General features: G+C 49.2%; 1 protein-coding gene across 1 annotated transcript; it reads left to right on the top strand.

The window, feature by feature from the left end:
- Window positions 1-56,027: 56,027 nt before the first annotated feature.
- On the top strand, window positions 56,028-115,724 carry MDGA1 (MAM domain containing glycosylphosphatidylinositol anchor 1). The gene is made up of 17 exons (XM_077161669.1): window positions 56,028-56,325; window positions 87,424-87,563; window positions 92,221-92,395; window positions 94,076-94,272; window positions 95,120-95,252; window positions 95,519-95,788; window positions 97,573-97,902; window positions 100,852-101,148; window positions 101,848-102,132; window positions 103,737-103,888; window positions 104,661-104,838; window positions 105,088-105,111; window positions 106,342-106,494; window positions 106,980-107,114; window positions 109,934-110,064; window positions 110,285-110,393; window positions 111,101-115,724. Exons 1-17 carry the CDS (start codon window positions 56,259-56,261, stop codon window positions 111,190-111,192), a joined length of 2,868 nt encoding a protein of 955 aa, XP_077017784.1. The 5' UTR covers window positions 56,028-56,258; the 3' UTR covers window positions 111,193-115,724.
- Window positions 115,725-142,924: the final 27,200 nt, after the last annotated feature.

The raw sequence follows: 142,924 nt of genomic DNA, 5'->3' as shown, positions 1-142,924 counted from the left end.
TGTCTTGATTTGGGCTCAACCAGAAGCAGACCAGACCTGAAGACAAGGATCTGGGTGGAAGAAGATAGTTTGGGTAGGGGAGCGGGGAAGAGAGACAAGAAAGGGAAGGGGTCAGTAGAGGGTACATCAATGAGCAGGTCACCATGTGGGCAACTGGGGCTCCATTCCTCTGGGGACCTCTGGGAGATTGTGTGGGGCATGCCTCAGAGTCTACCCAACAGAGGGGGAGGAGCCAGGGTGCTTCTGCCTCAACTCCCATCAATCATTAGTGAGGGCTCCCCCAGGGAGGCATCGGTCCCACAGCACCTTGGGTCTGCTGCACCACGACAAAGTGGGTGCCGGTGGCCAGGGAAAGTCCTCAAGTGAAGAAATGCGGGTTCTGACAGTTGGGGGTCCAGCTGGTGTGCATTGAAGTGGTAAGGATGAAGGGGTGCAAGTGCAGCCCCAACATTATCTTCTTCAATAGGTGTTGGCGGAGAAGGGCCAGACAGGTAGAAAAGGGTGAGCAAGCGCAAAGGGTATGGTGATTTCAGACCACAGGACCTTGATCCCAAAATCCAATATCCAGGACATCTGGCCTTGTATCATCTGGGCCTCAGCTTCTGCATTTATAAAACAGTGATAAGAACACCTTTCTCCCCATCTGGGGTGGGCAGCACAGACCCCTCACCCCCCAACACGGGCTGGCAGGACAGAACCCAGTTCAGCCCTGTCCTCTCCGCCATGCCTCCCCGGCCCTGGATGTGTGAAGCTATTGATGATGCCCTGTCGATATCCGTCTTGGTGGAGGAACACGGGGGTGGTGCTGGTGGAATGGATAGAGCCTGGGGTCCCATCCATCAGTCACTTGGCTGCAATCTCTAAAGAGATTTTAATTGAGAGCTCAGATTTACTCCAGCCATCAGCAGCGCTCGCCTGCTTCTTTACCGGCAGAGAGCAGGGCCTGCGGGTCCGCTGTGGTTTGCCAAATGGGCATCTTGTAGCAAAGCTGAGGAAATATTTGCTGCAGTGAGACAATGTGTCCCGGGGAAAGCAATTGCCCTAAATCGCCTCCTGACAGTCCACCAGAGTGCTACCAGGCTCCTCCCACAATACTTGCAGCTTTCTTTCTAGAGTTGTACCCCTACTATCTGCCCAGGGCACAAGGAAGACTGCCTCAAAGCTCAACTGGAAGGAAACTGAGGCAGGGAGCACCACTCCCCTTCTTCTGGGCCATGTAGCAGAGGGGACAGTAGAAGAGCAAGGTAAAGGGATGCGGGAGAGGGAGCCCTGGATTAAGAAGACCCAGGCCCACCATGGACAAAAGGTAAGATGGACTTTATCCCCATCTACAGCTAAGGACATAGAAGCTAAGGGAAGAGGACAGACCAGCCTGAGTTTGAATGGCAAGTTATGGTGGAGGCAGGGCTAGAAACCTTGGGCTTGCTTTTTTGCATAAGGTTTTGTTTTAATCCTTCAGCATCCTTTTTGAACCCTGTCATGGTCAGGTTCATGTGTCAACTTGGCCAAGTTGTAGTACCTGTTTGTCTGGTTGGGCAAGTGCTGGCCGGTCTGTTACAATGAGGACATTTCATAGAATTAGATCATGATCCCATCAGCTGCCTCCACAGCTGATTCCATTTGTAATCAGCCAAGGGGAGTGTCTTCTGCAATGAGTAATGCTTAATCTAATCATGGGAAGCCTTTTAAGGAAGATTCAGAAGAGACAGGCTCTATTCCTGCTTCGACTGGTGAGCCTCTCCTATGGAGTTTGTCCAGACCCTCCATCGGAGTCGTTGGCTTTACAACCTGCCCTGCAGATTTTGGACTCTGCATTCGCGCAGTCACGTGAGACATTTTCATAAATTTTTTATTTGCGAGTGTTCCCTGTTGATTCTGTTTCTCTAGAGAACCCTAACTAATACAAATTCCTTTACCCATCTACTTCCAAGAGCTGATGCCTCTGAGTGAGTTTAAGTGGCACCCTCTCCAGAGGTGCAAACTTGCTTGTATCCTGATAAACAGAAGAACCAGAACCAGAGAGAAAGGGGAAGGGGGGGGGGGGGGAAGAGAGAGAGAGTGAAAGAGAGAGAGAGAGAAAAAGAAAAAGAAATCACTCAAATAAATAAGGAGCCTCCTACTCCATCTTCCTCACCCAGGACACAGGGGCAGATCTAGGCTAAGTGCATGCTCCCTTTGACCCAGCAGATTCACCTCAGGGAAATTTAGCCAACATTAAAAAAAGCACTAACTCACAAGAATCTGTGTACTTGATGTCAGTTGAAACTTTGCTGGCAGTAGAAAACAAAACCAAACCAAGCCTGGAAAACTGAATGTCTATTTATAGGGAAACGGTTGAATAAATTATGATCCAATTTTGGATTATTATGAGGCCATTAAAAAGGAGGTAGAGCTAATTGTTGACTCAGAAAATTGTACATGAGAAAATCAAGTGGCAGAGTATTATGTGTATTTGGATCCCATTTTAAAAATTGTATATGTTTATATTTCTGGAGTAGGCAAGGAAAAGCATAAGATGGGTCATATTGGGATTAGGCACAGAGCAAAAAAACAGCAAAAAAAAAAAAAAAAGACCACAAAACAGTGGTGTCTACAACAAGATAAAGCTTACTTCTCTCACTTAAAGGGCTGGAGCTAAAAGGCTCAGGGCTTGCATGGCAGCTCTACTTCATGATGCTCTCCAGGTTTCTTCTGTCTGCCCTGAGTGGCCTCCATTCCCAAGGCCACCTCATGACCCAGGATGGCTGCTTCAGCTTCAGCCTTCACTTCCACATTCCAATAACAGCCAGAAAGAAGATACCAAGAGTGGCATGCCTCCTCTCTTTAAGGTCACTTCCTCAAAATGTTCAATATTATTTTTGGCTACATTCCATTTTATTCCAGGTGGCCACATGGCCAGCTAAAAGGCTTTTACTTAAGAAAATGAGGAGAATGGATATTGGAGATCATGCCTAGAGGAAGGAAGCAAACTTAATATTATCGCTTTTAAAGGATGGGTTTAGGAAAGATCATAGGGAGTAACTGAGGGTTTGTTATTGTTGTTTTTACATCTAGCACCTCTGTATTACTTTCATCTGTTTGAGTATTTATTACTTTTATTATTTTTGTACTGAAACCGATTTCTTAGAAACCTCTCTGATGCCCTTGTTATTGTAGCATATATCCTAAATCTCTTAGTCTCTTAGCATGGCCAATTCAAGGCCTTTTGCATCAGCCTGGGCCACACTCTGCAGCTTCCTCCTCCTCTTCCTCCCTGCATCCTAGCTGTGGCCAGTGTGAACCCCTGCCTCAGTGGCTGTGTATATCTGGGTTCCTCTTCCCCAAATGCCCTTCCCACTCTTCATTTCTCTTTACAAATGCCACTGTTAAGAGTCTCTTCCTAAGAGAAATCTTCTCTCCTTGCCCTGCATTGTCACCACTTTCCCTGTGCCTTGGATGTCGTCAGTCCTCTATAAGAGCATGCACTGTGCTCTCTGGTGGTTTATTTCTTCTGTGTCCACTTTTCTGTTAGACCTGGAGTCCTTCAAGGGTAGGAACTGGCATTCATTTTTTCATAACTTCTGACACTCATGGTAACACCTGTTACATTATAGGGGTTCACTAACCCCTATATGCCAGGTGGTCCCTGCAAGCATGATCTCATTTAATCTTCACACACACACACACACACACACACACACACACACACACACACACAGTGAAATCAGCACCATCTTATCCCATTTGGGAAAAGTGGGAGGCAATATTGTTTAGTGCTTATGAATAAGGAGCCAGGCAGATCTGCATACAGTAGGCACTCAACAGATCTGCATACAGTAGGCACTCAAAAAATGGAAGTTGTGATGGTTTGAAGCTGTTATGTATCCCAGAAAAGATCATATTCTTTTCACCTATTCCTGTGGATGAAGGCCTAGTGTGGGTGGGACCCTTTGGTGAGGTTATTTCAATTGAGATGCAACCCACCTCATTCAAAGTGGGTCTTAATTCTCTTACTGGAGTCCTTTATAAGAGGATAAAACACACAGAGAAGTGAAGAGGAACTCAAAGAAAAAAGCCCAGGGAAACAGAGAGGAAGCCACTGAAGCCAGAAGTTGGAAGCAACAAAACCGGAAAGGAAGAACCAGCAGCCGTCACCATGTGCTTTCCCATATGACAGAGGAGCCCAAGCTTGCTGACAGCCTATCTTCAGAGTCCAGGTCTCACCCTGTTGATGCCTTAATTTGGGCATTTTTCATGGCCTCGGAACTGTAAACTTGTAAGCTAATAAATTCCTATTTTAAAAGCCAACCCATTTCTGGTATATTGCATTCAGGCAGCTTTACCAAATCAAAACAGTAGTGATTCTTGATTATCAGGTAGCTGGGGCTGGAATCTTGCTCTCTTCCCTCCCTTCTTTAGCGCTTGTCCCGTCTGGCAGAGTCACGCTGCCCACATCCTCGGCCCAGCCCTGTGGTCCCGCCAGGTCCATCCAACGTGGGAGCTGGAGGCACAGGGCAGGAAGGGGAAGACTGCAGTGTGATGTCCTTAAGCAATCACTCCTGCAGCAGAGGTCACGGACAGTGTGGCTTCCGGCTCCAGTTCCTTCCCATCGATCCAAAGGGAGATTCTACCCACAGGACCTTTAGTCGCCCTTCTGGGTATGGGGTGTGGCACTGGGCAGCGGTAGCTCTCCAGGACCCTGCCGAGGACAGGTGCTTGAGGTGGGGAGAACCCCTTATCTTAGACCCCAGTGCCAGCCACTGCCCACTCTGGCAGCCCCAGCCCCACAGCCTCTGGCTGGGCAGCTACCCCTATCCTCAGGGCCTGCCACACCAGGAAGAGAGAAATCATCCTCAACTCCGGGGAGGGGGACGCACTCAGGCTTCCTGTGCAGAGGCGCTTCGGGGGAGGAGGGGGATTCTGGTCTGCGTGTGGGAACTCTATAAACCTGGCCTGTCGATAACCTTAACTGAAGTCCATGCACGTATACACAAGCCAGCTGGCCTCCCCGGACCCTCAGCTCCTCTTGAGAGTTCTGTGTGGTCAGAGGACCCCACCCCATCATTATAGACCACAGGATAAAAAAGGGCTGCCCCTCCTTGTCTTCTGGCTTCTGCTATATCCAGGATTAGCCCCTCATTCAGTGACACCTCCGGTACTGGGTCAGAAAACTGTACAACAGGCTCTAAATTTGGTTACACACGCACACACACACACACGTACCAACCAATCAACCAAACAAACATGAGTATTTGGAAGACAGGAGGGGTCAGGGGCTGAGCATAAAGGATTCTGGAAGGATCTCTCATGCCTCTCTCAGCTGCATGGCGGCTGGGTGGGCAGTTCCTGTCTTCATGGGGGCAGACCAGGCAACTTCTGCGTACTGTGTCCTGAGGCCCCAGCAGCCACACCTCACCCTCTTTTGGCAGTTGTTTCCCTGCTTCTAAGACTGTCCTAATGCTGAGCATAATGCTGAGTCTCCTGCCTCAGTGGTGTGCATGGAAATCTCAACCTCCTCTAGAATCTGTGTCCTCCAGTAGGTGGGGAACTAGGCAAAGACAGGGAGAGGACAACTCCCCATCACACAGGGCATCAGTTCCCAGGGGACAGGGTCCGCCTCCGGGTCAGACTGGACACTGGTTCTGTCCACAAGGGGCTGCTCACCCCAGGGGGACACACGGTGGGGAAGAGGAAGCAGACCAAGGCCAGCTGCCTGTGTCCTCCTCCCAGCCTCAAATTGCCTCCTTCACCTTCCCCAGGTTGTGTTTACCTTGGCCTCCTCCCCCTGCCCTGTTCTCCCAGCCGTTCTGATTGCTGTAATTAGTTAATCAGTAACTGGCATAATTTCCCCCTGATTAATGCAGGAATAATCACCCGCCAGGGCTGCCAGCGATTTGCTTATCAGAGTCACTTTGAAACAGCTTTGAAAATGAACGATTGGCACCTTCCCTGGGGTTAAAATTAGAGCCGGAGGAGGCCACCCTCCACTGTGGGCATCTGCGAGTTTGGGGAGGAGCCGGCAGGGGTGCCCCCACCCCACCCCCTATGCCCGAGCGTCTGCGCAAGTGGGGAGCCGTGGGGCACACCCTCAGGACTCGCAGGTCCTCGGAGCGGCTTCCCCTGGTCTCACGTTGGGATCTGGCCCGACTGCGCCCCGGGGAGCCGGCGGCCTCCCCTGCTGCACAGTTCCCACGGCTGCTGGCTCGGCAGAAGTTTGCTGAACCGCGGAGGCTCGCGGCTGTGCTCCGGCCCGTGTCGCGCGGGCAGCACCGGCTCCCGGGCCCATGGGGGAGAGGGGGCGCCCGTCCGCCCGCGCACTTTACAGCCGCCGCGGGGGTCGGGGGCGCTGCGGCCGGCCGCTGGAGCTGGTGGGTAGAGATCCCACCCGAGATCCATGGGTGAAACAGGGTGGCTTCCTGAGGGAGGAAGGACTGATAGAAAGCGAAGGGACGGGTGATAGGGCAGAGAGGAGGGGCCTGCTCTAAGTAATAATAATAATAATGGAAGCAAAGTAACAACCATACCTATCTTTTATGGAATAGGGGAACAGTGTTAAGTTCTTTACACACATTATCCTATTTAATAAGGATGAGACAATAGTAAACACTTGATGGGTGCTTATTTCGTGCCAGTACTGATTGTTTTTGTTTTTTTAGTTTTTGTGATGGACATTTTCAAAAAGACACACAGGGGAGTGATAATGAACTCCCTTGTACTCGTCACCCGGTTTCTACAAGCGATCAATATTTTTCTTATTTTGTTTCATCTATTTCACCCTCCCTTCTGGTTGTCTTTCCAATATTTTAAAAATCAGTCTCAGACGTTGTGTCGTGTCACCAGTACAACGAAACACAGGCAGTAAGAGTCTCTTCCTGGTAGTATTGTTGCGAGGATTTATTGCAATCATGCATGCAAAGCTTTTAGGGCACATAATCACTCCAGAAATGTTGGTTATTATTACCACTCAAGGGGAATAGAGTTTGTTTACATCTGTAGGGTCCAGAGGAGAAGCAAAAGAGAGAGGCGGGTGCCTGAGAGTTTCCTGGAGCGGCTCCGGCTCCGGCAGGGCTTGAGGGAGGGGCAGGTGAGGCGGGTGAAACTGCTGCTAACATTTCCTGTGCACGGGCATTACCTATGGAGCTGCGATTGGGGACCAAGAGGATGGTCACAGAGGATGCCGCCACCTCACGGCTGAATTATGCCCCCCCCCCCCCGAGAGTTCTATTTGGTTTATTTTAGCATTCCCCTTACTCTCCTGCTCTCCTCCACTGACTTAAACTGCTGAGGGAGCAGAGGCAGGCGGGTCATCAGAGGCCCTGGAGGACCAGTGCTAATTCTCTCAGGAAGGGACATCGCAGCATTAAGTCAGGGGAAATCTGGGCTGGGGTGCTGGGGGATGCCGTGTTGTTGGGTTGGCTCCCAGGTACACCACTGGGTGATGAGGGAGGTGGGAAAGAAGCCATGGGAACTGCTGCCCTGGACCCCAGGGGGCCCAGAACTGGGTCGGAACTTGGTGAAGTAAGCAATGATCCATGGTAAGAGGAGCACAAGCTCGCTGAGGTGATGTGTGATGCCCAGATCACTTCCCAGTCTTGGCTTGCTGGGTCCCTGACCCTGAGCATGCATACCTGGGTGTGCTTGTGCACACACGTGGGTTCACACTCCTGATTTGCAAATGAGCTGTCCTGTGCACATATTGTCAAGGAGCACCTGTCACACAGACACTTTTGTCAAGGTGAGAATTAATAAGTTAATTTAGAAACACTTGTCTGTCAAATAGGTGAGACTATATGACTAATTGCATTTTAAAAATAATTTAAACTCCACAAAAGAATTTTAAAATGCTGTTTTCCATGCTCGCACAGATCATCCAGTTTGCAGAGGGTGCAGGCAAATGGGCTTGGTGGAGCAGGTGTGGGGTGGGGTGAGGGTCCTTATTTCTGAAGGTGAGGCTGCTGATTCTTGTGGGTAGGTCCCACTTTCTGGGCGGATGGGTGAGCAGGGAGCTGGGCTTTTTCACTCCCTCTACACAGCGTTGATACTTTTAATCCATTTCCTTCTTTTTGAAACTCCCCCACTCCCTCTACTTTGCTGCACTTGTCATTCCTCCTAGGTCACTCCACTGGCCCCTCTCTCTGCCCTCCCCTTAAATGCAGGCAGCACTTGAGACTCCATCCCCAGCAGAGTTCACTTCTGGCACCACCCCCGCCCCCACCCTGCCAGGTGTGGTTTTTTGGATCCTCTTGTCTTCAATTCCACCAAACAGACAATTCCTAAATAAACCCCTAGCTCTTGTCCTGTGCTTTTCCCAAGGATGCCAAGGATGCCAGCCAGCAGTTCCCCTTGTGAACTGGACACTTCCACTAGACTCTCCTGTTGGAGAGTCAAATTCAGTTTGTCTTTATCAATTCGTCAGAATCTCCCTCTGCAAATTAGATTGTCCTCCTGCGATCCCTAAACTCTCAACCACACCACCACCCTTTCAGTGCCTCAATCCAGAGACATGGGAGTCACACCCTGCCCCCCCCGCCAGAACCAAGGGCTTCCGCTCTTGAATGTCTCTTCCTTCCACGCCCTCCTCACCATCTCCACTGACCACCCTCCCAGGTGGAGTCTCTCTCCAGCACGCAGGGACTCTTTGCCTTCGTTTTGTCCTCCTCCCGTACCCCCTCCAATCCCGACTGTGGCCTGAAGTCCAGACTACTCAGGAGGACACTGTTGAGTCCTCCGTGATTAGTTCTGACCAAATTCTTCCACCTCATCTCTTGGTATCACCTCCCTCTCCCTGACCCCTTTGCTCAACCATCACCCTGGGTGTGGCGTCTTTCACAGAATGCACCAGGCTTTCGCATTCATTTGTCCCTCAGCCTGAAGGGTTCTCCCTGTGCCATCCTTCATTTCTACCTATTCTGTTCCTATATACCATGTTACTTAGCATCAGGCTTAACTGCAAATAGCAGAGACTCCAAGTAACAGTGACTTACAAACATAGTTGATGTCCTCATTCATGTGAGTCACGATGGTGCTCCACTCCATAGAGTCCTCAGGGACTCAGGCTCATTACAGCTCACTGAGTTGTCGTGTGGATGGTGTTGTTTCAAACCTCTTAGCCCAAGACTCTGGCTAGAGCACGTGACATCACCTCTGTGTTCTAGGCAGCAAAGAGGGCAAAGGGCAAGTGTGGCTGCTTTTAGGGAAATCTCCCAGAATCAACGTGCTGCATTTCCACCTCCATCTCCTTGGCCATCTGCAAGGGAGCATGTAAAATTTAGTCTTTATTTTGAACCATGTATTTGGCGAAAAATTTGATTGGGGTTCTTACTACTAGGGAAGGAGGGAGAGGCTATTGTGGAATGACTAGAAATCTCTGACATCCTCCGACTGAGAACTCTTCAAGCGCCTCCCGCTTCAAGAACCTGCTTTCTCAGATTACCAGATGGAATGAACGACTTCCTCCTGGGCCCTTCCCCGCAGAACTTTACCAGATCTTCTCTCCGCTGTTGCAGTTGGTTCTGGAGTTGGTCTCCCCTCTTAGACCATGAGTTCCTGAGGGGCAGGGGCAGGTCGTTCTACAGCCTCGAGCTTTTGCACAGCCAGTTGCAGGTTGGGCAGAGACTGTGCTCAGTAAATGCATCTTGACCAGATTTAACTGATCCTTAAGCATCTCAGGCCCTTCATCCCTCAGGACCAGCAGCGTGACTTTGCTGTCACGATAGCAGCCTGGAGTTCATGCACATATGGATTTACCCTGTCGCTCTGGTTCGTTTGCTTTTATTTAAAAGCACTTTATGGAAGTATAACATATATGCCTTCAAGTCCCCTAATCTTAAATGTATGCTCAATGACTTTTTACAAATGTACACACCTGCAGAATCACCACTCAGTTCAAGAGAGAGAGAACATTTACAGCACTTCAGAAGGCATACTTGGGCTCCTTTGAGTAATAGCCTGTTTTATTTTCCTAAATCGCTCAAGCAAATGCCATGAAATGGGTCAGGTTAAACAATGGGAATTTTTTAGTTTACCGTTTTGAGGCTAAAAGAAGGTCCAAATCAAATCGTCATCAAGGTGATGCTTTCTTCCCTAAGACCAGTGTTCTGGGGCTGGCTGCCCACACTCCTTGACTCCTGTGTCCCATGGCAAGGCACATGGCAGCGTCTCCTGGCCTCTCCCTTCTCTTCTGGGTTCCATTGATGTTCAGCCTCTTTCTTCTTGTGGCTCGCTTTCTCTGCCTGAATTTCATTCCACTTCTAAAGGACTTCATAATAGGTTTAAGACCCATCCTGACTGGACTGAGCCACTCCTTAACTGAAGTAACCTCATCAGAAGGTCCTACTTACAATGGGTTCACACCAATAGGATTGGATTAAATTTGAGAATGCTTTTCTTGGGTGCATGACCCCGCAGAAATAACCACTCTTCACATTTTATTGTGTGTGGCTGTGGTTTTATTGTTGCTTCAGTTAACTTCAGCAATAACTGAAGCTTAGTGACTGTAAAGAAAGCAGGAGCTCAGGTTGAAAGTCATCTATTTCTCCAGCTTCAAGTCTTCTCCCACCTTCCTATGTGCCAGTCATACTGCTCTTTAAATTCCTTTAACTCAATCAGCTTTCTGTGGCCCCAGGGCCTTGGCACATGCCATTTATCTTCCTAGAGCACTCTTCTCCACACTTGGCCTATCTAATTCCTGTTTGGACTTCCCATCTCAGCTTAAACGTTACTGCCTCACAAGTCTACTCAGACCGATGTCTGCACTCCCACAGCATCTTGTGCATTTCCTTTCGTAACTCTAAGGTGACTCTCCAATGATTCATGCCATTGTATAATCTGCTCCCCTCGAGTGAGAGAGAGACCTGTCGGCCTGCTTCTGGTCAATAGACAATGTCAAAAGTGAAGATATTTTGATATAGCTTTCACAATGTGACTGTGTGATTGTGAAAACCTTGTGTTTGATGCTCCTTTTATCTACCTTGTCAAAAACAAGTAGAACATATGGAATAAAAATAAATAATAGGGGGAACAAATGTTAAAATAAATTTAGTTTGAAATGCTAGTGATCAATGAAAGGGAGGGGTAAGGGGTATGGTATGTACAATCTTTTTTTTTTCTGTTTTAGTTTTATTTCTTTTTCTGTCGTCTTTATATTTCTTTTTCTGAATTGATACAAATGTCCTAAGAAATGATCATGATGATGAATATGCAACTATGTGATGATATTGTGAATTGCTGATTATATATGTAGAACAGAATGATCATATGTTAGGAATGTTTTAGTTCGTTTGTTGTTAAACTTTTTTTAATAAATAAATAAATACAATTTTAAAAAGTGAAGGCATTTTATAATTCCAAATTCGTTGATTTTGAGTTAATCTAAAGGAAGGCTATTCTGGGTGGGCCAGACTAAATCAGGCAAAAACCCTTAAAAGAAGGACTGAGGCTGTCCAAGGTCAAAGAAGCAAGCCGTCATGAGCTCTACAGTGACAAGGAAATGAATTCTGCCAGCCACCTGAGGAGCCTGGAAGTGACTCTTTCTCCAGTCAAGCCTGGAATGAGAATCCAGCCCAGCTGAAACACCTTGACAGCAACCTTGTGAGAACCTGATCAGAGGACCTAGCTAGGCCACGCCTGCCCTCCTGACCCACAGAAGCTGTGATATAATAAATGGGTGTTGTTAAGTTGCTAAATTTGGGGTAATTGACATAACTGCCTTTCGCTCTGGACTGTGAGCAACTTGAGGGCAGGGACTGTGCCTTATTCTGTACTGGGATATCCCTAGTCCCTAACACAGAGATGCCCAAACTTTGTCAGTTCACAAAGTCCTTAGCGTCCCCTGTGTTTTTTCCACCATGCTCCTAGATCAAAAGAAATAACTAACCCTGCCATTTATTGTGTAGTTGTATCCAAACAATGTGATAAGTATTTATGACCTAACACTTTAGCAGCCATTTGAAAAAATACTATAGATAAATTTAAAGAAAAGTATTTTTATTTCATTCTTAACACAATTTCACTCTTAACCCCCAATTATTTACTTGTAGGATGTGTACTGCACAACTTCTCAAACCTTGGGATTGGATTGCACACAACCATTCTTATTTCTTGTTCCATATTGATTTTCATATGGACAAACCCCCCCTTCATAAAGATATAATGTCATAAAAAGAAATGTAGTGCAATCTAACGTTGAAACTGTGAACTACTTCAAGCTATTTGGTTGTGAGTACAAAAGATGTTGCTAAGGCTTCTTTGAAAATCTAAAATATCCCACAGTGCCCTTATAAATTCACTGCAGTGCCACAGGGCACCTTAGCATATAGTTGGGGAGCATGAACATGGTACATGGAAGGGGCTCAAGGAATAGCCATCGAGTGAGTGCCTGGCTGAATGAACGAGCTGTGGTGGGAAGGGGACCCCAGAGGGGAAAGGCCCCTTTCTTCTCCCCCAGCACCTGGTTGTAGAGGTCTGTCAATCAGAGTCTAAACAGAAAAGCAGAAACCACTCCAGGTGTTTCAAATAGGAGGAATTTAATACAGGGAATTGGTGGTGGGAGAGCAGAGAAGCCCAACAAGTAGTGATAAGGTCATTCAAGGATTAGTGAGAGCGGGAAAGTGCTATGACTCTTTACCTGAACAGGCAAAAGGAGGAAGGTATTACCAAGCCCCAGAAAAACCACAGTGATTCTAGAAGCTGGAGCCGTGGAAACTCAGCAGCTGCTAAAGATGCTAACCAAGGCAGAGGGCGGAGGGGGGAAATATCCTGGCTTTTCTCTTCTTGTTTCTTTCAGCCTCTCACCAGTGCCTCTACTAGTCAAACCCAGCAGGAAGCCAGCTGACATGCATCTGATACATGTGGCTTGCAGGGGTCACCTCTATTGTAGAACAGAGCAGGAGAAGAGAAAGGGATGGAACTGGAAACAAACAAACAAACAAACAAAACAGGCCAGGACTGTTCAAAGAGGCTGAATGATTTGCTTGTGGGTCAGAGATTGGGCTGGGAGGATGGTCATCTCACCCAGGTCCTTAGCCTGACTTGGGGCCAAGCAGTCATCATTCTAAGAAGGGCCAGCAGGTCAGAATTGGGTTAAAGAGGACATTTTATGTTCTCCCAGACACCAGGGAGACCCCCTCCTCCCAACCCAGGTCCTCAAGACCAAGTCCAGATTATAGAACTTTGGAGATAGACCTGCTGCCAACTAGCGGTATGATTTCCATTATGTCCCTCAAGCACTTTGAGTTCTGTTCTCCTCACTATAAAGGGGTTGGATAAGACGACCTCTTGGATTCCATCTATCTTCAGCTACCTTTGATGTATGAGTAAGCCAGACTTTGAAGGTGGGTGTAGTACCCAACGGGCAGTTTGCAGATAGGGGAATGGGCGGGTAAGAGGGTGGGGTCGGATTCCTCCTATTTATCTAGTAAAGCAGGGTCTGAAGTCACCAGCAGATTGTATGTATCTGCTCCTCTGGTTTTTATTGGCAGATTCTGAAGGAGTTGTCTGCTTCCCAGAGATACTGCCCAGGGTCAAGAGTTTTCTCTGGAGTGGGGACTTACAGAATCAACTATCCCATAGCTTTGCCTCTTGAAGGGATTGAAAGAGGTTGTCATATGGAAGGAAGGGACAGTCTATCTTTGCAATGACCCCAGGGAGGGGAATTGAGATTGGGAGATAGATTCAAGGGGCCCAAAAATGTTGGAGCAGGAATGGAGAGTAGTGAGCTAGACTAGAAGTTGTTGAATGACTCACAGACCTGGAGAATTTCAAAACTGGAAATCACTTAGTATGTTACCTAGTCAAGTCCTGTTGTTTTACTGATGAGGAAACTGAGACCAGAGGGAAAGTGCCTTGCCCAAGGTCACTTCATCTATTACCAGCAGGTATCCTGACTCCAAGTTTACTTCTTTTAAACTTAACTATCTCCTCCATCAAACCCAGAAGAAAACAGACCTACTTGTGTGTCCCAGTCTTCAAGGTCTGTGCTCTGAATTACCTAGGAAGTGATCTGAAAAGTGAATTTTCCCTGAAACATGAATTTAATGTGCAGTCCTAGTAGAATGTCAGCTCCACAAAGGCAGAGATTTTGTCTGCTTTGTCCCCCACTGTGTCCCCAGCATCTAGAACAGTGCCTGGCATGCTATGAGCTCTATAAATCATCCCACTTGGAAATCAGAAATCTGTTGAAAATGACGGGTTAGACACAGAGTGCATCAGCTGGTAGGCATTTCAGGGTTTGGTTAGGGTGCTTCTCTGAAGTTCTCCGCCAAATCAGGAGGGGAATCCACTCCCCCCGTTCACCCTGAGCACCTACTCTGTTGACCCCTGGGGAAATGGTTCTATTCTTTCTCAGTTGTGGTTTGCTAGGGTTGACAAAATGCAATATTCCAGAAATGGGTTGGTTTTTTACAATGGGATTTATTAACTTACAAGTGTACAACCAAGGTCATGAAGGTGTCCAAATCAAGGAAGGCATCATCAGGATGATACCTTTTTCCTAAAGAAAGGCTGCTGGTGAACTGGGACTTCTCTGTCATGTGGCAAGGTGGCGTCTGATGGTCCTTCTCTCTTGAGTTTCGTTGCTTTCAGCTTCTGGCTGCTCTCTCAGCTTCTCTGCTGTTTTTTTTTTTTTTTTTTTTCCCTGTAAGCTTTTCTGTCTTTTATCCTCTTATAAAGGACTCCAGTAAGAGGATTAAGACCCTCTCTGAATGAGGTGGGTCACATATCAACTTAAGTTTAGATCCTACTCACCAAAAGATCTTACTTACAATGGGTCAACACCCACAGGAATAGATTAGTTTTAAGAACATGATCTTTTCTGGGGCACATGCAGCTTCACAGCCCCCCTCCCTCAATATTTCTCCAGCTGAATCTGCTACGTCACAAAGAGTCTCTCCCTCTCTTTCACTCTCCCTCATCAAGTATTGTGGAATGCCATGCAGAAGATTAGAACAGTACATAAAACCTTTCTCCCCTCTTGGCCTTAGCCTGACACCTCCTTCCCTGTTAATTTTCTGAAGGAGTTATTTTCTAGCTTCCAGCCCACATTCTCAAATGCCAAATATGTTTCTCCTTCTGGATAGTCTACTGGTACCCCAAAGCCAAAATACCCTAAGCAGAGGTAATCACCTACTTTCCCAAACCCATGCCTCTTGCACGTACCCTAATTTTGTTTGTGGCATCCCCTCCTGGACTTCATCCAGAGTTGAAAAATCTCAACTGCATCCTCATTTATTCCTTGACAAATTATGGCCAGGTCTTATTCTTTTGTCCAACCGTCTCTGTCTTCTCCCTCTCCCCTGCCATTTTCTTAGTTTAGACCCTCACCCTGGACTGTTACAATCACTTCTTTAAGCCATTTCACATAGGATTGAATAATTAATTTTCCATAATATCGTGTGCTGGTTTGAAGCTGTCATGTACCCAAAAAAGCCATGTTCTTTAATCCTCATTCAGTATTGCTCAGTGAGATCTTTTTTTTAAAATTTCCGTGGAGATATGACCCATCCAATTATAGGTAGTAACTTTTGATTGGATGGTTTCCATGGAGATGTGTCTCTACCAGTTCAAGGTGGAGTCACTTACTGGAGCACTTTAAGAGGGAACCATTTTGAAAAAGCTCAGGATCGACAGAGCCTACACAACAAGCGACCTTTGGAGATGCAGAAGGAGATTGTCCTTGGGGAAGCCTTATGAGATAAAAAGAGAAAGCTAGCATATGTCACCATGTGCCCTTCCAGCTGATCCATCAGCCTTTCTTGAATCAAGGTATCTTTCCCTGGATACTTTAATTTGGACATTTTTGTGGCCTTAGAACTATAGCCTTGCAACTTAATAAATTCCACCCCCCTTTTTTGGGGAGGGAATGCAACAATGTTATTGAAAGAAAAGTGCAATGAAATTTCTTGAAAGCTTAAAAGAAGGGGGAACTTATGACACCTCCCCTCAAGCGGAGAGACCAAGTGCAGAGCAGACTCTTTCTGATGTTGTAGTCAGACAGGGTGCATCTGTCTTCCAGCTGCTTGCCAGCAAAGATCAACCTCTGCTGGTCAGGAGGAATGCCTTCCTTGTCTTGGATCTTGGCCTTGACATTCTCAATGGTGTCACTAGGCTCTACCTTGAGGGTGATAGTTTTGCCTGTTAAGGCTTTTACAAAAATATGCATTGTGCAGGAAAAAGGCAACTGAACTCCCAGCCTCAATGGGTCTCCATAAATTCCCCTTTTAAAAAGCCATTCCATTTCTGGTATATTGTATTCTGGCAGCTTTAGCAAACAAAAACAAATTTTGGTACCAGAGAAGTGGGGTGCTTCCATTTGCAAATACCAAACATATTGGAACAGTTTTTTAAATGGATAAGGGGAAGATTCTGGAAGAGTTCTGAAGAGCTTGAAAGAAAAGGCCTAGAATACTTTGGAGAGACTGTTGGTAGAAATGTGGATTCTAAAAGATACTTCTAATAAGGACTTAGACAGAAATGATGCATGTGTTATTGCAAACTGGAAGGAAAGTGATCCTTATTTTTTGAGTGGCACAAAATTTAGCAAAATTGACTAATAGTTGTGGATGGAAAGCAGATTTTAAAAGCCATGAACTTGGGTATTTAGCAGAAGAGATTTCCAAATTAAATGTGTAAAAGTGCAACCCAGTTTCTCCTTGAAGCTTATAGTGAAATGCAACGGGAAAGAGATAAGCTGAGATCTGAACTCTTGGGCACAAAGAAACCAGAAATTGACAGTCTGGAAAATTCTGGGATTCCAGAAAGAGAGATCCCAGAGAATAATACCCCATATGAGGATTTAACAAAACATGGGACTGTCAGCCATTTCAGAAAAATGATTGGAGATGGTATTATCTAGGAAGGATGTATGGAAAGTCCTATTATCTGATGGTTATGATCCCAGCATACTGCATAGAAAACCTACAAGAGTGCTGTGGGATCTATATAAATGGAACCATTATCAGCTGAACTAAAAGGGACAGAAAAGGGACAGATTGAAGGAAAAGTAACTTCAAAGGCAAAACCATGGAGGCTAAGGTCTGAAGCCAAGAAACCTTGGGCCAGGAGAGCAGACCCACCCAAGTACTTGCCTTGAGCCTTCCATCTCGATGTTCTGGAAGAGTTGTGCCCCAGGCCTTGTAGAGGCTGAAGCACATTCCTTGGGGATTGGGGAGAGCCTGACTGCTACCCCATTGTTCTGGATGGGTTGAGTGTGTGCCACAGAGATGGTAGAGAGCTCAGATGCTACCTACTGCTTGGAGAGGGTGGAGCTGAGAAAAAGGTGGTATCCCCAGTGTCCTCCAAGGTTGCAAACTCCATGCCAGCATTTGGAGAGAGCAGAGCCACTGAATAGGGCCTTGGAAAGGTTGGAACTTCTGTTTTCTAAAGCCCCAAGGATAAACGACTCTCAGACTTTGAAATCTAATGGTGTTTGCCCTGTAGGTTTTCAGAACTGTTTGGTTCCAGTGACCACCGTGTTCCTTCTAATTTCTCCCTATGGAAATGGAAATATGTATCCTATGACATTCTCTCCTTTGTATATTGGCAGCAGATAACTTGTTCTGAGATTTACATGTCCAGAGCCAGAGGAGAGTTTTACTTTAGGACAGACCATGCATGTAGCTGACTTTGATGAGATTTTGTACTGTTTCTAACTTTGTTTGCATTTGTGTTGTTATTAATGTGGTGTAAGGCTTTGTGATATTGTGCTGGAATGACTATATTTTGCATTCGGAAAGGACATGTCTTTTGGGGGTCCAAAGGCTGGCAAGTGCTGGTTTGATGCTGTTGTGTACCCCCAGGAAAGCTGTGGTCTTTAATCCTTTCAGTATTGCAGAGTGAGATCTTTTTTATTGCTTCCATGGAGATGTGACCCACCCACTTGTGGGTGGCGACTTTTGATTGGATGGTTTCCATGGAGATGTGTTTCTACTGGTTCAAGGTGGGGTTGCTTACTGGAACCATTTTAGAGGGAACCATTTTGAAAAGCTCAGGTCAACAGAGCCCGCACAACCAGAGACCTTTGGAGATGCAGAAGGAAATACCCCAGGGGAAGCCTTATGAAATGAGAAGTGAAAGCTAGCAGATATCACTACATGCCCTTCCAGCTGACAAAGGTGTTCTGGACCTATTGGCCTTTCTTGCATCAAGGTATCTTTCCCTGAATGCCCTACTTTGGACATTTTTTGTGGCCTTAGAACTGTAAACTTGTAACTTAATAAATTTCGCCTTTTAACAGCCATTCTGTTTCTGGTATATTGCATTCTGGAAACTCTAGCAAACTAAAATATGTAGTTATCATGTGACATCCCACCTCCTTCTTGCTAAAAGCAAAAGCAGACAAAAACGAAACAAACTACCTTTGTAGTGGACCCTGCTGATGCCCTGTCAGATGAACTCATCCTCCTCCTTTGAATGTTGACTAATAATAATTCATAACTGCTCCTTCCTTGGAGAATTGTCCTGGGCCAAGAGGATCCGCCTTGTCCAGGAGGTTATGCTCTCCCCTGGTGCAGACTGCAGCCAACGATTGACTGACTCCAAGATCAAAAGGCCAGGCTCCTTGTCTCAAAGTGGGTGTGCGGGTTTGAAAGGATGCATGTACCCTAGAAAAGCCATGTTTTAATCCTAATCCCATTTTGTAAAGGCAGCAGTTTCTTCTAATCCCTATTCAGTATTGTATGTTTGAGACTATAATCAGATCATCTCCCTGGAGATGTGATTCAATCAAGAGTGGTTGTTAAACTGGATTAGGTGGAATATGTCTCCACCCAATCGGATGGGTCTTGATTAGTTTATGGAAATCCTATAAAAGAGGAAACATTTTGGAGAAAGCTGGAGATTCGGAGAGAGCAGAGAATGCTGCAGCACCATGAAGCAGAGAGTCCACCAACCAGTGACCTTTGGAGATGAAGAAGGAAAACGCCTCCTGGGGAGCTTCATGTAACAGGAAGCCAGGAAAGAAAGCTAGCAGATGACGCTGTGTTCGCCACATGCCTTTCCAGATGAGAGAGAAACCCTGACTGTTTGCCATGTGCCTTCTCACTTGAGAGACCCTGAACTTCATCGGCCTTCTTGAACCAAGAATCTCTCCTTGGATGCCTCAGATTGGACATATCTATAGACTTGCTTTAATTGGGACATCTTCTTGGCCTTAGAACTGTAAACTAGCAATTTATTAAATTCCCCTTTTTAAAATCCATTCTGTTTCTGGTGTATTGCATTCCGGCAGCTAGCAAACTAGAACAGCGGGGCTAACTAGATGGTTCAATTCACACTCCAGAGCTCTCTGTGGAATCCGGCTGAAGCCAAATTCCAGTGGACTCACATCCTTGCTTAGCTCCTTCCCCTTGCCCTGCCCTTCTTCCCTCCCTTTGTTTCTCTTGAGAGTTCATCCTCAATAATCACAGGTAGCCAAATACCTGTCTCAGGCTCTGTTTCTAGGGAGCACACTTAGGACAACATTCAAAGGGGCAATGAAGTCCCTTAATAAGGTCTGGACCCCCTCACTTGGTATTCGAGGCCCACTGTGATCAGACCCAGAGCACCCACTTTTCCAACCTTGTCCTCCAGGCTCTCTTTCCTTTCCTCTATGCGGGAAGTGAGCGTAGTAGCCCACTGAACTGCATACTGAGTTGGGAACATGTTCAGGGGCCAACTAGTCCACATCCACTTACAGAGGAGGTGGTCAAGAGCCAGGGACCTGTTGCCAATGGCTCATTTCCAGACCTTGAGGGAGGCTGGGAGGCTAGAGGGCTGGAGGTTAGGAAAGGACAGAGCTATTGGTGAGTTGAGTCTCATCTCCCCACGTGGGGAGGCTGGGATGTGTTTCTTTCTTCACTTCAAGCTTAGGAAAGGGGCTTCTCCAGCTGACCTAGAGAACTTGATATGTATGAAGGCAGACATGGGCGCCAGGTTTAGGGCTCACGCCTGAGAAACCTAATGGACAAGAAACCTAAAGTGAGCTTTAGTTGCTCACTTGCTTTGTTGACAGATGAGTCAACACATGTAGAGGCAAAGAATGCTGAGGATTTCTCATGGACACCTGAGGCCGGCTGGGATTGGCTATCTTCTGCATTTTTTTTCTTTTTTACTTTTTATTTTGAAATATGTTCAACTTATAGGATAGTTACAAAAATAATGCAAATCCCATATAGAGAACTCCAACATACCTCTATATAACCACCCCCCAGATCCACCAATTTTAACTTTTTGCCTTATTTGTTATATCAATCTGTCTACGTCTTTCTCTCTATCATCTGTCAGTCCATTTTCTGAACACTTTGAATGTAGATTGTGTACATCATTCTCCTCGAACACTTAATACTGCCATGTACATTTCCTAAGAACAAGGATTTTTGCTTATATAACTACCTTAAGTGCAGTTATCAAGTTCAAGCAAATTAATAATTGATATAAACTTGCAGTCTATGCTCCAATTTTTTCCTGAGTCCCAATAATGTCCCTTCAAGCCTTTTCCTCCTCTCTTGCTAGATCCCATCCAGAATCGTGCACTGCATTTAATTGTCCTTGTCTCTTTAGTAGTCTTTTTTTTTAATTGTGGGAACATATATAAAACATAAACTTTTCCATCTCAACCATTCCCAAGCATACCATTCATTGGGGTTTATCACATTCACAATATAGCTGTACCCTCACCACCTTCCATAAAGAAAACTTGCCCTTCTCTCCAAAGAGAAGCCCTATGCCCATCAGCAAAAGCTCCCCTTTCCTCTTGCCCCCACCCCTGGAAACCTACATTTTGACTTCTGTCTCTATGAGCTTGCATATTCTCCAATACTTTCTTCGCAGATACCATGGGGCTTAAATTTAACATCCTAAATCTAAAGCAATCTTGTTTGTGTTGATATAAACTTCAATAGTATACATAAACTATGTTCCTGTACCCCGCCATACCCCCACCTTGTGTAGTTTTTGTCACAAATGACATGTTATGCATTATGAGCCCCAAACCACTGATTTCTCATTACATTTTATGCACTTGCTTTTTAGATCCTGTAGAAAGCAAAATGTGGAGTTACAAACCAGAAATACAGTAGTACTGGCATATATGTACTCATATCATACCCTCACTGGAGATCTTTATCTCTTCCTAGGGCTTCAATCTATTGTCTATTGTCCTTTCCTTTCAATCTAAAGAAATCTCTTTAACATCATCTGTAGGGCAATTTAGTGGTGATGAACTCCCACAGCTTTAGTTTATCTGGGACTGTCTTAAACTCTCCCTCATTTTTTAAATCGCAATTATATTGAAATATATATTCACACAGCATATAGTCATCCAAATTGTAGAATCGGTGGTTCACAGTATCATCAAATAGCTATGCATTTGTTACCACAATAGATTTTTGAACATTTTCATTACTCCAAGAAAATAAAATAAGAATAAAAGTAAAAAGAACACCCCAAATATCCCACACTCCCCCTTCCCCATATTAGTTATTCATTTTTTGTCTTTTTTGTCTTGCTCATCTGTCCATACACTGGATAAACAGAGTGTCAGTCACAAGGTTTTCACTGTCAGTGGTCACACCTTAAAAGCTCTATAGTTATTTAATCATCTTCAAGAATCAAAGCTACTGGATTACAGTTTAACAGTTTCAGGCATTTCCCTTGAGCTACTCCAAATCCCCCAAACTGAAAAGGAATATCTGTATACAGCATAAGAATAACCTCCAGGATGACCTCTCAACTCTATTTGGAATCTCTCAGCCACTGAAACTTTATTTAGTTTCATTTTTCTTCCCCTTTTGGTTAAGAAGTCTTTCTTAATTCCACAGTGCCAGGGCCAGACTCATCCCTGGGTGTCATGTCCAACATTGCCAGGGAGATTTACACCCCTGGGGGTCATTTCCCATATACAGGGAGGGCAGTGAGTTCACTTGTGGAGCTGGCTTAGAGAGAGAGGCCACATCGGAGCAACGAAAGAGGTTCTCTGGTTGTGACTCTTATATCCCTCATTTATTTATTATTATTATTTTTTTACATGGGCAGGCACCAGGAATCGAACCTGGGTCTCCGGCATGGCAGGCAAGAACTCTGCTTTCTGAGCCACCGTGGCCCACCCCCTCATTTATTTTTTAAGTGTTCATAGAATGTTTAATGGGACAACATGACCCCTGAGCATCAATCTTAATCTGCCATAACAGGAGACCGATTTTACAACAGGTCCAATAAACTTCAAACAACCAAACATGAAGGCTTTAGTCTTATTAATCCTTTGGTGAAAAATCTGCACAATCACTGATCAAGTCACTGAAGAATCTTTATTCCTTCTTTTTGTCAGCACCAACATGGGTTCTAAATCCAAATGCAAAGATGACATCTGGTGTAGTCTTGTACATTTGGGCTAGTTTTCCCCAAATTTCTGTCTTAGGTACTGTTGCCTTTCCAGGGTGAAGGACATTGATGACCATTTGTTTCTGCTAAAAAGTCGTCAGTTGGTTATGAATTTCCTGGTCTGGACACTTACCATGCCATTCACGGTGGCGGGTGATGCTGAGGCAGCCAGGGAGGAAAAGAGCTCTCCCTCTTTTTTTTTATTTCTTCGTATGCTATATGGCAGGGGTCACATTTCATTATTTTTCCATGTGAGTCTTCCCTTATTGCAGCACCATTTGCTGAATTTTTGTTTATTTGGTCTTTCATTTGTTTGTTTGCTTGGGAAGTACGTTGGTCAGGAATCAAACCCAGGTCTCCCAATAGCAGGCAAGGATTCTATCACTGAACTACCCTTGCACCCTTTCTCTTCCTCATTTAAAAAAAATTTTTTTTTAGTTGTATAGTATAACATATATACAAACATAGAAAGAAAAAGGCAATAGTTTTCAAAGCACTCTTCCACAAGTAGTTACAGGACAGATCCCAGAGTTTGTCGTGGGTGATCATACCATCATCTCAGATTTTTTCTTCTAGCTGCTCCAGAATATAGGCGGCTAGAAGGCTTAAACTTTTTTGTTATCATCACAATCGACTTTTTTCCTTCCTTTTTTATGAAAAATAACATATATACAAAAAAGCTATAAATTTCAAAGCACAGCACAACATTTAGTTGTAGAACATATTTCAGAGTTTGACACAGGTTACAATTCCACAATTTTAGGTTTTTACTTCTAGCTGCTCTAAAATACTGAAGACTAAAAGAGATATCAATTTAATGATTCAGCATTCATATTCATTTGTTAAATCCTATCTTCACTGTATAACTCCACCATCACCTTTGATCTTTCCATCCCTCTCTTTGGGGGTGTTTGGGCTATGGCCATTCTAAAATTTTGATATTTGGAAGGGTCTGTCACTAATATGGGGTAGGGAGATGGAACTATCTGATGTTCTGGAGAGGCTGAGCCCTCTAGGTTTCAGGACTTACATGAACCAGGGACCCATCTGGAGGTTGTAGGTTTCTGGAAAGTTACTCTAGTGCATGGAGCCCTTGTGGAATCTTATATATTGCTCTAGGTGTTCTTTAGAATTGGCTGGAATGGCCCTGGTTGGGGGTTGGCAGGTTATGATAGGTAGCAAGGTCTAACTGCAGCTTGCATAAGAACAGCCTCCAGCGTAGCCTCTCCACTATTTGAACTCTCTCTGCCACTGATACTTTATTAGTTATACTTCTTTCCCCCCTTTTGGTCAGGATGGAATTGTTGATCCCACAGTGCCAGGGCCGATTCATCCCTGTCTCCCTCATTTTTGAAAGACAGTTTTGCTGAATATAGAATTCTTGGGTGACAATTTTTTTGCTTTCAGCACTTTAAATATGTCATGCCACTACTTTCTTGCCTCTGTGGTTTCCGATGAGAAATTGACACTTAATCTTATGAGGCTCCCTTAAACATGACATATCGTGCTCTTCTCTTGTGGCTTTCAGAATTCTCTCTTAATCTTTGGTATTGGACAGCCTATTGATAATATGCTGCAGTATGGGTTAATTTGGGTTTATCCTGTCTCATTTTCTCTCATTTCTGTTGAGCATCTTGGATGTGTATGTTCATATCTTTTGTTAAATTTGGGAAGTTTTCAGTCATTATGTCTTTGAGTATTCTCTCTGACCCTTCCTCTCTTTCTTTTCCTTCCGGAACTCCTACAAGAAATCTGTTGGTGTGCTTCATGGCGTCCCACGTGTTTCTCAGGCTCTGTTCACTTTTCTTAATTCTTCCTTTTTTCTGCTCCTAAGACCAGCTGACTTCAACTGATTCCTCTGTTAGCTCCAATCTACTTTGAGCCCGTCTAGGGAATTTTTAATTTCTGTCACTGTATCTTTAGCTATGTTTGGTTCCTTTTCATAATGTCCATCTTTATTGCCATTCTCTTTGTGTTCATCTATCATTTCCCTAATTTCCTTTAGTTCCTTGTCCATGTTTTCCTTTAGCTCTTTGAACATATTTAGGACCATTTTTCTTTAAGTCTCTGTCTGGTATGTCCCTGGTCTGGCACCTTTTTGATAGTTTCTAATACTTTAGTCTTCTCCTTTGCATCTCATTTCTTTGTATGTTTTATATTGAAACCTGGGCATTTTGATATTTTAATCTTATTACCCAGAGAGGCCATCACTGGAGTACAGGACAATACTGGGCAAGTAAGATCTTTCCTGCTTGGTGAGGAAGCAGCCTGGTGAGCGGGGAGCTGAGGGGAGCTTTATGGGGGGGTGGGCAGAAAAGAAGCAAGTGAAATATGTCCCTCCCTTTCCCACAGAAGGGGGCTGGCAGTCAGCCACCCACCCTGTCCAGGCTGGGCAGTGAAGGAGAAGCTTTAACTTTTTTTTTGTATGCTGTATGGCAGGGTCACAACTCATTCTTTTTCCATGTGAGTATCCTGTTATTGCAGCACCATTTGCTGAATTTTTGTTTGTTTCTTTGTTTGTTTGCTTTTGGAAGTGCATAGGCTGGGAATCGAACCCGGGTATCCCACGTGGCAGGTGAGAATTCTACCACTGAGCTACCCTTGCGCCGCATCCTTCCCCCCGACTCCCCCACCAGGAGTGGCTTCAACTTTATACAAAGAAGCTGCTCTGGCCAACACATAGATGGGGATTAAAAAAAAACTATATTATGGAAAATTTCAAACCTTTATACAAGTAGAGAGGATGCTTTAATTGACTCCCACGTACCACTGCTGAGCTTCAGTAATTATCAACACATGGCTAGTTTTACTTCATCTGCACCCCTCTTCTCTTCCCGTTCCCTTTGGTGGACTAGACGTTTTAATTACTCACTGAAACTGACATTTCTTTAAAACTCAAGTAAACAGAGGACTTTTTAAATTTAATTTAATTTAATTTAATTTTAAAAATATTTTTATTGACAAATCTTTACACACATACAGTCAATACATGGTATACAATCAATAACTCAATATCATCACATAGTTGTGTATTTATCACCATGATCATTTTCAGAGCATTAGCATCACTCCAGAAAACAAAATAAAAAGAAAAAATAAAAAACTCATACATTCCAAATCACTTACCCCTCCCTCTCACTGACCACTAGTATTTCACCCACCCAATTTATTTTATCCCTTATCCCCCTGTTATTTATTTATTTTTTTCTGGCTATGCAAAAACCCTGGATAAAAGGAGCATCAGGCACAAGGTTTTCACAATCACACAGTTACACTGTAAAAGCTATATCATTATACAATAATCTTCAAGAATCAACTACTGGAACATAGCTGAACAGTTTCAGGTACCTCCCTCCAGCCACTCCAATACACCATAAACTAAAAAGGGGTATCTATATAATGCATAAGAATAACCTCTCAACTCTGATTGAAATCTCTCAGCCACTGAGACTTTATTTTGTCTCATTTCTCTCTTCCCCCTTTTCATCAAGAAGACTTTCTTAATCCCATGATACTGGGCCTTGGCTCATCCTGAGATTTCTGTCCCATGTTGTCAGGGAGATTTACACCCCTGGAAGTCATGTCCCACATAGGAGGGAGGGATGCTGAGTTGGTGTCGAAAGAGAGGCCACACTTGAGCAACAAAAGAGGTTCTCTGGGGGTGATTCAGGCATAATTACAAGTAGGCTTAACCTATCCTTTGCAGGAATAAGTTTCATAGGGGCAAACCCTAAGATCAAGGGCTCAGCTTATTGATTTGGTTGTCCCCACTGCTTGTGAGAATATCAAATATACCAGAACTGGAAAAGCATTCAAAAAGGAGAATTTAATAAGTTACAAGTTTACAGTTCTAAGCAACTGAAAGTATCCCAGTTAAGGCACCAACAAGAGGCTAACTTCACTCAAGAGAGGCCAATGGGTCAGGAACTTCTCTGTCAGCTGCGAAATCACGTGGCTGGCATCTGCTGGTCCCTTGCTCCTGAGTTCCATTGCTTTCAGCCTCTGTTCCTGTGGGGTTCTTCACTTTGCTTCTCCAGGGCTGGCTTCCATCTCTTGGCTTCGCTTGGTTCTCTCCAGATTCTGGCTTGCTTAGTATCTCATGGTGACGTCTGCTGGGCTCCAAGCATCTCTGATCATCCGTGTCTCTGTTCTCCACCTGTCAGCATCTGTGTCAGCTCTGCTGTGAAGTTTCTGTCAGATCTGAGGCTTGTCATTTCTGACTCTCTACAAAATGTTTCCTCTTTTAAAGGATTCCAGTAAACTAATCAAGATACACCTTCAATGGGTGGGGTCACATTTCCATCTAATCAAAGGTCACACCCACAATTGGGCTCATCACATCTTTGTGGAGATGATCTAATCGAAGTTTCCAATCTATAGTGTTGAATCAGGATTAAAAGAAATGGCTCCTCCCACAAGATTGGATCAGGTATAAAAGATGGGTTTTCTGGAGTGCATAATACTTTCAAACTGGCACAGAGACTTCGCAAATACTTCTTTTTTCTCTGCCCAAATTACCTTGGGATATATCGGGGCATCACACTAACCTGGACAAACCAACAAGATCTCACACCCTATTCAAGATTCCACGTACTTATGGTGTTCAATTAAACTGACCATACAAGTTAAATTAAGTAATGCTCTACACAGAATATAAATTTTGCACCAAGTAAACATCTCTTCTTTTGGTTTCATTCAGAAGTTGAAGTTTTAAAATATGGACGATACCATCCTTTACCCTGTATTCTGTTCTACCCCAGTCCTATCCAGATCGGCTTCGTTCATATCTCACAGAGGACTTTTTACTACCTAAGAGCAGCGTTGGCTGTGCGTGGGCTTGGCATCCCCTCTCTGTGCTGTGGTCCCTGCAGGGTGTGACCCCTGTCCTTCTGACCCCAAGACACTTTGGTGATGGTCACTCACTAGGTGGATGGGTGAGGCGGCGTTGACGATGATGATGGTGATGGCTACCAGGTTCAGAGAGTCTGGACGGCGAGTGGGTGCCGCGTGGGTGATGTGCGGCTGACATGTGGGTGGCGTGCGGGTGCTGCAAAGGGGGCCTGGGGGGGGAGGCCAGGGAGGAGGTGCACAGGGCCCAGCCGGCCCACGCTGGGCTCCGTGGGACGTAATGATTTATCTGATTTGCCCTCCCCCGTGCCTCCTCTCTCAGCAGCGGCCAACAGCATCTCATACATACCAAGGTTCTTTTCACATCAAGAATTCATAATCATCCCAAAATATTCAATAGGGATATGAAATATTTACACACGAGGCGCCAGACGATGAAATGAAGCAAGCCTGCCCCCGGACCCTGACAGAATACCTCTTTTGCAGGAACAGGAGCGGGGATGGGAAGGAGCTGGGCATGGCCAGGGCCCCAACTCTCCTCCCGGAGCTCCGGAGCCCCCACCGGGGGTCCTTGTTTGGCGGGGAGAAGCAGATCTCCAGCCTCCTTTCTGTTCCGTGGATGGCTCTCCCCTCTGGAGCCCTCCCCATGACGGTAAGGATGCCTCTACTTGGCGGCACATGGCCAAGGGGAGACACGCCAGGAAAACCAAGGAGAGGGCTTGTCCTGTATCATAGGATCCCGGAATCCTAGAAAGGAAGTACCTCTCCGAATTTATCCATCCCTTCCTCCCACAAAAGCTGCAGGACTCCTCATTTTTTTCCTTGCTTAATTCCAACAACAGGGGGCTCACTACCCCCATTAAAGAGCTGATGATTCATGGTTAGAAATCTCTTTCCTTATTGAATGGCTAAGACCTGCAAACTCTACTCACCAGGCCTCCTCGGCTGACAATCCTTCAGCTCCCTCTGAGGGTCACTTTGTCCATTCCCCTGCCAGTCCGGAGGCCCCCAGCCCTGCTGCCCAACTTGGGATATGTTGAGCACAGAGGGAGCCGCTGAGCAGCCCTAGGGGCTTCTTCTGTTTAATTAGCATGCAATTACCTACTGCATATTTTAACAGCACACCAGAACTGCTCATCAGTCAGCTGGGGACAGACAGACTGCCTGCAGAGTCAGGAGGAAGAAGATCTTCTTAGCGACTTTCCAGGGCCCAGCAACCCCAGAGAGTTACATGTTCAAAGGCCCAAAGGCCTGGCGTGCAGTTCCCCCTCCTCCAGTACAGCCTCATTCCATCCCCACACCCAGTCTCAGGGGCTCAGTTCCTAGACGGTTCCCGGCCACAGAGACGGGCATTGTTTCTACTGCCTGGGCTGCTCAGACACCGGGCTGGGGGCTTCCAGGGAAGCAGAAAAGTGTTGCGTTCTGCCCAGGCTGGGGACAGAACTTGGGGCAGGAGGGCAGGGAGGCATCTGGGATGCTGTCTCCTGTTCAGTCTTCCTGGTGGCTCCCGCTTGTAGGGTAAGAAAATGATGCTCAGGCCTCAGTTTTCCTAAGCGCAGCTCCATCCTACAAGGACCAGCAGAGCTGGCTGTGGTTTCCTGCTAGTAATGTCAACTCCCCAAGGAAACCATCTTCCCCGTCAGACCAGGAACTCCGGGAGGACAAGAACCCTGTTTTCTATCATCTCTCCTTTCTCCCCACCCCACCCAGAACTCCTGGTTGAGAGCTGTGGTCTGAAACAGAAAGAACACATACCTGGAAGTCACTGAACACGAGCGTCACATTGATGAGGCCGTCTTCTGCGGACTGTTTCCACCCCGGTGGAGTGGAGAGACAGAGGCTTGTGACTTAGATCTGTGTCCCCCCGCCGACTCCGCCGCAGGCGAGCTGGGTCATCTCGAGAAAGTGTCTTAACTGCTCTGAGCAAAGGCGTGAGAACAACATCCACCTTATGGGGCTGGAGAATTATGAGTTAACACAGTGCTAGTACTCAGTGGATACTTACAAATCAATGCTTTCCTCCCTCCCTTTCTTTTATTTCTGACTGTCCAGAATTCACAGGCTTCTTTGTGGACTCTAGCCAATTTGCTGGTGAGAAGATGGGACAGAGGATTCCTGGGGGACAAATGGATCCTTACTGTCAGTGCTGGTTGGGACCCTGAATGGGGAGAGCTGGGATTTGAGTGGAGAGGTGCGGGGTAGCTTTGGGCACATGGGGCGCGGCATTCCTGATTGGCACATCTTCCATGGGGATAAACTGGAACGTGACACTGTTTCTGTGAGACCCTGAGTGGCAGAACACAGAGGAGCCTAAATATTTCATGATCAAATTCATCAATAATGGAGACCGAGACTAAATTACATAACTGTCACCTTTCTGTTAAATAATATTTTCTGCAGGGGGCTGGGAGAGGACCATGGCGGACTTTATTGCAAGTCATGAATGATTTAGACCAATGAATAAAAGGGAGCGGGAAGAGAAGGGAAAAGGGATTTTCTAGGATGTCCTAGCCCTTTGGGTAGGGGTGGCTGGTTGCAATCTGAAAGGTATGAGGGTCCTTGAAGGAGAGGGTGCTGGGAGTACCTACAGGGAGGCTTTGGGGGTTGGAGACACGCCTTCCAGAGCAGGGTAGGGCACTCAACAGGCCAACCCGGATCTCACTGTGAATTGTTCATTTTGCTTGAAGATGGACAGAAAGAATTTCAGAGACAACCAGAAATCAGGGGCTATGTTTCCTGTTCAGACAGACAGTGGCACTCTGAGTGTCTCCCTCACCAGACCAGAGACTGCCTGAGGCAGGTGCTGTGTCTCCTCCATCAGATCAGAAGCTCCCCAAGGACAGGAAGTGTGACTCCTCCATCAGAATTGGAGCTTCTACAGGCAAGAGTTGACACCCCCCCCCCCCCTTAAACTGGGAGCTTCCAACGTCAGGAGCTGTGCCTCCTACAGGCTGCCTGAGAGCATGGGCCTAATCTGATGTCCGCCCCATCAGCTCCGGAGTTCCTGGAAGGCACTCTGTCCTCCCAAACAGAGCAGGGGCCTCTCTGGGCAGGAACTGGGTCTCCGCTGTTAGCCTGGGCGCTTCCTGAGGTCTTGGCCTACACCTTCTCCATTGGACCTGGGAGGCTCTGAGCGCAGAGGCTGCGTCTCCCCACTCAGACTGGATGCCCCCTGAGGGAGGCGCCTAAGTCCTTTCCCACCTCCTTCCGTGAGCTCAGCGGAGGGTGGGAGGGATGAGGCGAACGGCCCTGGCGTCTCATGGCCTCAGCAGCAGCCCCCTTTCCCTCCAAGCGTGGAAGTCGCGTGGGCGTGTGTGCAAACTCGCCCTGCACCGCCAGCCCTCCGTGGGAAGGGTGAGGGCTGCGAGAGCGGTGCCCGCTAAGTGTATAATTACACAGTACTTGGGGTAATTTTCCTCTTCCTCAAGAAGCACACGTTGGCCCTGATTTTCCTATCTGCAGATTGTAAGCTCGTAATTAGCAGCAAATTACCCACACAAGTGACAAATTTTTGTGCTTTCAAGTAAACAGACAAAATATCCACAGTTCATAAATTGCCTCTCAGTGCAGCAGGCACCTGGCTCCTGGCGCTGCCCAGCCTGCCCACACGTGGCAGGAGACGGGGGCGGAGAGCCGGTCGGCCGAGGCGGCAGCCTGGGGGACTAGGGGTAGGCCGGCACGCGCTCAGAGGCAATGTTTTCTGCTCAGTGACCACCCCCAGCAGGTCGGAACCCCTGGTCCAGATCTGCTCCGTGGTTCCTGATGCAGACAGCCAACACCAGGCTCATGGATGAGAAGTAAATCCCCACACCCCCACCTGTCACCCAGGAGTCACTGGAACTGGGTCCGTGTCTTCTCTCAGCCAGGAAGGCTTTTCTGGGGGCCACTCACCAGCCAGCAAAGCACTGCCTCTTCCCTTAAACAGAAATTCTTAGCCTTTTTGTTTGTTTGTTTGTGTGCTATATATGGGCTTTTTGGCAGTCTGGTGAAGCCTCTGGACCCCATCTCAGTATAATGCTTCAAATGTATGAAATAAAACCCCCAGATTACAAAGGAGACCCCTTGTATGGAAATGCAGTTAGATCCTCAGACTCAGAGTGGGAACCCTGCCCTGGGACAACTTCTTGCTCTAGTTCTAGAGGAATGCCTGGACCTCAGAATCAGGGGGATTTGAGTTCACATCCTGGCTCTGCTATATTTTGGCTGTGTGACCCTGGGTGAGCCAGGTAACCTCTCTGAGCCTGTTTCCTCATAGGTAAAACAAAGGCAGCAACAGAGCCTCCCACATAGGGTTGCAAGGATTCACTGAGACAATATATGTAGAATTCTTGGCAGAGTGCCCAGTAAATAGTAAACACTCAAATGATGTTAAATGCTGTGATTATTATTGATGGTCCAGGTGAGTCAGTTCTTACTCCCCTTTCCCCTCCTCCTGGTGTTCATCCAGATCAATCACCACACCACGCACCCCACCCAAATTCTCATTTAATAAAAATGGATTTCTAGTACCCACCCCCCGCCATATCCTTAAGTTCTGTCCAATAGTTACAGCCCCTACCCTCCCGGAGAGAAGATATCTCACTGCTAGAGGGAGAGAGGATCTGAGGCTTACACACAGGGCTGCCCTCCCCTAGTCTCAGTGCCTTAATTTTTAAAAAAATATATTTTTATTGACAAATCTTCACACACATACAGTCCAACATGGTGCACAATCGGTAGCTCACAATATCATCACATAGTTGTGTATTCATCACCACGATCATTTTCAGAACATTTGCATCACTTCAGAAAACGAAATAAAAAGAAAAAACTCATACATCCCACACCCCTTACCCCTCCCTCTCATTGACCACTCGCATTTTCATCTATCCAATTTATTTTACCCCTTATCCTCCTTGTTATTTATTTATTATTTATCCATATTTTTTTACTCATCTGTTCATACCCTGGATAAAAGTTTGACAATCACACAGTCACACTATAAAAGCTATATAGTTATGCAGTCATCTTCAAGAATCAAGGCTACTGAAACACAACTCAACAGTTTCAGGTACTTCCCTCCAGCCACTCCAGTATACCACAAACTAAAAAGGGTTATCAATATAATACATAAGAATAACCTCCAGGATAACCTCTTGACTCTGTTTGAAATCTCTCAGCCACTGACACTTCGTCTCGTTTCTCTCTTCCCCCTTTTGGTCAAGAAGGCTTTCTCAATCCCTTGATACCAGTTCCCAGCTCATTCCAGGAGTCCTGTCCCACGTTGCCAGGGAGGTTTACACCCCTGGGAGTCATGTCTCATGTAGAGGGAGGGCAGTGAGTTCACCTGCTGAGTTGGTTTAAAGATCAGTGTCCTCATTTTTGAAATGGGCTAAATAACACTTGCCTCATCAGGTGGATGGTGGTTGGGCTGTAAAGGGGTAATATTTGCAGTGCCTGGCCTGGCACCTGGCGCTCGGTGGGCACAATGTAATACTAATGTGATTGGTGTTCCTGTCCCCAGCAATCTGCTACTTTGGTGGCCCCTAACGAAACTCAGGTCCCAGCATTCATATCCTTGCATAATGCCCTCCCAACCTGACTCTGGGCTGACCCCAATACCTGCCTTGATCCATAGAACATGGCAGAAGTGATGGCTGTTCAATTCCTGGCCTAAGCCTTAAGAAGGCCTGGCAGCAGTGGTGTGCCTGTAATCGTTGTGCAAGAAACTGACTGTGAAATTCTCAGGAATTTTTTGAGCTGGTATATATCAAGTCAGTAGCTTAAAGTTAGGTTTGGTGGAAGTAGTTATACCACGAAATTGACAAACACTACTAATCAAGGACCCTTCCATCCTTTCTTTTTCTTCCCCTGTAGAGCCATTTACTAGCCCATCAGTGCCTGATAGCTCCTATTTTTTAACTCTGTGATCCCTGAGCCACAGCATAGGGAGTTCTGCTACCCTTCAGGAAAGCCTACTGCACGGTAGGGCCACATGGAGAGGGAGAGACCCTGAGACCGCATGGGGGGACCAGGGAACCCAAACCATAGCTGGAACTGAGGCCCCAGACCTGTGACCCCAGTCGAGCCCTGCCATCCAGCCCCCAGCCTGCTAAAGCCCTCCTAGCCGGGGTGGCCAATCTGTGAGTGAAGAAGCTCCAGGAGACATCGCATGGTTCAGAGATGAAATTGTCCCTGCTGTAACCTGTCCAAATTTCTGATCCATAAAATTGAGATGAAACGAAATACTTATTGTTTGAAACAACTGCGTGTTGGAGTACTAGGTTAGGCAGCAATAAGTAACTGAACTGGCATCTCCTTGTGGCAAAGGGCCAGGTGGTCCCCTACCACGTCTCTTCATCATGTGACTTATCCTCTTCCACGTTATCGGGGTCCCAGGCAGCCCAAAGGGGAGATGCCTCGGGTCTCCTCACCCCAACAGGAGCAGCCTCGCTTGCCCCTGCGCCGCCTGATCTTCGAGGGGTCTCAGAGGTGCTCCTCCCCCATCTTCCTCCCCCATCCTCCTCCTCTCCCCAGCTTGGTAGAAGCAGGCAGGGAGATGTGAAGTGAGGGATTCTGCTGGGGAGGCTGGTGTGGAGCCCAGCGAGGAACAGAGCCCCCCTCCCTTCCCTGTTGACATTTGAAAAGGACAAAATTAGGAGGAAGGTAAATGTTACTCTTCTCTTCTCCAGGGGACCAGGGAAGAGGGGAGCAGACGCCCACGGCTGTGATTGTTTCCAGCAGGCGAAGGTGCCGGGGTGCCGGGCGTGAGGTCGTGGTACAAGGAGCTGGTAGCTGCTGGCGGGTTTGGCAGCCTGCAACGAGGTTACGGGGGGGCTGGCGTGGGGGCAAAACTACCCTCTGCCTCCTGTCCCGGCGCCCCTGCAGCTGGCTAAAGCCGCTGGTCCCCACCGAGGGTGATGCTGCTGGTTCACCAAGTGTTGCCAAATTGCTGGCAAATATTAACTTTCAGGATTTGGGTACAAGAAATGAGAATTCCTGAGAATTTTTTGAAATTCCTGAAAAATCATGAAGTATTTTGTATTTTTCATTCTACTTTGGGTCTTAAATAATAGTGAGTGGACAGAAATAAAGTGAGTCATCTTTCTGTGAAAAGGTTATATTAGTAGTGGGGTGGTTTGGAGGCGCATGCACCCCAGAACAACACGGGCTTCAAGTGATTCCATTCCTGGGAGTGTGGACCCACTGTACGTCGGCCCTTTCCAGGCGGCTGCTTCAGTCCGAGTCTGCCCCACCTCACTCGGGATGGGTCTTGATCCTTTTCCTGAAGTTCTTTATAAACAGAAGGGAGAGAGAGAGCGAGAGTGAGAGAGAGAGAAGAGGACGCCACTGAAGAAAGATGCTGAAAGCAACTCAATCTGGAAGAGAAGGGAGAAGCCGGCAGATGCTCCCACGTGCTCTGCCATGTGGCAGAGGAACCGAGGCTCCCTGCAGCAGCCGGTCTTCGGGGAAGAAAGTATCGCCTTGTTGATGGCTTGATTTGGACATTTTCGTGGCCTCAAATCTGTACACTTGCAAGCAAATAAATTCCCACCGTTTAAGCTGAACCATTTCCTAGTCTCTGCTTGAAGCAGCCTAGGAAACTAAACAAGTAGTTTCAGAGGTCTTTGCTTAAAAAAAAAAAAGATACAATATTAAATGCATAGTTTATTACTATTTTGAACCAATATCTTTGACAAGATTATGTATTTCTATGACACATAAAAATGATCTGTATCTGATATAGACATTTGATAATAGAAAACATCAAATAAGAGGACATTAAAACAAAATTAATGCCAAATAAAAGTCATTAAAATTTGAGATAACACAAATACATAATATTTAAACATTTTAATTCTTAAAATGAATTTTTTAAACATACAAAGCGTTACTTGACCTGTTCGACTGTCAGTCTTAATCTCTGGTTTGCAACAAATATTCCAGATATAGAGAAATATCTTTCATGTTGACATTGCTTGAATTAAGTGTGTTTCCAAAACATCTTTAGTTTCTATATTAGGGTACATTTTGCTTTATATAAGCTCTTTCTTCTTTTTTTTTAAGCACTGAAAATATTTTGCCCTGATTTTCTTTTTACCATTGAAATAGATATTGCTTTTGCTCGTTCAGAATTTAAATCAGTTTCTGACTTGGTGTTTGAGAATTCTATAACGTTCCCATTTTCTTTTCTTTGTGTTTCTTCTATAGTGAATATTTAAACACTGGAAAATACCAGTGGCCATGATTGGATAGGATTTGAAGAGTATAACATTTCTATCTCCTAGTAAGGTTAATAGCACTATGCATGCTAAAATAGCCAATTTAAGGACTTATTTTGCTTCCAAAACTTATTTCTTGGAGTATCATTCAGAGGATTTGTATAAAGTATACTATGCATGCAAACCTATTAATATTTATTTTATTTGAAAGACTGACTCACCATTAGCAGCAGACAGAGTCACAAACATACATTTAAATAATGGCAACAACTCCAAGCAAGCCCAGCTAATTAGATCGTGATGTTCTCCCCTCTGAACTCCCTGTCCCCGTTCCCAGAAGTATTGACATGAACCTTCAACTCCACATAGCAGCTTTCTGCTCTTGCTTTCAAGTTGACATCAGTTGGTTCCTTCAATCCAGTAACATCTCTGTGTTGATTATTAAGCCTTCATTCTCGCAGGAGAATTACACTTTTTCCCATTTTTCAGATTTCTTTACTAATTGCAGAATTTTGGAATTGGGAAAAAAAATAATTCTTGAGAAATACTGGGAGACATTCCTTGCATGGTAGCATTAAGTTTGCAAGTTGGCTTAAGGGACATGAGCTCTCTATCCAAGGAGAGTGAGCACTTGACATGCCTGCCACTGGGCAGGATGGGATGCTGTTGTCCAGAGGTTGGAAAGGTTATTGAGGAGAGAGGGGATGGACTCTGATAGAAGGACCATCTGACTTCTTGGGCTCCCCCAAGTCCCTGTCTCCTCTCACGGGCTCTTATAAGGTGGCCTTCTTCAGGACACTATCCTTGGCTATCTCCTTGTCTTTGTCTTCATGCTCTCTGGGGCATCCCATCCAAAATCTTGGTTTTGTACTGATGACATCCAAACTCATATCTCCAGCCCAGATCTCTCCCCCCCCCTCTTTTTGTATGCTGTATGATGGGGTCATATTTCATTTCTTTTCCATGTGAGTACCCTGTTATTGCAGCACCATTTGTTGGTGGGTTGGTTGGTTAGTTGGTTGATTTCTTTGTTTGTTTGTTTGGGAAGTGCATGGGCCAGGAATTGAACCCAGGTCTCTCCCACTTTTATACCTAAAGACCCATCTGCAAGTTCTTTGCTTCCTATGTACATGCTGGTTTAGAAAGTCGAATACCCAAGGTAGCAATGCTTCCATCAGGGGAAAGTAATGGTTCCATTGATTTGGAAAGTGAATTTGTCACCAGGATATTTTGGCTTTCTATGCAAAAATGGGGATTACAATGTCGGCTGGGGTGACTGAACCTTATTATCAGTGAGAAATAGGGTTGCTGCAACACGATGGGAGCTGGGAGGAGTTTGGAGCACCTACTAGTTTTTAACTCAGGTGGTAAAAGTTAATGGAAGCCCACAGCACCCCCAAACAGGCAGCACTATCAAAGGCTCAGATTTTTCCAGAAAGAGGGTAAAAATCACCCCACCAGATAGAGAACTCTGACCAGCTAAGGTACTTGTACAGGGCAAATGGGATATGAGTTGAGAATCAAAAATTGTGATATCTATCTATATTGTAATCCTTGCTTTGCTATGGATATATTCATCTGTTTTTCAAAATTTCTATTTTAATCCCTCCCTCATTCCCTATTTTCATATAGGGATGTTATCTGTGGTTGTTTTTGTGATTCATTGCATAGACTATATAATATCAAGATGATTTCATGATAGAATTAGCGGGAGAATGAGCATCACCGGTTTTCCTAGTGCAAGTATTCATACGAATTTTGGGTCGTCCCTCTTTGAAGAAATAAGTGAGTACGTTTTAATTAGTGTGAGCACTATTTACATTTTGCTAGGTGAAAGCAGGCTTTGGTGGTGGTGGTGGTGAGAGAGTTTAAGAATGGAGCATGAATAAACATTGAGATTGGGAAGTCAAGAAGTGGTCTGTAGTGGACATCTGGCATTCTTCTTGGCTGCCTAGAGTCTCTAAACCCTCTTTCTTTATGTGGGACCTCTACCTCATGTGTCTGTCTTTCCCATAGTAGATGCTAGAAGCTCACTCTCCCAGACGCTCTTGCACCAGGTATGTAATTTAGGTGGCACTGAGGAGACGTACTCAGAAAAGCCTCTGAAGAAGCTGTTTTAGCTTCCAAGGCTGATCAAGCAAATGTCATGCAATGGGCTGACTTAAACGATGGGAATTTATTAGCTCACAGTTTTGCAGATAATAGAAAGTCCAAATTATGGTGTCCTCAAAGCAATGCTTTCTTCCCGAAGGCTGGTATTCTGGGGCTGGCTGATCCTTGGTCCTCAGTTTTTCTGTCACATGGACAGCACACATGGCGGTGTCTCCTGGCCTCTTCCTTCTCTTCCAGCTTCCGTTGATTTCAGCTTCTTGTTGCTCCCTCTGTGGGTTTTTTTCTCTCTGTCTGAATTTTATTCTCTCTATAAAGGATTCCAGTAATGGGATTAAGGCCCTTTCTGATTGAGGCGGGCCGCACTTTAAATGAAGTGACCTCATCAAAGGTCCTACTTACAGTGGGTTCACACTCATAGGAATGGATTAAATTTAAGGACATGTCCTTCAGGGCTACATTCAGTCCCAAACCACCTCAGAAGTCTAACACGGAATACACTCCAATGAGTATAGCAGCAGACACATTTGGCTTCAAGAGAAAGGCAAAGGCTCTAGGCAGTTCCACCCTCACACTGGACTCAAAGAGTCCTTGCTTTAGGCCCTGCATTTTAGAGGGCTGTGCTCTGGTCCTCCTTCACTGCGGTCCCCACCTCAGGGCCAGGAATCTGCAGGACCGAGGGACATGTCTACCCAGCACCCACATTCCCACTTCTATACCATGCTTCCAGAGCCAGGATCTCAAGTTTTCTGTCCAAATGAGCCCAAGCCCAGTCCCAGGACCTGTGCAGTCCTCTTTCCTGGGTCTGTCTGCTCACGGCAGGTCTGCCGTTGTATAGCCTAAAGCCTGAGTGTCTATCAGCGTGAACACTAATGTGAACAGAGCTTGGCCGAGCGGGCTGGGCTGTCTGTACACACGCACGTGAGGCCCCTTGCAGTGCAGGATGGGGCTGGGGGGAGAAAGGGAAGGAGAGTGGGGTGGGGGCAGGGTACAGGGGCCATACTGTGGTCCAATGTTCCAACAGGTTTAATGATTCTAAATCTGAGCCTGACCTTCCAGGTTATTACAAAAAATATATTTGTCGGGATAGGAGAATATACTGAAGATTGTATATTCCAAAAATGCTCATAGCAGTATTTCCTATCCCACATGCTCTTTCAGAACTTTGTGTTTCCCTGTCAAGAGGCAGTTTCTCTCCCCTTCCTTGAACTTGGGCAGAACTCTGTGACTGCTTCGACAAAAAGAAGTGACCCTGTATGACTTCTGAGGCTGTGTCATAACAGGCAATGCAGTCTCCTTCTTAGGACATGTGCTCCTGGAACCCATTCACCACGCTGTAAGGGAGCCCAAAATCGTTCACAAGGAGAGGTCCACGGGGAGAAGAGCTGAGGCCCCCAGCCGCCAGCCAGCATCCACGGACAGATGTGTGACCGAGTGAGCCTACAGAGGTCCATGGCTTCAGCCTGTCTGCTGAAGCTATGGACCTTGGGGGGCAGAGAGAAGCTGCTCAGGATCTGAATTTTTCAAACCACTGAGCATAATAAATGTTTGTTTTATATCATTAAGTTTTGGGCCAATTTGTTATGCAGCCATAGTAACTGCAGCAGATTTGAATGTTTCATTTAATAGATTGTTAGCTTTATAGCTTCGAAGTATTTTGAAATATAGGAGATGGGCCTCCATTTGTAATCTTGTCCTGGGCCCTGCAACTTTTAGGGACTATCCCTAGGGTTGGGTGCCCAGGGTCAGCAGGGCAAGCTGCAGGCTCTGTGTCCAGCGGTGGGGGCAGAAAAGTGTCCACTGCAGCAGGTTGTCATAAGGATACTGTTCCTGGCTGGGTGGGTTCCAGGCCTTTTCCTCTGACCCGCCCAGAGATTCCATATCCCTCCAAGAGATTCTAATATCCTTTGTGAATTCCTTTTCTGCTTATGGCAGCTAAAGCGGTTTCTGTTGCTTGCAAGTAGAAACCCTGCTAGAAACTGAAATTGGCTCTAGGTAAGTTCACTTTGATTCAGTTCAACAGACATTTATTGAGTGTCTGCCACATGGCTGGCCCCATTTTAGGCAATAGTGATACAAAGATAGACAGAGTCTTACTTTTAAATAATAATAGCTACAATCAGTTCTGTCACTACCTACCTGGAGTTAGGTCAGACTTCAGAGGTTGAGAGCAAAGCCCTCTACAAGACTGTCTTCAACTCAGACACCAATTACAAGTTCAGGGGTTGCCAGGGCCGCTCTCACTTCTGACCAGCTGCCTACCAATTCCGGGTTTCCCATTGCTTCCCTAGGTTCGAAAATTTGCTAGAAAGACTGATAGAACTCAGGGACGCACTATTCTTAGGCTGACAGTTTTATTATAGCAGAAAGGACACAAATAAGAACCATCCCAGAGAAGGGACGCATAGGGTGGGGTCTGGGAGGTGTCAGAGGCAAAGCTTCCATTGAGACAACTTAGTCATTGAGACAATATTCAAAGAATATTGCCAACCAGGGAAGTTCAGTCGGACTTTGGTGTCCAGAGATTTTCCTGGGGTTTCGTCAGGTAGGCATGAGATTGACTCACGGGTCACCTGGTTGAATTGAATCTTCCGCTTTTCCTCCCGTCCCTGGAAGCGGGGATGGTAGCGTGTGGCTCAAAGTCCCAAGTCTCTAATCACGTGGCTGGTCTTCCAAGCAAGGCCAACCCCTCCCTAAGAATACTGGACTAGCCAGCCCCCACCTTGAGTCATCTCGTTAGGATAAGCCATCAAGTGTGATTACAGTTTACTCTTCTAGGATCCAGCCAGACCTCACCTTAGGGGAAGCCACTTCTTTACCGCAGGTTAGCTAACACTTATTGAGCGCTTGGATTGTGCCAGACACTGTGCTAAGCTCTTTTCCTGCTGTCTCTCCCAATTCCCACAACTACTTTAGGTGGTAGATGCCATCATTAACCTCATATCGGAGACAAGGAAACTGATGCTCAGAGAGGTTCGGTAACTCATCCAAGGTTGCACAGTTAGTGAGCTGGAATTGGAGTGTGGGGCCATCTGACTCCTGTGTTGGTGCTCTTAAACATCTGCCTTCAGGTGACATCTGGGTTCAGTGGGGGAGACTGCCATACACCCAGATTATACTATAATTTCAGTGTGTTGAAATCAGCACTTAGCACAGCCTGGAGTAGAGTTCCAGAAAGACTTCTGGGAGAGATGTTTCTGGAATTGAGTCACGAGGTTATGTGGGGAACTGGTTAGATGAAGGGGAACAAAGCAGGGCACTCCAGACTTGGGGGAACTACCTGTGCAAAGAGCCAGAGGGATAAAGTAGCATGACTGGAGTGGCCACATGGGGTGGGGCAGTGGGGGGTGGGGGGGGGTGGCACAGAGGAAGGCAGTGACTAGCTCTTGCAGAGTGCTGTGGGCTCAGCCAAAGGGTCTGAACTTGATCCTGGAGCCCGTGGAGAGCTATGGAGGGATTTTCAGTAGATTTGAGGCTGGGAAATTTCCTCTGGCTTTGCAGTGTGTGTGGGCTGGGAGCACGGAGCTGTCGGGAGGTCTTTGCATAATCCAGGTGAGAAATGAGCAAAGGCCGTATTGAAGCAAAGAAGAGGCAACAGATGGAGGGGGTGGATATGAGCGACCCTGCAGAGGGAGCATCTGCAAGATGGGCATGCGGGTTTAAAGGAAGAGCTAAGGGTGAGGTCCCTGTCTGCCTAGGTGACAGGGAATGGCGAGCCATTTACTGAGATAAGAAATGCAGGAAGAAGATGGGGTTGCAAGTTTTAAGCAGAGAGAAAGAGGCAGGCAATCTCACAGACTCAGAGCTTAAGATCCGGCTAATAATGGCTAACAATTACTAAACACACAACATTCTAGACCCTATGCATGGGCCTACCTCATGGGGATGTGGCGAAGGTAAAATCAGTGAAATGTAAAGTCCTTAGAATGGTGCCTAGTACAAAGTAAGCACTCTTGAAAACTTTGAACAAGGAAACTGAGGCACAGAGAGGTGACATAGCTTGCCCAAGGTGGCACAGCCAAGAAGTTGGCAGTCTGACTCCAGGGCAGTGCTCATGACCCCACATCACGCTGTCTGTGGCTCCCAGAGCGTGGAAGTGACCAGAGTTGAGGCATTGATAAGCCCTCAATGGGGGAGTGTGAAAGGCAGAGAAGAACTCAGGTCCAGGGAACACTGTCAGTGCTGCTCTCCAAGACCCTTGGCCTCCTGGCCTCCCCACCCCTCTGGTGCCCAAGCTCTAAAGTGCACACCTCTCTTTAAACAATATATTCTTGCATCCACCCTACCTAGCTTCAGTCGTTCCGGAAGAGTCAAGGTCAAGAGTCAAGGTGGGCCAAACTTGAGAGACACTGGACCTCAAGGAGAACTTCTCCAGCAAATGAGTGATGCTGAGTATCCTCCTCTGAAAAGGAAGGATAAACAGAGTAGCTCCTAAAGGGTTGTGGTGAGGATTAAATGAGGCAATGATGACATGCCTTCCAGAAAGCTTCGCCATTGTTATTACCTGTGTTTCCATCAAAGTTTATGTACCATGTCTGGGACTTAACGACAGCCCATGGAATAAATGTCCTGGGTCTGGCTTTCCCATTCGCTGGCTGGGTGACCTTGGGCAAGTCACTCAGAGCCTCGGTTTCCTCATCGGTACACTGGAGACTCTAGTCACCAGCCCAGGATTAAATGAGAGCCTGTGTGACTGCGTTTGAAGGACCTACAAATGCGACGCATGGTCACTGTTTCCTTGCTTCCCCCTCCCTGGAGCGGCTGGGGATAGACTGGGGAAGAGAGTGGGAGGCTGTTTTGATCTGGTGGGAGGCTCAGTTATTTATCAGACAAGTGGGGCAAGGTGGGTGGGAGGCTGGGAGGATGCAGCCAAGGCATGAGCTGGCACTGGCCCGTAGGTCCAGGAGGGATTGTTGAGGTTAACGGACAGTCACCTCCCCAACATGAGCCTGTCCTAGCTCATGTCTAACAGCTTGGCATCCAGTGGCTTTGCATCCCAGAAGTATACTTGTCTCTACACATGTGTGTGTATATGTATGTGGGCATGCACACTTAAGGGAGGCTCAGCAATCCCCCGGAGTAGGGAGGTGGCAGATACCATGTCTTCTTTGGAAGCCTGCTGCTCAGGTTAATTCCATTCTGACCCCCTTTTGTGTGCAATAGAGATCACTGAAGTACTGGGTGCATTTGGGTGTCTGGGTATGTATCTGGGCAACTGTAAGCCAAACATGTGCACATGTGTCTGCATGGGCTGCCTAACAGAACCAACGAGCCACCCACAGGGTTACCGTGAAGGCTGGTGTGATGTTGGTGGGGACAGTCCTGGAGGTTAGACGAAGGTATACGCTCCTGGTTTCAATGGGGGTGGTGGGTTGAGGGTGCGTTGATAGTGGTTTTTCGGCTGCCCCCTTTCACGCATGGTAGACATTTTTCCTGAACCTCAGGCCTTAACTTGAGAAGGAAAGGTGATGATGAGAGGGTGGGAAGGGAGAAAGTGGACTTGAGTTGCCCTCATCTTTTAGTGCCCAGCTGGTGTGCGACCAGAGACCCCTTCCTGACAACCCAGCTCTCACAATATCAATATTTTCCTCCAGAAAGTAATTCGCTTTTGCAAATTGTGACAGGGGAGGCAGTAGGTGGAAGCACCTTCCTGCTATGGCAGAGTCAACACACGCTGCCTGCCTCTCTCTTTTGACTTTAGTTCAAACAGCCACCATCATCCAGAAACCTTCCCTTCAAGTTCATATCTTAGCTTTCTTTGAAGCCTCAGCTCAAATGCACCTCCTTCATCAAGGCTTCCTAGGTTTCACTGATAGAATTAAATTCTCTGTTTTGGGGCGGGCCATGGTGGCTCAGCAAGCAATCTATATATATATAAATTCTCTGTTCTTGCTGCTCGTAGGTGGCAAAGACAACTGCATGTTATTTCAGAGTGGCTCTGAGGCCACGATTCTGGGAAGGCCAACGTTAGACTTTCAGTTGGGTCCATGTCTTTCCCTGTTTTAAATTGTAAATTCTTGGGGTTCAGCTCTGTGTCGTCTGAGACATCAGGGTCTGGACAGCGTTGTAGTGGTAAATGGTTAACAACTGGTTCTCTGGTTGGGTTGAGGGTGTGTGCAGAGAGCCCTGATTTGTAGCACTTGCCAATTTCCCTGGTATAGATACTTTCACCATGGCTGATTTAAAACCACCGACGCGCATAATCAGCTCTTGAGCTGCTATGAGCTGGTTCCAGCTCACAACTGCTGATTCATGTCCAGGCACCTTTAATGTTGACATCAGTGAGTGCCTGGCACATAGTAGGCTCTCAATACATCTTTGAATGAATGAATGGATATATAAATAAATGAACGGATGAAAAGACAGATGGGTGGGTGGAATTAAATCAAGCAGCTAGAGCAGCGGTGATCCCTGGCTGGCTTGGGGGTGAGGGTGGGGGTGGGGACCGGAGACAGAGGTCTGTGTCTGTGTTGGGCAGGTGCATCAGTGACTGACACCAGGCAGACCAAGGATGTCACTGTCCCCACCCAGTGGGCATTCCTTCCTCCCCCAGTCTCCCCCCAGGGCTGAGGCTGCTTTGCATTCTCTCATAAATAACTTGTAATGCCGCTGAATGTGGTTTTCTTACTGGGGCTTTTGTTTCTTCAATCATGACAAAAGCTACACTAATGAGTTATTGGAAAAACCAAACCCTGCTCAGAGCCAGAGAGGCTGGGGGAGTGCAGAGGGGGGAGGTAACGAGCATGGCTGTGGAGGCAGGGCAGGAGGCTGAAGCATTCCCTGAAGGCAGCTCGTGCAGGAAAGGGAATTCAAAAATCTCTGATGGTGGGCGGGCAACGGTGACACAATGGTAGACTTCTCATCTGCTGAGCTGGAGACCCGGGTTCGATTCCCGGAGCATGCCCATGTCAAAAATAAATAAATAAGGTAAATAAATAAAAAGCTCTAATGGTGCATGTGTGCCCAGGGCTTTAAGTTCGCACCCATGTGCTCAAGGAGTCCTCCTCCATAACCCAGCTGGTTCAGTGTCATTAACATCCCCCCACTCCAAGGGTGCTCCCACCTCAGGGTCTTTGTACTTGCTGTCGTCTCTTCTGGAGTCTTACCCCCAGATATTCACTTGGCTCCCACCCTTACTTCACTCAGGTCCTTGCCTGAACATCACGTCCTTAGACAGACCTTCCCTGACTCCCTTATCTAAAGGAAAACCACTCTTTGCTCTACCACCAATCATCTTAGGTGGGATTTCCCCAAAAGCAGACCACAAGACAAGGACTTTGGTGCAAGCAGTATTTGGTGACTCCAGAAAACACCGATAGGAGAGCAGGGAAGGAATGATACAAGAAAGGGAAGGCAGCCGATAAATAAAGGGTGCATTATTAATCCAGTTACCGACATGGATGACTGAAGGCCCATCCTGCTGGGGACCTCCAGGAGCTGGTAGGGAACACATACTTCAGAGGAACCCTGCTTGAAGGTAGTTTTGCTCCAGTTCCTGGAATCCATTGTTGAGGGCTGATCCCAGGCAGTTGGGGCGCCTGGCCTTCTCACTGCCATGTGGACAGGCAAAGCAGGCTCTGGTGACCAAAGAAGACCTTAGGCACAGGTATGCAGGTGACGTCATTAGAAGGCAGCCCGAGGGCACTGAAGCTAAGATGACAGCTTATGGGCTGAGCATGAACAGCAAATCCTACACCTGATATGACATAATTTCACTGTGTGTCTCACCCACTAAAGTGGAAACTCCACGGGGAAGGGACTTTGTTGTACCTGAAATGGTGCCTGGTGACCACGAAATAGTTGTTGAATGAGTGGATGCCCATTTTACAGATGCAGATGATGAGGCTCAAAGAGGTGGAGGACTGAGCCCTAGTTTAGATTCAATCACACAGAAAGCATTTACTGAGCATCTATTTGAGTCCATTTGTGCTCAGGCAGGAGCAAAACCCAGTCTCTCTGCCTCCGATTCTTGGGCTTCCCACCAGACAGCGTTCTCCCCCAGCCTGGATCCTAGGGAGAGGGAGGTGGGGCTTCTGCGCCTCCATTCCCTGCCCCTGGGGCACATAAGTACTCCTCTGCCCTCTTGGGGTATCTGACCAGGCAGGGAGAGACCTGAGAAGCCTTAAATTGAGTTTCGGGCATGAGATGTGCAGTCATAACCTATATTGAGATTTTATTTTGCTTTCCCATTTCTCTTGGAATAATGACAGACATTTTTCAAACCTCTGTCCAAAAAAAAGGAAACAAGGTCAGTGTTGGGAGTTCAGGCTTTCTTCCCTTGAGGAGATTTGGGTTTTGTTAACAAAACAGTAGGGGCACCCCCAGCCAGCTGGGTTTGAGAGGTGGAGGTCTCTTGAGAGGGAAGGGGAGAGAGAGTGGCCTGAAAAAGGGATGAGGAGAAAGTGAGGGGGAAGGGAGCAGTGGCTTCCTCAGCCTGAGAAGGGACAGAGATTCGGGGGCCTTGTTTGGAGGCTAGGGTCCCTCTGGCCTGCAGCTCCAGACAGGGATGCTTGCAGAAGCTGGTCTCAAAGTACTGGACCTTGAGGGTCTCTGGGCCCACTCGCAAGAGGGCTGCGGTGGAGACCTCTCAGAACCTGCCCCGGGCACAGGGTCTGACTGAGGCCCGGCCCAGGGACCAGGGGCCACGGGTGACAGGAGTCAGTTACCATGGCAACCACAAAGCCTAAGGCCTCTCTTCCTGGGTCTCAGATTCTTCTACGACCCTGAAGAGTCTCCCCAAACATAACTAAGGCTGATTACTCAGCACTCAGGCAAGCGGAGGCTTGGGATCAGAATTTATTTGCCTCGAAAAAATAAAACAGCCTGACATTTATTGCGTGTGGATGTTGTGGAGTAAATTCAAACCCATTCTAGTGCAGAGGGATGTGAGGGCTGTGGATGAAGGGGTGGGGGCTCAGAGCCACAGCTGACTACCCAGAGGGCTGAGGAGGCCACAGGGGGAAACACTGGAGGGATTTTATATTGATTTTCATGTATTTGAAAATAACAATTTATTTCTGATTGTAAAAATAATACATGCTACTTGTAGAAAATTGGAGAGAAATAGAAACATAAAAGGACAGAAATGCAAATCACCCACGATAATCATTAAAATGGTATTATCCGTCCTTCTCATCTTTATTCCATATACAGATTTTTTACATAATTGAGATCATATTAATATTATTTATATAATTGATATTCTATCTATGGAGGACTACAGGTCCCTGAGCTCCCCATGGCAAACAAATGAGGAACCCCCTCCCACGCTCACAATTAATTTGCACAGACAGCGGAGAACAGAACAGGGGAAAGAACATTGCACCATAATGTGTCCCAATCCTGCTACTAAACAGCATCACGATGCTGAATAAGTTACTTCACCCTCTCTGTGCCTCCTTTACTTAATCTGTAAAATGGGGTTGAGGAAACCTCATTTACCTATCTCACAATATTTGGGGGGAGAGCCTTTATCAACTGTTGTGATATCATTAAGCCTTGCAGTGAAGTGAAAAGAAACAGGAGTCCCAGCTTTGACGTTTAATTTGCTGTGTGGCTTTGAGCCAACTCCTTAGTTTCTCTGGTCTTTAATCACCTACTGTGTTAAATGAAGACCTGGACCATGATTTCTAATATTAAAACCAATCATTTTTAGGACCCTTGCTATGTGTCAGGCACTGTGCCAATTGCTTTATATGCATTTTCTCATTTGTTCTCCCTAATAGCCCCATGCATTTGACATTATTCTTATCGCTGTTTAACAGATGAGGAAACTGAGACAGAGAGGTTAAGTAACTTGCCCGTGGTTATTCAGTTCATAAGCAGGAGAGCCACGATTTAAATTAAGGACTCCTGAGCAGAGTCATCCAATGGAACTTCCTGTGATGGTGGAAATGTCTGCACAGTCCAACACACAGGAGCCACTAGCCACGCGTGACTCTTGAGCACCTGAAACAGTGGCTAGTGAGACCAAGGAGCTGAACTTTTTCATTTTATTTTACTTGATTTTAAATTTAAATAGCTACTTGTCACTAGGAGTTTATGTGCTGGACAGCACACTTCAGGGTGTCGGTTTTGGGCTGCTTTTCTATGTGAGAAGCAACATCAAGTAACAAAGAGTCGACTCTTAATAGTCTCTTGAGCCTATTGAGTCTCTTGAGCTCGAGTTTGAATGCTAGCTTTGTCACTTATTAGCTGTGTGACTTTAGGGGAGTGACTGAACCTCTCTGTTCCTCAGTTTCCCCAACTGCAAAACTATCATAACACCATAATGTAGTTGTGAGGACAAATGGCTTTCCTGCTGGGCATTTGAAGGTCAGGCGACTGTAACAGAGGCTTCTTCAGATGAGTCCTGGGTTTGTGAGTGGAAAAGGACGAGACACGGGAGCTGAGTGGACGGGTTTCTTGTGGCCCCCCCTCCACCGCCCAGATGAAGCGTGGGTCCTGAAGCCTCCTTCCCTCCCCTGCACCCCGCTGGTGGGCGTGACGGGTCCCTGAGGAGGGCCAGGAGAGGCAGATAATGAGGCAAGTTAATCAAAAGAGCAGTGAGTCCCCAGGGCTTGAGGCGAGACCCAGACCCAGAAGGGTGAGCAAGCGTGGCGGGAGCGTGGCCCGAGACCCCCTCTGTCCTCGGAGCCCCTCGCCAGAGCAGCCAAGCAGCTGGGCACATCATCCCCGGGCTGGGGTGGCCAGGCCCGGCGGGAGCTGGAGGCCGAGGGCAGCGGAGAGGAACTCGGGGCGGAGGTGGCTGGGAGGAGCAGGGAGAGGAGGAGTTCAGGAAGTGCAGTACTGGGCAGCAGGGCACCAGCTTGCCCTCGGGTCAGGTCAGAAGAGGGAGCCTGGTTGGGGGTGGGAGGTGGGCGCCATTCCAGTCGGATTTTATGGGAATGGCGCCCCCTGGAGTTTATGCCACGCGGCGGCTCCGTGTGTGTGTGTGTGTGTGTGTGTGTGTGTGTGTGTGTGTGTGTGTGTGTGTGTGTGTGTGTGTTCCTGTGCGTTCCTCAATTCTCCAGGATTTGCTTCAAACTCCACCCTGCTCTTCCTGTCCCCCTTCACGTGAATCACAAAGAGGGTGACGGTTAAAGGAAAAATAAATTGCTGGGAAGAATAAATAGAAAGGAATCGAGAACAACCAGAGCCCTGTCTCTGGGCCTCAGCCCTGTTACTCTCTCCTTCCAGGAGCTCAACCCCATGGGACCCTCCTACTCTTTGCTCCCTTTCTCACTACCCCCCAGTCTGTCCTTTGAAGCTTGAAAACATTTTATCCCGTTTCCTTCCCTCGGAGCAGCCTGGGAGAGGGGGAGGGAGACAAGCTCGGTGAAACCCGTTGCCTTCGGCTGGGGCTGCTGGAGCCCTGGGGCAGACGCTGGAGGACAGGGCTGCCCTCAGCTGGGCGGAGCGCCCACACCTTCAGGAAACTCCCTGACCTGTATCTCCCCTCCTGGACACCAGGGCCAGGTAGGAGTCGAGGGAGTCACTTTCCCCTGCCTCTCGTTTGCATTGAGATTTGCCAGAACTTTCTGCTCCTCTCCTGCCTACTTTCCTTCCCCAGGAATTTGCGTCCCCTCAGCCTGTACATAGTTCAAACATTTCTTCTTGTGTATTCGTTATTTCTATTTGTCCCTAATCTACATATTGTCTGGTTATTTTGGGCCTCTGTTCTCCTGAGAATTCAGGCCTTGCCCAAACTCACTTTTTGAATTAGTCAGTGTCCAACTGAATCAATTTAATGAGCATATCTCGAGGGGCTCGGACCTACTGTGTGCTCAGCATTATTCTGTGAGTGATCCAAGTATGTGTGTCCCAAGGATCTCACAGCACACACGTAAAGAGAGCACAAGGTAAGGATGCCCATTCTCAGACGGGGGTGGGGGTGTGAGCTGGAGTGACAGGCGGGGACTTCAGAGAGGAGCTGATCTCCAGGTGCTCTGCAGACCCGGAGAGGTCTGTGGAGTGAGGTGGGGATGGGGGTTTTTTGCTGGGGTGGGGCCTGGCCCCCAGAGAAAAGGGGGGGGAGCCCTGAGGGAGCGGCTGCTATTGGCTATACAACCTTGTCTTCACATAAGCCTGGTGCCGAGGAGCCCAGGGGGGCATTTGCATTAGGAAAAAACTCCCAAATTAAACACCAGGCTTCTTCCTCTGGGCTTGGATGTACCTCTGAAGGCTGCAGGCAACCAGGCTCAAAGGTTAGGAAACAATCTTGCATTAAGAGCCAAGCAGGAGGAGCAACCAGTCAGAAGCATTTTCTGTTCTCCAACCTTAGCCCTTACCCATGTAATGAGCACTTTATTACTGTTGCAGTGTATCTGCTCCTAGATCTGTAGACCAGCTCCGTTTTTTTTAATATCAGGTACTACAGCCCTATATTAGTATCTCCTTGTTTATATCAGGCTGGGGACCTCAGGGTAGGGGCTGGGTCTCTCCCTCAGACTGGGGCTTCTTGATGCCAGAGCTGTGTCTTTACTTGCTGGATGTGTTCTACATTGTGATGTAGTCACAATGCCTGGCTCAATAAATAGTTATTAAATTAATGAATAAATAGGAGAACTTGACCCTTCCAACCCATTTGCCCCCTGTCTAGAGTTATCCAGTGGGAAACCAGAGCTGGGTAAATCAGTGTTTCTTACACCTGTTCACAGGGGTGTTAAGACAATTACTTTTGATCCATCGAACAGCCAGCTAGAAAAAGTTAAACCGAATCTCGCCTGTTCCATCAGTGTGGACAAAAGAGGTTGGGACAACCCAGGTGACCTCCAGTTGGGAAGTGGTGGCATTTTGATGTCAAGTCCCAAACACAGCTTACGAGTCTTTGGAGTCTGGGTGGGAAGCAATTTTAGTTGGTCTAGGCCCATTCCCTCATTGTGGAAACGAGAATCTGGAGCCCAGAGAGGGGAGGAAACTTGCATAAGTTCACACAGTAAGGCAGGACACAACTATGACAGGGTGGCCAGGAAGGGGAGAGGGACTCCTGTGTCTTTCATATCCTCCCACCCCTGCCATCATTCTACAACTAGTATTTTCAGTAACTCACTGTGTGTTCAGGGGCCAGGTGGTGACTGTCTCTTTGCCTCAGTTTCACATCTGTAAAATGAAGGGCTGCATGTCTTACCACAGGACCCATTGGTTAGGAAGTGTGGAATCCTTTGGAAAGTTCAAATGTGAGGGCATCCATGGTGATGGCTATGAAATAATTTGTAAGAGAATCCAAATGAGTCAGACTTTCAAGTGTGGGCATGGTTCCCATTAGTCCCCATCATCTGGCAGTTCATATCACAAGCATTTATTGAGCACCCACTAAGTGCCAGGTGCTGCTACTATTCCTTGCACAGCAGCCTGAGAAAGCCTGTTAAATTTAAGTCAGATCCCACCCCTCCTCTACTCAAAACCTTACTGTGGCTCCCATCTCACTCCCTAGAGTAAAAGCCAATGTCTTGCAATGACCCCAAACCCAAATAATCTGTCCCTTAACCTCTCTGATCCCTACCACTCTCCTCTCACCTACTCAGCAGCAACCCCACTTGCCTCCTCACCACTGCAGGGCCTTTGCACCTGCTGTTCCCCACTCTTTGCAATGCTCTTCCTCCAGATACTGCCATGGTTAAATCCCCACCTCTTTCAGGTCATGATTCAAACATCAACTGGACCTTCTCTGGACACCTTCTCTTTCTTGTCAGCCCCTAGTATTTTCTACTCCTTTTCCAAGCTTTAGTATTCTCCTTAACACTCATTACTATTTGTTTTCCTTATTTTTGTAGTATATTGTCTGTCTCTTTGCTAGAATATAGATGCCACAAGGGCAGGGATTCTTGTCTGTTCTGTTCGCATTGAATCTGTAGTGTCTGGAGCAGTGCCTAGCACACTAAATAGTTTTTGCCTGACCGAATGGTGAGCATACAGACAAGGTGCCTTCTCTCGTGAGGGCTGCATTCCACCAGGAGAAGGTCTGCCTGGGGTATGAGCCAAGGAAGGGGTGGTGTGGCTGCAGATCCTGGGTGACAGAGTCTCTGGGGCCCCTCCTCTCCAAAACTGTCATGGTGGGATTGTATTATCACTAGTCTTGAGCAGCACGATTTATAACAGGAGTTAACTGCTTACTAATTAGCAGCTGGAGCCATTAATTGGCTATTTGCTAGGGCCCGAATTAATAAACTGGTCTTTAGCAGGGTCATAACTCTCCCGGTCCCTCCCGGCCTCCCAGCCCGCCCTCCCCGCCCCACCCCCGCCCCAAACAGAAAGTGTCTTGCCCTGAGATTGAATCAATACCTGCCACTGTATGATTTTCAGAGACAATTTCCCTTGCAAGACGATGACACCATCCCCGCGTAGACTCTCCCTCTCTCTCTCTCTCTTCTTCAAGGCTCCGACGACTCGCGGGAAGCGAGCCAGCAGCAGGAGATGGAGGAGCTTTCTAGCAACAATCTCACAATAAAAGCCCACAGCTATCCTCCTTGGCCAAGGTCTGGGGCTCCTGGTTCCCCAGCCTGTCACACACCCTCGCAGTCAGCAGCTGGTTCCTGAGCCCTTCCTGGAGTCCAAGGGCTGGATTTTCTCTGGAGCAAAAGAACAGGGTTTTTCTTCCATGGGAAGTGACCCTGGACCACCTTGGGTGGACCCAAGACTGGGCACCCTGGTACTGACCATTGAACCTTCAAGTTGCCAGGCCTTGTTCTCATCCTGTGCCCAGTGGCCTGACCCATGGACACCCCAGGTCAGCTTTCATGTCATCCACAGCCCTGATTTGGGGTCCAGAGAATTGCTCTCTGAATGTGAGAAGAATAGGAAACCCTTGTGAAAACATTTACTGGGCACATATGCCCTTTTATCTCTTCAGTACGGAAAAGTGAGAAAGAGCAAGGCTGCCGAGCCACGATACCTGGGTCAGAGCCCAGTTTGGTCACTTAGCAGCTGAGTGAGTCACTAAACATTTCCATGCCATTCTATGAGATGCGTGGTCCTATCTCACATAATTGTTACAAGGGTTAAATAGCACACATGAAAGGCTTAGGACAGTGCCTGGCATGGAGTGTCAACTTTTATTATTATGCCCATCTCTCAACCACTCTGTGAGATAAGGATCTTATTCACTTTACAGCTGGGGAAACTGAGGCCTGGAGAGGTTAAGACTGGAACGCAGGGCCAATAGCTTCAAAGTCCAGTGCTCTTTCCCTTCCGGTGGTCTTCTGCTGTTAGACACTGGGCCAGAGGCAGCAGGTGGAGCACACTTGAGGGAGGAGATGACTGAATTTACAGGCACGCACAAACAGGCTGCCAAGGTATTTACACTGCATACAATTAGCTGCAGAGTATTCTCAAATGGATTAGCTACAGCAAATGTTCAATCCCAGTCCATTCCCCCTTCCTCCCTGTCCCTCCCCCATCATGAGTCTTCTTTCTACTGCAGGCCAGTGTGAGTGTGTGTTCAGAGAGGGTAAACTCAAGAAAATGTCAGCTGGGAATGTCAGTCTGCTCCCTCCCCCCGCCCCAGTAAAGCACCCCGAAGACAAAGAGGAGTGATTAACTGCTGCTTAGGGCTGGACCAGTCAATTAGAACATGGGAAGGTGGTTTTCCATGACACGGATAAGTGCTCACTCTGCTCAGAATGGGCAGCAGGGGAGAGCCAGCATCACTGATCACTCCCTGCGAGCTTTCTGAAGGAGGTGGGGATTTCCAGGAATTTTTGAATAATAGGAGGATGACAATAATTGAACCTACTCATCCTCACACCCTTAATTGGGTGGGAAGAGGCATGGTATCTTTGTGTCTCTTGAGGCAGAAAATGGATTTTTTTTCCTCAAGTTAAAGATTTAGGGTGGAGTAGAATGGATGGCTGCTTTGGTGCTACCTTAGGTCTTTGGTGTCTGGCTTGTGCTGGGCAGCATTCATTCATTCACAGACCTTCAGCCTCAAGCTGCTGGGTGCCCAGCTCTAAGTCGAGTCTCCTACCCGGATTTACCCTTGGATCTACAAGGGAAGGAAAGAGAAAGAAGAGTGGGGAGGGGTGAAAGGGGATACAACGGCAAGGTAGGGTGTGGGCCTGGGAATCAGAATCCTAGGACACTCCTGGGATTCCCAAGATCGACAACCTTTGCTGAGACAGTCCTAGCTGATGACACGACCCCCCCACCCCTCACCCCCAAAAGCTGGCGGGTATTTCCCCGCAGCCCTCACCCCTCTCCCCCCAGGCGGGGACACGTGATCCTGTGGGGTCTGTCTCTGGACGGTTCCGGAAGGAGGGGGCTAGCAGGCAATGGGCCTAGGGAAGGGATGGTTCATTTTTTAAAATTTATGTTTTAATTTAGAAACAATAAAATTAACTCTTTGTTGATATGCACTTCTATGAGTTTTGACAAACGGATATAGTCGTGTAACTACCACACAACCGAGATACAGAACAGTCCCACGGGGAGTTGGGGAGGATTTATAATCTTTCAGCTTGTTAGCTGCTGCGGCCGTCCGCACTCCCACGGGTGGCCCTAATACAATCCCTTCGCCCACGCCGATATAAATAACGGCGACAGGTGGAGCAGGTGAGATTAGCAGGACCGGAAGGGGGGTGGCGATTTGAGGCGCAGGGAAGGCCGGCCCTCTCCTTTCCCAGACTACGCCCCTCCCGGCCGGCCTTTGGGAGGAGCGCGCTCCTCACAGCTACTCCGGGTGTGGGCCCGGCTGAGACCCGGAATGCCAGACAGTGCGGCTCTGGCTTGGCTGCAGGAAGGGCGTGAGCCCTTGCGCTTGGGGGCGTCCGAAATCCAGAGGGGGAGGCAGAATGGGGCTAGGGGCAGAGCTGGGGAGAATGTCGGGTGGCCTGAGGAGCTCCGGCGGAGGGGGACCTGCGGGCAAACCTGTTGGCACCCTGTGGGCCTCATCAAGGGCCGGCGCTTGGAGCGCCCTCTCTCCGCCGCCGGCTCCGCCAGCTGCTCTGGCCGTGGCCCCAGCGCCCGGCGCCGGGAGAGGCCGAAGCGGTCGGAAAAGGGGCGGGTGTTTGGCCAGGGGCGGGGGACTCGGGGCCGGCTTGCAGACCGACCGCAGGCGGCCGGCTCGCGCGCCTGCAGGACCCCAGGAGCTGCAGGCGCCCCGGCCTTTCCCTCGGACCCTCGCTTCGGTTCAGCCTCCCAAAGTGCAAAACATTTACAAAGTGTGCAGTGCCCTAAAGGCCTGGGTTCCTGGCGCGAGTGTGCTGGGATTTGGGAACGAAGCTCCGTCAGCCAGCCTGGGGATGCAAGGGCGAGAGAAGAGCGAGTGTGCGAGCGCGCGGCTGCGGAGCCCGCGCCGAAACCCACGTCCCTCCGCCACCGTCCTCGGGATAGATGGATCCATTTCTGCTTTCTGACATTTTTCTGCCGGGGGGTGGGGGAAATGAGAGGGGGCGGGGAGAGGGGGGAGAGAGAGAGAGGTAGAGAGAAAAAAGAAAGCAGGCAGTCAGCTTCCCCCCTAGCCCTGTTTTGTTTTCTCTAATTGGTCCTGGGGGAGGCGAAGAAATTGGACAGAGGCTGGGCCGGACGAGCTGGGCTGCCTTTAATTGGCTCCTTTTTTTAACTGGAGGGGAATCAAACAGGAGAACGAGCGACAAAGGGTGGGAGAGCGAGAGACCGAACGAGGAGACGCGAGGAGGAGGGAGGAGGAAGGGAGGGAAGGAGGAGGAAGGGAAAGGGGCGGGGGGAGCGAGGAATGAAAATCTCCGAGGGGGAAAAAGCAGCACAGCGAAGCCCAAGTTGCCGAACGAGCGGAGCGCTCCGGTGGCCCGAAGCACAGCAGCCGCGGCAACCCGGAGCCCGGCCGGGCCCCGCCTGCTCGAGGCACCCCCCCCCCCCCAACCGGCGGAGGCCGCTGGGCGGGGGCGGGGACGACCAACTTGGGGCGCGGCGCAGCTCCGCTCTCGGGAGAGCTCGAAGCCCGGCAGCACCACGGCGATCGCCAGACCCCTGGAACTGAGCGCGGCGAGCCGAGGCGGCGAGCTGCGCCCGCGCTGCAGCCCAGGCCTGGGCGAGAGCGCGAATATTTTTCAAACGACTCAAACTTTCCTCCTTTCGTCGTTTTCTGGGGTCTCTCTTGCTCGGAATTGCTCTCCTGTTTCCCGCGGGGCGCCAGGGTGCGATTCCTCCTCAGGGCTCCTCGGCGCCTTGGCTAACTTTGCAGACCCAGAGACCCGAGGTGCTCGCCGCTCCGCCGAAGCCAACCCGCGCTGCTCCGCCGCTCGGGAAGGCCAGGGCCGGGGCTCCTTCAGCCCGACCTCCTTGGGTCGGACCGCTTAGCCATCAGCGCCGGTAGCGGGCTCAGGACCCGAGACAGCGGATTAACCCGAGCGGAGTCGCGGCCTCTCCGCCCCCGCTCTGCGGCGGGGCGTCCCCTGGGCGGGGAAACGACAAGTTTGTCAGCGGTCGGTGGCCTGTTGGATCCAAGCGCCGCCGCCACAGAGGGGTCCCCGGCGCCCAGCCCTCCGTGCGGACAGCCTCGGGGACCTGGGGCTCCCCGGCGGCCAGGTTCCTCGGGTCGGGGCGCTGGCTGCTGCTGGGCCGGGCGCGCCAAGGCACCCGGGCCGGGCCAGCGCCCCCTGCGTCCCCACGCGGGCAGCGGCCCCGCGGGAGGAGAAACCCAGGTCGCCGCTGCCGCCGCCTCCTCAGTCTCCCGGTCGCCGTCGTCGCTGCCGCCTTCTCTGTCGCCGATCGGGGCAAAGGGGGGACGAAGGGGGCGTCGCGGGGTCCCCGGCGGATGCGGCCCCCACCGCCTGTCGGGCTACGCCGCCTCGCGGGGATGAAGCACCGGCCGTGAAGATGGAGGTGACCTGCCTTCTACTTCTGGCGCTGATCCCTTTCCACTGTCGGGGACAAGGAGTCTACGGTAAGAGCCCACGTCCCGCTCCACGCCGACTTGGCCCCGCGCGCGGAAACTTTGCAAACGGCGCAAACTACGCGCTGCCGTGGGTTGGTGGGGACCCCGGATCGGATTCAGGAGTGGAAGCCCACGTCCCCGCCCTATCCTGGGCGCGAGGCGACCGAGCCGGCTGCCTGGGAGTACAGGGAAGGGTCGTAGGGTCTGGAGTGATGTTGGAGATGTCAGGGGGAGGTACCCACTCCAGGGGCGGCTGTGACTCGGAACGCTTGCGAGCGCCCAGTCGGCTCGAGAGACCGCGGCAGAGCCAAAGCCCAGGGCCGGGGCAGTCACTTACACAAAAATCTCGCCGGTCCCCGGGCGTGGAAGCCGGGAGGTGCCCCACCCGGAGTTGCGCGCGGCTTCCGGGCGAGCCGGCTGCCAGCTCCGCGGCTGGGCGGTGGACTCGCCTGCCTTGTCTCCACCTTGTCTCCTTGCTCCACCGCTTTGTCTATTTTACCCGCTTCTTGACAGCCTGAGTGGATGTCGGCATCCCCTGGCTCCAGTGCCTATGACCCTCCGCACCCTTTGTCAGACCTCTCCCGAGTCAGTTCATCCTGTTCCCCGTTTCCAAACTACAACACCCCGGCCCCACCTTCCTTTTCCCTGCACTTGCACACGGATACATTTAGCCACCGTCCCCAGGAAATGTGAACAGGGCATGTACCCCATACAGTCCAAACTCTGTCTCCTTCCATGCAGCTTTGCTCCCTGGCGCAAAAGGGGATTGTGGCTACTCCATCCCTCCTCCCTCCAGTGGGTTTTCCCAGGGAAAGCCCTGGAGAGCAGGTATCCGTTCAGGGTCACCCGGGCACACCCCTTCCTAGGGACCCTCCCTCGGAGTTTTCATGCTATCTGCAGTACCCGGATCGCATAGGACAGAAAGTCAGTCTCTGGGGTGCAGTGGCCATTACTTGGCCTTCTCCTGATGACCAGGTGGCCTTTGTGGGTGACTTTCAGTGATGTGTGGTTATGGTTGGGAGGATTTTCTCTTCTATCCTCTGTCTGGGGCTACGGACCTAATTATCTGCCTTCAGATCAGGGGAGAATTTGATGAGTTCTGTGCAGGGGTGGCAGAGGCATTGTGCCCCAGGCTGAGGGTCTCAGGTGCAAATGCTAAATGCTTCCTTCTGGAGGGCGCCTGGCCTCTCTGCTTGTGCCTGGCAAGAGGAAAGGGTGTCCTGAGGGGTGTCTGGCGGTGACATCCTCCTGGCCCTACACAGCCATCTAGCTTGGGCTTAATTCCCTGGTGAGGCCAACCCAGGCATCTGGCCAAACTCTGCTTCTTAATTAGTTTGTGTCTCTTACTGCTGGCCCCTCACAGAGGCCAGAAAAGAAAGGAAAGAGGAAGAATGCAGCAGGGACTGGGAGAGGCCGGGTTGGGAGGAGGCCACTGAGCTGGTCTCTAGGGCCCGGGCCTCCCAGGGCACAGAGGAAGACACTGAGAATCTGTGGGTCCTCCTGTGTTCCTTTTCCCCCAGGTTTTCCAACAGCTTTATTGCCTCCTTGGAGGCCACCTGAGAGGGAGGCTCCTGAGAGTAAGAGAAAACCCTTCCTGTCTGCTGCTGTCTTCCACCCCACCCCTTGCTCTGGGCAGATCTGGCAAACCCATCTCTTGGCCACTCTTCTTCCATTCCCTCCAGCTCCTCTAACCTTCCCCAGGGCTATAGTGTCCCATCTCGAGAAGCTGCCTCTGGACCTTAGCCTGGAAGCCCTGGAAATGAGGGCAGGGCACCAGAGGACAGGGGCAGTGGTCTTAGAGGACTCTTATTTCAGAGTCCTTTGCACCAAGATTCAGCCAGAAGCTCATCTGCCCCCTTTGCTCTCTGTATTTTCTCCGTCCCTCATGTGCCTGGCCACAACTTCTCTCACTCAGCAAATCAGGGAGGCCTGGATGCACTGGGTGCACTGGGGCCAACCCCTGGCTGCAGGGAAGGCTGGGACATCAGGGGAGCTGCAGGGTGGAAAGACCTTACTGAGATGGATGAAGAAAGAGGAAGATCCAGTATGTATTGGGAAGAGGGCAATTGTCTGTGGAGTTTCTTGTGATTCTAGGTTTGGTTAGCTATAAAAAGGGAGCACTTTTGTAGGACCAGTTTAGGAAGTAATATGGAGAGCTGGAATTAGTTCTGCACCCCAGTTTCTCTCTACCCCCAAAGCAGATGAAGCAGCTTGAGAGAGTAAGGGTGAAGGGTAGGGACTAGAAATGACCATCATGTCCGTCATTGAATCTTAGCACCCAGCGTGGTGCCTGGCACACAGCAAGAGCTTGGCAAATATTTGTTGAAGGAATGAAAGTCCACAGTAGAGGAAGACTGAGGAAATGCTTCTGGAAATTGTTTTCCCCAGGAAGAATGGTTTCTGGCAGTGCAGTGGGGCACTCTTTGTGGGTCTTTGCTTATGGAAAGTTCTGGACTCTTAGACTTGCAGCCTTGGCGGACCTCAGGGAGGAGAAGAAAGAGGAGGAGGCTGGAAGCCCATTGCTACCCTTGCAGTGAGAAGGGAGAGAGGTAGTGGGTTTAGTCAAGGCACAGGAGAAAAATGTGACCCGAAGAGGGAGCCCCAGCCCCTGCCCCTCTGTCCTGAGGCCCGTGTGGCTGAGGGAGAGGTGGATGAACATGGAGCTGGGTTGAGGAGAAGGAAGGAAGAGCCCTCCATGGAGGACAAGCCAATTTAGAGCTGGCTTGCTCTGTGGGTCTCTGCTGAGGCTGGGAGGTGGCAGGTGCCTGGAGGCCTCTGCTTTGCTTCCCTCTGAGGTCTTCCTGCCTTCTCTTAGGTCTTCTGTGCACAGTCGGGCCGGGGAGGCACTCTCAGTCCTGCCAGGTGGCTTCATTCATCTTTGGGGCACAGATGCTACAGCATTCAAGTGGTGGGCCAGATGACCATTTGGAGCCAGCATCCCCCGCCCACCCCCCAGCCTTTCAATCTCCTGGCCCAGTTTGTTGTCCTCAGGGACCGCCCAGGGGGGTGGGCTGGCCCCAGACGCCTGGTTCTGGTGCAAAGGCTGGCCAGGTGATGGAGAAGTCTTCTATATGTGGGTATTGTCCGAGAACTCCCTCTCCTCCGTCCTGGCTTCCTCTTCTCCTCCCACTGCAGCTGGACTTTCAGTTAGAGGCAGGCTGATGGGATTCCTCTCCCTGACAAAGAAAAAAAAAACCCACAACAACCCCTGGATTATTTAATATGCAGGAGTGGGAATTGACATTATCCTTAAGACAGGTTGTTTGCAACTTACTGGTGGAAGTCAAAATATTTCACCAAAGGTGTCATCAGAAACTACTATCCTATGCTAATTTTTGTGGGAACATGAAGACAGATGTTGAATAATTTGACAAGAGCAACATAGCTTACAGAATTATCACCAAGTCAGGTTTTTTCCCCTCCTCTGGGGGGTGTGGAGAAGGAATTTCAGGAAGTGTGTCTCCCAGTGCCACCTTCTCGGTCTCCATCTGAGTGAAAAACTCTTGGGATTTTTCACTCGCGTTTCCACCCCATGCCTTGAAACTGGCTGTCCATCCCTGGCTGTTCTCCTGGAGAAGTCTGGGAGTGTTCGTATCAGAAAACCCCAGTTCCCTAGGGCTAATGGAAAGCACTGGGTTTTCTGAATGTCCTCAAGAAGGTTCATACCTCTGTCTCGTCTTCCTTCTTGGTTATAGAAATTGTATCAGGAAGAGAGAGAGGGCTTTGTATTCTCAAATTTAGGCTGTTTTGTTTGCATTGCTGGCATTGCCTGACCCTCCCTGCCTCCCCCCCCCCAAGTTGATGTCAGCCCCTGAGCCAGCCTGAGGGCTCCCCAGACCTTTGGTGTCAAGCCGGAGGGCCCCCCTCAGATCTAGGATCCTCAGGGAACGCCCTGCAGTGTGGGGAGCTGCCCTTTGTGGATGGGTGGGGGCTTGTGTTGTGGTGGTTGGTTAGAGGGGGTTTTATTACCCTTGAGGGGACAGGCTGGGGACCTGCCAATGGCCCCCGTGTAATTGGCCAGGCCTGGCCGTGAGCTGCCGGGAGTGGGGCGGCAGAGCCTCATTTAGAGCTCGGTATTAGCTCTGCTTTGCTGAAACATGGAGAGTTGGGCGGGGGGGTGCTCCATAGGGAGAATGGAGGGAGCTAATCACAGCCGCCAAGACCCGGCAAATGAATGATGCAGGAAATCAATACCTGGGGGCGGGAGTGGAAATCTGGGCAGTGGTAAGAGCCCCCGCTCCTCTCAGCTGCCCAGGAGGTATGGGCGGGCCTGGGAGAAGAAGCCCTTTCCTTTTCCCTCCACCCACAAGTTCATTCCCTTGTGGCTCAAGGAGGTGAGGCCAGAAGATGCCCCACCAGGCAAAGACGGGGGTAGGAGATGAGACCTTGGGCCTCTCAGCCCTGCCAGCTTCCCACCTGCCTCTTGATCCCAGAGCCAGATGCTGGGGTGTGCATCTGAGTGTGTGCCCCAGAGGCCTGGGGCCCTGCCCTGTGCAGCTGGTGCTGCCGCTCCAGATGTGGCCAGCAGGGGGAGGGCTTGGCCACCGCATTCCTCTTGCCTTTCCTGGCTCCCACGGCCTCACTCCTGGTGGGATGAGAGTTATTCCAATTCTTCAGCCTGAGGCTAACTGGAGCTCCATAGGGCCTTCTGAAGCTCCAGGCCTCCCTCCAGCTCTGATGTACCCATTCCAATGTCCTAGGGCACTCGCCTGTGGTCAGAGCCGTATTTCCAGCCTCCCCCCCTCCCCCGCCCAGCCCCCAGCGAGGCCCAGGTCTCCCCGAGGCCAGAGGAGCACTCTATAGTGGGATTAAGCCGGTGACTCCTCCCAGGTGTGGCTGCATGCTTCTCTCCTTACAGAACTTCCATTATGTAAACGTGGGGCTGGACCCCTCTTCTGTATCTCCTCTCCAGTGTCAGAAGACCCTGCTTCCCTGTGGTATTTAAATGATGATGTGGGAAGCAAGAACAAGGTTTGATGTAAAAGAATGCATGTTCTTAAAAAACAACATCTCCCTCCCCACCCCAAGCCTGTAAGTGACAAGTGCACTCTGCAAAACAATCAACAATACATGCAAGCATAAAGAAAAAAATAAAACTCACTTGACCTGTGCCATACATTTGGTGCTGATGTTCTTTCATTCATCTTTTTGTGCAGAGAAGAATGAGTCCTTTAGATTGGCTATAATAATACTGTAATCCTTTATAGGTGTTTAAGTGTCCTGTGCCGTGGGAAGCATTTTGACGCCCCTACTTCCTTTGATTCCTGTAACACCCTGGGAGGTCAGCACGGCAGGCCCTATTGTCCCTATTTAACAGTTGAGGAAACTGAGTTCTGAGAGTTTCTGTGACCTGCTCTGGATTATGCAGCTGGTAGGAAGTGATTCTAACACTTGATCGCAGTGGATCTTCTGATTTGGGAGTAGGAAAGCAGCCTGGTATCTCTCGAAATCACCATTCATTAGTATAGTATATACTGAACACCTCCCTTGAGCAAGGCCGGTTCTGGGCCTTGACAGGGCTACTGAGGTGAATAAAATGGAAGTTCTGCCTTCTCAGAGAAAGGGAGGGCAGCAATCACACACAAGATGATTGTTCCTGGAAGAGCTTGACAAATGCTCATGTGGCAAGGGCAGATAAAGGGCTGTGGGGATTTGAAGGAGGGAGAAACCACAAGGCCTTAAACTAGCTTTGGCAAATGGAAGTAAAGACTTCAAAGGGCAGCCCGGGTGGACGCCAGGAACCTGGGGGTGTGTGGGAAACCGTGAATCGCTCAGTTGGACTGGCGCAGAGGTTGAAAGGCAATGGGGCAATTAGGGTTGGAACAGTAAAGGATAATTGTAAAAATCGCTGATGTTGGGTGGGCCACGGTAGCTCAGCAGGCATAGGTCTCGCCTGCCATGCCGGAGACCCAGGTTTGATTCCTGGTACCTGCCCATGCAAAAAAAAAAGGAAAAACCGCGTTATTAAAATCGCTAACATTTACTGCCCGGGCTGAGATCACGAGAATGTATTATCTTCTTCAGTCCTCATTACAACCACCTTGAGATAGTCATTCATCAGCCCATTTTACTGATGAATAAACTGAGGGCTCGGAGAGATGAAGCCCTTTGAGGTGCAGAGTCAGACTTGAACCCAGATATCCTGATTGTAAAGCCTGTGCTTGAGGGGAGATGGGCTGGAATCCTGGGTGTGGGAGAAGCTGTTGGGAGGATCTTGAGCAGGGAAATAGGTTGATGTGAGCCTCAGTGCGGGCTGGGTACCCTGGGTATTGGAGGAGGCTGCTCAGGGAGAAAGGTCAGAAGGCCTTGTGGTTTTTCAGGGGAGTTGTAGTGAGACCAGAGCTGGTGGCTGAGGGAATGGACAAGAGGGAGGGGTAGAAGAACTTCAGTCCTTTAACATATTTCTGAGTACAGGCTCTATTTCAGGCACCTGAGAGATGTAGTAAGAAAAACCAGCTCTTGCTTCCCTGGAGTTTACATTCAAACTGGAGGGAATCAGGCAGTATAAAAAGTCAAGGAATGTTTGTAATGTGTCATATGGTCACTAATGCTATGAAGAGAAGGGTAGAGGAGTTAGGGGGACAGGGAGTGGTGGACTGTGGTGTGAGTTCATTTAACAGTTGTCGGGGGGGGGGGCTACCCTGGGGAGTTGCCATCAGAGCAGAGACCTGGAGATGCTGAGTGTGCAAGGCCTGGATATCTGTGGGAAGTGCAAAGGCCCTGGGGCCAGAGCATGCCTGGTATGTTTAAGCAACAGTGAGGAGAAGTTCAGTGTGGCTAGAGCAGATAAGTGAGACAGAAGTTAGTAGGAGGTGAGGTGATAGAGTTAGCAGAGTTAGATTGTTTGGGGCCCTGAAGGCCATGTAAGGACTGTGGGCTTTATTCTGAGTGAGGACTTTATTCTGAGTGAGGCAGGGAGCCATGTGAGGGTTTAAAGCAGAGTAGGGATGTGAATCTTTTAAATGGAATCCCTCTAGTTGACATGTGAGAATAGAACAGAGGTGGGGGTAGGGCGTGGAGGTTGGGGGAGGAATCTAGTTAGAGGTCGTTGCAAAAGGTGAGAACAAGACTGTACATTGTTAGGCTCTAGAAGTACATTGCAAAGAGCTCAGGCAAGGGATAGTTGATGAAAATGGCTGGAGGTTTGGAGGAGGGAATTTGGCACACAGTGGCACAAGGTAGAAGGTAGAACAAAGGCCACCAGGGGAGACAGGTTAAGTAAGGGTAGTGGTGTGAAGTAGTTAAGAGCCTAGAGTTCTGGGTAAGAAACCTGGGTCTGAATCCCAGCTCTGCGCAGCACCAGCTGTGAGAGTCTGAGAAGGCGCCTCTGCGTTCTAAGCCGTGGCTTCTCAGTTTGTGAGATGGAGATGATCGTGCCTGCTGCATGGGTTTGTGATAAGCATGCAATGAGCAGTGCCTGGGAAACACTGTGCCCTGCGATTAGCAAGCCCTCGATAGATACTTTAATTTTAATAGCAGTGTGAGTGTGGCTTTGAACCTCATGGATGCCGGTGCTGTGATGTCTGGGAGAGATGTTGAAGGGGCAGGTGGACAGGAGGGTTGGTGCTCAGGAGAGAGATCAGCCCTAAAGAGGCAGATTTGCAGATCTGGATTTCTGTCCACAGAATGGTGAGCAATGAAACCATGAGGTGGAATAAAATTGTCAAGGAAGAGAAGGAGAGAGAGAGAGAGTGTGTGTAGAGAGGGGAAGGGAGAAGGGACTGGGCTAAAATCCGAGCTCTGGGGTGCAGCATCGTTTAGGGGGTAGGAGGAGAAAGAGGAGACAGAGTAGGTGGCATCAGGGAGGTGGGAGGAGACGCGGAGGGGGCGGGTCCAAAAAGCCAAGGGTGGGTTGCCTGGAGGTAGACGCAGAGCTCGAGTTAGAAACGGCGACGTGGAGACCTGCGGAGGTGGCTGCTGCAACACGGAGTGGGGCTCCTCAGAGTTCGCTGTGTCCAGGAACCCCTGGGGTTCTTGTGAAACTGCAGGTTCTGACTCAGTGGGGCTGGGGGCTGGGGCTGGGCTGAGAGTCTGCATTTCTAGCAAACTCCTAGGTGCTGCCGATTCTGCTCTTCCACGGAGCGCATGTTGAGTAGCAGTGGCATGAAGGAAAAAGGCTCGGACCAAGAAGGACAGACTTGGGGCGAGGGCCAGGTGGGCCGCTTGTTGCCTCTGAAGGACCTTGGCTCTACTGAGCCTCACTTCTCTGAGCCTCAGTTTCCCTATCTGGAAGACTGGTTTATAGACAAGTCCAAGAGTGAGAACACTAAAGGGAGGTATGGGGACTCCATTTCACGAGAGCAGAGGGGGTGGCAGGCAGATGGTAGGGAGCCCCGAGTGTGGGTGTCGTTTGCAAGCAGGAGGTGCAGGCTGCGCTTTTGAGAAATGTGGCAGGGCAGGGAAGGCGGAACGGCAGTTCCCCCAACTCAGGCCTGGCCTCTTCCTGCCTGTGGGCGGCTGGGGTCAGTGGAGTGGATAACCTCGGCTGGGAGATGGTGGCTCAGGCAGGCGTGAGGGCGCTGCTTGGCTGGCTTTGGAGATTCCACCTCAGGCTCTTCTTGGTTCCTTTCCAGTTGCAGAAACTCAGACCTTGATTATCTGGAGGGTTGGAAGGTGCTTAGAGAAGTGGTTCTCAATCCTCGCTGCGCATCAGAACCTGGAGAGCTTTTCTAACAACAGATGCCTGGCTCCGCCCCAGACCCTCCTGAATCAGAAACTCTGCAGGTGGCACCAAGGCAGCTGTGGTTTTAAGAGCTCTCCAGTTGATTCTTAGGCACAGCTGGTGAAGACAGTGTATTCTAATGAGTCAGGCCAAAACAGATGTCTTCTTCCCTTGGGTTTTTCTGGGGGCATCTCTGGGTTTTCCAGGTCATTGCCCAAGCTCATCTGGACCCTGGAGTCTTTAAAAAAATTCCCACTTATTATTTTTTAAAATACGAGTAAGGAAACTTTCATTTTAAAGATGCTAACTGGAACGTCCTTTGCTCTCTCCCCTCTTATAACTAGGGGTTTCCAATCCCCAGCCTAGAGAGACTGAAAGATACTGCCTCAGAAGTGCTTGTCACTGGTTTTCAGTAAATAAAGACAGTTAACTTTTTTTTTTTAATGTGGCCCTTTTGTTTATTCAGTTTCCTGTTTGGTTTAGAATAAAATGGAAGTTTTAGAGCTGGACCACATCATAGCAATTTAGTGTGAATCAAGCACATTAATGAGTGCCTACCAAGCATTAGGAAGGATGGTGGGTGCTGTGGTTGCAGAGGTGAATGTCACCCATCCCCAGAGAGCGCCAGTTAAATGCACAGACTGTCCCAGTACCCTCAGCTTCCCAGTAAAGAAGCTGAGGGGGTCAGGTTGGGTGACTTGCCCAAGGCCCTACAGTTAGATGGTGGTAGAACTGAATTTGAACTCAAGCCTGCCCAGGAGCAGGATCTGGTCATTTTTTTAGTCCCTACCCTGGGCCATGGGGGTGTGTTGCCCCCCATGTAGTAGGAAGTTATTACAAATATCAGTGGGAGCAGCATGAGGGCCCCTTCCAGTATCAGTTATGAATCACATTCTGCTGCTAGAAACAAAGGCAGAAGCTCAAACAAATTCAAGCTGACTTTCTTTCTTATGTAAAAGAGGTTAGGCTATCCGCGGTTGGTGTGGCGACTTAGAGACCCAGGCTCCTTTCATCTTGCTGCTCAGCTCTCCTTACAACAGTAGTTCTCAAACTTTGCCGCACACTAGAATTGCCCAGGAAGCTTTTAAAAATTCCAGTGCCCAAGTTGCACCCCATACCGATTAGATCAGAAAGTCTGGGGGTAGGAATCAGACATCAGCATTTTCTTCTTCTTCTTCTTTTTTTAAATATTTTTATTTAAGAAAACGAACAATACACTTAGAACCACCAAAAATGGATATTTTAGTTAGCTTAACCATAGGCATATTTAAATAAAGTATCCAAATAAGCATTATAAAACCTGTGTTTGCCCACTAAGTTTCATAAACCAATTTAAAATTAAGGCAACAAGGGAAAAATCTACAAATTCAGATAGCAGAATTTCTTAAATTCGAAATATTAAACACGAACTTAAATACCATTTGATCAGCTGTCAAAACTGTGAATGTTCTCAAAATATCAAGTAGAAAGTTATTTACAAATATCAACGTTGCTATAGTAATGACCTATATTACTAAACATTTTCCTGATTTCAGGAAAACATAAAGATACAAATGTTTTTATAATTAACATATGAAAATCTTAACCACCTACAATGGATATCTTACTCAGCTTATCCATAGACATATTTAAATGAAATATCTAATCATTGTAAAGCCTGTTTGTACAATATCTCATACAACCAATTTAAAATTAAAGCAAGGAAGGAAAAAATCTACAGATACAAATATCAGAGTTTCTTAGATTCTAAATATTAAACACTAGCTTAAACACCATTTGATTATGCGATCAAAACTGTGTACATTCTCAAAATATCAAGTAGGAAGTTATTACAAATATCAACATTGCTATAGAAGTAATTTATATAGTAGTTTAGTAACCTGTGTTACTAAACATTTTCAAATTTTTGATTTCAGGAATTCATTTTATCTAATATTACCATAGCTACCTTTTTAAAAAAACTTCTTTGTTGTAAAATATAACATATATACAAAGCAAAGAAAGAAAAAATCACTAATTTTCAAAGCACATTTCAACTAGCAACTACAGAACAGGTCCCAGAGTTTGTCATAGGCTACCATGCCGTCATTTCAGGTTTTTCCTTTTAGTTGCTCCAAAGCACTGGAGGCTTTACTCGAGTCATAATAATGAAATCATACAGTTTTCTGTCCTTTTGTGTCTGACTTATTTCACTCAGCATTATGTCCTCAAGGTTCATCCACGTTGTCATATGTTTCGGAACATTCTTTTGTCTAAATGCTGCATAATATTCCATCGTATGTATAGATCACATTTTGTTTATCCATTCATTTGTTGATGGGTACCTGGATTGTTTCCATCGCTTGGCAATTGTGGACAGTGCTGCTATGAACATCAATGTGCAAATGTCTGTTCTTTTCACTGCCCTCAACTCTTCCGGGTAGCATTTTCTTCTTTTAAGCAAATTAGGTGATTCTGTTCTGCAGTGAAGTTGGGGAACCTCTGTCTTAGAGCTTTTTGCCTCAAGGTCGCCAAAGGGCTACTAGGGCTCAGCCATCATGACACATTCCAGGCAGGAAGAAGAGAGGAACAGTTAGAAGCTGCCACCAGTTATGGAAGCTTCTTTTAAGAGCTTTCCCTGAAGCCCCTTCCCAGTGACTTCTGCTTACATCTCCTTGGCTACTCTTAGATACGAGAGGCTGAGAAATACAGCCCTTTAAATGGGCACAGTCTCATCCAAGAAAATACGGGGTTCTTCTAGAAAGAAGGAAAGAATGTAGTCTTCGCCACTAATCCCCACCTTAGAGTCAGTTGATGTTTTTTGAATGAAAGAGGATTTTTTTTTGTATGCTATATGCTTGGGGTCATACTTCATTCTTTTTCAATGTGAGTATCCCATTATTGCAGCACTATTTGTTGAATTTTTGTTTGTTTGTTTTTTCTTTGTTTTCTTGCTTGTTTGTTTGGGGGAAGTGCATGGGCTGGGAATGAACCCGGGTCTCCCACATGGCAGGCGAGAATTCTACCACTGAACTACTTTTTGCACCCCGAATGAGAGTATTTTGATGGATATAAACTACCCTTCCCCTCCTCTCCTCACCTACCCTCTAGCTTAATCCAGGTGGGGGTTTCTGGTTGCTCTAAGGATGCCCAGAAGGGACTTTAGAGAAGACTGAGACCCAGAGCCAGGAAGTAACTTGCTTGGGGTCACCCACACATTCACGTGAGAGTCCAGCCCAGCTTCCTATTTACACTTGTTTCCCTCATGACCCCTCTACTTCCCCCACCCCTGCAACTAGCAAGTGGCTTTTTTTCAGTCTCAGTGGCAGGAGAGCTCTCTGTAGCCTTCTGAGTTTAGGGAACAGAAACTAAGGGTCTAGGCCAGAAACCAGGGGCCAGAGGGTACTGTAGAGGTCTCTAGCTCATCCTTCAGCCTCTGGGCAGGCCCACGTCCAGATGAGACCAGGAGACTCCACTGCTTTGCTGTATTCTGATCCTTCGTTGTTGGAAAGTTCTTCTCATTGTCTGACTTCAGTTTAGCTTGCTACATTACCTCTTACCAGAAAGATTCAGGAGCTCAGGCCTCTGAGCTGAATCTCGAATAGCTCCTTGTCACTGAAAACTTTCCCAATGGATTTTTAGAAGCTGTTTTTGTAAAAGGTAATTTATTTTTATAGCAATTATAGGTTTACAGAGTCTTCACTATTATTAACATTTTCACATTAGTATGGTACATTTGTTACAATTCATGAACCAGTATTATTATAATTGTATTAGTAACTAAAGTCCATAGTTTACATTAGGGTTCACTCTTTGTGTTGAGCAGTTCTATGAGGTTTTTTTTTTTTAATTATTGTGATAACATATGTACAACATAAAATTTCCCATTTTAACCACTTTAAATATAAATTCATTGGTGTTAATTACATTCAGAATGTTGTGCTACCATCAACACCATCCATTATGAAAACTTTTCCATCATCCCAAGCTAGAAACTTCCCCATCTACCAAAAGCTGGGGACTAAGAGTTGGAGAAGAGGGTTAGGGTTAGACTTAGGGTTAGGGCTAAGGGTTAGGGGATGGTGAGAGGGCAAAGGCCGAGGCCCTGACTTCAGTAATAGGCGTGGGGGTGGTGGTACTGGCAGTGGGGAGGGAGCTGGATTCCAGTGGACTCGTCCTCCTGGGTGTGGATCTGACCGCTGCACTGAAATGCAGAGGACCCTTGGGTCTGTCAGTTTACCTTCCGGCACAACATATAAGGCCACAAGGCAAGCGATAGACTGGGGGTCTGTGTTGTGGCAGGACCTGGCCTCAGAATTCTTTTTGGAATAAGGCCACAGGGAAGACACAGAGAAGGCCATGGAAAGGGATGCGAGTGAGCTCAGGGTCAGCCCTTGGCCGTACATGACTCAGAGGCAGAACTGTAAGATTCAATGCAAGACGAGACTGAGACCAAAGAAGGGAAATGACTTGTCAAGGTCACACAGCAAGTGGACACCAAAGCTGCAGTTGGAAGCCATGTCAAGGGACTCTCAAGTTGAATCCTTCTCTACTCTCTTATGTCACCTTCCAGGCTCAGGAGAAGCCAGAACCTGTTTGCATGGAACTCATAAGCTCGTTTTATGGCCGCATCTCTATAATCCTCCCCTCAACCCCTGGGATCCCCAATTCTTCCTTCCAAGCCTTATTGCACTGGGACTGCAGGATCTGGTGCTCTCTCTGGGTCAGGGCTCCTGGTTAGATATTAGATGCCCTTATTGGAAACGTCAGTGAGGCCCGGGAAGCCTCCCTGGGGGGTGGCAAGGCAGCCTGCTTGACGTGTGAACTGGAGGTTGCTGCCAGTTCTAAGTCCAAAACCCATCACATTGCCTACATGTTAACAAGTTAGCCCAGCAGGTACAAGGCCACTTTTTCTAGAAGGTGACTTTGGGAATACACAGCAGCCCTCAAGCTTCCTTCCTTCTAATAAGGTTGGCTTATTAGATGAGTTCAAACGTGAAGCATGAGATTTAGGCAAGATTTCCCGGGAAGTGACAGGTAGAGATCGGGAAACATTGTAGGGTATTTGGTGTGTGTGGGGGTGGGGGTGGGGGGGTGGGGGTGTTAAGCATGATAAAGTGCCTGGACACCGCCTGTATGAGGGATTGCCCCTGCTCTCTTCAGGCAGCAATCTGGGAAAGGCTCGTTGGGGGTAGATAAGGTGACTGCATTCTGTTCACCTCCTTCCCCTGGAGCCAGTTCCCCCCCGTGGACTGTGACCAGGCTAGCCTGCACCCCTAGTACCCCTGGAACTTATGCGTCCAGCTCTGATGGCACTTCCATCCTTTGTATATTTCTGCCGCTTCATTACCAACTGGGACCTGAGGTTTATGTAGGCATTCATCCAGTAGTTATTGAGCATCTACAGATACTGTTTTAGATGCCCAGAATACAGCAGAGAACGAGACAAATAGATGATCTAGAATCATAGACTTACAGAATCACAAAGTCAGGATAGATCTCAGGGCAAATCTAATCATTTGTCAGAAGAGAACCATGAAGCCCAGAGAGGGCAAGAGAAGCCCTCAGACCACAAAGCAAGTCGAGGACCCAGCTTGGAATCATGGAAGGTCAGAGATAAAGGGCTTTGAGGTCACGCCCACTACCTAATCGGTTTCTAGAGCAGAAATCAGTGGCCAGAGGAGAAGAGTCATCCCAAGCTGGTGGTACTGCTCTGCCTGCCCGTGAACATACCCCCTCTCCAACATCCACCCCCCAAACCAGATCTGGGCTCTACTGAGTGGTGTGTGTGTGCATGTGTGTGTGTATGTGTGTGTGTGTAACTGGCTTGGTGCAGTCCAGGGCAGCAGGCAGGCTTTCTCCTGATGCAGCCAGCTGTCATCTCCTCCCAGCCCCCCTCCCCAATACGGCCGTGGTCCCTGGCGGTGCTCACTGGCACAGTGGCCGAGGGAGGTGCTCGGTACTGAGAGGTACTGTTGCCTTGATGTGCCTGAAGCACCGACACCCCTGTCTAGCTCACTCACTCACTTCTGGGGACCAAGGGAGCAGGGGCTGTGAGGCTGGCTGAGGGCAGTGGGGGCTGCCTTGCCCCACAGCCCCTCTTCCTCATTTTGTTGGAGCTGGGACAGGTGTAGGGGTTGGCTTATTTACGCTCCCCTGCAGAGTTACAGAACCAGACTGAGGGCGAAAGGAGGTGATTGGGTGACGAGCCCTGGCTGCTGGTGGAGATTGGTGTGTATGTTTGTGTGTGCACATGTGTGTGTGTGTTTGGAGAACCATTTGCATGAGATAAACCGCTCTCACTGGGTCCCACGACAGGAACCGGAATATATTCCCCACGTTCTCTCTACCCTGAGCATGCCCACTTTATCTGCTTGTTTTTTTGTGCACATGTAAATATATGTGGGCAGGAGGGTGCTGGAGGTGAGTTTGTGCAGGATGATGTTGCATACGAGAAACACCTGTGTGTGTGCAGGGGGCCATGCGTGTACACGGGGGAGCCTGCAGACCACTTTGGAGACGTCTCTGGGCTCACCTTTATCTCACTGCCCCTCCAGGCAGCCCCTGGATTGCCCTCGCCCAGGTTACCAGGCAGGGGCACCCAGCACCCTAGGCCTTCCACCGGATACTCATGTCCAACCTGTAACCAGTTTCAAGAGACCTGAAGTTTGGGGGGTGGGGAGAGGCCAAGGCTGGCCTGGAGCTCCTGGCTAATTTTCCCAGTCTTCATCGATCCAGCAGCTTCTCCTGAGTCTATTAGCAGTCGGCGAGTGAAAATATCCCCCATTGCGAGCCCTGACCTGAGACAGGGAAGAATCCATAGCAATTTGTTCAAACAGAGGAAAGCGTTTCCCTCTGATTTGTATTCCAATTTATTCCAGGCAGGGAGAGGGGACAGGGCATATGTGTGTGTGTGTGTGTGTGTGTGTGTGTGTGTGTGTGTGTGTGTGTGTGTGTGCGCGCGCGTGTGTGTGTGTGTGCGCGTGTGTGTGTGTGTGTAGTGGGGGTGGGGAGGGGGGAAGGGGGTCAACCCTGGCACGGCCCAAGCTGCACCCAGGCCCCTCACTTCAGCCCCCCACGCCAGCCAGGGTGGCAGCTGGTGCTCCCCATGGTTCCTGGGGTCGCCGAGGAGGGGGCGGATGGGCCCCAGCAGGGGGACGGGAAGGGAGGCCCGCCAGCCTTCCCAGCAGGCCCTGCTTGGCTGAAGAACTCAGTTGTAGATTTGGTTTTCACAAAACACAAAGCGGCCCGCTCGCAGCCTCTCTCCCGGGCACTGGGGCCTGTGCCAGGCGTGCGCTCACTTGTTTTGCCCATGCCAGGCTGGGGGCTGGGCTGGGTGTACAGAGACAGTGGCTCCAGCTGGGCTGGGTGGCAGGGGGTCTATTTTTTCCCCAAAGCCCTGCCCCACCAGCCTTGCAGGGTCAGACTGCTCCAGCTCAGAGGGGAGCTGACACCTCTGGAAAGCTCTTTGCAGAGCTGAGAGCTCCTTGCCCTGGGAGCCGGAGCTTGGTTTCAACATGCTTCATTCCTGGTCTGAGCAAACTGAAACTCACTGGTTTCCTCATTAGGAAGTCTCTTGATATACGACAGTGAAGACAATTCTTGCTGACATTTACCAAGTGCCTACTATTTGCCAGGCACTGGGCTAGTGCTGCAAAGTACCCCGTCCTTGCCAAGGCCCAGTCTTCCTCACGCGTCTCCGTTTCCTTCCGGGCGCTCCCGCCACCCTTCCACCTACTTCAGTCCCCTGACTCACCCATTTATGCTCGGACCTCCTCCCCTCCTCTTGACCCTCTTCTTCCTTTCTCCCTGAGTTGAGGGTGGACTTGCTGACAGAGGTCTGGACTGAGGCCTTTGCAGTCCCCCCTTTTCTAGAAGGAGCTCATGAAGAGATCCAGTTGTTCCTTCGGCCCCACCTTGCCCTCCTCTCCAGCAGGCCCCCAGCCCCGCACCTCTCTGCGGAGGGAGTGTCATGGCAACCAGCGCGGAGGATTCTGGGAAGGGTCCGCCAAGGGGCCGCGCACAGCACCCCCGCCTCCCCATCGCTGCTGCTTCCTTCCTGCGCGCGTCAGCACCCCCGGGGAGGGGAGTCACCTGAGAAGTTCTTCACTTCTGAGGTGTCAGCGACTAGCAGCTCTGAGGTCAGCTGTCGCACATGACTTGCCAGGCTCCATGCTCCCACCAAGGCCTAATTTCAGAAACAAGTAACTAAATATATTATGGCTGATGAATAATCAACTCCCGCGCTCAGGTGGGAGTGTAGGGAGGCCGTGTGGGCTGAAGGATAGCAGCGGAGGCTTCTGAAGCAGATCTGGGTTTGAGTTCTGTCTGAACCTCTCACTGGCGGTGCGGTCTCGGATGTTCTCTGCCTCAGTTTCCACCCCCTTCCTCACGAGACAGAGACAATAAAAGCACCTTCCTCAGAGACGGTGGCAGGTGAGGCTCTATGTGTAGTCATGTGACACAGTATTGGGGGAGAAAGGAATGAAACCAAGACTCTGCCCAAAAGAAAGGGGAGAAGAATTGTAGCCCTCCTTCCATTCCTTCTGGGGGACACATAGCCAGCATGTTCCCTTGAGCTACCTGAGAGGTTGGAAGAGGACTGTGTTTTGCATCCAATCCTTTCCTGCCACACCTCGCTGTCTATTCCCGGGGTCCCTTTCGTCCCCAAAGTCAGCCCCTCCCCCTGCGTCCTCAGCCCCCAGGAGACCTTCTGAAGAGCAGTGGCTTTCCAGTCTGGCTATGATGAAACTCTGGTTCGGTTGGCCTTCTCATCCCCAAATGCTTCCCTTTTCTCCCCCAATCTATGGGGTTTCAAGTCATTTACAAGTTGTTGAGAGGCTCGCATTATAATCAGATCCTACAGTGCATGCTACTTATGCAGTTTCTAAAATTTTAGCCAAAAAAGGAGAGAAACCCTTCAGTGATGAAAACAGAGAGAGAGAATACTTGAGCAAGAGGGTATTATATGCATTTTCTGATTTATAAATATACCTAATGCTAAAGAAAATATGTTCCCAAACTTTATGTTTCCTGAATTGACTCTTGAAAAAAAGATCGTTCATCCTTTTCAGGGATTTAATGTGCGTTCCCTCCCAGTGGTGTTCGCCTTTTGAAAAGGACGCAGAAAGAGAATGAACAAGTGACTATTTAATATGCTGGGTGGTTGTGAGTGCTATGAAGAAAACACGAAGCAGGGAAAGGAGGTTGAAAATGATGGGGGGGTGGGGGGTTGCTGTCTTTAATAGGGTGGTTAGGGAAGGCCTCTCTGAGACTGAGAACTGAAGGGAATGCTGGGGTGATTGGCCTGGTCCGATTGGCCTTCCCACCTTCTGTGGATATCTGGAGAAGAGCACAAGGGCATAAGGCACTGCATGTGCAAAGGCCCTGAGGTGGGGCTGGGCTTGGCCTACATGAAAAACCACAAAGATACCAATGTGGCTGTTGGTATTGGGCAGAGGGGGAAATGGGATCTGACTTAGTTATAAAAGGGACCCCTCTGGCTGCTTGTGGAGAGCAGAGTGCACCAGGCAAGAGAGGAATTGGGGAGCCCTATTAGGAGGCTGCTAGAATAACTGCAGGGGTAGGCTTTGGGATCCGTTTTGGAGGTGCTGCCAGCAGGATTTGCTGGTAGACTGGGTGAGGGGTGTGAAAGGAGAGGAGTAAGGGATGACGCCCGGGTTTCTGGCCTACATTTGGTCAGCAGGGGACAGTGTGCTCCCACCCATGTGGGGAGGAGTGAGGAGTGATGCTTGGGCCTTGGGGAAGTAGGGAAGCAGTAGGGGCTGGCTTCTAGAAGTCCACGGATGGGCTGGGGCACAAAGCTTATCAGGCCCTCACATTTCTGCTCCTTTGTTTTTAAACCTCAGAGCTAATCCTAGCCTCTCCCTAGCTGGGCCAAGGCTAGGAACCTTGGAGAGGAGGCTTAAGGAGGTTTCAAGCAGCCAGGCAGAGACACCCAATTCCTACCCCGCAGCTGGATGGGGCAGCTTTCCAGGAGCTGGAGCTGCGCCCAGGAACTCACAGTGGTGTGTGTGTGTGTGTGTGTGTGTGTGTGTGTGTGTGTGTGTGTGTGTGTGTGTGTACACGCTTGGGGGTGGGGCTGTTGGAGGTGGAAGGCCTTCCAAGAATCATCGACTTTTCCTCTCTTCCCCCTTTGTCCTGGGGTCTCTGGCCCACCTGCCTTCAAGTTACAAGATTGATTTTGCTTTCAGGGTTGTTATTGTTGTTATTATCCACTTAAGCAACTCCATAGGGAAGGGGAAAAAAATAAAAGGACCCCAATGACCATCAAACATTAACCGTTCACTCTGAATTCCCTGCCCACAGCTGTCAATATATTTTTACATAGCAGGAAAAAGTGGTCTGTTCTGTTTCCTTGGCCGACTTTATCTCCTCCACACGTCTCCTCGTATTGACTGAGCCCTCAGACCTGTCACTTAAAAGACCGCAGGACAGCCCCTGCGTTGAGGCCAGGGAACCTGGTTTGCCATTTCTCTATCGCAGGGCATTTCGGTAGGCGCCAATTTTCCCTTCTTCTAAATAGCTCTGCCGTGCATATCCTTATGTGAATTACTTTTTCCTTTTAAATTATGTCCTTGGGGCCTATTCCCCAAAGTGAGATTGCCTAATAGGTCATAGGATAGGAACAGTTTTATGGCTCTCATTTCGCACTGCCGGGTTGATCTCCAGAAAGTTTGAGCCTGCGTTGAGCGCAGCCAAGCCAACAATGGATTTTTATCATTTTAATTTACTTTCATGGGCTTAATAGGTGCGTTCTGCCCTGTTTTTTCACTTCCACTTCCTGAAGCCATATTTGGGTCATTTGGCACCTGATAATAATAAGACCTTCTATCAATGCAGAACTTTACAGTTTACATGACACTTTCTTATATGTCATCTCACTTAAGACGCTGTGAGCCAAATATTATTGGCCTCAGTTTTATAAGGGGAGGTGTTGGGGTTTTTTTGTTTGTTATTATTTTTTTTTTTGTATGCTGCAAAAGGCAGGGTCACATTTCATTATTTTTCCATGTGACTATCCCATTATTGCAGTACCATTTGTTGAATTTTATTTGTGTTTATTTTGCTTGCTTGTTTGTTTTTGGAGGAAGTGTATGGACTGGGACTTGAACCCCCATCTCCTACATGGCAGGCGAGAATTTCTACCACCGAACTATCCTTGCACTCCTGGAGAGATGTTGGTTTAGACGTTTAGTCAAATTAAGGGCTAGAGTGGGGTCTCAACCAGGTTGTGTAGGTTTGGTCGCTTTTCTATGATGCCACCTGGAAAGGATTGCCACCCACCTACCAGCATCCCATTCTTATTTGAGGGCCCAGTGTCCTCAGGTGCTCAGTTTTAGCCCAAATACAGGTGCCTATTCCCACCATCTCCCCTCAGCCCCCACGTTTGGGCCTGAACCAGAACCCCAAGCTGTGCTGTGCACTTTAGGATTGTTCTTGGCTCTGTGGGGCCTGGAGGAAGCTAAATTATATCTTTGCCTCTCTGTGCTATAGGGGTCAAGTGGAACTTTGGGGGCTCCTTCCACAAAACTGCTGCTCTCTCTGTCCCCTGTCTCAGGACTGCCCAGGCTCTGTCTTCTGGGTTGGGATCTGGACCTGGCAATGTTTCTGAGCCCACCCAGGATATGCCCCTTCCTTAGTGCTGGCACAGGTCACAGGAGCTCCAGCAACTGGGCCTCAGGGTCCTACAGACAGGGTCACTCAGGGGCCTGCCAAGCTCCACATCGGAAGCCCCAGCTCTCAGACTAAGAGGACGTTCTCAGGGCAGACACACCCCTAGGGATGAGTTGGGTTTTATTCCACTCTATGCTAACTATACTTCTAGAGTATCCCCTACACGGCATATGCCATGTAGCATTGGTAGCATTCCCCTCTTACTGCATTTAATGCCCACAGTAGGGAACATTGGTTCACCCAGTTTATAGTAAGCAAACTGAGGTTCTGGACTGTAGGGGAAAATTATTTGTCCTGAATCATACAGCGATTAAGGGAACAACCTGGACCAGAACCCCAAGTCCAGGGCTGTGTCCATGCCAGCCCTGCTCCTTCCATCAGCTTGGTTCAGTAGGTGTCCTTTGGTGGGTGGGGGGCATATTCAGGTCTACAGTCTGGGCTTCTGCCCGGGATCAGGGTCAAGTGAATTGTGGTGACAGGGTTCCCCAGGGCTGCCAGAGCTTGGCAGGGCTTGGTGACCATCTCCAGGCAGGAAGGTTTTCATGAGTCACCCCAAATTCATGGGCCCTGCAGTTCTGCTCTAGGCAGGCGCAGGTCCTGGGTTTAGAGACCATTCTCTGCCCTGATGTGTGGTAGGCTCTCTTCCCCACTCTCACCCCAGATGTTCCATGGGGAGATATTTCCTATTAGTGATGAGCACTTTAGCTCACCCTGGTGTTCTGGTCTCTTGGGATGATGGTTTTCAGCAACCCCCCAAAGTAGGCTCCTCATTCTGTTTAAAATTTTCTTCTCACAGAACATTGGAACAGATTCCCAAATCAGCAGATTTCAGGGGATTGAAATTTGTTCAGCATCTACTACATGCTGGTCATTGGGCCATGTATACAATGTACATTATCTCATTTAATCCTAATAATACTCCAAAGGTATTTCCACTCTAGCCTATGCTATATTATCCCCGTCTTGCACATGAAGAGATGGAGGACTTAAAGAGGTTACACAGCCTACCCAAGGTCACACAGTCGGAGGTAAGGGATGTAGCCCTAGCTCCTGACCTCAGACCACTACATCTGGGCAGCTCCCCAGACTTGCATTTACAGCCTCAGGTCAAGCACTGCCCAGCTTGAGCATTGCATCTTTCTTCTTTCTTTTGTCTGAGTGCCCTGCCTGCACTAGTTATAGCTGTCAGAGGTCCCCTCATTGCTGAGAGTCTTTATCCTGGGTCCTAGGGGACCCATGGGAGAAAGTGTCTTTATAATTCTCCTCAGGGGACCTAAGAGTCCTCATCTCAAGGGATTTCTGGGTGGCCTAATCCAACATCCCAGAGTTCCATAAGTGAGTATGCAGATTAGACTTCCATCAATACACATTCTATGAGCATAAGCTGGCTCTCTCAAAATGTGTGTACATTCCACTGAGGTCCGGATGTGGGTACAGTGCTGCCGTTCCTCTCCAGAGATTGGAGCACAAATGGACCAGCCACCACGTTCAGCAGAAGAGGGCAAAGTTCTGCCAGAAAAAGCTTCAGGCTCTGCAAACAGTTACAGGCTCTGCAAACAGGGCCTACATTTGACTATGAAATCAAAATCTGTTTTCATATTCTGTCATGGCTATAGGGGGAAGCCCCTGCACTGATCTTTCAGCTATGGCTGCTTGCCTTGGTTGGCATTCTTAATCAGTAGATGTCATTTGTAACCAAAGTACACAGACATATACACTTGCGTTGGGGAGAGGTTTCTGTGGCCAAAGGAGAGGTCAGCTGAATATGGGTTTTGTTTTGATGAACAAAAAAAGGTCTCGGTGGAGAGTAGACTGGTGTATGGTCTGCAGCAGGAGGAAAGCAGAGGTTCTTCACTGAGGATAAGTATGGCTTATTTGGCTCTCCGTCCTGAAGGCAGGACATTTTGTAAGAGGTGCTCTGGAAGTATTACAGAAATAATCAGTGCATCAACAGCAAAACAAAAGCAGCATGCCCTTTGAAGAACAGAAAATCCAAGGAGTAGAGGGAGTATGGACAGGGAATCAGCTTCGACCTAGCTCACATAACCTGAGAGAGAATGCCCAATGGTGGATGGGGCAAACTCTGCTGGTGCTTCCCCTCAGGATGACCTGCATTAAAGCAGGGCCAGAGGAGACTGTGTGGGGTTGCTGAGACTGTTTCAAACTGGTTTTTGTGTGCAGAATTGGAGTGTCTCCTAGACTTGGGGCCCTCTGGTCCACATCCTGGCTGGCGGAGAACACACAATAGGCTTCAGCCACCTCCGCACACAGCTGAGCTGGCGTGAGGGAAGGGCATCCCCCACTTGGAGAGCACAGAGGGGCAGGGTTAAGTATACCCAAAAGGTGTACGCTTGATGGTCCATGGTCCGTAGGAGAGGTTCTGAGCGTCGTCCCAGGCAGAAGGAGGTCCAGGCAGAACTTCCGGGTGCCTGCCCCAGAGAGCCTCCTCCCAGGCCCCCAGCCGCCATTCTCCAATCAGCTAATTAAAAGAAAAGCCTGTTAATATTTCAGCACTCTTAACTCCCCTAAATTATTAAGCATCCATTTGCATTATGACATGCATAAGAAGTTCGATAAACCAGGACCTGGGAGGTGGAGGGGTATTAGAGCGCAGGACGGGTGGTTTCTGAGGATGCTGCACAGGATGGGTCCAACCAGTGACTCGGTGACTGTGTTCCTGGCTGTGTTCTTGGCACTGTGCCCGGCCGCGGCCCCGGGGATGGGAAGTGGTCATGGGGGTTTGGCACAAAAGTTGGGGAATGAGACAGACTCCATACCAGCAGGGTTTCGTTGGGCAACTTACTTAACCTTGCTGAGCCTCAGCTTGCTTATCTGAAAAATGGGAATAGAAAAGGGCTTGTTAAGAGGCAATAAATAAGAGAATAGATACAAAGCATTCAATACAATGCTGGCACATATTAAATGCTCAATAAATGGTAGCTCTTATGGTTATTGTTGGGGATGGGGGGTGAGGGTGAGAGCTCTAATTCACAACAATTCCCCCCCACCCCCCAGTTCCCTCTCTGCCTCTCAGCAGGGCTTTATATGTGTCATTCTTATCCCAGTTTTTCTAGACCACACGCTTCCCTGGTATAGGGTCTGGATGTCTTATCTTCCTATGACCCCAGCACCAAATCCAGACCTCACACTGTATAAAGGTTTGTCGAATGACTGTCTAATGGAAGCCAGGATTGGAACTCAGGTCTGGTTCCAGATAGCCTGGCCTAGACCATGCAGTCAGTGATACTTAAGTTGGTGGCACCTGGGCCCTGCCATCTGGTAATTGGGCAGATGGAACCAGATCCAAGGATGGTCGTAGCTTACACTTTTTCCTCCTTGCCCCTTCCCCACCCTCCCCTGTCTGGAAGCTTCTCAGCCTGTGGACCCACTTCTCCTAGAGAGTCAGACAGGGGCAGGAAGCAGGGCAGCAGTTCTCACTTGGCCAAGCCATGAGCAGCTTTTCTAAATGGAGGGTGGGGAGGAGACCCGAGAGAAAGCTGACAGGGAGCTTTAATTCAAGATTTTCCATTCATTTTGCTGTTTGCCTGCCCCGCCATCCGTGTGCCTGTAACAGCAGCCCCCACCCGTCTGGCAGCCTTGGAGGAAATTCTCTCATGTCCTTGATGAAATTCTTTTTTTAAGTTCCAGTGAGAACTCTCTTGGGAAACCCAGTAAACAGGTTGGAATTTGCCTTAACATGAGTCCCTGAGCATTTGTGGCTTCCTTGCTGGGCCTGCTGGCAGCCCACATCCCCACCTAGAATCTGGGATGTACAGTTTTTGGTAAGGAAAAGAGTGAGCTGAAACACCAGTAGCATTCTGCCAGGGACTTCTTATTTCTGCCTCCGTTGTTCTCATTGCAACGCTGCCCTATGGGTGATATCTATCATGCCACTTTACTCTTCTCGACCAATGGGCTGGGGAGGAGGCGAATTATACAACCCCGCAGCTGTCCGTTTTGTATATATATATACAAATATATATATATATATATTTTTTTGCATGGGCAGGCACCGGGAATCGAACCCGGGTCTTCAGCATGGCAGGCGAGAACTCTGCAGCTAAGCCACCGTGGCCCGCCCCCGTTTTGTATTAAGCTTTAGATCAGCTCTACTTTGGAACACTTGCTTTTCAGAACACTGCTGTCTCTCAAGATGTTGAGGTATTCTGTGAAGAAAGGGTTTTATGGCCAAATAAATTTGGAAAACACTTGATTAAACTGTTTTACATGGTATATTTACGGCAGGACTTTTCAGAGCCTTTAACAATATCCTTTTGTGCACTGTGACTCACCAAGGAGAGAGAGCCTGCAGCATCCTTATTTGGCAGTGAAGGTCTTCTGCTGTGGACTGCCACTGAACAGTTTATAGCACACAGGTTGGAAGAGGCTGTTTTCATTTTCCATGGGACCTTGGGGACAGAGCTCCAGAGAGCAAAGTAGGAAAAGTCACATAGACCAGAGGTGAGGAAATGTACTTGGTTCTGGAATCCTATTCCATTTTCTGTCCAATGTGGTATGAAGCAGTGATGATCAAATCCAACTGTGCCTCTGCAATTCCCAGGAAGCTTGTTACACATACACAAACTCAAAGGCCCACCCCCAAAGAGAAGAGTCAGATCTGGCAATCTGCATTTTAACAAGTTCACCTGGTCATACCAGGACTGGGACAGTGAAGAGAACCCCAAGCAAGACCGGGGTTCAATCCCAGTTCTACTGCTGAGTGACCTGGAAGAGGCATTTTCCTCTCTAGGCCTCAGTTTCCTTCTCTGCCCAAGAGGGCTAAATACAATTTTCCCTTTCTGTCTCTTGGAGCCGAAGCAAGGAGCTTGGCAATGTACCATGTTGCCAGGAACATACCAATCCTGTCAGCTGAGTGTGAGCTACCCAGGCGATAAAGCCGGGTCCTTTCCCTCAAAGGGCTTGTGTTCTCCTCCAGGGATAATGGGTTGCTTAGAGGAGGGTGGGCTCATTATAACCTAATAATGCCCGCTAACATTTTTAAGATGGCTTACTATAAACCAGGCACTGTTTTAAACACTTTTCACGAGTTTAATTATTTATTCCTTATGTCTTACAAAGGAGCAAATTAAGGCCCAAATAACTTGCTGAAACTCTTATAGCTGAGCGCACTGATATTATAAGAGGTGTCCTCAGAAAAGCTTTCCATCCCTCTTCCCTATTTTCCAATTCCTCTGAAGCCCTGCCAAGCCCTCAACATGAATTTTGAACATATTCATAGAACATGCCTCTAGGTTTAATGTCCGCTTTGAACATCACCCCTGGGATGTAGGTGGCCAGGGAGGGGAGACTTCTGCCCTCGTCTCTTGCTCCTATTTAATCATTTCTGGAACTGCCATTTATTGAGAAAGCACACACTTTTTGGCTAGATGTTGTATATATGCTGCATTAAATCCTCATACCAGCCTAGGAGAAGGGATCTCTGTTCCCATTTTACAAACAAAGGGTCTGGGGCTCAGCAAGGTTAAGAAACTCGCCTGAACTCACCCAGCTCGTGGGTAGCAGAGCCAGGAATTAGTCCCAGGTGGTCTGATTTCATAGCCCCCCTCTTTCCATCTCCCTAAGGCAGATCTCTCCTCCCCACACTGTTCCCTATCACACCCCTCCGTTTTAGGGTCGTCATAGCATGTGCTGCATTGCAAAACCATGCTGTTGATTTCTGTTTCCTCAGTAGCCCCCCATCTCCCAGAGGAGCTCTTTGAGAGCTGGTCCTTGTTTGCTTTCCATGTCACCATCTCCAACACCCAGCACGCAGCCCAGCCCAGAAGCATTTGTTGTCTGACAGACTGAATAAAGAGATTATGCCCCGGTGCCTCTCTCACAGGCCCTGGCCTCACTGCCTTTTGAATCAGAAGCTGCTTCTGCTGCTGGTCTCTTCTTGGGGAGTATGGAGCTGGAGGCTGGGGTCAAGTGGGACAGAGCCCGCTGGAGTCTGTGCTTTGGTCACATCTCTGTTGATCAAGGGTCAGAAACGTGGCTCCAGCAGTCCCAGGAGTGAGCCGAGTCAGGGAGGCAGACTCATGTTAATGGAACTCCGCGGGTGTTGATGGGCAAATTGAAATGCCAAGGCCAAGGGGACTGGGGTACTTTGCTTCTAGTGAGCGCAGCTTGCCAGAAGGAAAAGCTGTACCTGGAACCATGTCAGTGACAGGAAGTGGCTCATCAAGTAGCAGTCAGAGGAGAGGGAGTTGGGGGATTGTCATGGTTGGTGGCCTCAAAGGAAACTGGATAATCTCAACAGTTAATGTCACCAAAGGGAGGAGGATGTTCTCTCTTTTCCCCTCTTTTTAATGAGGTATAACTTAGATACAGTAAAATTGTAAGCAAAGGAACTGATGTGTTTTTACCTGTGTAACCTCTGCTCAGATCAAGATGTAATGCATCCCCCACTCACCAAACGATCCCACCTTTCCCCCAGAAAGTTCCCTTGCACCCCTTTTCCCTAACAGTAATCTCACCCAGCCATGCTATAGACCTGTTACTATAAGATTGGTTCTCCAGTATTTGAATTTTGAATAAATGAAATCCTACACTTGATACTCTTTTGGGTCTGATGGTTTTTTCACTCAGATTGTGCCTGTGAGATTCCCCAGTGTCTATCAATGGTTCATTCTTTTTTATTGCTGTGTAACATTCCATCACATGGATAGACCATAATTGATTTGCCCATACTACTTTTAATGAATGTTTGGGTTGTTTCTCATTTTCAGTTATTATGAATAAAGCAGCTATGAATGTCCTTGGGCCTACTGTTTGGCTGTTATAAGTACTCATTTTTGTTTAGAATATACCCAGGAGTGGAATTGCTGTGTCTTGGGCAATATACTTGTTTAGGTATAAATTTTGGGGTACTGCCAAATTTTTTCCCAAAGTGCTTCTACCATTTCAGAGTTGGATAATCTTAATAATTAACTGGATCAAAGAGAATTGGATATGCTTACCAATGTCATCATCTGTGGTGACCACTCATGGTCCCTTCTCCAGTGAGAAAACATGCTTGTCAGATAGACAGAGACCTCGTGTCTGCTGACCAGGCCCCATCTTTTCTGGCCTGGGCTGGATGTGCCCTGAGAAACTCTAGCTCTCCAACTCCTTTTCAATATTCCTTATCAGTCACCAAAGCGTCTTGTCATTACAATACTGCCTTGCTACAGGCAGGCCACATCATCCAAGATTACAGCTTATCTTCCATTGGAGCCTGTTAAATCGATGTCTTCCTTGTTGAGAGACACCCCAGGCCTCTTGCAGGCATCCATGTGGTCTCCTTGTCTTATCAGCAACCGACATACACATCATCTCTTGGTGGATTGCTTCCTGATGAGATTTCCTGGGGACCTTGGCCACAGATGGCTATCTCCTCCATGTTATGTGATTTTCATGCATTTTCACTGCAGGGGTGACAGTTTCAGGTCCAGGCCCCAGATTCTAGGGGGTATGTTGTATGGCACCTATGTGCTGATTACAAGATTCATAGAAAGTACAAGTGAAGAAGATCTTAGAGGTTATCTAATCCGCTCCCTTCGTTTGGATGGGAAAATCAAAGCCTAGAGAGGTAAACTGACTTGCCCAATGTCACATGGTTTGTCTCCTGACAACTCTCCTAGGCTCCATCCTCTGTGGCAGCCAGGCTGGTGGGCTGGTCACCTGGACACTCAGACTCTGGATTGGTGACAGCTGCCACTGTTTGCGGAATCTGCTGCTGTTTGCAGAGACTCTGCTGGTCAAACATGGCCAAATGTCATCCCAATTGGTACCAAAAAGCTTCAAGACCTGCTGCCAGTCTGCTTCTGTGTACCCTACCTCTATAATTAGTTCATGTCTGTCCCACAAATGTTGAGTGAAGAGACTCTGCTAAGGCCCTACTCGTGGCATCTGTAGAACTTGTTACAGTTCTACTAAGCACTTTTCATTTATTCTATTACCATCACGTCCACCTTTGCGGGTTCTAGGGTTGGTAGCATTCTCTCCATTTTAAAGAAAACTAAGGCCCAAAGATCACTAGTGGTTTACCCCAGGTCATAGGTAATGTTGAGACTGCTCTGCCAACTAGCATGAAGCCTTTTATTCTTTGAGGCCTGGTTCAAAAGATATCTCTTCCATGGAGCCTTCTGTAATGTTCCTCCAGCAGGTGGTAATGTCTCCCTTCTCTGACTTTCTAGGGCCTTCTGAACCTCTTATGGTGCTAAGCAACTTCAACTTGGGATATTGTGGGAAATTCATTTAACATTCTCTGAGCGCCCACTGTGCTGGGTACACTGAGAGGAGGCTCACAGGCTGGGAGGCAGAAAGGAGAGTCCAGAATTTGATAGACACCCAGGTTGGACCCTTTGTTATTGCACTGAGATAGTGATGCGCAGTGATGGTCAGTCATGGGATGCTTCCTGGAGGAAGTTACACATTTGAGGTGCAGGTTTTCTCTCACCTCTGTGACCTCCTTGAGGGCAGGGATTCTGCTTTCACCCCCTTGTAAACCTCATGCCCTGTACCAGCTTTCCCCACTTCCAGACTCTACATACTCCAGCTCCCTTCAGCTGAGAGCGTCATTGGGACCTTTCCCTTCTTCCCAGAGCCATGCATTGGTGGGCTGGTTTGCCCTTAGGACAATGGGGCTGGACCTCTGGGCACTGTGAGAGAGGTCAGGGAGGAGCTACAGGCTTTTTTTTTTTTTTTTTCCAACTGGTGAGATTTTTTTTCTTTTTTGCATGGCCAGGCACCAGGAAATGAACCCAGGTCTCCGGCATGGCAGGTGAAAACTCTGCCTGCTGAGCCACAGTGCCCGCTGAGATTTTTTTAAACATTTTCTTTTTTATTGTAAAATATATATACAAAGCAAAGAAAGAAAAAGCAAAAGTTTTCAAAGCACATTTCAACAAGTAGTTATAGAATGGATTCCAGAGTTTATCATGGGCTACCATTCCACCATCTCAGATTTTTCCTTCTAGCTGTTCCAAAACACTGGAGGCTAGAAGGAATATTAATATAATAATATCACTATATTATTAGTTTTTTAAATACTGTTTTCTCTGTTGTACTTTCTCCTCCTCCTTTGATCTTTCTCCCAATCTTTGAGGATCTTTAGACAATGGCCTTTTTGACTTTTTCAACTTGAGAAGGGGTATGGACACTAAAGGATATGGGGATGTAATTAATTGATAATCTTGGAGAAGCTGGTTCCTCTGGGTTTCAGGATTTATCTGATCTAGAAATCTTTTGGGAATTATAGGTTCCAAGTAAGTAAACTTAGTATATGAAGCCTTTATAGAGTCTCAGTTCAAGTCCTAAGTGTTTTTAAGAGTTAGCAGGGGTGATATTGGCTGGAGTTTAGCAAACCACAGCAATTAGCATTATCTAACTGAAGTCTGTATAAGAGTAGCCTCCAGAATAGCCTCTCGACTTTATTTGATTTCTCTTAGCCACTGATGCCTTACTTTATTATACTTCTTTTCCTCCTTTTGGTCTGGAAGGGATCATCGATTCCATAGTGCCAGGGCCAGACTCATCCCCGGGAGTCATGCCCCACATTGTCAGGGAGACTTTCATCCCTGAATGTCATGTCCCACATACAGGGGAGAGTAATGATTTTCCTTGCAGAGTTGGGCTTAGAGAGAGAGCGTTCTCAAATGGCAACAAAAGAGGTTTCCTGGAAGCAACTCTGAGTCCTCGTTACGGGGTAGTCTTAGCTTCTTCCCTACAGAAATAGGTTTCATAAGGGTAAGCTTCAAAATCCAGGACTTATCCTATTTTCTTGGGAGTCTCCAATGGTTTTCTTGGGTTTCCCAGATGGAAAAGTTTAAAAAATAGTTCCATATATGTATATTTCCCCCCTTTGGACCCTCAAGGGACTCTACCAAAAGCCACAAGCTTTTTTTTTTTCAATTTCCAAGTACATTTTAACAGGTAGTTATACTATAGGCTTTAACAGTTGAGGCTAGTTTCACAGGCTTTTTTAAAGCTCCTGGACCACCAGTGAGAATTTCTGTCCCCTGGGGAAGAAGCTGGGCATGGGCTCAGGGAGTATTGAGGGAAAATTAACAGGCCTTTGGTGGGAGGAATATGCAGCCTGTGGTTTTGGTGGGTGGGGGTTGTCATGGGTTAGGTTCTCTAGAAACAGAGTCTGAGATGGTTGGAGGCAGGGGCAGTTTAGGGAAGTGATTTGCTCTCAGGAGAAACCGCAAGGGAATGATGGAAGCAGCCAAGCAAAGATGTGGCTCCGATGAAGTTTAACCCAGGCTGTGAAGCAGGGACAGCCCCAAAGTCATCTGTGTGGAGGCAAGGGGGCTGGCCTTTCATACCTGTCAGTCAGTTATGGGTATATGTGTGTGTTTTGGAGGGGGGTGACCTTCTAGGCGATTCCAGCCAGGGCAGCTGCTATTGGCTCAGGGCAGTTCTCTGGGGGAAGGTGAGAGCGCTGTGACCCCTCAGGTGCATGGACGCACCTGCCAGTTATGAGTACAGCCCTGATAGCATCCATCGCAGGAAGCTAAGACAACGTTGCTAAATGCAATGACAACCAGTGCAGACTACAAAATCCCCTCACACATATGAGTTCATTTAAAGAGCACACATCTCTTGCAAGAGGGGAATTGCCCTGGCCCTTCTGGTCTGGCCTGGGGGCTTTGGGAAGATTCTTTTCTGAGCTCAAAGGAGTCTGGGGAGGTCTGGGCTGCCCCCTCCCCCGACATGCTCAGGAGGGAGTCGCAGACCCCATCTGGCCGCCTCTTGTCTAAACTCCCTCCCTCCTCACCTGCCAGCTCCAGCTCAAGCCCAGATTGTGCACGCGGGCCAGGCGTGTGTGGTGAAAGAAGACAACATCAGCGAGCGAGTCTACACTATCCGGGAAGGGGACACCCTTGTGCTGCAGTGCCTCGTCACCGGGCACCCTCGGCCCCAGGTAAGACCCCATCTCGGCCTTGCTCAGGCACCTCCCGCCCTTGCATTCTCACTCCTCACCCCCTGCCCTGGGATCAGAGCTTGAGAAGAGGCAGCAGGAGCTGTGGACTAAAGATGCACAGCAGCAAGTAAACAGAAGGCAGAGGGGCTGGGGAAATAGCTGGAAACTTAACTCTGTGGGGAAGGACTGGAGGAACGTGGGCTCATTCACCTGTGAAAATTGATAGCTGAGGGGGAAAATTGAATGTCGGTTGTTCAGTTCCACTCTGTCCTTTTATCTGTTGGGCAGACATCACTTAGATGCACCTTCACCCAGTGTTTAAGGGTGGACCATGTGCCAACACTGTGCTGGGTGCCTTCTCCAGTATTTTCTCTGAACCCTCACAGCCATGCTATGAGGAAGGTCTTGGCGTCTCCATTTTACAGCTGAGGAAACTGAGGCTCGGGGAGGCTGGGTTCCTCCCAAGATCACTGACTTCTGGGGTGGGGTGGAAGCAGAAGGTGAATCTAGAACCAGAGTTCTTTGTAGCTTAGCACATTTCTTCTCAGCGCATCCATCTTTGGGTTAAGGGCCCCAGGGGTTAAAAGCACAATAAGAAAACAGTCTGTATTTCAGGAGGTTTCCAGTAGGCGAGTCCCACATTCTTTAGGTTAGAAGACACGAAGCAATTAGAAAGCAACTGAAGATGAGTGTGTGGAAATGGCTGAAGAATTCTGTCAAAGGCCCATTCTAGGGTTCAGACAGGAAGGTGATGGCTGATTATTCCTGAGGGCCGATTGCAGGAGGCAGGGAAGAGGTGGGCTGGAGGTCTGGGTGGAATTTGTTGGTGCGCTCCTGTGACCTTTAATAGCAGCAGAAAAGGTTGCAATTGGAACCTAGAAAGGACAGTGAAATACAAAATCCTCTTTTTGGGGACGATTCTGGGAATAAGAAACAGCTTTAGTGGGTCTGGCCTTGAGAGAAGCAGATGGACAAGGAAACCCCTAGACCTTTCAACCCAATTCTCTTATCACTGCTCACTCCTTCTCAGAGGTTGATTTAGATGTGCCAGCAACACTGCAGGGCTGGTGCTGGAGTCACATATGACTATTAAAGTAGGGGTGGCCCTTCCCAAAGCCAGTGAAGCTGCAGGGCCATCTTTCCCTTATGCTGTACTGTCCCCTTGTGCATTCCATGTAGGAGTCATTTGTGTCTGTGTCTATATCACATGCAACAGTTCGTCTATTTCCCTCAAGGGCTTTTTATTGTTTTTCCTTATATCCAGGCTCAAAATCTTGGGCTCCTATGTGACCCTCTCCGGTCTCACTCCCCACATCTAGGAATCCCGAGGCCTTTCTTTTTATGTCTCTTGCATGGATCTTCTCCTCTGCATTCTCCATCTCCCCCCATTGTTCCTGTCTCTCAGATTAGCCAGTAGATTCTAACTGATCTCCCAGCCCCCACCGCTCACTCTCCAATCCACCCTATACCCAAATCTGCTACACATATCCCTCCCCTGCTCAGAAGCTTTCAATGGCTGCCTTCACTTACAAGACCCAGTTCAAGCTTCTAAGGGTGGAATTGAAGACCTAACACAATCTGGCTCCCATTTTCCTTTCCTGTCGGATCTCCCACTGCTGTCTTCCCCACACCCTCTGCTCCAGTCAAACTTGCTTCCTCACTATTCCCCAAGAACTTCCTGTCCATTCCTCCATTTGTCCTTTAGCCACAGCTGCTTACCTCTCCTGAAATGCCTTCTAGCATATCTTTTTCCATTTCATTACAAACAGTATTTAGTGAGCACCTGCTAGGTGCCAAGTGTTGTGATGGATCCAGAGGATACAGACACAGTTCCTGTCCTCATGGAGCATCCAGTCTAGTAGACAAGAGAGAGAAGCATCTCAAGTCCACTTTGTGGTTGGAATGGGGCATGGGTGGGCATGGAATACTCCACTGCAAACAAATAGCAAGAGAGGGGGGAATCTCTAGAGGCCAGAAATGAGGTAAGAACCTATAGCAATGGCTGTCAGAGAGGGTGAAGAATCTGGTCTATGAGGGGTCTTGGACAGCACACACACACCTGGGGGACAGCAGTATTGATACACACATGGGATGTGAGTGGAGGCCACAGGTCCATCCATGGTTGTGACCTGGACGTGGACTGTCTACCTGAAGTTGGAAGCTTTATGAGACTGGCACCACCTGTGACTGGGGACCAGATCTCTGTCCCACAGCTCAGATCACAGCAGAGAGTAGACCACAAACAGAGTCTACTGTGAGTGATCGTAACCCTAAGCCCGTCTGTCTTACAGCATAATAGAAAAACTGGCTGGACTCGAGAACCCGTGTATGCTGGGCATAGGTAACCATAAAACTAGATGGCAGATAGGCTTCCTAGAGCCTACTTAGGACTTCTGTGGAAGATAATTTTCATTGAATATAAGCCTGCAGAGTAAAATATGAAAACATATTTAAATATATATTGCCAGGAGAGCTAGTCCACTGACCCCCAAAATTGAACAATTTTTATCTTAGGAACCAGAGATAATAGAGCAATCTGAAAGGATCTTTAAAATAAGTATGGTTAAGAATGTTCAAAGAAATAATGAAAGTGATAGAATCCATAAAACAGGAGACTATGAAAACTTAGTCACATATGAGGAAAAGCAAATAGGAGTCCTAGAAATAAATTTTAAAAAGGAGTCTTTACTGCCATGCGGGAGACCCAGATTCAATTCCAGACCCATGTGCTTCCCCCACCAAAAACAACAAAAATTCAACAAATGTTGCTGCAATAACGGGATAGTCACATGGAAAAAGAATGAAATGAGACCCCTATCATATATCATACAAGAAAAGAAAGGAGTCTTTAAAAGAAATTGGCCTTAATACCTTAGAGATAGCTGAAAAGAAAATCAGTGACTTGTATGCTAGATCCAGAGAAACCAACCATTACAGTATGGACGAGACAAAGAGATGGAAAATGTGAAAAGAACTTGTGAGACATGGCAGTTAGGAATGAGAAGCTAGAAGGAACTAATAGGAAAAACAGAGAAGAGGCAAAATTTAAAGAAACAAAGGCGAAAATTTTGCAGAATTGAAGAAAGATACAAACCTTGGATAGATAAAGCAAACCAAGGCTCAACCAGTATGTGTACAAACCCTACATAGATAAATCACGGTAAACTGTAAAACATCAAGTATAAAAAGAAAAAAATATTTCCATGGCTCTGTTCTTTCTCCAAACATCCCCTGACCTAAATATGGATTGTCTGAGACTGTGAAACTGCCTCTTACCTTCCCCAGGTTTTTGTAACCTCTAGGTCCAAAGCAGTAGAGTCAGGATGTACAGGGGAATAAAATTCCCATTTTGGCTCAAATGGCTCCTCCACTGCCTGGCAAATGTTGCCCTTTCAACTGCTTCTCCCCAATCGTATTTTCTGGCTGCTGGCCTGAGCTATTCACCAGGATCAGGGTCCTCAACCTGTTTCAGTAATAAGCAATCTTCACCAACTTCAAGACAGAGGCTTCTTGACCCTATTCCACAATCCTTAGACTTCATTGACTGGAACTGATCCATTTTTCTTAAACCTCTGGAAGTTTTGAGTAGTAGCTCAAATTTCTCACATGAAGTTTTCCATAATCTAAAGCAATGTTCATAATAATGGGAATTTGTTGAGTAACTAATGTGTACCTGGTACCATATGTAGGTGCATTACATTCTTTCCAAACATTACAATAACCTTGCAAAGTAAATGTTATGCCATATTAGTTCTCTATTACTGCATAACAGATAGTCCCAAATTTAGGGACTTGAAAGAGTAAACATTTATGATCTCACCCTACCTGTGGATCAGGAATCCAGGAGCAGCTGAGCTGCGGGATTTTGGCTCAGGGCCCCTTGTGAGACTGAGGCTGGAGGATTAGCTTATAAGCTAACTCACATGGCTGTTCGGTTCCTGGCCAAGTGGGCATCTCCATAGAGCTGCTCATGACATGACAGCTGGCTTTCTGCAGATTAGTGATCAGAAAGGGAGGGAAAGGGGCTGGGGAAGAGAGAGAGAGATGGATGGATGAAATGCCAGTCTTTTGGGACCTAACCTTGGAAATGTCGTATCATCCTGCTGTATTGTATTGGTCACACAGACTGACCCTGGTATCGAGTGGGAGGGGGCTACAGAAGGGTGTAGGGCTCCCTGGGGGCCATCTGGGAGTCTGGCTGCCATATGGACCCCTTTCACAGATGAGAGAAGTCGAGTAACTTACCCAAGGCTGCTGAGCTAGTGAGTGGAGTAACAAAGTTGTCTAAAAATCAAATTCTTGGTCTTCCAGACACTAAGTATATACTCGCAGTACCCCTTCTAGGTGGGTAATATCCTCCTTTTGCAAGTAACATAATGGAGGCAGAAGTTAGATAACTCACCCACAAATCCATGCTCTGAACCACTGCACTACAGCGTGTAGGTTTAAAGCCTTCTCCCTCTGACCCCAGATTTCAGGCTTTTCACACCGTGGCTTCCTGCCGCATCTATGCTCTGCTGCCGGCATCTGGAGTTAGTTCCCTAGGCCTGTGGGTGCCCCACGTGCGTTTATGAAAAGAGTATAGGGGCGAAGGGCCCTGTTTCAGGGCGTTTGGCCCTGAGGTGCCCCCATCACAGCCGGGTCTGTACCTTCCCAGGTGCGGTGGACCAAGACTGCCGGGAGCGCGTCGGACAAGTTCCAGGAGACGTCGGTGTTCAATGAGACGCTGCGCATCGAGCGCATCGCGCGCACGCAGGGTGGCCGATACTACTGCAAGGCCGAGAACGGCGTGGGGGTGCCTGCCATCAAGTCCATCCGCGTGGACGTGCAGTGTGAGTCGGTGTCCTCCACCTCCTGACCTTGGCAGCCCAGTCTCGACCATGGGGTGTCCTTCGCAGTTGCAGGTTGAGAAGGAAAAAGAAGGCAGGGGCGAATGGAGAGGCAGCACCTCCGTGGAGGAGGGCAGTAGAGACTCTCTTTCGGGCGTCAGAGGCGCCTCTGCTGTTCCTCCTGTGTACGGCACTATGCAGCGTACATAGTCCCGCCTGTTACCCTGTCCGGACCTTGCAACATACCTGTAAAGTGGTCAGGGAAGGCAGAACAAGTTGGATTTTACCTATTCTACAGAAGAGGAAATTGATGGACTAAGGGCATGTGGCTTGCTCCTGGCCATAGAGCAGGGTAGCTACAGATCTGAAAGGAGGATACAGGTCTCTTTGCTTCGGTTCCTTGCCCTTCCCACAGGAACGCGGGGCTCTGTGTTTGCCCTCTGAGGCTTCCTTCCCCAACCACCCGCAGAACCAAGCATCCTCCAGTCCTTGGTGCAGGTCAAATGAGAAGCCCACAGCCCCTACCTGTCCTCCGTGGATAGGCACGTGGATAGCTGGTAGGAGCCTCTATCCCTGCTTGCCACTCACTCACCTCTGCACCCATCCAAGGCTCAGGGGCCTGCTACCATTTTAATGCCCAGAATGTATCTCCCCATTAACCTTAGCCCTCCCTACTGGGACTCTGTTGAGTGGTGAGCAATGGAACTCCACATACTCTCTTTTGCCCCCATCAGCCACAGTTCTGCCAAATCCCAGCAGCTAAGGGGTGCTTTCTTAGGCTATTGGTGCTGGAAGGGCCTGGCTGCCAAGCCCAGGCCCTTGGTTATGACTCTGAGTGGGCTGTGGAAGGAGGACGGAATGACAGGAAGGCAGAGGACCTGTTGTGGAATGTTGGAGCCTGTGGTTCACCACCCTGGCTGCACATTACGATCTCTAGGGGATCTTTTTGAAAATACAGATGCCTGGGCCCCATTCCCAAATGATTCTCATGTAATTGATAGGGAGTGGGACCTTGACAGTGGGATTTTTAAATTAAACTTTAACTAAATTTGAGGATTAATTTATACCTAGTAAAGCACACTATGCTTAAGTGTACTGTTCAATAAATTCTTCCATAGCTATTTGCATATGTAAATGCCATCCACTTTAAGATATAGAGCATTTCCAGCACTTTCGGAAGTTTCCTCATACCCTTTCCCAGAGATAAACACTATTTTGACTTATGTCACAGCAAAAAGAATATCCCCACATGATTCTATTGTGCAATCAGGGGTTAGAACCACCAATCTAGTCCTATTTGCCCATGAAAAAACTGAGGCCCAGAGAGAAAAGAGACTTAGGCAGATCTTGCTGTAAATTTAACAGCTAAGCTGGGATTCGAGCCAGGGCCTCCTGATTTTCAGTTTGCAGCTGCTTCCTCCAACCTTGATAGGAGGGCATACGGATGGACACATTCCATGCAGGTCCCTGGGGGAAGGGACATCCAGGAGGGAGTTGGGGAAGCCACCACTTCCAGCCCTCTGTCTCTAACAGGTTGGCCAAGCTTGCAGGGGTAGATGAGCTTCTGACTCCCTGCAAGTATCCCTTGAGGGTGACTCACCTTTCCCTGAGGGCTGCCAGTAGTCCGAGCCCCCCAGCGTGGGGTCCTCCAGCCCTGACTCCATGGGAGCCATGCTCTTGCAGACCTGGACGAGCCAGTGCTGACGGTGCATCAGACGGTGAGCGACGTCCGAGGTAACTTCTACCAGGAGAAGACGGTGTTCCTGCGCTGCACTGTCAACTCCAACCCGCCTGCCCGCTTCATCTGGAAGCGGGGCTCGGACACCCTGTCCCACAGCCAGGACAACGGGGTCGACATCTACGAGCCCCTCTACACCCAGGTCAGGGCGGGCAGCTGGGCTGGTCTCCTTCCAGCTCACCCCACGTTCTTTCTCTTGCACCCATGATGGGGCGGGGGGGGATTGGGGTAGGGCATGTGGGGCTGAAGCTCCGGGATCCAGGTCCACTCTGATTTCATCAGTTCTGCTGGGCCATCAGAAGCGTGTGTTTTGATTGTAACTCAGAAAATCTGGGGCACAAAAAAATCTGGGCAGAAAGGTCAGGGGGCAGTGGTGAGGGGAGGAGAGTCCCCAAGGCCATATGCCCTCTAGGAATGTTGCCATTCGGGAGGAGGCACCCCCTCGGGCTGGCAAGTCATCCCTGCCAGCTGCTGGCTGGCAGAATATAGGGAACCCGTGGGCAGGCAAAGCAGGAGTAGGGGGACAGGGAGATCATTCCTCTTCCCGAGGGCGCCCCACAGTCCTGGGAGGCAGTGCTGAAGCCATCCTCCCAGGGGGACTTACGGAGGTGGCTTTCCTAGATGGCTCTTGGAGTCCCATGTGCAGCTAAGACCCTGCGGGCCAGCCCTATGTTTGTGTGAGTTGTGACACAGACCAGATTCCTTTCTTGTACCATTTCCCAGAGTGGGGAAACTGATACCTGGTCCTGGCCAGTGTTGACTGAGACAGCCTCAGACCCAGAAGCCCCTGACAAGATATTGCTGGGGGTTTGGAGAGGGCAGCACCCACCCACGGCTCAGGCCCCCTGGGGATAAATGGTGTGAGTGGAGGTTGGGGGACAAGAATTAGAGGACAGACGTGCTTTAGCCTCTGGTGCTAGGTGAATAAGTGTGTGGAGCTCCCAGAGACCCGCGCAGGCCCCTCACTCCAGTGGTCCACTGCCACCCAGGGGGAGACCAAGGTCCTGAAGCTGAAGAACCTGCGGCCCCAGGACTATGCCAGCTACACCTGCCAGGTGTCCGTAAGGAACGTGTGCGGGATCCCGGACAAGGCCATCACCTTCCGGCTCACCAACACCACGGGTACAGGCACTTCCCAGCCCACACCCCTTGCCCCCCTGGGTTGATTCCCCCACCCAGCACCCTGCACTGATCCCACATAGGACCCTCGGCACCTCACCACTAGTGCATCTGGCCCCTCCCTTCTCCCCAGTGTCTGCCTGCCCCCCACCTCCTCCCCTCTCCCCAGGGCTTCCCCAGCCCCCATGGATCCCCCAGCTCCCTCATCCTCCCCCACATCTAACCCTGCCCCGGAGGTTCCCTAAGACACCAACTCCTTGTCCTCTTAGCACCACCAGCCCTGAAGCTGTCTGTGAACGAGACTCTGGTGGTGAACCCTGGGGAGAATGTGACGGTGCAGTGTCTGCTGACCGGGGGCGACCCCCTACCCCAGCTGCAGTGGTCCCATGGGCCTGGCCCGCTGCCCCTGGGTGCTCTGGCCCAGGGCGGCACCCTCACCATCCCTTCAGTCCAGGCCCAGGACTCTGGCTATTACAACTGCACAGCCACCAACAATGTGGGCAACCCTGCCAAGAAGACCGTCAACCTACTGGTGCGATGTACGTGGCCTCCAGGGGGCTGGGGGGAGCTTGGGAGCAGACAGGGGCTGCTGGAGAAGGGGTCCGTCTGCTTCCCCTTGCTGGGTGAGGTATGCTGAAGAGTTATGTTCCAGGCACTTGGATTTCCCTGCAATTCAGGTGTCTGCCATCAGGTGACACCAGACTAAATTCTGTGTGACATTTTATTTACAGTTTACAGTCTGCATTTCCAAATGTAATCTCAGTCATGCAAGAAGTAGGAAGGGCTGATTACCCGCATTTTTTTTTTCTAAGACAGAAAAATTGAGGCTGCGAAAAACTTAATGTGACCAATCCAGCCATCAGGCCAAATTTCCTGATTTTTTCCCTTCACAATGGTGTCTACATGATTGACAAACTGAATGAAAGTGAAAATAACACACATTTCCACATGCCTTACATATACAACTTTATTAGTAAAGCATTTCAGTAAATCTGACAGTAATTACTTAATGTAAAAATGATACAGAATTTGAATTATGATCTAAAGAAAACAAACATCTAGGAGCAACGGGATGTTTTCCTTACTAAACCTCAGCTTTAGTAGTTACCATTACTTACTTGATATGATCTTGATTTTGCTACTCTACTTTTAAAAGAAAACTTTAAATTCTTCTGCTGGTGCAACGTCAGGTTTTTTTTAAAAGATCAGCTCATTAACTTTTAAAGGTAAAGTACAGCTTCTGCCAAATCCAACAGAGAGTCTTCTGATAACTCGAACTCGCTTCTTTGTTCATCTCTCACTGATTAGTCAGTCTAGCTCTGCAGAAAAAGAAACTAGCTCACTCTGACATTTTACTTAGTGTGAGAAAGAAAGTGGCAAGACCGTGGCTATCTGATGACTACTTTTCCTACCAGAAGATTTTCTCCACCGGGTTACATTTGGCCTTTAAAAGCTGTGTTGGTGAGGCATCTCAGCTTCCATCAAATATTAATGGTGACTGACTGCCTGCGGGGCCTGTCCAGGCCAGCTTTATGCCTGTGTATCCTGTCCAATTAGCACCCAGACTATTAAGGACTCTATCCAACTCTTGACTTATTTCGAACAAGCCTCAGATTTTTTCAAGCGGCCAGACCCATTTCTTTCTGAATGCTAGGATTTTATGTCTTTGCATGCAAAATGATCATATTGGTCTTTTTTTAAAATATAAGAATTACACAAATTTGTTGCAAAGAGTCAATCGGCACAACAGAGTAAATGTGAAAATTAAAATCACCCCTCAGTTCCCCCTCGGTCTCACTCTCTAGATATACCCACTATTTCATGCTGGTGCATCCTTCCAAAATTTTAATTTTGCATATTCAGGGTTTAAAGCAACAACAATAAACATAAAGCGGTGTAGTGGTTAAGGGCACAGGCTCTGAGTTTGAATTCAAGGTTTGAGGTTTTCTTAGGCCCATTACTTACCCTGTCTGAGCCTCAGTGGCCTCTTTTGTAAAATGATTGTACCTCCCTCAAAGAGTGTGGGATGGATTAAATGAATAAATCCACGTAAAGTTCTTGAAAGACTGCCTCTCACATAGTGTGTGTTCAGTAAATCGTGGCTATTATGATTTCTATAGCCACTTTTCTACAGCGAGCTTATTTTGAATTTTTAAAAATGTATCTGAACAACTAGTGTAATTTCAAAGCGGAAAAGAGTGATGGCCTCTCCTGGGTGGATTGTAGCTCCCGGCTTCCAGGAGGGCCAGCTCGAGGGGGCAGCTGGGTCTGGGTGGGGGTGGGACACAGACCCCTGGCCTCAGACCCGCCCTCCTACCCCTAGCCATGAAGAATGCCACGTTCCAGGTCACCCCCGACGTGATCAAAGAGAGTGAGAACATACAGCTGGGTCAGGATCTGAAACTGTCATGCCACGTGGATGCAGTGCCCCAGGAGAAGGTGACCTACCAGTGGTTCAAGAACGGCAAGCCGGCACGCATGTCCAAGAGGCTGCTGGTGACCCGCAACGACCCCGAGTTGCCTGCTGTCACCAGCAGCCTGGAGCTCATTGACCTGCACTTCAGCGATTATGGCACCTACCTGTGCGTGGCTTCCTTCCCAGGGGCACCCGTGCCTGACCTCAGCGTCGAGGTCAACATCTCCTCTGAGACAGGTGGGCACCTGGGAGCACCTGGGGGAGGTGTGAGGGAGTCAGGGGGGTCCTTAGAGGGGCTTGGGAAAGGAACACCAGAGCGAGGAGGACACTATTTGTTCATACTACACACACTTATCAAGCTCCTATTACATGCCAGGAACGGTGCTAGGTGCTGGGGTGCAGCGATTTGAAACAGCCTCTGGCCTCAATGTTTCACAGGGAGACATTTTGCAGATAAGATATCAAATAAATATGTAATTGCAAACTGTGATAACATGAGAGTTGGGAAAGGGTTCCCTGATAAAATGTTTGATTTGAGATCTGAGGGAGAGACAGGATTTTCATGGGCAAAGGGGAGTAAGGGAGGGCTGGGAGAAAAGCAGTGCAGGCCAAGGGATCAGTGTGTGTAAAGGCCCTGAGGCAAGAAAGTGCATGGGCCATTTGGAGAACCGAAGGAAGGCTAGTGGGGCTGGGAGAATGGAGAGAGATGAGGGTGGAGAAGTCAGCAGGGGCCAGATGGCACAGGGGCTTGTATACCATGGTAAGGACTTGGATCTTTATTCCAATAATAATAAAAAACAGTAATGAAATAAATAATGGCTAGTGTTTATTGAGTGACTACTATGTGCCCTGATGACTTTATCCTTCTCTAATTTGTCTTCATGATTTCATTTATGGGGTAGTTTATATTCCCATTTTACAAGTTAAGGAGACAGTTTTATGCTCAGAGAGTTTGAGACTTAACCTTAGGTAACCCAACAGTAAGTGGCAGAGTTGGGATTCAAACCCAGGCCGTCCGGCTTTCAGAGCCTGACTCTTCATTACCATTGCAGGATTTACACTTTGAGAATGACAGAAGGTTGGAGGGGATAACTTGGGAGAGGATCTCTAGAATCTCATCTCCAGGCCCCAGCACCTTGCACTGAAGAGCTGGCTGACTTTGGCTAAGCCCCTTCTCTGTGCCTCAGTTTCTCCTCCATGAGAGACTGGACCAGATGGCCTCGGAGTCCCCTCCTACCCTGGCATCTGTCTCTATTAGGGGTGATGTGGTGATGTGCACTGAGAGAAGCCTGGGGAAACTAGCGGGGTCAGGAATGTCTTCCAGAAGGAGGCAGATTTGAGCTGGGCCTTGGGAGTAGACCAGGCTTTTGCAGATTCCACAAATTCATTTTGCAAATTGTGGGCCAGGCCCTGGAAGAGGAGATGGGGATCCAGACAGAAGGGCGACAGCTCTGTTCTTAAGAGCTCACTGCCTGGCCAGGGGCGGGAGTGGGGTGTGTGTGGTGGTGGGTTGGGTGGGCAGAGACAGACGTGTTGAGGGGTAGATGGAAAATGGAAGGACAAACCTTGGCAGTACGACACAGAGGTAAATGAGGGATCTGTAAAGGGCCATGGGGGTACTAGAGAAGGAATACCAGACAGTCTCAGGAACTTGGGGAAGGGTTCTCAGAAAAGACCTGCTTCATGTAAGCCAAGGAGGGACTTTGGCATTTGCCAGGTGGGTGGAGAAGCCCAGAAGAGGACACAACAAGCAGAAGGGACAGGGGAACCCCTAATGTGCGTGAGACTTGCTGTGTCCAGGGAATGCGTTCCCTACGAGTGCACCCAACAACTGGGACACGGGAACGGGGAGGGGAGGTGAGGCTGAGGGGTGGCAGGTTCTGGAGCCTGAGGGTCTCCTTGTTTGAGTTTTAACCTGAAGACAATGTGACCCCAGAGGGAGAGGCAGCTCTTTATCCTGTGTAGGTGTGGAAGGGTTTGGAGCTGGGATGTTTGGAGAAAGGGCAATTGACTGGGCCCAGGATTGTTTCCTCTGTTTGTCTCAGAAGCCCTAGGCATGGATGCTTTTTAAGGCCCCGTGGAAAGGATTTAGACCTGTTAAAATAAATTAATTGGCTCCAAAATATAAAAAGAAAACTGCAAAATTAGAGTCAGTAAGTGTATAAATGTTTATAGAATATAAATTATACTAATTAGACAGTTGGACCTCAGATTGCCTTACAGAGTTATGAACAAACTGTATTTAATGTAGACATGGGTGCATTTTAGTGTTTTTGATGTGATGTGGGATGGGACCCGTGGAGGGCTTCAGAGGGCCCTCCATTTGGTCAACATGTTCTGTTGGATTAGGACTGGTTGTGAATAATGGAAAAATGCTAAATAATAGTGGCTTAGACAAGGTAGATACGTATTCCTTCCTCACATAAAAATCTGGAGGTGTGCAGCCCCATGTAGTATGTGGCTTGGCTCCACCAAGTCTTCAGGACCCCAGGCTCTATCTGTCTTGCTGTTCCATTGTCCTTAATAACTGCTACCTTGTCCACAGTGGTAGTTCCAGCTGCAGCCATCAATCTATAGTCTCCCCTGCAGGAAGGAAGAAGCTAAGAGGGTAGGGCCTCTTTTAAAGAACCAAGATTTCCTTCGTATCCCATTGGCCAAAATTTAGTCACATGGCTACAGCTAGCCACAAGGCATGCTGGGAGATGTGGTCTTTATTCTGACTGCCCTGTGCCCTGATAAAAAGCGGCTATTCTGTAACTTTAGAAACAGGTGGAAGGATTTAGGGGAACAGTCTAGTTGTCTGTGAGGACACTCCAGGCAAAAGAAGATTAAGGCTTTAACTAGGGCAGGGTCAGTGGGCAGGAGTGAGGACACTGAAGTAGGAGACTTTTAGTAGAAATGTTTAAAAGGTGGGATCCCCAGTACTTAGTAATGGTGGGATAAGAGGGGAGAGGGAATAGGCTAGCCTGACTTCAGGTCTCTTTCTGAGTTGGGTGACAATGAGGTAGAGACCCCAGGAGGTGGAGAGGATTGGGGGAAGTGAGTTCTGAATTGCAAGGACCAGTGGGATGGCTGAGATCCGGGAAGGAGGCTTGTACCTGTGGGGAGGGATGTAGGAGCCCAAGGGCGCAGGCCAGTAGAGGGCTCTAACTAGGCTCCTCTTCCCCCTTCCCTCACCCCCTGCAGTGCCACCCACCATCAGCGTGCCCAAGGGCAGGGCAGTGGTGATTGTGCGGGAGGGCTCGCCTGCGGAGCTGCAATGCGAGGTGCGGGGCAAGCCGCGACCACCCGTGCTCTGGTCCCGCGTGGACAAGGAGGCTGCTCTTCTGCCCTCTGGGCTGCCCCTGGAGGAGACCCCCGACGGGAAGCTGCGGCTGGAGCGTGTGAGCCGCGACATGAGCGGGACTTACCGCTGCCAGACGGCTCGCTATAATGGCTTCAACGTGCGCCCCCGCGAGGCCCAGGTGCAGCTGAACGTGCAGTGTGAGTCCCATCGCCCCACCCGGGCTAAACCTTCTGAGCCTTCCCTCCCCGTTCCTGCCCCCTCCTCACCTTCACCCCAGTCCAACGCAACTATTCCTCTTACTGCTGATACCCCTAAACCCTTGACATCCCCCCATGCTCAGGACTCGGAGATCTCTGATCCTCGCCCCACTTTCACTATCAAGTGCTCCCCCTTCTTCATTCCCAAGGAGCCAGTGAGCAAAGAAATATTCTGGTTTTGACAAGTGGAAATGAGGAGAAGGAAGGCTCCTCAAGGGGGAACACACTGTGTCTGATAGCATAATAAAGCTAAGAGCTGCGGTTAGTGCGTTTTAATGTACGAACTCAATGAACCTTCACAGCCAGACGAATAGATTCTATTATTCCATTTATACAAACGAGGAAACCGAGGCACTCAGAAGTTAAGTAACTTGCCTAAGGTCTCCCAGCTAGCAAACGGCATGGCTGGGACTTGAAGCTAAGCCATCTACGACCTGAGATGATGCTCTAAACTGACATTACGCTGGTTGTTATTCCACGGGGCGGGGGGGCATTTAAAGCGTGACCCAGTCTGGGAAAGCGTGGCGGGAGGGAATGCCGCGAGTGTGTACCCTAAGAGGGCAGGGGTGGGTGTGTTGCCTACCCCCCCCCCCCCCCCACGGCGAGGAGAGGCCCCGCTGATCGCCCCCTCGCCCCCAGTCCCGCCGGAGGTGGAGCCCGGCTCCCAGGACGTGCGCCAGGCGCTGGGCCGGCCGGTGCTCCTGCGCTGCTCCCTGCTGCGCGGCAGCCCCCAGCGCATCGCCTCGGCCGTGTGGCGCTTCAAAGGGCAGCTGCTGCCGCCGCCGCCGGCCGTCCCCGCCGCCGCCGAGACCCCCGACCACGCGGAGCTGCGCCTCGACGCCCTCACCCGCGAGAGCAGCGGCAGCTACGAGTGCAGCGTCTCCAACGACGTGGGCTCGGCGGCCTGCCTGTTCCAGGTCTCGGGTGAGCGTCCCGTAGGTCCCGGCCCACCAGCCACGCCCACCCGGAGGCAGGCTCCGCCCCGATCCCAGCCCGGCAGGGCCAGGCGTGGGATTCGCCCCCTGGGGTCTTGCCTCTCCAAGACCCGCCCAAGCCGAGTCCTGAACCTTGCCCGGTGCCGCCCGCTTCCAATCCGTGACAGACTCTTAAGCCGCGCCCCCTCCAGACGTGGGCTCCGCCCTCCATTTAACAACCGCTTTCTTAAGTCCAGGCCTTCTTCCGAGGCCGGTTACACCTGCTCCAGGCCCGGTCCCCTGCAGCGCAGACCCCTTTCTTTCCTTCTTATGGCCCCGCCTCTTTCAGGCTTCGCCTGGCCAGACCTAGGTTTTGCCTCTCTAGTCCGGCTTCCACCCAGTCGAGACCCCTTCCCTTGCAAGGCTCAGCCACACCCAGTATGGACCCCGCCTACGAAAGGCACAGGCTCCAGCCTCGCCGGACCCCAGCTCTCTGCTTCCAGCCTTTGCTGCAGCAGGCGTCCCCGTCACCCATCACGCCGCCCTACTCAGGCCCCGAGCCCCTCCTCTCAGCCATCACGTTTCTAGTCCCTCCTCTGAGGCCGCGGAGGGGAGCACTCTCTTTTGCCAGCCTCAGTCCCAGTGTGAGGGGCCTGAGCTGCAGCTTAGAAGAGGGAAGACGCCCCTCGGCAGCTTCTCTTCAACGCAGGGTTGGTCGTGGGCCAGCTAAATACCTCAGAGGTGCAGGCCCCCCGTGCCCAGAAATCCCTTTCCATCCCGCCCCCAACTCGGCATCAAGTCTTTTTCGGGTGGGCTGTTTGGGGCTGCAGATGGTCACAAGAGGTGGCGGTTGTGTGAAGGCCTAGGGGAACCAAGAGGGGCTGCCGGGGTTGCCGGCACTCCTTCCCCCTTCCTCTATTTGTGAAGAGCCAGAGCTCCCTGCCAGAACTAGTGGCAGCACCCCCTGGAGGAGAGCCCCGGACATGCCTCTCCCCATCCCACGGCGCCCCCAGCTTTCCCCACAGCTCCCCACTGCCCGGGTGCCCCTTCAGCCCTTGTGGGGATCCTCTCACGCAACAGTGGGGCTCTAGCTAGAACTGCAGGTCACTGGCCACCTCCCCAACCCCTACCCATGCCACCCAGCCCTGCCAGCGAGAGGACCCTGTGACATTTCCCACCTCCTCTCCCTCTTCCCCTGTTCTCCCACACTTTCCCTGTCTCCCCATCTCTATCCCTGTCCTCCCTCTTTCTTCTACCTGGATATCCCAATCGACCCTTCTTTGTGTCCTTTCCCCCGAACCTTTTTCACATGTCTTCCTTAATATCCCTTCTCTGTGTCTTCCCAAATTTCTCTTTTCTCTATCTCTTCCTCTAAAAATTTCAATCCCCCTTCTCTCCATGTCCCACTTCTCCTCCGACCCCACCTCACTCTCCCCCATCCCCTCTTTGCCCACCACATCCTCTCCTCCTGATTTCCCCTCTCTCTGTCTCCCCCGCACCCTCTCTGTTCCACCCCGTCCTCTTTGACTTCCTCTCCCCTGCCTTCTCTCTCTCTGTGTCTCTCCCCATCCCCCCCACCCTCCATGGCCCCATGCCCCCTCCCCAACCTCTCAGCCAAAGCCTACAGCCCGGAGTTTTACTTCGACACCCCCAACCCCACCCGCAGCCACAAGCTGTCCAAGAACTACTCCTACGTTCTGCAGTGGACCCAGAGGGAGCCCGACGCGGTGGACCCTGTGCTTAACTACAGGCTCAGCGTCCGCCAGGTGCGCTGAATGGGAGCAGGGCCCTGGGCACAGGTGGGGGCATCGAGGCTGACCCCGGGAATGCGCATCAAGGCCGGGGGAGGGGTTGGAGACGGGGGCTCAAACATATTGGCCCTTTTGTGGGCTGAGCGTCAGGTGCTGCTGGACACAGCAGGAGGAGCAGGGCGGCTCTGGGCACCTGACCCCTCTGTGTCCTTGCTCTGGGCACAGCTGAGAACTGGGCAGGGGTCTGCTAGGCTCTTGGGGTGCCAGAGTCAGCAGTACTCACAGAATATAGTATCTGTTCTTGAGTTGGAAAGTGGAGTGTCAGTCTTTTGCCTCTGAAAGACCAGAATCACTAGCCGGTCTCTTGCCCTGTCAAATTCCTTTGGTTCTGCCCAGCCCGAGGTGCTCTTGGTATGAGTCTGGCTCTCGGGCAGACTGCCTAGACCAGAATCCCAGTTCTGTGTGAGCTTAGGCAAGCTCTCTGCCCTCAGTTTTCTCATCTGTGAAATGGGAGTGATAACCCACTTCATAGGATCATTGTTTTGAGGATTAAATGAGTTAACAATGGCAGAGCACTTTGACCATTAATTGTTCCCCACGTGTTGCTGTGTGGGCTGGGAGGAGGGCATGGGAGGGATGATGGCCCATTTCAGTGATGAGGAAACTGAGGGCCTGACTTCCTAGGCCTTAGCTTTTTCTGCTGCCCCGCATTGCCCCGCAGGGCCTGGGCTGGTGGCCTGGTGGTAAGTGTGGCCTGCTGGGCCTCTGGGATTCCCTGTGTCCACAGCTGAACCAGCACAGCGCCGTGGTGAAGGCCATCCCGGTGCGGCGTGTGGAGAAGGGGCAGCTGCTGGAGTACATCCTGACCGACCTGCGCGTGCCCCACAGCTACGAGGTCCGCCTCACGCCCTACACCACCTTCGGGGCCGGCGACACGGCCTCCCGCATCGTCCACTACACGGAGCGTAGGTGGTGGTCGTCTTGGTCCCGGGGTGGGGGGGCCCAGCTCGCACCCAGAGACTTCCCCCAACCTTCCCATGTGGCTCCCAGGCTCGGGGCTCCCCACTATGGAGCCCACCCCCTCGCTGCCGGCCAAGCCCTTCAAGCCCCAAGTCTAGCTCTGACGCCCCTGGCCCCTGACGCCACACCCAACCGCCCTCTGCACAGTCCCAACACCTCCGGCTCTGATTCGCTTTTCCCACTTGCTTTCTCAGCCATCAACTCTCCGAATCTGTCAGGTGAGAGATGCCTCCCCACCCCCTTCCCTTTACAAAGGATGTCCAGGGGGTGGAAGGGACCCTGAGAGATACCCAGAGAGAAACTGATCTCTTCCTTGTGTCTCGTGGGGTGGGGACTAGTAGCTGGGGTGGGGAGCAGAAGGGAGAAGGGCTGGGCTGGAGGAGACTTCCTCAAGTTCAGGATTTATTTGGGGGCTTAAAGGTGGGAGAGGGGCATCAAGAGTGAAGTGGGGACACCTCTAACCTGGGGTCCTTTGCCCTCACTCGACACCATTCTTGGCCTCTGTGACTCATTCAGCTAACACCACCATTGTCTCAAAATGGGAAAAAAAAACTAAAAATATGAAATTGTAACCCATACCAACTTCTGAAACCTTGTTCTACAACTAAGTGTTGTGATGTGCTTTGAAATTTGTTTTTTGTATATATATTGTTTTTCATGAAAAAGGAAAAAGAGTTTATTGTGATGATAAAAAAAAAATTGAAGCCTAATAAAAGGAAAGAAAAAGAGAGGCCAGGCTAATCCACACCCTATTCCCTGGCGCAGGGGTCCTTATCTGTGATCCGTGGACCCCCCCCCAAGGGATCTGGGTATAGAAGTCAGGGATCCTGAGCCTGGAACCCGGCAGGGCATACAATTACTTCCTTATTTTCCTTACCCTCTAATGGACAATTTAACATCTCCAGTAATGAATGTTGGCAACAAACCATGGTATTCTAATCACTAATTGTGGCTTTGTCAGCACTGGAAAATCATGTTTTTTCACATCACCTTAGTGATGTTGCAGATATCTAGAAATATTTATGTTCATTAGTATTTTGAAATCATGGTGCTTATTAGATCTAACACTGGATTTCATGATTTAATTTGTTAATTCGAAAGCCAATTTATTACAATATTTTGACAACTGGATTTTAGAGTAACTGATTTTCCTCGTAACCTTATGTATTTCATTTAATGCATCTAAAACCATAATTCTGAAATGGGGTCCTTAGGCTTAACTAGGTGCCAGAAGAGCCTGTACCACACACAAAAAAATAGGTTTAGGAACAGATTTGTTCCGGGAACACAGATTTGTCCTGGGCCCTGTTGCCTGGCTTCTGAAGCCCTGAAATACTGGGCCCCTTGCTGGGCGGCCTGGGGCTGCCTCAGGGGTTCTGGGAGGGGTGGAGCTGCCCTAGGGGGCTGAGGAGGCTGGCTTGTTGTCTCAACTCCCCGACCCCATGCAGACAACACCTGCCATTTTGAGGATGAGAAGATCTGTGGCTACACCCAGGACCTGACAGATAATTTTGACTGGACGCGGCAGAACGCACTCACCCAGAACCCCAAGCGCTCACCCAACACCGGTCCCCCCACTGACATCAGCGGCACCCCTGAGGGTGAGGAGCACGGCTTGCCACCGGGGATGGAGGGCTTCTTCGGGGAGGGGTCTAGACCTGGAGAGCCCCAGTCTGGTGGGGAGACACAGGCCTGCCCTCCGGGAACCCCAGTGTGGTGGGGAGACACTGGCCTGCCCTCCGGGAGCCCCAGTGTGGTGGGGAGACACTGGCCTGCCCTCCGGGAACCCCAGTGTGGTGGGGAGACACTGGCCTGCCCTCCGGGAACCCCAGTCTGAGAAGGGAGACACAGCTCTGCTGTGTAGTCCAATAGGATCAAGAACTAGACAAATTGCAGTAGAGCTAAGAAGCCGTGAATAGAGACTCAGACTCCCCCTGCTATACTATGAGGCAGGGAGGATGGCTTGGGATGGGGTGAGGCGGGGAGGATGGCATGGGATGGAGTGCAGACAGGGAAGGAAGCAGGTGGAAAGAGGCAGGGGTGGGGTGAGGAGGAGCCTGTTGGTGCATCCGCCCCTCCCCCACAGGCTACTACATGTTCATCGAGACATCCAGGCCCCGGGAGCTAGGGGACCGGGCGCGGTTGGTGAGTCCCCTCTACAATGCCAGCGCCAAGTTCTACTGCGTCTCCTTCTTCTATCACATGTACGGGAAGCACATCGGTGAGTCTGTGGACCCCTCGTAGGAGGAGGGGGTCCACAGGAAGCTGGGGATTGGTGCAAGTGAGGCTGGGGCTTCCCAGTTTGGCTGGATCACAGGTCCTTGGAGGGGGTGTGGAGAGGTCACAACCAGCTTGTTTGAGGTCCTGCTTGTTTGAGGTCTCGAATGTATCGGGCTCCCTGAGTTTGCAAAGGAAAAGGCTCCAAAGATGAGATGGGCGTCATGGAGGGGATGAAGAAAAATAAGAGGTTGCATGATCTGCCAGGGGTTAGGTGATATCCTGGGGACGCTACAGCCACCAGGAGAAGGAGATGCAGGTGGCGTTTTTACAAACTCAGAGGTTGAGAATTTGCCCAAGACCGTGCAGCAACCCAGGTCTGACTCCTCCAAACACTAAACACAGGGTTGGAAGGGTGAGGCTTCATAAGCTGAGAGAGTAACTCCAACTTTCTAAGTGGGTGGGTGAATATAAGGAATGCCCTGTTGGCAGAGGCAGCACCGGCAGGTGTGTCAAAGAAGCGATGAACTCATCAGTTCAGCTGTGTCTTCCTGAGCTCCTGCTCAGTCCAGGCAGCAGATGTTGCAGTTAACAAGATCGAAGAGTTCCCTGTCCTCTTGGCACTCACAACCAAGCGGGAAAGAAAGATATTAAACAACTAATTGCACCAGACAGGGCTATCCCTTTCCCTGAGTTACTTCCTTTAGAATGCTTACTACCAAGAGAATGTCAGCCCCATGCGGGCAGGGACCTTTTGTCTTATTCACTGTTGTATCCCCAGTGCCCAGACAGGGCCTGGCATGTCGTGGAGCTCAGCTGAATGGGAATGAATGAATGTTAGGGAGAACTGGCTTTGATGAACCCGGAAGTACTCTCCAATCTTGACATGCTATGAATGTCCTTGATTACAGTCACAGAAGATTCTTCATTGATTCAGCATTTAATTATTGGGAAGTAATAGGAATTTGACTCGAGCTTTTCTCAAGGAGTCAAGTAGGGAGGAGAGGATGTAAATTCCAATAGCTGCCACACCACTGAGCAGAGAATGGTCTGGACCTTGGGGAGGCTGTAGAGGCCTCCCAGCTCCAGCCAGGAAGACTTCTTGGAAGAGGTGGCATTTCAAAGTGGCCTTGAAAAGTGGGAAGGATTTAGCCAAGTGAACATGGTAGGGGAGAATATGTCAAGCAGAGGGAGCAGCCTGAGCAACAGTCCCAAGGCTAGACAGCATGAGTGTTTCCAGGCACCAGCGCCTAGTTCATTTTGGCTTTGGAAGTGACAAGGAAGAGAGGGAAGGATTTGGTGAGCGGAGCCTACCCTCCAGGAGGCTGAGGGTCTTGTGCTCTGGCTGACCCCTGTGAAGGGATGTCAGGAAGCCCCTGAGCAAAGGGAACCTTGGAGTTGATGAGGTGTTCAGGGAATGGACAAAAATTAGATTTTCCTTTGAGCAGTGAACAAGTGGGTTTCCTCCTTCAGGGTCCTTGGGGCAGGGTGGTGGAGGAGGAAGGAAATGTATGGGGATTGAAGCTGGACCCCAGAGGGATAGGGACAGGGAAGATCTTGAGGAGGAGGAAGAGAGAGAGGTCCTTTTGGGGCTGATGGGGACCCTGAAAGACAATGGGGCTTGGGCTCGGCTGAAGATGGAGTGGGCACCTCCTGGTCCTTGGGGTGCATCTCCTGTTGGCGAAGATGCCCTCTCATGCCTTGAACTTGGTCTGGTGCTGGGGAGAGGGTTTCATGCTGTCGCTGTCTTACCTGATCCCTCTGCTCCCATTCCACCCAGAAGTTCTGGATACCAGCTCTCCCTAGACCTTGTGTCTAGCTCACTCTCTTTGGTCCAAGCCAACTCCTTTCATTCCAAGCAGGCTGTCCCTCACCAGTGGTGGGGGAGGGTCTGTCTATCTGGTGTACAGATGGTATGGCTTTGTCTGGGGGTATTGCCATGGAAATGCCAGCCACCAGGCGCCGGCTAAGATTGATTCCCCTTTCCTCCGAGCCAGGTCTGTCGTGTCATGGGGCTCGGGGTGGGCTGGAAGAACAGGGGAGAGGGTGCTGCCATTGCCTGGGCACAATCAGCCAAGCCACGGTCCCCTCCTCTTCCAGTGCCCTCCAGCGCCACCAGGCCCCTGTGGCTGTGGGCAAATGAGCTCCATGTTCTCAGGTTAAGGCCCCCAAAATTGCAACTTCATTCTTTTTACCACAGTTGTGTAGCACATATAATAATGTCTTTCAATAAATCAACTTTTTTTTCCAGCTTTGTCCTAAGCATCAATATTAGAGAAATCATGTATTTGAAGGATTAGCTTTAATCACCTCTCAGAATGCACATATTAACTCAGAATGCACATATTAAGTATTAAAAAATGTTAAGGTCTGTTCCTGTCCCTCCAGAAATAATCTCGCATGTCATGTACCACGAGGAGTGTGTGTTGTGCTCTTTGGGAATCCTACTCTGTGCCCAGATGAGGCCCTGCTCCCTGGGGCTCCTCCCTGTCTAGAGAGGGATGGGGGATCTGTTTAGTTTGTGTGGGTTTGGGTTTGGGGTGGGGGGCTTAGCTGATTATCAGAGCAGGAAGGAAATGACAGAAAGAGTGCCAGTTGTCCTAATGACCTGCGCTCTGCTGCTGTCCTCTTCCTTTTCCATGCTGAGGTCCCCCTGGCCTGATGGGACACTGCACCAGCCTGGGAATGGGGACATTGTTCCAATGGCCATGGCCTGGATCCCTCCCCTCCAATAGGGCTGGCTGGGAGAGGGGACGCTTGGTGGATGTGGAAGCTGCCCTTGTCCTGACCTCAGTGCCCCCCATACCCCCTGCACCCCCACAGGCTCCCTCAACCTCCTGGTGCGGTCTCGGAACAAAGGGGCCCTGGACACTCATGCCTGGACCCTCAGCGGCAATAAGGGCAACGTGTGGCAGCAGGCCCACGTGCCCATCAACCCCAGCGGGCCCTTCCAGGTGAGTGCGTGGGGCCCAGAGCCCCTCACGGGCTCGCCCTGCCCTTGGGTGGTTGCTCCTGCCAGGAGGCTTTGGCCAGGCCTAGTGCTTGTTCCCAGGAGCTGAGGAGAAGAACAGGGGGGATTCCATCTAGATGGAGGGAAAAGGGTGGGGTGGGGGGGTCTCTGGTGCCTGGTAGAACCTCTTCAACCTGGCCGCCTGCCATCCGACCCCATCCCAGATTATTTTTGAGGGAGTTCGAGGCTCAGGCTACCTGGGGGATATCGCCATAGATGACGTCACGCTGAAGAAGGGGGAGTGTCCTCGGAAGCAGATGGATCCCAATAAAGGTGCAAGGCGGGGAAGGGGTGGGGCAGCGGGATCGGTAAGGGCTGTGGGGGTGAGCGTGTGTGTTTGTGCGTGAATGGTGGTGCCCAGATGCATGTATGTGGCTGTGGCTGGTGCACACATGCCCGTGTGTCTGCTGTCCACTCTGGGCCCTGAACCTGACTCCAGCTGTTGGGCAAATGGAAGGCAGTGAGAAGGCCCTGACTCTGCCCTCTCCTGAGCTTCCGCAGCTGTCTGAGAACATCTCTGTGTAATGTGGGCGTCCAGGTATGAATGCCTGGCCTCCTTTAGCCAGGTGTTTCTAATAACAGCTTGAGTATCCTGAGCGATTACTGTGTGCCCGACAAGGTACAAAAACCTGCCTGTGTGTGGCCTCATTTAAGCCTCACAGCAGTCTCCTGGGGGTTCCTCTTCCTATTAGACCTATTTTGCAGAAAAGAAACTGAGGCCCATGAAGGCCCAGAGACGTGCAGAGCCAGGGACCCCACCAGACAGACCTGACCACACCCCACCCCATGTCTGTGCCTACAAGTGTGTCTGTGTGCATCTGGCAGGTGGTGTGTGGTGCCCACCTTCAGCCCCCCCCCGAGAGAGATGGGGCAGGGTCGCAGGGCCCTCCCCTCCTCCTGCCTGCCGGCCCCTGCCCCTCCCCAGCCGTGCGGAGCTGACCCAAGCCCTGGCCCGTCTCCCTCTCTCTCTCCTACCACAGTGGTTGTGATGCCGGGCAGTGGAGCCTCCCGCCAGCCCTGCCCGCAGCTCTGGGGGCCTGCAGCCATCCTCCTCTTGGTGTGGCAGAGATGATGAGAGCTGCGTGCCCCTCCCCCCGCCCCCGGCACACCAAAGTGTCCGCATCGTACCAAAGACTGACCTGCGCCAGCCGGGGTGCCCAGGGGCAGGGCCGGCCCGCCAGGGAGGGGACCCACGTTGGCTGCGAGGATGAGCAGAGAACAAAGACAGAGGCCCGGCGCTGAGGCCCTGCAGACAGTGGTTCGACACACGTGCACACTCACACTCTCACACTCTCACACACAGAGATATATTAAAGCACAAGTTTCTATCCAACCTGCCAGCACCTTCTTTCCTGCAGAAACAGAGGACTCTGCCTGGAAGGCCTCCACCCCCCGAGGACTTTGGTGCGACATGGGCCTCATCCTGGCCACATTTGTGGTGTGTCTCTGACCTTCCTTCTGCCCCTTAACTCAAGGTCGAACTCCAGCTCCGTGGCTTTGCCAGAAGGATGCCAGAAGTGGGGCAGGCACGGAGGCTCCTGCTCAGGCCTGGCCCTGGGATTCCTTGGGGTTGGGGAGGCAGGAGTCAGAGGAGGGCCAGCAGGGACTTGGAGAGCTCTTGGACAGTGAAGAAGGTGGGGCCTGCTGCACGCAGTGGGTGATAGAGACCCCGGGTCACTGCAGATCCCCGACTCTTCCTGGGATGCTCCGTTTCCTCCTCCGGCTCTGTCCTCTCTAAAGGGACCAGCCCTGGGCAATCTGAGGGCTGATCCCTCCCATCCCACTCCCACGTGCACCTGGATTCTTGAGCACACAGTCCTTGGTCGGCTGGCCTAACCTCAGCCCTAGCTGGGGCTTGGAGGAGTTGGCGTGAGGCTTGACTTTAGAGGGACAGAGAAGTCCTGCTTGAGTAATTTTGTTCCCCCAAATTGTACTCTGAATTTTGGAGTGGAGTGGAGCCTCCACTTCTTTATATACTTCATTTGAAAGGGAGCCCCGGTGTGTGGGGGGGGGCTGCCCCTACCTCCTCCCTGCTGCAAAGCTCTGTCCAGTTGGTTGTTCTCTCCCCACCCAGGGTCAGTGACACAGGGGTCTGTAGAGCCAGGGAGGGTGGATGGGGCCGATGCTGGTTCCCTTGCTCCTGGGAGCTGAGTCTTACGCTTTGGGCTGTGAAAGGGTTCCCTGCCCTTGGGTCCTGGGGTGGGGGCTTGAGATTGGCATGATGGGGTCTGGACCTCTCCTCAGGGTCACCCCTGAACTCCTCACCCAGCTGTTCATGGATAAGAGGCAGCCCAGCCCCTCCCAGACTGTCGTTATGACTGCGTGTGTGTGTGTGTGTGTGTGTGTGTGTATTGCGTGCCCATCTGTGTCTGTGTGCCACTGTGAATACATCTCTGGGCAGGAGTATTTGCAAATATGGGTCTGTGTGTGCAATTACACAGATCCATCCATGAGGCTGTGTTTCTGTGTGTGCCTGCGTATGTCAGCTACACGTCCATCTTCATGAGTGATATAAGCTTGTCGGGTGCTGGCCAAGTATATCACTTCCAGCTCCAACCCATAGTCTCAAGCTGCTGCCATGGCCTGAAATCCCACTTTTTGTCCTGTGTAGATGACAGAGAGCTTACAGATGACCCTAGTGAAATGCAAATACTTTGTTGCGGAGGGGGGCAATGCAGCAGGGTTATTCCTGGCATTTGGGTGGGAGCAACTGCAGAGAAGAGTTGCAGAGAAGAGCTCAGGCAGCAGTGCAGTGCCAGGAGGCAGGCAGGGAACCAAGGCAAATGCTGCCCATCCCGCCCCTTGGCCAGGCCTGTGTTATCATCATCACCATCAACAGCTGGTGGGTGGCCAGGCCAGAGCTGGAGCAGACCCTCCTGTGTCCTGACTGACCAGCATGGCTGCTTTCCTGGCCCAGCCAAAAGCTCTGCCCAAATTGAGTTGCTCCAGGTTCCCAGAATGCACTTTCATCATGTCTGCCAGGTATTGTTCCTTAATTGTTCCATCTGTGCAGGTTCTGTTGTCCCAACTAGACTGTGAGCTCCTCTGTGCCTTCCCACCCCTCTCCCTCACCTCCTGCTCATGCCCAGCACAGACCTGGCCTGTTATGGCAATCTTTTGGCAAGGTTTGCCCAAAAAAGTGGGATGGATGATATAAACTCATGGTTCACAGCCCTGGCTGCAGAAGAACCACCAGAAGGTCATTTAAGAGGCACCAGTGCTTCCCACCCCAGAGACTCTGATGTAAGTGGACTGGAGTACAGCCTGGTGTCAGGAATGTTTGGAAGGTTCTCAGGAGAACCTGAAGATGGCAGCCACTGGCCTGTCGCGTCTCGGTGCTTCTATGCCCTTGGTGGCTGGGGTAGTGCTAGAGATTCAGAGATGAATCACCCCAAGTGCTTCCCCCTGGGGCTCCCATGGCACCCATGCCTTCTGTCCTGGCTGCCTCATAAGGGGACCCACATCACCCTTATCCCCCTCTGTAAACAGAGCCTGGCCTGGAAAAGTGGTGCAGTATATGTTGGCCAAGTGGAACCGCACACACATGGTCCCCAAGTTCCTGGCCTGTTTGGAGACACGGGTGGCAATGACAGAGTGTGCAAGAGGGGGAGTGGCACAGCAGGGAGCACTGCAGGCTGTGAGAGCAGGCCGAGGTCAGCCCTGCCCCGAGGGTGGCTGGACCTGGGCTTTGGTCGCTGGTGCAGGGGCCTCTTGGGATGAGCACAGAATGTCCGCACAGGCTGCTGAGGGCCTTGTGTTATTGGGTGCTGGGTGATGTGTGTGCCAGTGGGTGTGCAGGCAATGTGGGTGTCCGTGGGTGCAAATGAGCGATGTGAGTGCTCAGAGGTGTGTGAGTGTGCGTGTGAGTGTGTCGGTGAGTCTGCAAGTCATGAGTGTCTTTGTGTGTCACCAGGTGACTTGTGTGTCAGTGTTTGTCTGTGTGGACTCAGCATCTATCTGATGGGGTCTGCCTGTGCTGTATCTTTGTGTTCCAGGGTGTGTCAGGGTCTGTGTGTCAATGGGTGGCCCATGAAAAACCCCTGCCCAGGGGGTAGTGGGTGGGCCGGATCCAGTGCATCTCCCCAGGTGCAGCCTCAACCTCTGCACCAGGGTAGCTGAGGCATTTTGTGGCCTTAAACTGGGGAGTCCAGGGTCAGCCTTCTACCCTGCCCCAACCAGGTTAGTGTTTGAGGGAGAAAAGGCCCTGTTTCCTACCACCCTGCTGTGTGGGTAGGGGATGGTAGGGGGTCTTGGCTTGGCCTTCCTGCCCTGGGACCACAGATAGCTACCGAGGGGTGCAGAGCAGAGCCTGCAGCCCAAGGCTCCTCCAGGGATATTCACCCCTGCCCTCTGGGATAGGCCTGGCATCTCTTTCCCATTCATTCTCCTTCCTCTCTGTGCTCCATGACAGTCCCTGGCTCAGCTGTCAGAGCCAGGATGGACCGCAGAGGTCCAAACCTATCATGGTGCAAAGAAGGAAGCTGAAGCCCAGAGAAGGAAAGAGACAGCCAGCTGGGGTGGAGCCAGCCTTGCAAGTCAGGCACTGGACCCCTACGGGTGTCGCACACTGGCCCGCTGCCCAAAGGCTCTTCTGTCAGGCAGCATGGGGGAGCTTGGTCACACTGTCCTGTTTCTGGGGAGCTGGTGGCGATAGCACTGGGCTCCCTCACTGCACTGGAAGATGTACAGTTTCCCTGCCTCAAATTGTGGCCTCAACTCAGACCACCCCAGGGCAGGCCCGGGTGCCCTATGGAGGCTGCCACCCTCTGTCCACATAGGGTACAGCTCCTGCCCCTCCCCAAGGCTCCTGGATAGAAGGGACTCTGTTTCCCCTTCCCTCACCTCTGGGCTAGGAATGAAGCTCAGGTTGTCTTGATCCCATTGTCCTCCTCCTAGGTTCCAGGAAGGCCTGGTGGGGGGATGCAGGGCAAATCCTTGTGTCTTCCTCTAAGACGGCTCAAGGGAGTTGGGGTGGGGGAGTATTTCCAGGGTCTGTCCCCCAGGAATGGGATGGGAGCACTTGCTCTAGGGAGAACCTGCCATGGGGACTAGGGCCACAGGTTGAGGTTTAGTTCTAGATTCAGGGGACTCCTCCCTATTTCCCAACAGGGAGCACCCTCCTCTCTGTTGAGTCAGTGCCGTGTGTGTGTGTGTGTGTGTGTGTGTGTGTGTGTGTGTGCGTGCACGCGTGTTTGTATGCAAGTGTGAGGGTGTGTGTTGGGGGCAGAAGGCTCCTACTTTCCTGATGCTCCCTTGACCCTCAGAGCTGGAAGGAGCATAAGAGACCCACCAGCTCCCCTCGGTATGGGTCAGGAAGCTGAGGTCCAGAGAGGACCAGCACTTACTCAAGCCCCTACCCTTCTCCTCTCTCATGTCACCTGCATTCATTTCCCAGGGGGCCCTGGGAGGAATGCCCAGGCCCTCCCCTCCTCCAGCTGCCCACATCACCACTATCTCAACCCAGCTATGGCTGTCCCTTTGTCCCAGTGGTCTCCAAGCATCCTTCCTGTCCCAAGGTGGCTGGCTCACCAAGGTCGTTTATCCCTAACCCAGGAGAAGAGGCAGGGAAAGGGGGCAGGGAACTGCTCCAATCCTGAGCCCTCAAGATGGGAAAAAAGCCAAACCCCCACCCCAGCCCAGGCCCGCCCACCCCACCACCAAGGTAAAAGCACAACAGGAGACCCCTTATTAATGGGTGACATGTATTGGGGTTGTTTTTTCAGTCACACGACCCCGTCCTCACCCCTTTGCCTTGCTCTCTGTCTCCACCCTAGCCTCTGTCCCCACTTTGTCCCTCAAATGTAACCTCTAGTTGCGGACGCGGTTGTTTCAATCAATAAAGCTGCAGTTTTCCTGCGCTCAGGGGCGGCTCTGTGTGTCGCGGGGTGGGGGGGCGGGTAGCGGGCAGGCGGGATGGGCGGGCAGACCAGGCCAGGGGAAGGGGAGTGTAGGGCGACTGGGGATTTCTCCCAGCCCCTGGGGTAGCCCTTTTCTTTGGCTGCCATCATGGGGCCTGGACGTGGGAGGCAGGGTGGGGGTGGGGGACCTGTGTCCTGGTCTCCTCCCCTGTGAACTGAGGGACTCTCACTCATTGATTCATTCATTCAACAAATTCTAGCCAAATTCATGGACCCTTCTGTTAAGCGGGGAGATGAACATTGAGCTAATGATTGCTTCAAGAGATGTATAATTATGAATACAATTAGGGCTATGCAGAAAGCTGGTGTTGTGAGAGAAGAGAAGAGGAGGGGGTTTATTTGGGTTATGGCTTCAGGGAAGACTTCCCTAAAGAAGAGGCATTTAGGGGAGCCCTAAGGGACGATGGGAGTGAGCCTACTGGGACCAGGGCAGGCTTCCAAGCAAGGGAGCCAAATATGCAGAGGCCAGGAGGGGTGCAGAGACTCAGAAGGCTTAAGGAAGGAGAGGAAGGGCAAGGAAGAAGTAAATCTGGCAGGTGTGGGGGAGATGCTGCTGGAGAGGAGGGCAGGGTGGTCCCAAAGAACTTCTGGGCCAAGGTTTCTCAGCCTTGCGCTACTGACATCTTGGACTGGACAACTTTTTATATTGAGGGCTGTCCTGTCTTGTAGAATATTTAACAGCATCCCTAGCCTTTACCCATCAGATGCTGTAGCACCCCTGGTACTCAGTTGTGACAATCAAAAATGTTCCCAGACATCGCCAAATGTCCCCTTGGAGTGAAATAGCCTCTAATTGAAAACCCCTGGTCCAAGCCCTGTTCACAAGGATGAAAACTTTTTGGAGGCAGAGATTTTTGTGTGGATGTTTCCCAAACACCTACAATAGTGCCTGGTGATCAGTAAATGTGGAATGAGTGAGCAAATGAATGAATGTCAAGAATTCTGGATTTTATCCTAAGTGCGAGGAGAAGCCATTGAAGAATTTTAAGCAGGAGAGTAACATGATCCCACATTACTTTCAAATTTAATTTTACTTGACTTTGCGAGAGGGAGGTAGTGACAAATAAAATAGGTGTTGCTACTTCAGATAAATGTTTCCTCACCCCTCAAGAGATGGTAGTTCTTTAAAAAAGCTTATTAGAAAGACAATAGGGAAACATATGTTAGAATCATTGTTTTTAATAAACTTTTTATTTTACATTAGATTTACACAAAAATTGAGAAAATAGTACAAAGAGTTCCCATATACACTGTACCGTTTCCCCTATTATATAAAATCTTACATTAGTAAGGCACATTTGTCTCTGGTAATGAACCAATACTGACACATTAACCTAAGTCCATACTTTCCTGAGTTTTTATCTGATGTCCTTTTTCTGTTCCAGGACCCATTTGGGTCGTTTTGTGAAACGCTGCTTATTGATTTTAGGCAGTAATGATTGACTTCCTGCTTTCCAACACGAGGTTGGGGGCTGTCCAATCCCTCCACCTCCCTTTCCCTACCTCCCGGGTTTGGTTGTTGACGTCATTTTTACCTTGTCTGTAGACAGTTTCCACTGGGCTCCTCCCAGCCGTTATGGGTTCAGTGTCTACCTGGAAGCAGATATTCTGACTGCAGCCAAAGAAGGGATGGAGGGAGACAAAAGTGGGAGCAGGGAGCCCTGTTGACTGCTTTCTCCTGCCACCCAGAGTCCAGCCCCAGAGGGGACAAGAGGTCAGAACTCATTGGGTGCTGACCCCAGTGGACAGGCCCACTCTTTCTGCTTTTCACATCCTTGGACATACAATTTTGCCTCTGCCTGAAACATCCTGGCCTGCCTTACCTGCTGTGTTAGGGTTCCCTAGAGAACAGAGCCAACAGGAGAGATCTGTCAGTATGAGATTTATAAAGGTGTCTCAGGCAACCGTGGGAATGGAAGAGTCCTAAATCCGCAGGGCAGGCTGTGAAGCTGGTGGCTCCCATGTAGGGTCTGGATAAACTCACAGGAGAGGATCGCTGACTGAAGAAGCAGTGAAAGAGTTTCTACTTCCTTAAAAACCTTCAACTGATTGGGTTATCTCTTTGTGAGCGATGTGATCCACCACAGATGCAATCAACTGACTGATGATTTACTATACTAGCCTTACGGCTTATCAACCAGTCACAAAATGTCCTTGCAGCAATGGTCAGGCCAGTGCTTGCCTGACCAGACAGCTGGGCATCATCACTTGGCCAAGTTGACGGTAGAACCCAACCATCACACCTGCCCAGCCCACCCCTACTTCGCTTTCAATGCTCTTCCTCCAATGCCTCTGGGAACAGACCCAGCCCCAGGCCAGATGTCTCTCTCCTTTGGGTGCTCTACTTAACTCCTCCTTTGGCATAAACCTCCCCACCTAAAAAGTATTTTCTTGTCGCTATGGTGCTTGGTGCTGTGCTTGGCTCACAGTCACGGTTTTACGAATGTTTTTTGAATGAATGAAATGATGTGTCAAAGAAGAACGTAGACAAATATTTCAATTTCGTAAATGATTTTTGATGTTTTCCTCAGGGACCGTCCCGCTTGCCCCTTCCATGCGACCCCCTAGGTTCGCCCATGGCAGTTGAGTAGCTTCAGAGCCCTTTCCCCTCCTCGGCACCCACCCCAGTCATCCCCCTTGCACCCTCAGAGTTGCTCTGTATTTTGCCCTGGCTCATAAACCCCACTCTGTATCCCAGCCTGGCTGACTCTCTTATTCACAATGAGCCAGCTCTCTACTCACTCCCACATCATTTCATGTCAGCCTTTCCCTTTATCCCATTCCTCAAAGAATCTTAGAATTTCAGAGCCCAGAGGTTTTTAAAGGTCACTTATTCCAACCATCGACTCACATGTTTTCCTAAGGAGAATTAGCCTTGCCAAGGTCATGGGGATGGGGAGGAAGGAAAGAAATGATGATGTAAATTCACTCCTGAGAGCATTTGTGAGGTGACCCTGGATCAAGGGCCTGGATGCCTTGGTCTGGATTACAGGGAGATCAGGAAGACCATGGTGCTACTTGGTCCCAACAGCTCAGGTAGTTAGAGCAGATGTTTTTACTTCCGTGTTCCATGGGGAAACTGAGGCTCGTAAAGGGAACAAGAGCAGGGGCTTTCTCCCTGAGCTTTATCCACTCATGTGTTGGGTAACTTCTTGCTGCCACAACCCGAGATTTCTCTTCTAAGGCCTTGGGACTTACCACTGCTTTTGGTTGGCTCATTGGGTACAAGGAATAGAGACCCATTCAAGCTCCCTCAAGTATAGGGATACTATTACAAGATTGCACATAGTGAGGGGGACAGACACTTGGAAGAATCCAAACAGGTGCTGTAACAGAAGAGTGTTCTGGATTCAAATTGCTCTAGGAGCCTCTGCAAAAGAAGCTTATGGTTCCTACTGTAGTAGAGTAAAGATGACCACAAATACTTTGTAATCTCTCTGTAGAGAGATGGAATCTAATTTCCTTCCCCTTGAATCTGGGTTGGTCTTAGTGACTTGTTTGGCCAATAAAATGTGAATTCTCAATTGAAGGCACCTTGTAGCTTCAGCTCAGGCCTCTTGGAAACTTCTCTTTGGGAGCTCTGAACCACCATGTGGGAAGTCCAACTCCCCAGAGACCATCATGCAGGAGAGGCTGTGTGGGGGTCTTTGGTTGAGAGTCCCACCTGAGCCCCTCTTCCAGCCATCGCCACCAAAGCACAAACATGGTGTTCTACTTTGCTAGCTGTCAGAATGCAACACACCAGAGACGGATTGACTTTTAATAAAAAGGGATTTATTTCGTTAGTTCTTCAGAGAAAAAGTAGCTAACTTTCATCTGAGGTTCTTTCTTATGTGGGAAAGCACAGGGTGATCTCTGCTGGCCTTCTCTCCAGGCCTCTGGGTTCTAACAACTTTCCCTGGGGTGATTCCTTTCTGCATCTCCAAAGGCCTGGGCTGAGTTGCAAGTGCTGAGATGAGGTATGCTGAGCTGCTTGGGCTGTGCTATGTTGTGCTCTCTCATTTAAGCACCAGCCAATTAAGTCAAACATCATTCATTGCAGCAGGCATGCCTCCTAGCTGACTGCACATGTAATCAGCAACAGATGAGGTTCACGTACCATTGGCTCATGTCTGCAGCAACAGAACAAGGTGCCTTCACCTGGCCAAGTTGACAACTGAATCTAACTACCACACATGGGATTGAAGCTGCCTTAGATCCTCCAGCCCAACCCTTCTGCCACCTGCATACGTCCATCAATCCCCCATGGAACAGAAGTGCTCAGCCAACTTCTGCCTGAATTCCTGACCACAAAGCGATGGCCTATAATAAAGTGATTGCTGTTCTAAGCCCTAAACTAATAGCCAACCACCCTGGTGTGATCCAGCCCCTCCCCGGGATCACCCTCTTTATGCCCATGGGATTCCTCTGCTTACTCACAATGCCTATTCTGTCATAATTTCAGCTTTTCAGGCATTATGACCTGTCCAACTCCAACTGTCCCTCACAACCAGCATGGGCAGCAGCAACTGCCAGACTCTCTAGAGAAAAAAACCAGTTGGTCTGGTCCATTTTGTGCCCAGACTGGGTGACCCTATTGATTGGCTGCCCTCCAGTTAGGTGCCACCCATGATTCATTCCGCTGGGTTGGAGGAAGAGGTCATGGATATAAAACATGGCTCTAGAGAGGTGGTGGATGAGTCCACTCAGGAACTGAGGGCTGGCAGGCCCCCAAAATGTCTCCTTTCCTCTTCCTTCTCCCACCCCTCCTCTAGTCACCCTTTGCTCCAGGGTGGCAGTTGTCTGGTGTTTGCACCATAAAACTCTTCCAAGTAGCCCCCTTGCAAGGGTAGGTCTCAGAATCAACTAAGCAGGTAGATGAGGTAACCTACAGGAACATCCCTGTGTTACTCAGATGACTCAGATATTTTTATTTTCATGTTTACAGATGAGGAAGCAGAAGCTCAGAAAGGTGCTGTGGTTAACCAAGCTCATAAAATTAGGGAAGGGAAGAACCTAGAGGCATATCTAGGTTTTTGACTTTGGGTCTATTGTTTGTTTATGTCAGCCAGATCCTCTCCTCCTCTTCCTCTGCTTTTGGGATCATTCTGCTTTTCTTACCAGCTTATTCTCACTTTTGTGTCTTTCCCAGGGGCTGGGAGAAGCAGGGCCCTGTTCTGTGCGTCTCAGGCTCCAGCCGTCCACTTCAGATGGAAATCGTCCCTGGTCCTGATTTTCTATTTCTAGCTGCCTGCCCTTTTTTGCATACGTCCTTTGTTGAAAGCTACTATAACACCTTTTCAGAAAGAGTTGGATATAAATAAACCCAAGAGAAAAGGCAAAGCTCTTCTCCTTGAAGTCACCCCAGCCCCAGCAGAGACATCTTTCCGACTACTTCCTAACCCCCTGCTCCCAAATTCATCTTCCCTGGGCACACAGCTCCCTGGCATGTTTTCCTGCTCCACGATCATCTTGGCAAGCCCCCAGATACAAATCCCACAAGTGAATCCATCATCCTGCCTCTTCAGCTGTTTTGGTCTTCTCTAAAAAATGTGGTGTTTCCCCCATCTCTCAGGTCCCCTGAGGCCAGCCCAAGCTCAGCTGAGTGGACTCAGCACTTTTCAAGGCCTCATTCTGTCTGCACCCTCTCCCCTCAGCAGAGCCCCACTCTCAGCACCCCACATTTCCCTGAGACACCCATCAATTCACTCACGTCTGGAGGTGGTGAGAAATAGAGTAAAACCTATCTCAGAGAGGCTCAGGGCACCAAGGGGCCACACAATCAGTCTCTGCTACCATTTAAAGATGTCCATAATATATTGTTGAGAGATACAGGCAGATTAGAAAAGAGCATATATATGATAATCTCATTTTTATATAAAAATATCTGTGTGTATATGTGAGCATGTGCATTTTTTTTTTTTTAAAGTCTGGAAGGATATTCACCAGGGTGTGAACAGAGGTTTTTCAGTGGTGAAATTGCAGATGCTTCTGACTCACATCTTTAGACTTTTCTGTATTGTTCGAATACTTTCATATGAACACGTATTCTTTTTAACAACCAGGGAGATCTATTTTCTTGAGAAAAGAAAAGCCAGAAGTCATCAAGGACTATAGATTAGAAATAAAGGTCACTTTCTTTTCTTAACGTTATTTTATAGCCATACATCATAGAATGTGGGAAAGGGTTTTGAATTTAGACCTTGAAATCTTCTCCCGCTGATTTATTCAAATAAAAATATTCATTCAGTTGGGAGGAGAAGAACAAGAATTGGTTTAAGTTGACCAGGGAAGTTTCCCAATGGGGCATGGGTTGAGGAGGTGGAGATGTCAAACCAAGTTCTGGCTAAGAGAAATCCCAAGGAGGATGGCACTGCTTCCAGAACAAACACTAACATTTGAGATTATGCCGGGTGCCTGTGAGGGTGTGTGTGCCCCTGTGAGTGTATGTGAGTGTGTGAATCCGCGTGCATGTATGTGCATATATATACATGTACATGCCCACGTGCAAAAGTGTAAATCTCCACGGCCCTGACTGTGTAATGAGGTGAGCAGCTAATTGAGATGTCCTGGGTCTGTAGCTGCTGCAGGTGAGGGTAAAGGGCCAGAGACAGTGCAGGAGTGGCAGCATCTCTGCCTTCTCTGCTCCTTGCCTCCTGCCCCCCTCCCCAGCCTCTCCTGCCTGTCCCCCTATGCAGACTCAGGACCCAGAAGGGGAAACTGAGGCATGGGGTGAGGGAAGAGGGGACGAGGACATGGTTGGACAGAATTCCTGCATTCTGTCCCTGTAGCCCAGAGTCCCCCTGCATTCTCTCTCTATGCTCAAGAATGCCAGGTCCCTCCAGCCCCAAAAAGCAGGAGAGAGAGAAGGAAGAACTAGTCTACTGGGGACCGAAATTCTGGGTCACTAGTTAGTAAAGTCAAATAGCTATTTAAAAAAGAAACCCAGGTTATGCTGCTTTCCCCTTCATCTTTAGGGTAACCCTGGGAGAGTGCCCTTATGCCCATTTTATAGGTAGGAAGAGCTGAAGCTCACAGAGGAGGAGGGACTCACCCAAGGTCACGTGGTTTCCAGGGCTGGAGCTGGGACTAGGAGCCGGTCTCCTGCCCTCCTGCCCAGTGAACTTCCCTTTACTATCTCGTTTCGAAAGTAACATTACAAAGTCTCCCATGTTCATTGTGGGGTAGGGGGCAGGGCGGGGAGGGGGGGACTCTAACAAAAGGAAAATGAAAATCTCCTATAGTGCCTTCAGATGAGTTTTGGGACTCTGAGACAGGGGTGGGGTGAGGTGGCTGCAGGAAGGAACTGGATACTCTTGGCGGAAGCCAGGACTGAATCTTTCCGGGGGCTGGGTCAGGAAGAGCTCTGGAAGGGGCAGGCGGGCCTCAAAAGGGCCATGCAGGGGTGGAGGTGGTGGGGAAGAATCTGGCTAAGGGTACGGGTCTCAGAGCCAGACAGACCTGGATTTGAATCAAGGCCCTTCCCTCCACGTGACTGTGCAACCATGGACAAGTTACTTAACCTCTCTGAGCTTGAGTGTCTTTTTCCCGTCTGTGATATGTGGATAAGAGTAACAGGATGAAATGAGATAACCCATCTAAAACGCTTAGTACAGCATCTGGCACAGAACAGACAGCAATTGTTAACAACCATCATCATCTTTATATTAGAAGGGCAACGTTTAAAGCACCTAAGAATACACTGCAGTGTGTTTGTACGTGTGCAGAGCAGAGTGTCCATGGGGTAGGGGTGGAAGGAAACCTGTCCCCACCTCTTGCTGCCTGGGCCAGTCCCCAAGGGCTTCCCAAGGGATGTGTCCCTCAAGGTTTAGATAGCAAGAAGGGAAAGGAGTCAGTAGAGACAAGGCAGGAGCACAGGCTCAGGAAAGCAGCTGCTTGGCTTTAAGGGAAACCAGGATCTTGGGGACGGTGGGCCTCCTGTCCCCCCCCTTCCTCTCCGGGTGCCCAGGCAGACTGTATAGCACTGGGCTCTCCCTCCCTCTCGTGGGAGTGGGGCCATTTAAGGAGACCTGGAAGGAACGGAGTAAGAACCAGGGTTCCCAAAGCAATAGGCCGAACCCTCAATCTTGGAGTTTGTTCATATGAAACTTATCCCTGCAAAGGACAGACTAAGTCTACTCAAAATTAGGCCTGGGTGCACGGGTAGTTCAGCAGTTAGAATACCCACCTTTCCTGCGGGAGACCCGGGTTCGATTCCCAGACTGTGCACCCTTCCCCCCAAAAAATCAGGCCTAAGAGTCACCCTCAGAGAACCTCCTTCGTTACTCAGATGTGGCCTCTCTCTCTCAGCCAACATGACAAGCAAACTCACCACCCTCCCCCTGTCCATGTGGGACATGACTCCCAGGGGTGTAAACCTCCCTGGTAATGTGGGACAGAAATCCTAGAATGAGCTGGAACTCAGCATCAAGGGACTGAGAAAATCTTCTTGACCAAAAGGGGGAAGAGAGAAATGAGACAAAATAAAGTGTCAGTGACTGAGAGATTCCAAACAGAGTCGAGGGGTTAGCCTGGAGGCTATTCTTACGCATTTTATAGAAATCCCCTTTTTAGTTTAACATGTAGTAGAGAGGCTAGAAGGAAGTGCCAGAAATTGTAGAGCTGTGTTCCAGTAGCCATGTTTCCTGAAGATGATTGTATAATAATACAGCTTTCACAATGTGACTGTGATTGTGAAAACCTTGTGTCTGATGCTCCTTTTATCTACGATATTGACAGATGAGTAAAAAAATATGGATTAAAAATAAATAAATAATAGGGGCAACAATTGTTAAAATAAATTGAGTAGATTGAAATACTGGTGAACTATGAAAAGGAGTGGTAAGGGGTATAGAAAAAAAGGAGGGAACAAAGTTTAAAATACATTAAGTAGATGGAAATTCTAGTGGTCAATGAGAGGGAGGGGTAAGGAGTGTGGTATGTATGAGTTTTTTCTTTTTATTCCTTTTTCCAGAGTGATGCAAATGTTCTAAACAATGACGATGGTGATGAATACACTACTACGTGATGATGTTGTGAGCCACTGATTGTACACCATACATGGAATATTTGTATGTTAAGAATGTTCATGTTTGTATGTCGTTTTGGTTTGATAATACAAAAAAAAAAAAAAGAAAGAACCAGGGTTCCCTCCTTAACAGACTCCTCTTGATTTTAGAAAAGTTCTCAAGAGGAAATGGGGAGATTTCCAGAAGCTTTCATGATCCCACAGTCCTTTGTCTCACCACCTCACTCCTGCTAGGACATTTTTTTGAGGATCTCACCTAAGCCTCTCCTGCTGTAGCCTGACCAGATATTATTACAAGGAGCTCCTCCCTCCTTCTAGCATCCTCCAAGCTGATGCTGGCCCCCGTCTCGCTAGGGAGAAGGGTGGCTGGCTTCCCTGGCCTGTGTGAGTTGTGGAGCCAGGACCTGGGCTCTGTACCCAGCAGGGTGAAGGCATGGTCCTACTGGCCTCTTCTGCTCTCTGCAGGGGGTCCTTGTTCCATGGAGAGGGGGAGGGCTGGAAGAGACAATGGAGAGGGCATTAGACAGCAAGGCCAGATGCCATAAGAAAATTCTGGCTTGTGACCTTGAATAACATCCACCCCCACCCTCCCACCCCCGGGCTTCAATTTCCCTATAAATTGGGAAAGGGAGTGGGGTGGTTTGAATTTGAAGGTCCTTCCAGCTCCGGGGAGGGATTCTGTGAAACGAAGGGGTAGAGTGTTGCTGAGGAATGCAGAGGAGCTGCCCCAGCAAAAGGGCGAATGGACCCCCCAGCCACACAGCTGTTTCTCTTGGTAGGACTGAAAAGGCCTAGGTCTCTGTCCCTGACCCCAACACCGGGGCCTCCGGTAACCCAGGCCTAGGTGGGAGTTAGGCAATCTGCTCCCTGCCCCCGGTCCTTGAGCCAGGAGCTACCCGGGCCAAGAGGCAGGCAGGTGGCGGGCGGGGTTAAGAGGAGCGCCTTGGCTGGGCGTCCGGCGGGGCGTGGGCGCGGAGCGGGGCGGCTGCGGGGCGCGGCGGGCTCCGGGGCTCCGGGCTCTGTGCCGAAGGGCGGGCAACCTGCTCCGCGTAGCGGCGCCAGGCCCGGGAGACTGGCAGGAGCTGGCAGGCGGCGGGCTGAGCCCCAGGACAGGGAGCTCTTTAAGGGAGAGGGATGTCAGGAACCCTGCAGGGCAGAACCCAAAGCGGAGGAGGTCAGACGCGCGGTCCGCAGAGGGGCGGCAGAGGGGAAATGGCCTGGGGCGGGAGGGCTGCAGACAGACGTGGGGCCGGGGCTCAGAGTCGGGAGGGAGAGGGGGGCAGCTGAAAGGAAAGGGGGGTTCACACTCTGCCCTCCATGGCTCCCAGGGGCATCAGAAAAGCCTGAACCTCTACCCTGGATGTGGGGGTGGCTCAGAAAATCCAGAAAGTTCCCCCAGAGGTCACTGGGCTCGCCCTCTGGTGGCCATCCTCTCTGGGAGTGAGGATGGAGGTAGGTGGAAAGAGGAGACTGCGCTGGATCTCAGAGATGTCCCCTTACACCCTGGATCCGGAGATGGGGACATGATGGGGTTCAGTAAGGGTGGAAAGTACCCTTTTTCCTTCTCACCAGGAAAGGAAATGTCCTTCTCTTTGTCGAAAACTTGAGAGGCTGAGCAGGTTCTGGATGGGCAGATGTCCCACGTCACCCTAACAAGACACCACTCCCTGGTGACAAGGCTGGAGGTGGAGGGGAGCTGTGCAGCATCCCAGTGACCTCTGACCTTAGGAGGCGAGGTGGGAAGTTATGTCCAGATCTTATCCTTCAGTCCAGATTCCCAGCCTTTGGTGAGCCAGCCTGGCGCTGAGGAAGATGTCTTCCCCTTCTCTGCCAGCCTTGACCGCACTATGCCCTCAGGTCCTGCCTGACCCACAGCCACACCTCTAGAGCCCTCTGATGTATCCAGGATGCACAAAGTACCTGGGAGCTGGGCTGGGGTGACAGTGGGGCAATAGAGGAAGAGAAGGAAGTTCAGTCACTTCACCTTTTTAGGTATTTGTTACAGCAGAACTGTACTTCCTGGTACCAAAATACGTATTAGTTTCCAGGTGCCGCCATAACAAATACTCACAAGCATGGTGGATTAAAACTACAGAAATTTATCCTCTCACAGTTTCAGAAACTAGAGGTTCAAAGTCAAGGTGTGAGTAGGTCTTGCTGTCTCTGAAGGCTGAGGGAGGATTCTGAAGAAGGCTTCCTTTCCTCTTCCTTGCTTCTGGTGGCTCCCGGAAATTCTGGGCTTGCTTTGGCTTGTAGCTGCATCACTCCAAACTCTGCCTTTGTCGTCACGTGACCGTCTTCTGTGTGTGTGTGTGTGTGTGTGTGTGTGTGTGTGTGTGTGTGTGTGTGTGTGTGTATCTGTATCTCTGTGTCCTCTCTTCTTCTCATAAGGGCATCAGTCGCTGGATTTAGGGCCCACTCTGAATCCAGGATGATTTCATCCTGAGACCTTTAATTAAATCTACGAAGACCCTATTTCCAAACAAGGTCACATTCTGAGGTCCTGGTGGGTGTGAATTTTGGGGGACACGATTCAAACCACTGCGGCATAACTCTACCTGGATATTTTTCTTTCTCTCTCTTGGGATGGGACCCTGGGAACCCAGTTGCCATGCTGAGAGGAAGCAGAGGCCACATAGAGAGGCCCCGTGTAGGTGCCCCAGCCAACAACCAATAGCCAACAGCCAACATCAGCCACAAACACATGAGTGGGTGACCATCAGGTAATTCCAGCCCCTAGCCTTTGAGACACCCCAGCTGGTTCTGGGTAAAGTAGAGAGAAATTGTGCCCACCAAACACTGCCAAAATTTCAGATTTGTGAACACAAATGTTATCATTGTTTTAAGCCACTCAGTGTTGGGGTAGTTTGTTATATAGCAGTAGATAACCAGAACGGTGTGGTAGGTTTTATTTTATTTTATTTTTATGCAATTTTATTGAGATATATTAACATACCATGTAATCATCCAAAGTGTACAATCAGTGGTTCACAGTATCATTGTATAGTTGTGTATTCATCACCACAATCAATGTTTTTAACATTTTCATACTCAAAAAATAATAAAAATTAAGATTAAAAAACGTCCAAAACATGTCATACCCCTGATCCCCCCTATTATTTTTTTATTTATTGTCTTTATTTTCTTACTCATCTGCTCATACATTGGATAAAGGGAGTAATCAGTCACAAGATTTTCCCAATCACACCATGAAAGCTGTATAAATATACATTCATCTTCAAGAATCAAGGCTACTGGATTACAGTTCGACAACTTCAGCTAGTTCCTTCTAGCTATTTTAATACATTCAAAATTAGAAAGGGATAACCATATAATGGATAAGAATAACTTCCGGAATGACCTCTTGATTCTATTTGAAATCTCTCAGCCACTGAAACTTTGTTTGGTTTGATTTCTCCTCCTCCTGTTGGTCAAGAAGCCTTTCTCAGTCCCATGATGCCAGGTCCAGGCTCATCCCCGGGAATCATATCCCATGTTGCCAGGGATATTTAGACCCCTGGGAATCATGTCACACGTGGGGTGGGGTGGGGAGGGAAGTGAGTTCACCTGCGGAGTTGGCTTAGAGAGAGAAGCAGAGTGATAGATTTTAAATAGCCATGCATATTTTGCAGTTCATCCTACCAAAAGATGGAATCAATTTCCTTGCCCCTTGAACATGGGCTGTCTTTGACCGATAGAATATAGCAGCAGTGATGTGCAACTTCCAGCTTCAAGGGCCTTGCAGCTTCTGCTCTCATTTCCTTGCTTCCCAGAGAATACCATGAGAAGGAGCCTGAGCTGTCCTGCTGGGTGCTAGAGACACAAAATCTAGCCAACACCAGTATCAATCACCGGATGTGGGAGTGAGGTCATCCTAAACCAGCCCCCTAGTGACTGAAGCCAGGAGTGATGCTACAGAAGAGCCCAAATTGCTGACCCACAGAACTGTGAATAAATAAAACGGTTGTTGTTTTAAGCTATTAAATTTGTTGCTCATCGGTAATTGATAATATCAACTATCAATTTCTGAACCAACATACGAATCAAGAGGTATTATTGAATGCAAAGTGCTGTACTAGGTTTGGAGTCAGGTATAGGAGGAAACAAGAGTCTTGCTGCCCAGGAGTGGGTCACCTAGTTGAGTAATCACAGGAGAAAGAAATTCTAGTGCTGGAGCCGAGACTGCTAGCTGACAACCCACATCCACTCTCCCTCCATGGGGGTGGTGGTGGTGGCATTGCACAGCTGTCCACCTACACCCTGTTCCCAGCCTGCCTCGTGTAGCTTGGACTAGACTCTCCCAGAGGAACGTGGGAGGAAGGAATGGAGGCCACTCAGGCCAGGGCCTGTTGGACGCCACTGCTCTTGTTCCTCTTGTACCTTCGGAGGTGGTGGAGAAACAAGATGGAAGGAACTGGAATCTCTGTATCATCTTTTGGAGGGGAGATGTTCATTACCCAAGAAAACTCGGACTGCTATTGAGGAAGATAAAAAACTCCACTTCATTTGCATTTTGGAGTCTGGTTGTTATAAGAGTTTGGTTTTAGCTTATTTAATACAAGCCAGCCTCTCCTGCAAGGTGTGCTGGAGTGGTTCAGTCTTGTCTACAGACTGGGAACTTGGGGCCGGGGGCAGGCATGGGCTTCCTTCTGCTGTAATGTCAGCTCCAAGACAGCAGAGATTTTTGTCCTGTTTCTTCACAGCTATATCTCCAATCTGATGCTAGAAACAGAACATGATAGGTAGTAGATGCTCGATAAATATTTGTTGAATGGGTGAGTTAGCCAGCACCAAATTAATATTTCATTATAATTCTGGGGATTGCCTAAGGACAGGGCCTGTGTTTCCCCTTCAGACTGGGGCTCCCTGAAGCAGGAGCTATGTCTCTGCATAGACTGGACTCCCCAAGAGCAGGGCTGTGTTTCCCTTCAGACTGGGACTCCCTGAGACGGGGGGCTGTCTCCTCCTTCCTTTAGTTTCTCAGGCCTGTGGGCTGCTGAGACCAATGCAGGTCAGAACTGTTGGGTCCTCCCTCCCTGCTCTCCAGCTGGGGGCCCCTTGTGATGTGGGCAGTGACTGTGGCGGGGGCCGCAGATGGCATCCAGTGATGCTGGAGGGTGGCTAAGCACCCTTGGAATGAAGTTTCGCCTCATTACAGCTTGTTTGAGAGAAGAGCCAATTAAGGAAGCAATTTTCCTTGAGCAGTCTGAAGGATGAAGCAAAATGGTACCCAATCAGACAAGAAGCCAGCAGCCGCCCCCACCTCGACTGGCCCAATGGAGACCCCTGCCCTCCTCCTTCCCTCCTACCTGGACATGGGTCTGTGGGTAGAGAGGGGCAATCAGGTGCCACCCCAGGCCTCAGGGCTCACGGTTTCATGACCAGCCCTCTGCCCTGACTCAGCACCATGCTAAATTAACGTATCATGGGTCTAAACACTCCCAGCTTCTAAGAGCCTCACGCTCCTGGCAGTTGGAAAATTCATTTTGAGCACTAATTGCCCTCTCTAAGGCTGCAGGTTCTTCCTATTATGTCCTTTGTGAGTAAAGAAAATAGTAAGTACCCTTAAGAAACTCAAAGACCCCCTTCCTTTTCCTTCTCCATCCAGGAAGTGCTGTGGCTTCTGCCACTGGCGTATGGAGGAAAGATAGTTTCATGGGAGTTCTCCTATTGGGCAGGACTTGATGGAGTGCAAATGACAGAAATCTAGCTTAAATTGTTGAATGGGGCGGGCAATGGTCTCATCTGCCATGCCGGAGACCTGGGTTTGGTTCCTGGTGCCTGCCCAAGTTTAAAAAAAAAAAAAAATTGTTGAATGAAGGCAAAAAGGGGATTTATGGGAAGGATTCTGGAATGTCTTTCATAATCAAAGGAAGGGAAAGATAGGCAAGCAAAAGCGCTTTGGGAAAAACTGGACCCCAGGCCCCAAATGCTAACACATTATTCTCTCTTACTCTCCTACTGTCTGAGACTCTCAGATCCTCTTCCTCTACATAGCCAGCAACATGGCAGGAACCCATGCCCTCCCTCCCACCTCATAGCATTTCCATCTGAAGAGAGCTGAACCTTTCTCCCATCTCCAGTTTTAGAAGCCCCCGGGAAGAATTCTGATTGTTCTAGCTTTGAGCAGATGGTCACCTCTCAACTGATTATCTCTGGCCAAGGAGTGGGGGCTCATAAACACCTACTAGAATCATGGAGCTGGGCCGATGGGGGAAAAGAAGGGGAGTTTCAATCCCAGGAATAAGGCTGGGGCTAGAAAGACCATACAATAGTTGTCAATCATGGGGACAATGCTGTCCCCTTCCCTCTCTATGTTCCTGTAAGCCTGTCAAATATTGTGTTTCCCTCATCTCCATTATTTCTCACAACAGCCATGAGAGAAGAGAAGAGGAAACTGAGGCTCAGAGAAGTTAATTAACTTGCTCCAGGTCACACAGCTGCTAAGTTAGAGAGCCAGGACTTGAGCTCAAAACTTTTGGTGGCAGAGATGGGGAAGGAAGAGATACAATCTTCAGTAGCCATGGCAAGGGGCTGTATGTATGACTCAGGTCGGAAAGGTGGGTTGTGGAGTCTGTGTATGTAGGACTGGGCTTCACCTTGCCTGTACTAGGGCATTGTAATTTTTTTGGTTTTGGCATGGTGGGGTTTTAAATAGAGACACTGACAGGAGGGAAACAGCATTTCTGGAAAGTGGAAGTCAAATAATTATTGAGCACAACAGCCCCCAGCCTGGGCCAAAGGAGGGAAATGTTGGTGTGAGTCAGGGTCTCTGATTGCTCTAACCCCCCATTCCAAGGCAGCCTAGAGCTTAGGGGCTTGGAAGTGAATCTTCTAAGTAATTGATCCACTGCGGAAGAGCTGTACTGAATATGGCACCAGGCACATAGTAGGTGTTCAGTAGCCTACTGAACAGTAGGCTGTTACCCAGACTAGTTGGACGATAACACTGCCAAGACTCCTCCGTTAGACCCAGATGTTTGATAGAGACCGTGACAGACCACATTCTTGACTATTAAGCACTACTGTGCACTGGCACTTCGGTTCATCCTCTATGGTATAAGGTTCAAGCCACCTCACAAGATCAGAGACTTTGTCTGTTTGGTTCACTGCTGCATCCCCCAGCCTAGAACAGAGCCCCAGCACACAGTCCGGGCTGTGAGGTGGGCCTCATGACCCCCACTTCACAAATGAGGAAATTGATGCTCAGAGAATCACAGGGTCTTGTCTAAGGTCACACAGCTAGAGACTGGGGAAATCGGTTTCTACTGATTTCCCAAAGCCACTTGCTCAAGCTGCTGCCCCTGGTTGCCTCTCAGTCGGCAAAGGGGAGGGGAGGGGCTCTGTCCCCAATCGCGTCAGGTCTGTCTTCACTCGCCCTCCACTCTGGTCCGCCCTTGCTCAGGGTGGGGCCGGGGCAGAGATGGGACCTAAGGAGACTGCCTGGGTGGCCGGGCCCACGCCCACGCCGGGAGGGGGCGGCCTCGGGAGCAGCGGGCAGCCTGTTAATTAGGACTCGGTCTTTATGCCTCACTGTTCCACTCCGAGATGTCACTTTCTAGACTTGGGGTTGGGGTGGCGGTGGAGAAGGCGCACACAGAGTTGGTTTTAATTACATTTGGTTTGCTAATTTCTGATAGAAAATAAATATTTACCGGGAGCCATATTTCTTCATTTCACGCCGGCTGCCTCCCGAGTTTATCCGGAGCCCAAACTGGCACCTCCCGGCGCCCCCCGGCCCCCCCATCCCCCCCCATCCCCCGCGCCGGAGTCACCCAGCGGAGCCCGGGCTAGGGGGTGGCGAGAGGGGAGGGAGAGAGGTGGGGAGGCAGAGCGGGCCGGGCCGGCGGGGACGGAGGGGAAGGGCTCCGAGACCCCGGGAGCCTCTGCCCTCCCGACCCTGCCGTGGGCAGTGGCCGGGGCTGGGCTGGGAGTCTGGGGACTGGGGCAGCCCCAGTTCTGCGCCCAGCGGCTACGGGTACAGCCCTCCCCTCCCGGGCCGCTCCCCCGTATCCCAGGGATCTCCGAGGGCACTTCCCGCTTTCACATCCTGAGATGAGGGGAGTCTAGGGCCCTGAAGGGACCCTCCCAGGACCAGCCTCTGGGGCCTTTTGGGTGAATGGGAAGTTTTGAGTGGTCATCCCGTCCACTTCTCCAGTAGGGCCTTTGCAAGGGAGTGGGGTGGGGGAGGCGGGGTAGGGAGAGGAGTAAAGGAAGGGAAAGTAGAGGAAGGTGGGGGGAGGAGAGGAAGAAAGTAAGAGCTTCCCTGGGGGGAGGAGAGGGTGTGTCTCTGCAGATTTGGAGAGGGCAGGATTTGGAAAATCTCAGACCCTGAGTCTCTGGGTCCCACATGAACCCCCATCCCCCACCCCCTTTCTCCAGAGCCCCCAAATTAAACTCAATCCTTCCCAAAGAGGCAGCATGGGGCAAAGCTCCAGGGATCCTCCCCTCCAGCCTTCCCTCTTGGCCTGAAGCTTCCAGGAGGAGAAGGAGGAAGAAATCTCCAAAGAAAGGAATCAAGGGTTGACTGTCCCTTCCTGGGAGGTCCCTGGGAGGTCCTTGGAATAAAGCAGGGTTTCTAAACCTCGGCTCTCTTGACATTTGCCCCAGAAATTCTGTGTTGTGAGGACTGTCCTGTGCATTGCAGGATTCTTAGCAGCATCTCTGACCTGTACCCAACAGATGCCAAGCATACCCCGCTCCACCCCCGAAGTTGTGATAACCCAAAACATTTCTGGACATTGCCAAATGTCTCTTGGGGGACAAGGCGGCCCCCAATTGAGAAGCAGTGTCTAGGATAATAGGAGAGTGGGAGAAGAAAGGGGTGGACCCCAAGAGGGTGGGAAGGAACTTGTGGGGACTCTGGACTGAGAAGGAATGTGGCCACTGAGGATGGGAAAGAGATGAAGAGATTTGGAATCCGGAGAGTGGAGAGGCCCCTGCCCCCAGCCTGATTTCTAAATCCATGATAAGCCATGATTTTTTTTTCCAATTACATTTCAATTTAGCTCAATTACTTTTCTATTATTGTTCAAGCGACTTGGTTTTAATTGAAGCTGCTGGTTCTTATCTTTCGTTCTCCCTCATAGAGCCGGGGCGGGGTGGGGTGGGGAGGAGGACTGGGGTTAGAGGGAGGCCTGGCTGGTGACATTCTAGCAACAGTAGGCATCTTCAGTACAGAGATTGAGGCCTTGGGGTTACACTCAGCAGCCTCTAAGTCACCCCACAGACGTCACATAAATCTACAGGGGAAACTATAAAGAAGGAAAGCTGGAATAGACACTCATCAGGTGTCAGGTGGTGTTGTAGTCAAGACACATTTAATCCCTAGGACAACCCTATGAGTTATGTACAATGATTTTCCCCGTTTTACAGATGGAACAACTGAGGCAATGAGAAATTAAGGAACTTGTCCCAAGTCATATGGCTCATAAATAACAGAGCTGGAAGCCAATCTAAGCTGCCTGGCCCCTGAGTCTGTGTGCTTAACTTTAGGCCATGCTCTCTCCCTCAGGAACAAGTACATCCACTGGCCACCTCCCAGTCCCAGCCCCCACCCCCCTGACGCTGCCTCCCTCCCAAGCTCTGAGACTCTAACTTAGTTTCCTTTAGAGTGTTTGATTTTCTTTCTCTTATTCTTCTCTAGCCTCCAATGCCTGGTCCTACCGCACCCTTTCCAGAAAGTGTTTCCACTGACCTGAACTGCCCGCCTACCCACTCAGGATACTAGCTGCTTAGGGCTGCAGGTGGGTTCAGGAAATGGAGTTGGGGTGGGTAGGAAAAGGCAATGCTTTGCAGTTGGACAGATCTGAACTAAGTTCCTGTGATACCTACAAACTGTGTGATTTAGGCAAGTCACTTCAACTCAGTGAGACTCTGTTTCCTTGTCTGTAAACTGGGTATTAATAATGTCCACCTCCTGAGCGGCAGGTGCTGTGAGTATTAAACCAAATTAGTATGTAAAGAACTGGCAAGGGGTAAGTGGTTTTCTCAGCCAAATATCAGGTCACCTCTCAGACACAGGTATAGCAGGGATCAATTTCCCCATGTTACACATTAAACAACCAAGCCCCAAAGACTAACTAAAATCCTGTAGCGAGGAAGGAGCAGAGACTGGAACTGGGGTCCAGCTCTTAATCCTAAAAATCACCAGCCTTGAGACCGAAGAGTAAGTACAGACAGCTGTGAACTCTCTGAGCCCCTAATGATGGGAGGGGGGGCCTGGGTTCCTACATTTCAATCTGGTTTTCACCACATTTTTTGCTTTTTCTGGGAGCTCAGCGAAGTCAGAGAGGAGCTGCACCTGTGACTATGAGGTGGGTGAATGCGAAAGGTAAAAGTGGGCAGGCCCGTCTGACATGCAGTTTGGGTGTGTGTGTGTAGTTTTCTCGGTTAAGACACATGCCTTCCACTTGAAGTAACAGAACAACAGATCAAAAGTGTTTTTAAGTGGTTTTCCTCCCATAGTAAGAAGTCTGGAGGTGGGTGGTTCCAGGGTGTGTGAGTGACCCAGGCTCTTTATGAACCCCTCTGCTCTGCCACCTTTCGTACGTTCAGGGTCGATCTCATGGTTACAAGGGGGCTGCCAGAGCACAGCACTGCGGTCTTATAGGTTGGTATCCAAACCTGCAAGGGAGGACATACCAGAAGGGAATACTCCTCATGCCCTCGCTCCTTTTACCAGGGAGAAAAATCTTTCCCTGAAACTACTCAGTAGATTTCTCTCAGGTCTCATTGGGCAGAGCTGAGCCACAGTGACTCCTAAACCTCTGGAAAAGCAGCCGTTGATTCTTATCTCACTGGTTATAAGCTTTTATCCCCAGATTTTCTTGATAGTCCCTGGTGCCTTTTCATCTTTTGGAAACTTTTAAGTTTATTTAAAAAAATAATCTATTTTATCCATTTCTGTTGTTGTTTATAGGAGGAGGGTTGGCCCAAAACACCTAGCCCATTGTTACCTGAAACCAGAAATCCAGTATCTGGCAAAGAGGAAGGGATGTCACATTTGGCTTAGACCAGTGATTCATCCTCGGGGGCTGGGCACACTGCTGGGCCCACAGTCAGGGTGCTCTGAGAGGAGGAGGGGAGATGGCTGTGGTGTCATCACCATGGCTGTAGTAGTTACTGCCGAAACCGCTGGGTCAAGGGACCCGGGGACGGCTCCGGAGATGTGCCTGTGAATTGTGCCTTTTTCCTTGAACTTTGAGATTTATTGACATTTTCCTTCAACAAAGGAAATTTTGTTTTTATTTTTAGACAATATCATGCTCACAAGAGAATTGGAGATATGATATAAATATTTTTTTTCTGAACCACTTGAGAACAACTTTCAGATCTGATGTCCTATCACCCCAGAATGCATCAGTGTGTATTTTCTATAAATAAGGGCATTTGCCTCCAGAACCACAACATAACCATCAGAATCAGGAAATTAAGATTGATACATTACTATCTTCTGATCCTCAGACCTTGTTCAAATTTTGACAGTTGTCTCTCTAATGTCTTTCATAGCAAAAGGCTTCAGTCCAGAGCCACACATTGCACTTAGTTGCCATGTCTCCTTAGCTGCCTTTGCTCTTTTTTTGACTTTCATAACTTGGACATGTTTGAAGATTACAGGCCAGTTATTTTGTAGAATGTCCCTCAATTTGGGTTTGTCTGATGTGTCTTCATGATCAGATTCAAGTTAGCCCATGCCTGGCGAGAATATCAGAGAAGTGATGCTGTGTTCTTCCTACGGCATCCTATCAAGCTTCAGTTTGTCCCATTTCTGATGGTGTTCATGCCCACAAATATTTTTTGAGCACAGGTATAAGACATATTGATTCTTAGAGCGCCCCACAGCATCTGCATTCACAAAACAAACGGAAGCTATGGCAGCCCTGGGCGAAACCTCTTATTTCAGGAAATTCTGTGATTCATTCATTCAGGGGAGAGATGCATGTGGGCTTTGACAATCAGGGAGGGCTTCAAGGAGGAGACTGGAATTGAGTATGGCCTCCAGAAATGGGAGGATTTGGCCGGGGATAAAGGGAAGGCATTGCAGGATAGGAGGAAAAGCAAATAAATGCAAAGACTCAGAGCTGAGAAGAGAAGGCATGTGTGACAGAGACAAGCTTATGTGTATGTATATAACATTTCTCTTGAGCACACACCAACACTGCATTTCCCATCCCAGGATGAGCCGGGACCCAGGATCAAGGGATTGAGAAATCCTTCTTGACCAAAAGGGGGAAGGGAAAAATGAGATAAAGTTTCAGTGACTGAAAGATTTCAAACAGAGTCAAGAGGTTATCCTGGAGGTTATTGTTATGCATTATATAAATATCCTTTTTCAGTTTATGATGTATTGGAGTGACTAGAGGGAAGTACCTGAAACTGTAGAGCTGTGTTCCAGTAGTCTTGTTTCCTGAAGACAATTGTAAAAAGATAGAGCTTTTATAATGTGACTGTGTGATTGTGAAAACTTTGGGTCTGATATCCAGGGTATGGACAGATGAGTAAAAAACAAAAATATATGGATAAAAATAAATAAATAATAGGGGGCACAAAGGGTAAAATTAATTAGGTAGATTGAAATACTAGTCAGTGAGAGGGCGGGGTAAGGATTAAGGATTAAGTTTAGATGAAATGGACAGAAATCCCTAAAATAACAGTAATTAAGTCAAGATGAACATTTCTTTCTCTCTTGAAAATGAAGTCTGGGCTATCAGAACAAAGTTGATACCCAGGGTCCCTTTATCTTTTTGCTCCACCATCATTAGATGGCTTTTGCACTGTGGTCTGAGATAGCTGTTTAAACCCCAGCACTGAGTCATCACATCTACTTTCCCACCAGCAGGAAGAAGGAAGGAGGTGCCTCTTCCCTGTGAGGACAGTCTACTGAAGCTGCACGTAACTCTTCTACTTACATCTTAGTCACATCTAGCTGCAAAAGAAGCTGGAAAGTCTAATCTTTATTCCAAATAGCTCCAGGTGCCTGAATAGAATTGGCAATATGGAGGGAATACATTTGAGGGGATAATTGCAGACTCTGCCATGGGTTTGGTGGGGCTGAGGCCTTAGGAACGGTGCTGCAATTGGAGAAGCAAAGAGAGATCCAGTAATGATGGAAAGCTGGGACAAAGAGTCCTGGGTTCAAATCCTGACTTCCCCATTTTGCCAGCTATGTGATTTAGTCAATTTCCTTAACCTCGGTTTTTTCTTTAGTACAGAGAATGATATATACCACCACCGTCCCACAGTCACTGTGAAGATACTGAGATATTAAATGTTAAATATATGGCACATAGAAGATTCCCAATAAATAGTAATTTTTTTAGTCCCTTTGAAGCAACGAAGGAGGAGCGGGGAAAGTGGGGCTATGAAGAAAGGATTGGATTTTAGTCTCATTCATCTCATCCACTATCATCTCTCTATTGACATGCCAGGCACAGGGCTGGACTTGGGAGATACACAGGAACAAGATTCTGGCCCCTCTGAAGATGTCCCCTACCCACAGTGTATTACAAGTAAACAGGCAATTAAAAGATGAGTGTAAATCACCCTGCCCCCTGGGGAGAGAGAAGGAAATATTCAACTTCCCCATTTGGACAATTTCTGATATTATTGCAAGCAGTGAGGCAACGAAGTCAAATAGGCTGAGTCCTCGATCTTGGGGTTTGCCCCTATGAAACTTATCCCTACAAAGGATAGCCTAAGCTTACTTAAAATTAGGCTAAGAGCCACTCCCAGAGAATCTCTTTTGTTTCTCAGCCAACTCAGCAGGTGAACCCATTGCCCTCCCCACCTACATGGGACATGACTCCCAGGAGTATAAATCTCCCTGGCAATATGGGACAGAAATCCTGGGATGAGCCAGGGCCCAGCATCAAGGGATTGAGAAAACCTTTTTGATCAAAAGGGGGAAGAGAGAAATGAAATAAAATAAAGTGTCAGTGGCTGAAGGATTTCAGAGTTGAGAGGTTATCCTGGAGGTTAGTCTTATGCATTATATAGATATCCCTTTTTAGTTTATGGTGTATTGGAGAGGCTGGAGGGAAGTACCTGAAACTGCTGAGCTGTGTTACATTAGCCTTGATTCTTGAAGATGATTGTATAATGACATAGCTTACAGTGTGACTGTGTGATTGTGAAAACCTTGTTTCTTGCTCCTTTTATCTAGGATATGGACAGACAAGTAAAAAATATGGATAAAAATGAAACAAATAATGGGGGGGACAAAGGTTAAAATAAATCAGGTAGTTGGAAATACTAGTGGTCAATGAAAGGGGGGGTAAGGGGCATGGTATGTATGAGTTGTTTTTTTTTTGCTTTTTGTTTCTTTTTCTGGAGTGATGCAGATGTTCTAAAAATGATCATGGTGATGAATACACAACTATGTGATGATATTCTGAGCCATTGATTGTGCACCACATATGGAATATTTGTATGATAAGATTTATCAATAAAAATATTAAAAACAAAAAAGTCCTGCCCCACAGGCTCAGCTAGATTTACAGCACCCTGGGCCTTCCTCCTCCCCAGGACAGGGCTGGGAGCTCTCTAAGGTTCTGACTTGGGTCACCCACTGATGCAGCACTGGCCTTGCCAGCCACCAGCTGGGGAGATGCAGAGTCAACCAAGGGATAAGAATGGCCTTTCCTAACACAGTGAGGGAAGTTCCCAAGGTGGAGGGAACTTTTCCTTTAAATACACAAAAGAATGAGGGAGGGGCAATTTGGGGAAGGGGAGAGTCCTGGGTGTTTGCATCATTATGTTTGTGACAGCTTGTGTCTTGATGTAGTTTGTTGGATAAGTTTCTAGGTAACGTAGTCCTTAGAAGTAGACTGACAATATGGCTGCCATTTTGGTGGGGTTCTCTATTGATGGAATTTCAGACATCAGCAAAAGGTGTTGGATTTTTCCTCTTTTCTATGAATTTGGGCAAGATGGCATAAGCATACCCCACCCTGTGTCTCCCACCGAACAAAACCATAAATCCTGAACTTATGGAGCAGCTCTCAGAGGGCACTGAAAAATAAATGGTGGCAAATGGGTTAAGGAAGAATTAGGAGTTCTGCAGACTGGTAGTGAGTTTGCCGTTTTCTCCCCCCTGGTATTACCAATTCTGGATTCAATGGCAGTCGGAAGCTTAGACTGTACACCAGCTGTGGACAGGAAGAGATCCATGAGAACCTTTTTGTTTCTGGGCCAAGGATGGGAAAGTGGACCCCATGGGTCAGAGAGAGTAGGAGGAACCCCCTATTTCTTTTTCTTTATTCCTTTCTCTCTGCCCCAGCTGTCGGGCGATACTGTGATAGTGGCTGCCCAGTGGTGGCAGTGCTTGGACGGGTGGCTAAAGCTCTGAGGGAGGGGAGCTCTTATCTCTGACTAGGATAGTTATGATCCCAAGAGTATAGGGTAAACACCCGATGCCTTTTTCTTTCTTTTTATCTTTCCACCGTTGGTCCCCAACAAGGGGCAGTCACAGAAAGAACGTGGCAGAGTGGAGAAACTCACAACCTAGATTTCTGATTGGAGATCTGGGAAGGAAAGCCCCAGGGAGCTGGAAAGTGTCAAGTGTATTGTGGAGAAAAAGGAGGGAGCTTAAGAAAGTAATCCCATAAAGTTGTTTGAACTTCTGAGCTCACCTCTGAGCTGTGTATGCCTGGATCTGAGCCTAAACAGCCTTACTGGATGCTTTAAAAATACACATTAAAATGATAATAAGGGAATACTGCAAACAACTCTGCAGCCACAAATTTAACAACTTATACCTGGGGTCAGCAGATTTTGCACCATGGACCAAATCTGGCCCACCACCTGTTTTCATAAATAAAGTTTTATTGGATTTTTATATAGCCACACTTACTCATTTATGTATTGGCTATGGCCACTTTTGCACTACAATGGCAGAGTTGAATACTTGCAACAGAGAATGTATGACCTAAAATAGCTACAATATTTTCTCTCTCCCTTTTTGCAGGAAAAGTTTGACAACCCTAGACTTAGATGAAATAAACCAAGTCCTTAAAAGTCACAAACCACAAAAAAAATAGATACCCAAAGTCATCCCATATTTATTAAAGAAATTGAATTTGGAGTTTTAAACCTTCCAAAAAGTAAGTCCCATGGCCTGGATGTTTTCACCGGTAAATTCTACCAAATATTTAAGGAGAAATTCTACACAGTCCCTTCCAAAAATAAGAGAGAAGGTAACATATTAAGACTCATTTTATGAGGCTAGCATTAACCTAATATCAAAACCAGATAAACCATTGAAGAAACTGATAGAATGATATCCCTTGTGAAAACAGAAACAAAAATCTTGAACAAAATACTAGAAAATTAAATACAGCAATATATAAAAACATAATACACCATGACGAACGGGTCCCCAGAATGCCAGACTGTTTCAATATTCAAGAAGCAGTCAATGTGGATACCCAGGAAGATGGCAGAGTAGAATAAGCTGGGTTCACCACTGCTGCATGGAACAGTGAGAGAAGGGACTGAAAACGACCGAGACTGCAGTTCCAGGGTGCAAGTGACCAATGAAAGTCTTCTACATTATATAGGGAAATCCTGGGTGGAAAAGTGCAGAAATTGAGATGGAGAGAATGGGGTGAGTAAACTTGAGATGACCCCACCCAGGGCAAATAGCAGTGGGCGTGGAAGTGCAGGTCCAAAGGAGCTACTGTCACCCCACTCCAGCCGACCTCTGCAGCTAGCTTGGGAATTCTTCTCACACTGGTCCACAGCCAGGAACTCCCGTGGGGAACCCGGAAGTGCACGCAGCCACCCACTTTAACCAACCACCCTGCCGTGCTGGAACCAGCCGCCTGCCACATGCCGGGACCAACCGCCAGGCTTTTCTGGGCAGGCTGTGGGTAGGAGCAGCTGAAATATTCAGCCCCACAGCCCAAGGTCATCTGAAGTGGGAGTGTGGGAGCCACCAGACCCATCTGGCCCATAAGTGGAGTCTCTGCTGAGGTACAGTTGACGCCCCAGCTCCGGAGCTTGGTGGCTCACAGTGTGCACTGAAATCAGCAGCACTGGCTGGAATTATATCAGATTCCCATCTTGCTCACATGACCACTGCAGTGGAGGAGAGGAAGGCCTGAGCAGAAGAGGTAGCTCAAGGGCGCCACCTGTTGGGATGCCTCAAGTAGAATTGCATCCCCTCCATGGTTTGGTGGGGAATTACTAACCAACCCAGGGCAACAGGGGACCTGCAACACAAACCTAAGCAAATAAAAACCTTAGACGAGTGAAGGAAACGAACTTGCTAACCAATCTTATCGGGCTAATCAAATGTCCCACATGCAACAGAAAATCACAAAGCATGTGAAGATTCAGGCAGATACGGCCAAATGACCAAATTAAATTGAGGGAGAGATTAAAATCTTCTCAGACAAACGAAGGCTAAGAGAATTTGTCAATAAGAGGTCTGCCCTACCAGAGATACAAAAGGGAGTTCTTTGTCCACTGAAAACAAGAGATGGAAAAGGAGGTCTGGAGGAGGGCACAGAGCTGAAGAGTATCAGTAAGGATAACTTAAAGGATAAAAAGGGAGAGAGGGAAAAGAACATATTGATCTGACAAATAAAAGCTAAAGGATAAGAGGTAGATTTGAGAACTACTCTTACAGTAATAACTTTGAATGGTAATGGACTACACTCACCAATTAAAAGATGCAGATTGGTAGAACTGATTTAAAAACTAGATCAATCTACATGCTTTTAACAAGAGACTCGTCTTAGAACCAAGGATACAAATAGACTGAAAGTGAAAGGATGGAGAAAGATCTTCTACGCAAGCTGTAACCGAAAGAAAGCAGGAATAGCTGTACTAATATCAGATAAAATAAATTTTAAATGTCTAAATGTCATAAGAAA

Source organism: Tamandua tetradactyla, chromosome 5 (assembly GCF_023851605.1).
Source record: "Tamandua tetradactyla isolate mTamTet1 chromosome 5, mTamTet1.pri, whole genome shotgun sequence".
In the NCBI taxonomy this organism is placed as follows: domain Eukaryota; kingdom Metazoa; phylum Chordata; class Mammalia; order Pilosa; family Myrmecophagidae; genus Tamandua; species Tamandua tetradactyla.
The sequence above is the reverse complement of the archived record's forward strand: the minus strand, read 5'-3'. Positions and strand labels throughout refer to the sequence as shown.

Excerpts from the sequence above, each read along its gene's own strand:
- MDGA1 (XM_077161669.1), top strand. The coding sequence starts at position 56,259 with ATGGAGGTGACCTGCCTTCTACTTCTGGCGCTGATCCCTTTCCACTGT. Across the intron at positions 95,253-95,518 it reads CCGGCTCACCAACACCACGG|CACCACCAGCCCTGAAGCTG; the intron begins GTACAGGCACTT and ends TTGTCCTCTTAG. Across the intron at positions 106,495-106,979 it reads CATCAGCGGCACCCCTGAGG|GCTACTACATGTTCATCGAG; the intron begins GTGAGGAGCACG and ends CCTCCCCCACAG.